This window comes from Lytechinus variegatus, chromosome 5 (genome assembly GCF_018143015.1).
Source record: "Lytechinus variegatus isolate NC3 chromosome 5, Lvar_3.0, whole genome shotgun sequence".
Taxonomy (NCBI): domain Eukaryota; kingdom Metazoa; phylum Echinodermata; class Echinoidea; order Temnopleuroida; family Toxopneustidae; genus Lytechinus; species Lytechinus variegatus.
Window position 1 is genome coordinate 10,603,355 of NC_054744.1, and position 135,377 is coordinate 10,738,731.

At 39.5% G+C, this 135,377-nt stretch overlaps 34 protein-coding genes, 1 long non-coding RNA gene and 4 pseudogenes across 35 annotated transcripts; 36 read left to right on the plus strand and 3 right to left on the minus strand.

Annotated features, from left to right (window-relative positions):
• Positions 1-5,277: 5,277 nt before the first annotated feature.
• LOC121415272 lies at positions 5,278-24,315 on the minus strand. Its single transcript, XR_005969980.1, has 3 exons — positions 24,177-24,315; positions 14,243-14,300; positions 5,278-5,455 (listed from the first exon to the last, which is right to left on the minus strand). It is a non-coding gene; the product is annotated as an uncharacterized LOC121415272 (long non-coding RNA).
• A 1-nt stretch (position 24,316) lies between these two features.
• Positions 24,317-35,535, minus strand: LOC121414870 (annotated as a pseudogene).
• Positions 35,536-64,488: 28,953 nt separating this feature from the next.
• Positions 64,489-65,788, plus strand: LOC121415298 (histone H2B.2, embryonic). Its single transcript, XM_041608478.1, has one exon. The coding sequence runs from the start codon at positions 64,575-64,577 to the stop codon at positions 64,944-64,946; it is 372 nt and encodes a 123-aa protein (XP_041464412.1). The 5' UTR covers positions 64,489-64,574; the 3' UTR covers positions 64,947-65,788.
• On the plus strand, positions 65,629-66,193 carry LOC121415283 (histone H3, embryonic). Its single transcript, XM_041608466.1, has one exon. It carries the CDS (start codon positions 65,725-65,727, stop codon positions 66,133-66,135), a length of 411 nt encoding a protein of 136 aa, XP_041464400.1. The 5' UTR covers positions 65,629-65,724; the 3' UTR covers positions 66,136-66,193.
• A 121-nt stretch (positions 66,194-66,314) lies between these two features.
• LOC121414873 (keratin-associated protein 5-1-like) lies at positions 66,315-111,280 on the minus strand. The gene is made up of 8 exons (XM_041607924.1): positions 111,203-111,280; positions 110,550-110,842; positions 103,231-103,320; positions 95,899-95,988; positions 88,554-88,643; positions 81,239-81,328; positions 73,891-73,980; positions 66,315-66,442 (listed from the first exon to the last, which is right to left on the minus strand). The coding sequence occupies exons 1-8, from the start codon at positions 111,278-111,280 to the stop codon at positions 66,349-66,351; spliced, it is 915 nt and encodes a 304-aa protein (XP_041463858.1). The 3' UTR covers positions 66,315-66,348.
• On the plus strand, positions 67,065-67,864 carry LOC121415290 (histone H2A, embryonic). Its single transcript, XM_041608471.1, has one exon. It carries the CDS (start codon positions 67,162-67,164, stop codon positions 67,534-67,536), a length of 375 nt encoding a protein of 124 aa, XP_041464405.1. The 5' UTR covers positions 67,065-67,161; the 3' UTR covers positions 67,537-67,864.
• On the plus strand, positions 68,687-69,400 carry LOC121415279 (histone H1.1, embryonic-like). Its single transcript, XM_041608463.1, has one exon. It carries the CDS (start codon positions 68,738-68,740, stop codon positions 69,344-69,346), a length of 609 nt encoding a protein of 202 aa, XP_041464397.1. The 5' UTR covers positions 68,687-68,737; the 3' UTR covers positions 69,347-69,400.
• On the plus strand, positions 69,594-70,472 carry LOC121415306 (histone H4). The gene has a single exon (XM_041608485.1). It carries the CDS (start codon positions 70,111-70,113, stop codon positions 70,420-70,422), a length of 312 nt encoding a protein of 103 aa, XP_041464419.1. The 5' UTR covers positions 69,594-70,110; the 3' UTR covers positions 70,423-70,472.
• LOC121415299 (histone H2B.2, embryonic) lies at positions 72,019-73,356 on the plus strand. The gene has a single exon (XM_041608479.1). The coding sequence runs from the start codon at positions 72,104-72,106 to the stop codon at positions 72,473-72,475; it is 372 nt and encodes a 123-aa protein (XP_041464413.1). The 5' UTR covers positions 72,019-72,103; the 3' UTR covers positions 72,476-73,356.
• Positions 73,245-73,725, plus strand: LOC121415287 (histone H3, embryonic). Its single transcript, XM_041608468.1, has one exon. It carries the CDS (start codon positions 73,257-73,259, stop codon positions 73,665-73,667), a length of 411 nt encoding a protein of 136 aa, XP_041464402.1. The 5' UTR covers positions 73,245-73,256; the 3' UTR covers positions 73,668-73,725.
• On the plus strand, positions 74,613-75,406 carry LOC121415293 (histone H2A, embryonic). The gene has a single exon (XM_041608474.1). The coding sequence runs from the start codon at positions 74,704-74,706 to the stop codon at positions 75,076-75,078; it is 375 nt and encodes a 124-aa protein (XP_041464408.1). The 5' UTR covers positions 74,613-74,703; the 3' UTR covers positions 75,079-75,406.
• On the plus strand, positions 76,136-76,852 carry LOC121415277 (histone H1.1, embryonic-like). The gene has a single exon (XM_041608462.1). The coding sequence runs from the start codon at positions 76,190-76,192 to the stop codon at positions 76,796-76,798; it is 609 nt and encodes a 202-aa protein (XP_041464396.1). The 5' UTR covers positions 76,136-76,189; the 3' UTR covers positions 76,799-76,852.
• LOC121415310 (histone H4) lies at positions 77,362-77,948 on the plus strand. Its single transcript, XM_041608490.1, has one exon. It carries the CDS (start codon positions 77,589-77,591, stop codon positions 77,898-77,900), a length of 312 nt encoding a protein of 103 aa, XP_041464424.1. The 5' UTR covers positions 77,362-77,588; the 3' UTR covers positions 77,901-77,948.
• Positions 79,373-80,690, plus strand: LOC121415302 (histone H2B.2, embryonic-like). The gene has a single exon (XM_041608482.1). It carries the CDS (start codon positions 79,436-79,438, stop codon positions 79,805-79,807), a length of 372 nt encoding a protein of 123 aa, XP_041464416.1. The 5' UTR covers positions 79,373-79,435; the 3' UTR covers positions 79,808-80,690.
• Positions 80,579-81,059, plus strand: LOC121415285 (histone H3, embryonic). Its single transcript, XM_041608467.1, has one exon. It carries the CDS (start codon positions 80,591-80,593, stop codon positions 80,999-81,001), a length of 411 nt encoding a protein of 136 aa, XP_041464401.1. The 5' UTR covers positions 80,579-80,590; the 3' UTR covers positions 81,002-81,059.
• On the plus strand, positions 81,944-82,743 carry LOC121415291 (histone H2A, embryonic). Its single transcript, XM_041608472.1, has one exon. The coding sequence runs from the start codon at positions 82,041-82,043 to the stop codon at positions 82,413-82,415; it is 375 nt and encodes a 124-aa protein (XP_041464406.1). The 5' UTR covers positions 81,944-82,040; the 3' UTR covers positions 82,416-82,743.
• LOC121415274 (histone H1.1, embryonic-like) lies at positions 83,473-84,189 on the plus strand. The gene has a single exon (XM_041608459.1). The coding sequence runs from the start codon at positions 83,527-83,529 to the stop codon at positions 84,133-84,135; it is 609 nt and encodes a 202-aa protein (XP_041464393.1). The 5' UTR covers positions 83,473-83,526; the 3' UTR covers positions 84,136-84,189.
• Positions 84,702-85,258, plus strand: LOC121415308 (histone H4). Its single transcript, XM_041608488.1, has one exon. It carries the CDS (start codon positions 84,929-84,931, stop codon positions 85,238-85,240), a length of 312 nt encoding a protein of 103 aa, XP_041464422.1. The 5' UTR covers positions 84,702-84,928; the 3' UTR covers positions 85,241-85,258.
• Positions 86,700-87,200, plus strand: LOC121415305 (histone H2B.2, embryonic-like). The gene has a single exon (XM_041608484.1). The coding sequence runs from the start codon at positions 86,763-86,765 to the stop codon at positions 87,132-87,134; it is 372 nt and encodes a 123-aa protein (XP_041464418.1). The 5' UTR covers positions 86,700-86,762; the 3' UTR covers positions 87,135-87,200.
• On the plus strand, positions 87,469-88,374 carry LOC121415288 (histone H3, embryonic). The gene has a single exon (XM_041608469.1). It carries the CDS (start codon positions 87,906-87,908, stop codon positions 88,314-88,316), a length of 411 nt encoding a protein of 136 aa, XP_041464403.1. The 5' UTR covers positions 87,469-87,905; the 3' UTR covers positions 88,317-88,374.
• Positions 89,259-90,058, plus strand: LOC121415292 (histone H2A, embryonic). The gene has a single exon (XM_041608473.1). It carries the CDS (start codon positions 89,356-89,358, stop codon positions 89,728-89,730), a length of 375 nt encoding a protein of 124 aa, XP_041464407.1. The 5' UTR covers positions 89,259-89,355; the 3' UTR covers positions 89,731-90,058.
• LOC121415275 (histone H1.1, embryonic-like) lies at positions 90,790-91,506 on the plus strand. The gene has a single exon (XM_041608460.1). The coding sequence runs from the start codon at positions 90,844-90,846 to the stop codon at positions 91,450-91,452; it is 609 nt and encodes a 202-aa protein (XP_041464394.1). The 5' UTR covers positions 90,790-90,843; the 3' UTR covers positions 91,453-91,506.
• LOC121415311 (histone H4) lies at positions 92,012-92,574 on the plus strand. Its single transcript, XM_041608491.1, has one exon. The coding sequence runs from the start codon at positions 92,248-92,250 to the stop codon at positions 92,557-92,559; it is 312 nt and encodes a 103-aa protein (XP_041464425.1). The 5' UTR covers positions 92,012-92,247; the 3' UTR covers positions 92,560-92,574.
• LOC121415300 (histone H2B.2, embryonic) lies at positions 94,009-95,319 on the plus strand. Its single transcript, XM_041608480.1, has one exon. The coding sequence runs from the start codon at positions 94,095-94,097 to the stop codon at positions 94,464-94,466; it is 372 nt and encodes a 123-aa protein (XP_041464414.1). The 5' UTR covers positions 94,009-94,094; the 3' UTR covers positions 94,467-95,319.
• On the plus strand, positions 95,211-95,724 carry LOC121415282 (histone H3, embryonic). The gene has a single exon (XM_041608465.1). It carries the CDS (start codon positions 95,256-95,258, stop codon positions 95,664-95,666), a length of 411 nt encoding a protein of 136 aa, XP_041464399.1. The 5' UTR covers positions 95,211-95,255; the 3' UTR covers positions 95,667-95,724.
• Positions 96,606-97,124, plus strand: LOC121415289 (histone H2A, embryonic). Its single transcript, XM_041608470.1, has one exon. The coding sequence runs from the start codon at positions 96,701-96,703 to the stop codon at positions 97,073-97,075; it is 375 nt and encodes a 124-aa protein (XP_041464404.1). The 5' UTR covers positions 96,606-96,700; the 3' UTR covers positions 97,076-97,124.
• Positions 98,143-98,859, plus strand: LOC121415276 (histone H1.1, embryonic-like). The gene has a single exon (XM_041608461.1). The coding sequence runs from the start codon at positions 98,197-98,199 to the stop codon at positions 98,803-98,805; it is 609 nt and encodes a 202-aa protein (XP_041464395.1). The 5' UTR covers positions 98,143-98,196; the 3' UTR covers positions 98,806-98,859.
• LOC121415309 (histone H4) lies at positions 99,369-99,955 on the plus strand. The gene has a single exon (XM_041608489.1). The coding sequence runs from the start codon at positions 99,596-99,598 to the stop codon at positions 99,905-99,907; it is 312 nt and encodes a 103-aa protein (XP_041464423.1). The 5' UTR covers positions 99,369-99,595; the 3' UTR covers positions 99,908-99,955.
• On the plus strand, positions 101,339-101,879 carry LOC121415303 (histone H2B.2, embryonic-like). Its single transcript, XM_041608483.1, has one exon. The coding sequence runs from the start codon at positions 101,442-101,444 to the stop codon at positions 101,811-101,813; it is 372 nt and encodes a 123-aa protein (XP_041464417.1). The 5' UTR covers positions 101,339-101,441; the 3' UTR covers positions 101,814-101,879.
• LOC121415281 (histone H3, embryonic) lies at positions 102,145-103,051 on the plus strand. Its single transcript, XM_041608464.1, has one exon. The coding sequence runs from the start codon at positions 102,583-102,585 to the stop codon at positions 102,991-102,993; it is 411 nt and encodes a 136-aa protein (XP_041464398.1). The 5' UTR covers positions 102,145-102,582; the 3' UTR covers positions 102,994-103,051.
• On the plus strand, positions 103,941-104,734 carry LOC121415294 (histone H2A, embryonic). The gene has a single exon (XM_041608475.1). It carries the CDS (start codon positions 104,032-104,034, stop codon positions 104,404-104,406), a length of 375 nt encoding a protein of 124 aa, XP_041464409.1. The 5' UTR covers positions 103,941-104,031; the 3' UTR covers positions 104,407-104,734.
• On the plus strand, positions 105,474-106,190 carry LOC121415273 (histone H1.1, embryonic-like). Its single transcript, XM_041608458.1, has one exon. It carries the CDS (start codon positions 105,528-105,530, stop codon positions 106,134-106,136), a length of 609 nt encoding a protein of 202 aa, XP_041464392.1. The 5' UTR covers positions 105,474-105,527; the 3' UTR covers positions 106,137-106,190.
• Positions 106,705-107,291, plus strand: LOC121415307 (histone H4). Its single transcript, XM_041608486.1, has one exon. The coding sequence runs from the start codon at positions 106,932-106,934 to the stop codon at positions 107,241-107,243; it is 312 nt and encodes a 103-aa protein (XP_041464420.1). The 5' UTR covers positions 106,705-106,931; the 3' UTR covers positions 107,244-107,291.
• LOC121415301 (histone H2B.2, embryonic) lies at positions 108,704-109,305 on the plus strand. The gene has a single exon (XM_041608481.1). It carries the CDS (start codon positions 108,790-108,792, stop codon positions 109,159-109,161), a length of 372 nt encoding a protein of 123 aa, XP_041464415.1. The 5' UTR covers positions 108,704-108,789; the 3' UTR covers positions 109,162-109,305.
• Positions 109,337-110,390, plus strand: LOC121415284 (annotated as a pseudogene).
• On the plus strand, positions 110,841-112,089 carry LOC121415295 (histone H2A, embryonic-like). The gene has a single exon (XM_041608476.1). The coding sequence runs from the start codon at positions 111,387-111,389 to the stop codon at positions 111,759-111,761; it is 375 nt and encodes a 124-aa protein (XP_041464410.1). The 5' UTR covers positions 110,841-111,386; the 3' UTR covers positions 111,762-112,089.
• A 729-nt stretch (positions 112,090-112,818) lies between these two features.
• LOC121415280 lies at positions 112,819-113,537 on the plus strand (annotated as a pseudogene).
• A 495-nt stretch (positions 113,538-114,032) lies between these two features.
• LOC121415312 lies at positions 114,033-114,638 on the plus strand (annotated as a pseudogene).
• A 1,464-nt stretch (positions 114,639-116,102) lies between these two features.
• LOC121415296 (histone H2B.2, embryonic) lies at positions 116,103-116,702 on the plus strand. Its single transcript, XM_041608477.1, has one exon. The coding sequence runs from the start codon at positions 116,189-116,191 to the stop codon at positions 116,558-116,560; it is 372 nt and encodes a 123-aa protein (XP_041464411.1). The 5' UTR covers positions 116,103-116,188; the 3' UTR covers positions 116,561-116,702.
• Positions 116,703-135,377: the final 18,675 nt, after the last annotated feature.

The window sequence follows — 135,377 nt, forward strand, 5'->3', positions numbered from 1 at the left end:
GGCAGACAAACCTATATTGAAAATCCAACTTGATCATCACATATCTTAACATCCGTGCAGTCCACATTATCTCTTCACATTCTGTGAATACACGAAGGACACACACTTAGCACAACATGAGGTTCATGTAGGTACATGGTGAAATGACCGCGATAAAGTTTGAAATATTAATTCATATAAGTCTGAACCAGAAATAAAACACATACAGAAAAGGAAAATAAATATGTTGCAAAATAATTCACATTGCTCTATCAGATAATAAAAAAATAAGGTCAAAGTCTTCATTTCATATGATTTTTTTTAATAAAAATTGTTTATCCTTTTAGCACATTAAATCAGTCATGAAAAATATCATGTTGCAACAATGTGAAACAAGGATACAGTTCGAGCAGCAGCTACAAGAGATAGTACCGGGAGGCATATAAAGAGAGACTATAATCAATGGATTGACACATACCCAACAAAAGGATACAGGGATCTGAAGATATGACAGTAAGGTAAAAAGTAGGGATTACAGTCGTTACAAGAGAGAGAGAAAATCCTGATATGGGGAAAACTGCTACCCAATATTTTCACAAAGGTTATTGCTCTCGGTATAAAATTACTGGGAAACCGATTGCATTGTCTTGCATACTCTAGGCTACACAAAATATCATTGAAATCATTATTAAAGCACTTACATGTACATTGTGGTAAGTTGTATACCATGCACACCAGTGTCCTTTTCTGCACACTGAAAAATAGATCTCTCAGTAGTGACGTCGCTATTTGTGTGATTCTGGCAGGAAGATTCCACCTCAAACCAGACAGGAAGCCATGTTTGTAAGATTCAGGGCCTACCACCATCAATCGAGGTCAACTGCTATGGTCCTGCAACTTAAATGAATCTTCCGGGCTGCTGGTCTTACATTCTGTTTTTTTTTTCAACAAAAAATAAAAAGTATCATGAATAAAAATCATGTATATACTAGTAGTACAGACATGCAAACATTATAGGGCAGGTCCAAGCTATCATACATTTCATGTGACATAAGAGACAAATCAAAGAAGTGTTTCACAAAAAAATTGAGTGTGACCAAAAGACACATCACTAACACCATGTATATATTACTGGGACTTTGAAATGAAATAGATGGATTCATGATCTTTGTCACACCCATATGCAAGAGGTAAGTTTACAGTTGAATCTTTGAAAGGTTATTCATTTCTACATGAAAACAGGATATTTTTTTGAGACCTGCCAACCTTCTACAACGGTAGGATGCGAAAGATATTGTATGTTTGAATTTGCCAGTGCCATAATGAGGCTGTGATGAATGCAAGGAATACAAAGGAAATTGTGCACTTTTCATGCGGGATTGAAATGAATCCCATGACCAAGGTAATAATATGCTGTAAAGCACTTTGAGCCATTCTGGGAAAAGTGCTCTATAAAAATTGGCTATTATTATCATAAACAAAAAATGTATTCTTAGAAGGGGGAAAAATAATTTTTTCTGACAAAAAAGAGTATTTTTAAATGTGTGTCTCAACGTAATAATCTCAAGCCTATTGTAGTGAGGTCGGTGGAAGAACATGTAAAATGACTTGAAAATTCATCATTTTAAACATGTACTTGCAGGCAAGAATTAACTTAATCTTTTCGTGCAACAAGTTGCTGGCACATCTGGGACAGTTGAACCGGCGTTAGTGTCGCGCACTGTGTATAATACATACTACATGATCGGAAATAATAAAAAAAAGATCATTGGCATATTCTTCGAAGCAAAAAAACAGGAACGTATGCTCTAAAAAGGGAACGGTTGGCATGTCTGTATTTTGTGGTACCAAATGACCTCGGCGACTTTTTATCAGTCACCTTTTTCATTTCGCACATCTTTGGACCAATTAAAATTTTAAATAATCTGATATTTTTTCCAAAGATGTTATTTCCAAAACATGTGTTATCCTGTACTAAAGTGTACTTGGGTGTTTATTGTTCTTGTTTTAATTGTTTCAATGATATAATTGAATCCTTTGAAAAAATCAAATTTCATTATCTATGCAGATGATACCAAAAATGTTTTTCTTAAATTGGAAATACAAAAGGAGTGAGTTAGCCAATAACAAACTTTGCTATTCCTGCATTTAAAATAGCCTTATTCTCTAATTTAGAAGTTGAAATAAAAATAATTCATATCATGAAGTCTTCTGTGATAATTTACCAAACTGGACAAAAGTTAACATCGTAATATTCAAGGAAAATAACTTAATATTATAATAAAAATAATGTAATATTTAACCTAGGGTAGCCACTGATAAAGGTATTGTGCACATATTTTTTTTTTTGGGGGGGATGTGTTAAAGAAGAATGCAAGTCATGATCCATGGGGAAGCAAGTCTTGCTTCGCTCAGCCTCAATTAGGTTCGATACAATAATAATCTATGCTGAGTGGCGTTACATATTGCCCTGCATTTCAAATTTCGCGCTATAAGTCAATCAAACTGCCACCCCAAAACCAACAATGAGATGCCCAAAATGAATTTTGAGATTTATATTTAGTTTGAAAAAGCACATCCTCAGCTTTCAAATTAGATAAAAATTGTAACTAGTCAAAATTGATAAACAATACAAACACAAAAACTTCACTGAACGCAGAAAAACTAAGGGTGCATTTACATGTATGCGCCACTTTTTTACCCTAGAATCATGATCTGAATCATGATTCAAATCAAGATTCTGCAGAATCACAATTGCATTTAGTCAAAAGTGAAAATAAACATCAAACACAGAAAAAGGGGCGTTTGGAAAGACGTTTCTTAAGATCTCAGCCGCGGATTGTGCGATCACAATGAAAATTCGCATGATGGTAGAGAATGACGTAATCAATGCAGTTGCATTGGTGAATTTCACTGAATTCATATATTTACATTTTATATGAATTAACTATGCTAAGTTATTCATGAAATCATACTTTTTGCTCTGATTGACTAAATAAAGCTCCCAGAATGCTATTTTTTTTGTGAAAATATTCTTTATAGCATTCCTAACAATTGTGAATGAAAAATATTCTGGTACCAAGACCGATTTCTTATGTATTTCATTGTTTTATAAAATTTCTTATGTATTTCTTTGTTTTTTTTACTTTTTGTTTTTTTCTTGTTTTTTCGTTGGAAATCGTTCCAGACTTTATTCTGATCATAAACAAAGCAAAATGTATTAAGTTTAATAGGTAAAAGTAGAAATAATGATACATTTATGAATTTTGGCTAAATACACAATTTACATTGGATTTGTACATGAAATCGCGTTTATGAGCAATTTTTGGTCTTACATGCACATGTTGCATAATGTCGTAACCGGGCGTCACAAATTTGGTCTCAAAATTTGCGCGAGACTTGAAAGTAAAAAGTCAGTGAGCGGCAAGGAAAAAATTTTGCACAGAAGATATATCGCAAAAATTGTCAAGGGGGGGGGGCCATTATGGCACCCCCCCCTCAACCGGGAGAATTAGGGTTTAACCCATTCCCAGTTTCGCACATTTTTCTATGTTGTTGCAGTGAATTACATGTATTTTCAGTATAAAAATAATCATGTGAACCTGCTTCGTACCACCTTTACCAGTCATTTGATGGATGTTGTTTTGATATGCAACAAAATATAACAGAGTTTGACTGACTACTGTGCTTTTGACTTTTGGGCTGATCATAATTCCCTGATTTTTCCTTCATTTGAGGCATTTTTCCCTGATTTGAGGTATTTTCAAAATCAAATTCCCTGATTTTTCCCTGACTGGAAAAAAGTAAAATAATTTTCCCTGATTTCCCCGATGGGTTGGAAACCCTGCATATGCGTGATTCAAGAGGTTTGGATTAACAATCAAGAGTCTGGGCCGAAGGATTGAGAGAACTTTGGCAACGCGAATTCGCGCTTTCTGAGTTTTTATGTGATTAATCCAACAGACTCGCATTACAGTATCATTATTGTGTGTACAGTAAACAAGCCTTTCACAAATTGCTTTCGATTCAAGTTCCCTGTGGTTTGGGACTTGCATTCCCCTTTAAATTCTACGACAAGTAGATCCAGGGTAAAAAACCAGAGATAAAACTCATTAGGGAAAAACTCTGGAAAACCTTTGGGTCCACTTTTGCAGAATACTCAAGACAAAGTATTACAATTACTCACTTCATGCAAACCAAGTTAACTCCACAAAAACCTACTAGTCCTAATTACCACACCATACTGTTTATAAACCTCACAATGTGTAATAATAATAATAATGATAATGTGTGCAAATCATTCCCAACCTTGCACAAAGTATTTTTTACTTCTAGTAACCATGAGCTTCTTAGTATTCATCTATTTTAAAAACAACTGTTAAAGATAATTCAGATACTTTTGGATGACTTTTGGGTAATAATAATAACAACGCGCCTCGGAATAGAATATTTCTAGAAAGATGGCGCTACATAAATGCCTATTATAATTATTATGACAGCAAGTAGTGAGGGACAGTGATTTTCTGTTGACTGGTAAATCAAAACATAAAATCTGTTTTGTTTCTATACTTTCTTTGTGAGAATTCATTGCAAAATGGTTCACATTTGTTCTGTGTAAACTCTCTTTTAAAACAAATCAGAATTTCATTTTTAATAGACCAAGTTTGAAACAAAATAAAAGGTTTTCAGAAACGGAAGAAGACTTTTCTAAACAGAAAATTACTGTGAAGAAATAATAGCTTGGACCTGCCCCTTTGAGCCACACACAAGTCATAAAAAACACATAAAAGATGGGCTCATGAAAATGTAGGATATCACCCCCTGAAATTCCAAAATTTGAATGCTTTAGAGCAACAATATTTTCTAAAGTTGCCCCAAGATGTGTCACATACAATTTCTTGATTGTTTTGAAAATATATTTCTACATAGAGCAGAATATATATTGAAAAAAGCAAAATTGCTTTAAGTACATGTAGACTTTGAAAATGAAAGAATAGCCCTAAAACTCAGCAATCGCCCCCCAATGCGGGAAAAGTGCCACCTAACTTGGTTCAAGAGTAGCGAATGTATATAGTCTTTTTAAACTGACAATTGGTTCATTCAATTTGATTTTCAAGGTGCAAATATCCCATATAAAGTAGATAAGTGGAACACCAAAATAAATGTTTAGAATGTCTGGTGTCAAAGTGCCAGTCCCTGGTAAGTCATCTATCTCTCTTAGATAAGAAAAAGAAGAATTTATGTAAAGGTTCCATTGTTCTATGTTTCAAAGGATATAACAATCGGTCTTTCTATGCATCACATCTATGTAGATACCAACAAATGATCACACCAGACATTCCATGTAGATGACGATTCAAGATTGGTACCATCCATGTCCTTGTCTCAGGTAGACTACCAGTATCTCTCATTTATGCTTGGAAGATGGTTAGCATCTGAAAGGGGGTGCCTCCATGTTGTACACTGAGTGACATGACTGTGTGTGCGAAGTGAAATATCAAAATATTATTCTAAGTTTTCTAACAATATTTCATTTTAAAAAAAACATCCAATGCAAGGTGACAAACGTATATACATGAAGAAAACATCAAAGTTCACAAAGGGACAAATGTCGTTACAGGTAGACTACACTTGAGGCAAAATTTGATTTGGGGATTTTCACCGACACATGTTCTACATATAATAAAAAAACATCTAGCAAATTTATTTGATCACATTGGTATCTAATATCCAGATGTGCATATTGCAGTTTATACATGCAGCGTGTCGTTAACATGCATGAATCGTTTACAAGAATTACATGTACACTACATACAGTACAGCAATGAAAAATGAGAAGATGAATTATGTAGGCACAAAAAAATTCCTAACTTGGCCATCATAAAATATAATAAAGTATAAATCATATGAAAGAGGGAAGTAAAGCCATGATTGTTTTGCACTTAGTCACAAATTGTCATCGGTCACGCATGAATAATTATGATGTACAGTGTAGAAATAACCATTGTCCACACTGTACATATTTCCAACAATCAAAAACCAATTTTTCCAAAATGTTTCCATCTTAGAAGAGCCTCTCCTAATTTAAGAAGTACACAATGTCATATAAACTGAAATCATATATCTCCTAAGATTACATTTTCCTAATCAGTTAATGGCTCAGTAGAATATTTGTGACATGGTTCATTGACATAAACCTAAATCTGTGTAAAATCATGAAATCTTTATTAGCTGGAAATGATTACACTGAAAATCACCAATGTAGATAAGCCCACGTGGTACAGTGTACCATCATTACTTGAAGAAAGAATGGGTGGATGTTTAATAAAGCTTTTCATAAATCAAGAGTGACTTTAAGAACGACGAGTGATCCTTTCTTGTGGTAAATGGTATATTCTATTACATAACATCTCATACAAGTCTTCAGAGGGATAGCATATTCCAGGTGCTAAGGCAGTGCTTCACACAAAAGAATTTCAAAGTAATTTACAATTCAAATGAGCTAATTCCCCACAAGGCTATAAAAGAGCGAGGATAGGGAAGGCATTCATCTTTTCAGCGTGTGTCGGCAGTGCCCTATGCCAGAATAATGTCTCAATCAGAGGAGACCTCTACCCAACAGGATATCCACATGGAGATCCAAATAGCCACCCAGGCAGAGGAGATTCGGCGATTGACAGAGACGGTGTCTCACCTTACTTCCAGCTCTATTAATGCTGGCCAACCTCCCCTAGTGCTGTAACCAGGGCTTCGGAAGCCCATATGGATATCGTCAGCTTATTCGCTGATAATCAAAGTGAAAGTTTGTTCCCGTCGATGGGGGCTGAGCCTATTAATATGGCCATGACGAATGAAAGCAATAATTACGATCCTCTAGCCTCATTAATTTCCTCCCTACTTGAAGGGGAGAGGGCATTACTAGACGATATGGAGTTTAGTAACATATATGATAAGCAGAATAACTTGTCTCCACCCATCTCAGAGGGTATGGCTACGCGCCTCAACAAGGCAGTGACCTTTCCACCTCAGAAAGAGGCTCTTTTGAAAATCCAAGAGAAGTATAATCCTCCATCCAAGGCGACTAGTGCAACTGCGCCCAAAGTGGAACGAGAGGTGTGGCAATCTCCCCCCCCCCACAAAGCGAGAGCTTTGGATTCGCAAACTCAACAACTTCATACTAATGTGGTCAAAGGTTTATTGCCTTATGTACACATAATCTCACACCTCAAAGAGTCAGCTAAAGGCAAAAAAGCTTGAGACCTTGATTTACTCACGAGTCTTGCTGTTGACTGGTCATGCAATTTACTTACTAAGTATGAAACGAAGAGAATCCTTAAGACCCTTCCTTAATTCAAAATACCAAGGGCTATCTTCAAAGTCTATTCCAATAACAGATGGTTTATTTGGAAATGACTTTAAAAAATCATCTACATTGAAGTCTGTGGCTGAGGCCTTAAGTTGCTTTTCCTAAACGCTCTGGTACCTCCAGTCGCGGAGGCTCCTTTACCCGTCGAGGAAATCGCGGAGATGGAGTTCAGCCCCTACAAAAGGGACTTCAAAGCATCACACCGAGAAACCTTCATGAAACCCCGTCCCATGGGGACGATGTCGAGACCTCCCCACATCAGTCGACCTACAGCTTTCAGAAGAAACCTCATGGAAAGTCTACCGATTACCCATCATCAAGATATAATGCAAAAGAAACAGTCACTATTCCTACTCATGCAGGGAGAAGTTTTTTTGTTGATAAATGGTCTCATATAATTTCTGATCGATGGATATTAGATGCAATATCAGGATATAAGATTGATTTTTTGCATAAGCCTTTTCTATAATCATTGCCTTCTAATTTTCCTTTTCATCAGACGAAAAGGTGACAATTGACAGTGAAATCTGCACCTTAATAGAAAAGAATGCGGTTGAGAAAAATGCAAGTTCTTTTTTACCATATTTACGTTTCGCAAGAAATCCGGAGATCTGAGACCAATTATCAATCTCAAGTACTTGAACTTCTTTTTTGAGTAATGAACATTTCAAAATGGAGCTTGTTTCTTTTGTTAAAAAATATGATTCATAGAGATGAATCTCTGATGTCTATTAATCTTAAAGACGCTTATTTTTCAGTTCCTATTCATCGTGATTCCCAGGGTTATCGCTCCTTTTTGTGGGATGGAAAATATTATGCTTTCAAATGCCTTCCTTTTGGTCTTAGTTCTGCAACCAGGATGTTCACAAAGATTTTGAAACCCGTAACTGCAGCTGTTCGCAGCAAGGGTATTAGGATTTTGATTTATTTAGATGATATCTTAATTACTTCAGGTTCCTGCTTAGAAAGCAGAGATCATACAAACTACGTATGTGGTTTACTAACTGATTTAGGATTTATCATCAATTTTGAAAAATCATGTTTGAATCCCCAGAATCCAGCTTTATATCTCGGTTTTGACATTAATACTGAGAAAATGAAGATTTCTTTACCTCAACATAAAGTTCATCGCATACACTCCAAAGGGAGTTTGTTATTGAATTCTGACGATGCAAAAATAAGAGATTTTGCCAGTTTCATTGGCTCAATTGTTTCCTCGTTTTTGCCTTTCCGCTTGGCAAATTACATTTTCGATCTCTCGAAAAAGCAAAAAAAAGGTTCTCCAGAACTCATTTGGCGACTTTCATTATTTTATTACATTAGGTTCAGAAGGAAGGAAATATTTTGAAGGGTTGGTCAAGAACCAGCTTCTTTTTCAACCGTTATTCATGACCTGCCTATTTCCATAACAATATCCACTGATGCAAGCAGGTCAGGTTCGGGTGCGGTGCGTCATTCAGATAATTCTTTCATTCAAGGTTTTTGGTCTTCTGGGTTACAAGATTTGCATATTAATACTCTTGAATTGCTAGCAATAGAACAAGCATCTACATACCTAATGAAGCAATTATCAGGATATATCCATATTCATATTTTCTCTGACAATAGCACTTCAGTCGCTTATGTTAATAAGATGGGAGGTAATGTATCCTTTTTAAATGACATAGCGTTACGCATTTGGTGTATATCTAAAAAGGGATTTAGATATCCGCCTCTCATGTGGCAGGGAAAGATAATTCAATTGCTGATGTCCTTTCGAGGAGGGACATGAACAAGGAATAAAGCCTACTCCCTTGTATTTTAATAGCATTATCGATACCACATTTGCCCCTGACATTGGTCTGTTTGCATCATCTGAAAATAAACAAATTACAAAATATGCAACTTGGAAGTACGACCCATTCGCATATTATTGATGCTTTTTCCATTTCATGGGAATTCTTTTCTCCTTACATTTTCCCACCCTTTTGCTTTCTCTCTAGAATCCTCCTCAAACTTCAAGCAGACCAAACGAGACTGGCCCTCGTCGTAGCCCAGATGTGGAGAGCGCAACCATGGTTACCTTTTCTTCTCCACATGCTGGTTGCCCCACCCCTTCTTCTCCCAATAAACTGTCTACGTCCCCCCAACAAATACCCAGCAAGTCTGCACCTAGCCGCTTGGATACTCTCGGCAGATGCTGGAATGCAGCAGGCATTTCAAAATCAGCTGCCAACCTACTCGCCCGGTCTTGGAGACAAGGAACGTCTAAACAATATCAATCTGCATGGAATCAAGGGCGTGATTGGTGTGTAACAGGGTTGGCGGATTTAAATCACGTTGATTTAAATCGTGATTTAAATCGCGATTTAAATCACCATGATTTTTTTTTTTAAATCATTGATTTAAATCACTTCCATTGAAAAATGTACAAATCATGGACAAAGTATTTGTTCAATGCAGTTTTAATTCTTCAAGTCAACTGAAAAACTTTGAATTAACTTTATATCAACAAAAGATCAACAAAGTCTTCATATCTACTTAAAACAAATTAAAATCAAATTAATAAAATCAGGTAATTCCTTAAAAAATACAGATGTATGTTGTCAATAGGTACTCATTTTTTGTAAATTATGTCGAGTTTTTCTTCTGAAATTTTACATTCTTTGTCAGTTATTAGTAACTACTTCTGTCATGTAAATAAAAAATGATACCTGCATGTAATCAACATATTTAACATGCCTCTTATTTCGTATTGTTACATTTATCATACATTTGATGTTTTACATAACATAATTATAAAAATCACATTAACATAATGTAGTACAGTCATAATTTGACTGTTGAGAAAAGCTTTCTCTTATAAACCTTTTAAGTCACTGCAGCCCATTTTATGTTCAGTGCGACAAATAATGGAAGTTTTGTATCTGCATGTAATAATGGAAAGAGCTCTATAACAACAATTTGCAAAACTCAGAATAAACATTTAACTCTGCATTTAAATGTTAAGATGCAGGTATTTCAGTTACAATCATTGGCAGTTGTAAGCTGTGTCTCATTTAAAATAAAATACTTCTTTTTGTAATACATATGTTGTAATTTAAGCAGTTTTGCAGTTTTTATCCTTTAAGTTAAAAGTAGATTTTTTTCATACTTCATGGATCAAACAGATTTTTTTGTAGAGAATATGGGAATAAAAATTGTAGATTAATGTAAAAAATCACAGTAGTATAGTCACCCTTTGACTAAGCTATCTCTTATATTGTTCTCCAAAACTGAGAGTTTTGCATCTATATCTGTAGCAAGAGAAGAGCTTTTTATCAAACTAAAAAGATCCTAAACATATACAGTTGTAGTCTCTCTTTGACTATTGTAAAGCTGTGACTAATCGAAAAAAAAACATTGATTTGAATTATTTCTCTTACAATATACATGAATACTAGTAATTGGCAAAGGGTTTGTTGGCAGTTTTAAGGGATTTTTTAAATATTTGAATGAAAAATCCCAGAGGGGAATTTTCTCTACTCACTGGGAATTCCCTATGGAATATTCCTTCATAGGCCTATGTATGATAGAATTAAGTTCAGATACATGATTCCTCAAATTTATTTTTAATTGTCCATTTTTACTGGATTTTAATTACAAAATATGTGGTTAAGAACAATATTAGGGGTGAAATGTATAACATCAATATTGATGCCATTGTAAGAGTAAGGGGGGGGGGGGATTATTACCCTTTTTTTCGAAGGAACTTTTAAAAAATCAAAAAAATCTGATTTAAATAAAAAAAATCTGATTTAAATCAAATAAATCCGATTTTTTTTATTTTTTTTTTAAAAATCAAAAAAATCGCCAACCCTGGTGTGTAACCAACAAATTGAACCCTGTTCACCATCTATAGTTGATGTAGTTAACTTCCTTGCCCATGAACACCCCTTGAGATGCATTCAGTGGGTCAACACCCTTTAGTCGTACATTTAATGAAGGGATATTCAATGAAAACCACCTAAGCCTAGGTTCAGAAATATGTGGGATGTGTCAATTGTATTGAACTACATTAAGTCTTTACCCGATAATGAACAGTTAACCCTAAGACAGTTAAGTAAAAAACTTCTGACTTTGATGGCCCTTGTTTCCGCCCAGCGGCTTCAGACGTTATCATGTTTAGATATTTCTTCTTCTTCTATATCAAATAATCATGCAGTATTCTACTTGACAGAGTTACAAAAGACAACATCTACCAAAAATAGTTTAACCAGACTGTTGAATTCAATTCATATCCACATAAGAAAGTTTGTGTTATATCGTCTCTGCTAGAGAATGTGAAACGCACTACCCCTTTAAGGATTGGAAATAATGAGCGCAGACTTTTCATCTCCACGAAAATCCCCCATAAACATGAAACTTCTTCGTAATTAGCTTGTTGGATGAAAAATATTTTAAATTTGTCTGGGATTGACACATCTACATGTATATTCAAAGCCCATAGATATCATAGTGCAGCTGTTCCATCAGCATTCGCTCATGGCGCAACGCTTAAAGACATTATTTCGACTGCTAACTGGTTAAATGCTCGCATGTTCAGACTTTTTTATCATAAACCTGTTGAAAATTCCTTCCAATCAGCTGCCCTCGATTCTTGTTAATTCACTTAATGATGACAGTAATTTGTTTGACTCAAATGTACAGTGTAAATTCGAGAGTTGATAACAGTTGATTCTGTGTAATGTCCTGACAGAAAATAATTTTAAATAGGACTGAAATCTAATTTATTTCTCATCATTATGTAATAAACAAACGTAACTATTTCGATTTTTGAAAAAGAAAGAAAAATATTGATATTCATTATATATATATCATAAAGTCTCTTTTCCCAAATGGAGAGTATAGTTTTTTCAATGATTGTTTTGTATGCCATGTCAAAAAAAAAAAAAAAAAATTGTTAATGGTTATAGGAAAATTTTTGCCCAAACAGGAGTGTTTGTTGGTTCTTCTATGTTTTTCAGTTTATTGTTTACCAATGATATCTATGTGTCATACCTTGATGGCCACTTTTACAGGTAAAAGCCTTATTGCTGGTTTGTATTTTCATTAAAGGACAAGTCCACCCGAACAAAAACTTGATTTGAATAAAAAGAGAAAAATTCAAGAAGCATAACACTGAAAATTTCATCAAAATCGGATGTAAAATAAGAGAGTTATGGCATTTTAAAGTTTCCCTTCATTTCACAAAACAGTTATACGCACATTTCGGTCGGTATGCAAATGAGGAACTGATGACATCACTCACTCACTATTTCTTTTGTATTTTATTATATAAAATATCTTAAATATTTTTATTTTCTTGTCATTGTCATGTGAAATGAAGTTTCATTCCTCCCTGAACATGTGGAATTCCATCATTTTAACATTTTGTGCTTCAGGCAAGGAAGTCCTAATCATCAAATTCATAAAAATTGAAATATTGCATAATTCAAACAATAAAAAACAAAAGAAATCGAGAGTGACATCATCGACTCTCTCATTTGGATGTAATAAGCGAAACTTTGAAATGTCATAACTTTCTTATTTTACATCCGATTTTGAAGAAATTTTCATCATTGTGCTTGTCTGATTTTTCTCTATTGATTAAAATCAATGTTTTTCTGAGGTGGATTTGACCTTTAAACGGATATTTCAACCTGATTTTTTACTATGTCCTTTTTATCTGTTTCTTCATTGTTTCTCAACATCAACTTCTGTGTCATACTTTGAACATGCTATCCCTCTGACGACTTGTATGAGATGTTATGTAATAGAATTCCTAAATTATGCAAATGAAATGAAGTATAATTAGAATTCTATTAATAATAACGAAATACAAGTCGAAGAGGGTCCCACCCAAGCAGATTATGTGCTATACCCGTCCCATATATCCAATCACAGAAGCTGACAATCTCTTGTTCTTGTTTGTATGTTGATCTGAATGATTATTTTATATGATCTGAATAATTGTTTGAATATATTTGATCTGAATGAATGATGGTTTGAATGTAACTGCAGATCTGAATGATTATTGTGGATATAACTGATGTAAATGTTTATTATTTCTTTAATTAAACTGATCCAAATAATTGTTTGAATGAAACTGATCTGAATGAAAAGTAACGGATCCGGATGACTGTTTGTTCCTTCAAACTCATGAATGCTCATGTTGGTTGGTTGAATCAAGCATTTTACCATTTAATCAATGTTCTTTGTTCACCTTGCTCTAATTAATTTACTTCGAAAAGATGAATGCCTTCCCTATCCTCACTCTTTTAAAGCCTTGTTGGGAATTAGCTCATTTGAATTTTAAATCACTTTGAAATTATTTTGTGTGAAGCACTGCCTTAGCAACTGGAATATGCTATCCCTCTTTGACTTGTATTTTGTTATTATTAACAGAATTCTAATTATACTTCATTTCATTTGCATAATTTAGGAGTTCATTGGCGATGGTTTAGCGCATAAAGTACAGCAGGCGTATTTAAAAAGTTGCTCTTAAATTACAAACAGATTTATAAAGTGCCCCCCAGACACTAGTCAGCTGTGCATATCCTTCACTCGAGTTAAGGGTCAGGATGTGCAGCCTACTCATGCCTTGTGTATGAAACATTAAGTTTTGTGTGCTAGTCTTTGCGTGGAGACACACTTGCTGATGAAAGTTTTAATCAGGGTCTGTGCCTACAGACTACCAAGATACCTGGCTGGAATACCTTGCTCACCCTGCCCATTTCTCAGTAATAGCACATTTCCTGACAGAACCTTTTGGTAAACATTTTTTAAATACATAGAAACACTTGGGTGGTCAGATATTAATGTGATTCAGATCGTTTTTGCAAACGAACAGGTATTATGGAAGGCGATCAGAATTGCAAACTTTGCCTCTATACTCACTTTAGGTACTATTGTCTTCTATCAGCTGTGTTAGCATTCTCCCAGCCGTATGGTAAAGCTGTGAACCAAAGAAAAGAAACAAAACAATTATTCCAGTCAATGTCAGATGAAAGTCATGTCAAGTTTGATCTCATAGAGGCAAGAGATTTCAAAAGTAAACTTGATTATATTGAAAATTGATACAATGCTGAGCTCCTACCAATACAAATGACTGACCAAACTTTTATTATTACACAAATCACTCCCATCTAAGTCTCGTGGATGACATAGGATTAAAGGTTGTGAATGAGTTTGGTGTAGAATAATATGAGGATAACTTTAGGTTCAGGATCATGTTTGAACAAGAGTGTCGCTAAGGCGAGCACATAATATGCCCACCTGTAACACAGAAAATTGAGTTATTGATCAAGCAAGAAAAAGTGGAAGGTGGCAACTTCACCTTTGACTGTCTGACCTCAAAATCAATAGAATTCCTGGGATCTATGCTACTATCATACACACCAAATTATATAAGCCTCTGCAAGTTAAAGTAAAGTTATCACATTAACAAGGACTTCAGAAGGGTAAGATGAAAACATGTCATTGTGATCTTGACCTTTTGACCTCAAAATCAATAGGCTTCCTTGGATCCATGCTAGTATCATACACACCAAATTGTATAAGTCTAGATTAAGTTTAACTGAAGTTATTGTGTTTACAATGATGTCAGAAGGGTAAGATGAAAACATGTCTGTGTGACCTTGCGGACCTTTTGACCTCAAACTCAATAAGCTTCCTGGGAACCACGCTATCATACACACCAAAATTCATTGAAAATTTTCTGGAAATAAATAGCATTAGAATAACATGCATAAAATTTTGCCAAAGAGGGACGTTCTTTTCCTGATGAAGTCCAAAGCATATCTGAACATGGTAATTATAAACTGGCAAAACGTTCCTTCTCCAAAGAGCAGCATCTATGAATTGAATTTATTGGAAAAAACTAAATGAAGGTATTGAAATTGAGGTTTATATGTAGATATTTTCAACTAATCATCTGTTTTTTAACTGACAAATTTCATTTTAAAACTTTTTGGTGTCATAATTGAAGATAAATTAACGTGGTTATATCATATTGATGCCATCTGCAATAAGATATGAAAATACTTACCATGATTTTCTTATTTACGAGATAACTGGATATACCCATTTGATTTGCTAGTTCATTACGATGAACCTGCGTGCCGAATATAGAGTACACAACTTTTCCTGCGCGCGCGCTGCATCTCCCTACCAACGCACTATCCCAAGATCGTCGCGGAATTTGGCGTCCATTTCCTCTCATGAGCCTGCGGGCAAGACATGTTGTCACACAAGGCGAGGGGTAGGAGGGAGGGTTCAAATGGGTATATCCAGTTATCTCGTAAATAAGAAAATCATGGTAAGTATTTTCATAATTTACATCAATAACTGGGATATACCCATTTGATTTGCTAGACCAACACGGATTCAACGTGAAGGGAGGCATGTCTAGACTAAGAAGTGCGTAAAAATAGGGAGATGAAGACACAAAGGCCGTTGCCTTACGGACAGGGGAGGCGATAAAGCCTCATGTGAAGAAGTCCTTAAGAGCAAGGAGTGAAGGAAAGAGGGGCGTCAATAGGCGGACCTCGAGAAGTCGTGAACGACGATTCCAAGAAAGAGCCCAAGAAGAATGATACTAAGTATCATGGGCCCTCGGCCTAGTGTCAGGAGAACAACATCACCAGCTGACTAGAGCGTAAAATTCGGAATTTGTTGAAAATTTCAACAAAAATCGTGATCGGAAAACTGAAGTTTTAAGGCTCAGTAAGTGATCAATCGAACAATCTGAGAAGGCGAGAGATCTCAGAAGCCTCCGCGTGGGAGAAAGCGCCCAGAATTCGATATCTGTCTCAAATGCGTGAGGGCAGAACATCTGCAGAATTCTGATAGAGAGCTGTGGCAGAAAGTTACTAGCGGTCCGACGGGGACTAGGAACGACGGAGAGTAGGGATTTAAGAAGAAAACCACTCGTAAGGCAGTCAAGGGTCGAGAAAGCGACTGAGTGCCATCCTTTTAATAAGAAATGCCGCGGACCTGCTGCCTATGTAGAATAAAGCAGTCTGGTTAAATAGCTCAACCGGGCGTGTCAGAGAAGCAGCGCGGTACACATCACGACAAAAGTGTGATAGACCGAGTGATCGAGAGAGAACTCAGGATCCCCTTTCTCCCGTACTGATTGAAGCACCCATCTGAGGGTGCAGTGCCCGCGGTGGAAGAGGTGGCTTGGCTCAAGCCACCATTGCCGAGAGAGCCCGTGAGGCTAGGCTGCGATGGATGACCGCCGGGCGGGGGAATCCCTAGCAGCAGCAAGTGTACGCCAGAGGGAGCTGGCGAAAGTCTCTGTCATGATCCTACGTGAAGGCGACAATCAAGAGATGTTCTAACGAACAGACATCGCCAGATATGATACCTCAACAGTTACGTTCCCAACGGAATCGAATGAGGTAGCAACGGCCCTGTCCTATCAAGTTAGGGACGGAAACTGGCTAAGAGTGTCGATGTCCTCGCTTGAAGAAACAAGCGAAGGAGGAGGGAGACTTGAGGAAAATAATCAAAAAAATTTCCATCAGTCTGCGGTGAGAACCAGTTGTTTATGAAAACAGCCACAAGGCCTGGTCTCTCAGGTGATCGTAAGAGCAAGCACCGCCGGCGCCGGTTGCGGCAGCGTGGAACAGTCCGATATCGGAGAATAAGGAGTTCCAAAAAGCTGCGGGGGCGGCAAAAATGACGCCCTAAGCAGTGGGGGATGAGCATCTAAGTTTCTAAAAGAAGAACTCCAGTGAAGTAAATCACTTACATGAAGAGACTCATCCACAGTCGGCCCGAGAAAAAGCGGGTCGTAGTGATTGTGGTTAGGTAGGCATAAGCATACATGCATCCACGGTTACATCATCCTCGGTCGTGCGGTGACCATGGCCACATGCATTGCATGGAGGGAGGATGAAAGCAGCATGCGAGGCGACTCGAGTGTGCCGAGTGAAAAAGCTTCTAAATAAGAAGACGGTTCGACAAATGGGCACGGTAAGACATCCACCGTAGACCACTCCACACAAGGAGGAAACGGCGGAGACGCCCGCAAGCTTGACCCACATAGAGGGCAGTCTATAAGATAGACTGTTAGAGCTCGACCGATGGTCTGGAGGCGTACAGTTTGGTGTAAACTCGCCGACCCGGTACGGTGGGTGTGCCCAGAAAGTAGGCATAGAATGCCGACAGAGAAGTATGGGGCTTTAAACAAGCTTGAACGCACGTACATAGCCAATAATCTCATGAGATGTACGGCGGTTTCTTTCCTCCGAGATGATGCTTACCCGACCGGGAAGGACTCGGGGAACAGCTGTGAATGTCAACAGGAGGGATATCTAGCATATGAAAAGCTGATTCCCTCCAGGTATTCGGTGCGGGTGCTTTCGGCGGTGTCCGGCTGGACGACCGGTGATGGCAGCTCGGGTAGGGCTCGAACGAGCCGCCCGAATACGAGACAATAGGTTAACATAACCATAATGCACCGGGTGGTGAAGGCGTAGCGATTACTAAGCACAGGAGAACTTTTAATCGCCGTGACATTCAGATCCGATATACATACTCATAAGTTCGGAGAGCTATGAGGTAGTGAGACATACCGCTGAGCGGTGATGGTGCTCATATCGGAGTCGCCCTCTCTTCAGCGGCGATCGCTGGAGGACGGGTGTCTGTACTAGCCCTGACACTGGCCTTGCAAGGGTAGGAGCTAAGTAAGACAGGGCACCCTTACTTTCGAATAGAAAGTGAGGTTCAGGCCAGAAACCGACGGTCCCGTCGCCTGGGCGGACGGTCCGCGGACGTGATAGGTTGCCCCCTCAAAGCAGCCAAAAATTCTCACGAGAGAAGTGCGGCATGCGGTATGTAAGAGAATCTTACCTCCAATCTACGGGCCCGCTTAGGGGGTAGAATGGAGAGAGTTACCGCTGAAGGAGTCGTCGCCGTACGTGGGCTTGACGTAGAGGGCGAATTCGGGAGTACCTGCATAAAAAGGGGGAATACCCATGCAGGTAACTCGCCGATGGCTCCCCGGAGTGCGGGTTGGCGAGAGAAGTCTCAATCCCCTCAATACCCGACGCCGGCAATAAGACCGCGGCGGTCTTATAATGACGGAGAACACAAGGATAAGAACCCGTAATGCTCGGGGACGCATAGATGCAGCCTGAACGGATGCAACGTCCAGCCGTCGGTCACCGAGAGCTTGCCGACATATTAATGCTTGAAAGCCGTATGTCGGAAGCACCTGCATAGAAACGGGGGTCACCGAGTAGGTGAACAGCGTTTCAATAAATGCCCAGTGTGAGAGGACAGGTGATTGCTTGAGCCGCACAGTGCTTAGCAAGGCGGCTGAAGCTGATATGAAGCGTGGGTGAATTACCCGCACTGCTCATGGGAGTATGTGCGACGTCTGACCCACAAATATCGGGAGTCTGGTGACATAATGGAGGGCGATGCCCGTATGTCGATAACACCTGTGTATTAGCGGGGATTTCCCTTGCAGGTGCGTGAGCCGGCGAATCATGAAATCGCCGGTGACTCTCCGAGGTGCAAGATGGCGAATGTCTGCTTAACCTGCCCGGTGCTCGACACGGCGGTTTTAGCTGACAGGGAGCATGAGGATAAAGATCCGTGATGCTCGAGGGCGTTCTGTTGTAACATGAAGTTACGACGCCTGGCCGTCGGCACAAGAATCAGAAGGAAAGGTCTGCCCGCAAAGCGGGATTAGCGACCTAGACTTTCTTGTTCTTCCTCTTCTGTGCGGCCCCCGCCGGGGGGCAGAAGAGGGAACAATCATCGGGAGTCTGGCGACATAGTGGCGGGCGACGCCCGTATGTCGATAGCACCTGTGTATTAGCGGGGATTTCCCTTGCAGGTGCGTGGGCCGGCGAATCATATTGCCGGTGACTCTCCAAGGTGCGAGACGGCGACTGTCTGCTTGACCTGCCTGGTGCTCGACACGGCGGTTTTAGCTGACAGAGAGCATTAGGATGAAGATCCGTGGTGCTCGAGGGCGTTCTGTTGTAACATGAAGTTACGACGCCTGGCCGTCGGCACAAGAAACAGAAGGGAAGGTCTGCCCGCACAGCGGGGTTAGCGACCTAGAATTTCTTCTTCTTCTTCCTCTTCTATGCGGCCCCCGCCGGGGGGCAGAAGAGGGTATAATGATCGGGAGTCTGGTGACATAATGGCGGGCGACGCCCGTATGTCGATAGCACCTGTGTATTAGCGGGAATTTCCCTTGCAGGTGCGTGAGCCGGCGAAACATGATATTGCCGGTGACTCTCCGAGGTGTGTTGGATGGCCGGTGTCTGCTTGATCCGCTCGGTTGGTAGTACCGTCGGCTGAAGCAGGCAAGCCTGGGGGTAAAAACCCGCAGTGCTGGAGGGCACTCTAGATTAGCTTGAGAAGCTGAGAGGCCTGGCCATCAAAAGAATCAGAGGACAGACCGCCCGACGCAGCGGGGCTTACGTCTGTGGTTCTCCTCTTCTTCTTTTCTTCTTCTTCGGTTGCTCCGGCGCCGGAGCGGAAGAAGGGACAAGAGGCTGGGCTGCGCCTGTCTTCCTCTCCTTAGCTCTCCCACAGGGAGAGCCAGCCGAGGACCAGACGCTGGACCAGAGACTGGACTGCGCCTGTCTTCCTCTCCTTAGCTCTCCCACGGGGAGAGCTAGCCGAGCGAGAGGAGGCGTCGGCCGAATCTGACGGCGTCAGATTGAATTGAGAGTCCGACACGGTCGGACTCAGGTGCCTCTTCCGACTAGGGGCTGGTAGCCCTTTGCCGACGCTCCCTAGAGGGGTCTTACACGGCATCGAGCCTAGTCTTTGCCGGGTGGAGAGACCCGTGCTCTCCCCCCGGACTTTAGGTGACCCGATGGCCGGTGGGTCTGACAGCCCTAGAGGAGTCGCCGTTTTCTGTACTAGTGCGACGCTCCCCAATAAGGTTCAGGTTCCGGGACGGAAGCCTTGGCCATCACCGTGCGGGCACGTGGTCGCAAATCCACGGTTCCACCCTTATTAAGCGGGGCACGTGAACGCGCGTCCACGGTTCCACCCCTTTGAGAGCCCACGGGGCTCTGACTCTGTTCTCGCTATCTATACTACCTGTGGTGGGGGATAAGACCCCGGTGTCGGGCCCCGAAACAGCAGTCGCCTGAGGCTCTTCAGAAAGAGAGTCCGAAAGGCTCATTATTGCCGTAGGGTGATCTAGTAGTAAGATAAAAAAACAGAGAAGCAAAGGGGGTAGGGGGGTAACAAACCCCAACCCAGAAGACAAGGACCTCAAAAAGCGGACTTTTGAGAGTCAAAAACGGATCTCACAAGGATGATACAAGGTAAAATCCCAGAACAAAGGAAACAGTAATAATTAAGAATTATTAAGAGACACTGTCCCTGAAGTCCGTTAGAAAAATTAATTATTTGATTATCACAACAAGAATCTGCTTCCGCCAAAATTCTGAAAAGAAGGAAGGGGGGAAGCATCTAAAAAGAAGAAAACACTAAGTTGTTTTTTTTTTTTTTGTTGTGTCCACCTGTTCAAAAGAAAAAACAATTTTTTTTTTGAGGTGAGGATCAGCTAAGGAAAAAAGGAGAGCAAGATTCCCTTTCTTTTTTTTTTTCTTTTTTTTTTATAAACAAGAAGTTTAAGAAAAAAATTTTTATAAGTCCAGAGACCGGTAGCTGACTTGAAAAGGAAGGGGGGAAAAACAAAGATAGCTTTCCCGAGAAGGAAGGCCGAGTCAAAGGCGACGAACGCTGACAGGAGACGGCTTCCTAAAAAAAATTCTAAGTATTCTTGTGAAGGAAAGAAAATATTTTTTTTTTTTTTAATTAATTGAATAATTAATCAATTAATAAACACAAGAACAAAGGATTGATTGAAACAAAAGAACAATCAACTAACTCGAAACAAGAAACAAAGAACTTGAATCGAGGCAAAGGAGCAAGTCAAGAATTAAAAGAATCAATCAATTAATTAATTAATCAATTAACCAATTAATTCAATTAATAAATACAAAAACAAAGGATTGATTGAAACAAAAGAACAATCAACTAACTCGAAACAAGAGACAAAGAACTTGAAACGAGGCTGGAATACGACGCTCCTAACGTCCTACAGAACCTATCTGTGGAGAAATAAATCAATTAAATTCACGACGAGTCGTATAAACGAAGAAGTCAGTGAATAAAAAGAATTAAAAGAATTAAAAAGGAGCGAAGACAACGCCCGAGCAGGAAGGCGCGGAGCTATGGGGCGGAGAGGTGAAGACAACCCGCCTGTGAGAAACGTATCTTTAAAAAACAAACTCACGAAGAGGGACAAGAAACGTTAAAATAATATCACGGAAGCTCCGCGCGACGTGATAATCCTATAACAATCTTAGATGAGAGAAAATAAGATTGAAATAAGGGAAGAATTGCACAATAAAGTATCCAAACGGAAAACAGAAATGCAATTTTGAGAGTGTACTTAGCTTGCGACTGCACTCGACCGCAGGCGAAAGTAAAAGAGGAAATGGACGCCAAATTCCGCGACGATCTTGGGATAGTGCGTTGGTAGGGAGATGCAGCGCGCGCGCAGGAAAAGTTGTGTACTCTATATTCGGCACGCAGGTTCATCGTAATGAACTAGCAAATCAAATGGGTATATCCCAGTTATTGATGTAAATTATCTAAGAACATACATGTAGGCATAATGTACAAATTGCATAATTTTCCACCAAATGCTTTTAAGATTCTGCATTATGCTATTAATTCACCATTTGTATGGCATTCTTGCTTGGGGAAGTGTTGTGAATATTTATTTAGAGAGATTACATAAACTTCAAAAACATGCAGTCAGAATTACAAACAACTCCCTTTTGACACCCAATCTTATCCTATTTTTCATTCACTTAAAATCTTTAACATTCATTCACTTTCCTAAAAAAGAACTTGCCTTTCTCATAAATCTGGCCCACTACTTTGGAATTCTTTGCCAGTTAATTTGAAAACAACTTGTTCATTTGATATTTTCAAGGACAAGTCCACCCTAACAAAAACTTGATTTGAATAAAAAGAGAAAAATTCAACAAGCATAACACTGAAAATTTCATCAAAATCGGATGTAAAATAAGAAAGTTATGGCATTTTAAAGTTTCGCTTATTTTCAACAAAATATATGAACGAGCCCGTTACATCCAAATGAGAGAGTTGATGACGTCACTCACTATTTCTTTTGTAATTTATTATATGAAATATGAAATATTTTTGTTTTCTCGTCATTGTCATGTATTCCTCCCTGAACACATGGAATTCCATTATTTCAATATTTTGTGCTTCGGCAAGGAGGTCCTAATCGTCAAATTCGTAAAAATTGAAATATTGTATAATTCAAACAATAAAAAACAAAAGAAATAGCGAGTGAGTAACATCATCGACTCTCTCATTTGGATGTAACTGGCTCGTTCATATAACTATTTTGTTGAAAATAAGCGAAACTTTTATTTTACATCCGATTTTGATGAAATTTTCAGCATTGTGCTTGTCTGATTTTCTCTTTTGATTCAAATCAATATTTTTCTGGGGTGGACTTGACCTTTAAGTACATCTATCATCAAAGTTTTGTTGAAAAGGTTGCGGAGTTGGGTGTCATAAGACAGTCTTGCACAAAAACTTTAAAGTTGACCTGAAAATGACCTTTAACCTTACCATATGACCTTTGACTGCAGCATAACATGCAGGTCCCTCAATTCCATCTACTATCCAAGTTTGGCTGAAAAGTGACTTGGGCTATTCCACGGTTACTCACGTTACATTTGGAGACACCTCGACTCATACTTGGAGCTGTAACTCCATTATTATTGATAGGAACTAAACATCTCCGTATCACAACAAGTACACAGTCTGACTATCCTTTGTATAAAAACAAAACTTGGGAAATTCTATTATGCTCCTGGCAAATCTTTGGAATGTGTCGGTTACTCACGTTACAGATTTGTCCCAACCTGTGGAATTGCCCACTTATGGTTGCGGAGTTAGTTGTCATAAGAGAGTCTTGCATGTAAACTTTAATGTTGACCTGAAAATGACCTTTGACCTTTTCATGTGACCTCCAACTGCAGCAAAACATGCTGGTCCCCCAAGTCCATCTACCACCCAAGTTTGGTTGAAAAGCGACTTACGGTTGTAGAGTTACATGTATGTGTCATTAGATTTGTGATGGTGGGCGAGACAAAAAATATAAGAATTCAGTGAAATTCACAAATGCAACTGCGTAGATTACGTCATTCTCTACCATCATGCAAATTTTTGTTGTGATCGCGTGATCCGCAGCTGAGATCTTAAGGGGGGGCATAATGCTCTCTCCCGGGAATGACAAGAATCAAAATACCCCAGGAGATAAGATCTTTAAGTATCAGTATCACTTAAACCTATTAAATACCAAAACAGTGAGAGCGTGGTATTTAGATTAATCTGCAATAAACATGTGTACAAAAACAATTTGTTTGGACAGCAATTATTAATAATGATAATACTTTATATGTAAAATCTATAATACCATATTCAAACGATGTATATACCCCAACTAGGTACAGCTACCCTGATCAGATCATTCAAGGAATTCCTTCCTACCGGGTACTCATTTTCTTCACCTGGGTGGAGAGTGGCAACTCTAATAAATACAAGCACCTTTCAAAAAGGACACAAGTGCTGCAGTGGGATTTGAACCCCAGACCTTGTGGTTTGAGGTCTAGAGACTTATCCTCTGAGCCACATTCAACATCCTATCCCTTGGCAAAATAATGGAATAAGTAGTCACTGGGAACTCAGTGGTAAGTTATCATGCACACTTGCCTTCTATTAATTCCATTACCTTATATATCACTGCTGACTGAAAGTGATGCCTCTTGTAAGAACAAAGCGCCCTCAATCACCATCACCCTTCCCTTCATCATCTGATCCTTCATCATCTGATCCGTCATCATCTGATCCTTCATCATCCGATCCTTCATCATCTGATCCTTCATCATCTGATCCTTCATCATCTGATCCTTCATCATCTGATCCGTCATCATCTGATCCTTCTTCTGATCCCTCATCATTACTATCAATTTCACCGCCTCGGTAACTGAAAAAAATCAGAACAAAAGCTGGAAATCAATCAGTTAATATCGTGTTCGTTTGTCTTAAAGGCTAAATATAAGAAGTATAGACTTAGATACATTACACTTCTCCCTCATAACACAAAAAATGCAAACCCAATGGCCATAATGCTCAAAAACTATGTGAACTACAGTATACAGATTTTATGTGTTACCACACTAAATGCAGCAGGTACGTGTATTCTGAGAAAGGACCAATAATTATTGGGCAATTTGCAAATTGTACTTAATCCATGCTTGTTGCTTTGGCTTTGCAGCATGGTTTATTAAAGTCAATTGATCAAGATATGTTGCATGCTAATTCATATGAGCGGCAGTACAAACCCATAGTGCAACAAACTTTAATTTAGCACCCTTGGCCAAAAAGGGCTAGTTATATTGGATGATCATTCTAACTGTACAAGCTGAAAAAAAAATCATGATTGGGCATAAATCCACATACTGTACTAGCCCATGGAAAAAAAAACGTTCAACCTCTAATTTAGACAAATGATTCATCAGCCATACCTTCTATGTTGAACTTCAGGGATGAAATCACCTACTTAGATATGGAGCCATTCTGTCAATCTCTCAGCTGCTTGCTTGGCAACTAAAGCCTACATCAGGACAGGGAGAAAAGACAAAAAGTGCACAATACTTGTCAAAAGAGTCTGGATAAAGACACAAATTTAGTTTGGCAGCTCGATCCCAAGCATATCATCACTTATGCCTTCATATAAACAACTGAATATGGACCAGGCACTACTGGCACCGATGTCAGCAAAATGAAACAAACAAAGCTAAATTTAACTCAACTATACAGTACATTGCCGAACAGTGCAACAAGGTAGTAACTGACAAAAATAAAAAAAAAAACTTCCCGTATTAGTGCAAAGCAAATAATCACCCTTGGTGAAGGTAATGGGCAAACTATCACGAGGCAAGCTGGATGTAGATATCGCTTCATAAGAATAGCAAGTACATCCAGCTTGCCGAGAAAGTGATAGTTTGTCTCGTCATCTGAAATCAAGAGGTGATTACATGCTTTATATTCCGCATCAAGAAGCACTACATTTATAAACAAATCAATCAGTAGGTCTCTGTAAGAATATTTTTTTAAATCAAGGTTTCCTTTGAAAAAATGATCCATCAATGAAGATTATGCCTGTTTTAATGCTAGCTCCAACAAGATTTATTGTGACCTCAAGAATGAACTTTATCATCACAACAAAACAATCGAGGGGCAATGCACTTTTTGCACGTAGGTACACTTGCGCACGCCCATCTAGATCTTGCGTGATTGTCACTGCAAGTGATGGAGAATGATGGACCAAAAAATTTAATTAATTTAATTTAATTAAAATTTAACTAATAATGCATTATGAACCTATGGGCTGAAAAAGATTGGCAAAAAAAAGAAGGTTCATCACTGCGAGTGATGATTGATGGGGAATCTACCCTTTATAATGTAACTGACTTCTGACCAATCCTACAGCAAGATTCTTAGTATGCGGAATATAAAGCAAATAGTGGGTTTGAGTCCACTGGGAAGAGTTATGTCTTAAAATGCACCTCTAGCACGTCATGGGATACAGATATTACAGTTGAAGACATACAATCCTGTGAATAAATTTAATTTAAATTTAATAAATAAACGATTTGAGTGGGTCTATATTACCGGAAGTAGCGGTCTATTAATCGCACCTTTTTCTTGGCGGGATAGAAACAAATGTCTGAGGTGTGGTTTATCAACGGTGATAGGCCTTAGCCAGACTCAGCCTGAAAAACAAACCAAGCCCATTTTCTCCTGAACGAAGGTTATCAATGTTCAGGGAAATCAGTTTTGGTTTATTTATATACATGTAGTTAACATGATATTTGATGTCTGTTATGATGACAATGCTAGAGAAAGATTCAAGAAAATAATAATTAGCAGCCCATCGTAACCCCTTCCGAACATGTGCCGTAGACTTCGGCAAGTTCATAACACATCAAGTGGCCGGGCATAGCCGCCTAGGGCAATGTCGTTTAGGGGGTATGAGGAGCGGGTAATGGGAAGCAATTATAACTGTACGATCTTAATCAAGAATTGTCCATAAAAGTTTGATTAGCAAACGCACCTACCTTTATGAAACTAATCTTAACTTTATTCTTAAGTCATTGATTCAAAGCAGCAAAGTTCCCTGGCAAAGTTCAAACAGACACCAAGCATAATTCGGTAATATTTTGTTACAGCCAAGCGAGAGTGAGAGCTTGCATTGTGGTTATAGTGCAACTTAAGCTAGCTGGCGCTTTTTATTGCATCCCCCCCACCCCGAAATGCCGTTATGAAATTACTGCCCGCGCGCCATTATATTTTTTCATTCTTATTTGCTTTTCATAAGATACCACCATACATGAGAGATGGTACGAAGCCGTAAAAAAACAACTGAAAAAATGGCCTATTTCTTTGTTTCTTGAACCTTCCTGTAATCTTGTATCCGAAATTCACGCTAAGACATCAAATGCTAGACAAATTCTGAAACTGATGTCGTGATGCGGGAAATGTGAATGTTTCTTCCTCTCCTATGCCGGGAAATACACAATAGGAAATTATTTGATGATATCGTGATGATATCGTAATGTGATGTATGGCATCGTACTCTGCAATGTAAAAGAACGGCAGTGCTGTGTGTGTTGCGTGTGTAATACTGTGAGGTGAGTGTGTAAGTGGCCAATAATGTCAGAACTTTTCTTTCTTGCTATCATTTGTAGATGAATTGATCAAGAACACAAGACCTCTTTTCATACTTGAAACCTTTAACTTGAAACCTTTAACTTAATTTCCCTTTCAAGGTACCTCAAATATGCATTTAAATGTGAAAGATTGAAAGAGAGTGTTGATGATTTTTTGTTGTTGTGATTAGTCCAAACTTGAGGGTGCAGTTAATCCACGGGTGAGGTTTAAAATCCGTTTCTTACGGTACCTGACTACACTGCTTAGAATATTGCATTATGGGTTAGGATTCTGGGTAGATGTGGATAGTTATGGATTTAAGGTAGTGCTATTCAGACTGCTGCTTCATATTTACTTTAAAATACAGACTTCATTATAAGTACTGACCTCTGCATGTTTCTTTTGTTCCTCAAGTAATTTGGCAGACTCGCTGAATTCTACAACCTGGGTTCCTTGGCTTTTCAGTGGTGGGATCTTCGCTGATGACAGGTCAGCATCCCTCTCATCCATCGACGACCTTTCATGTGATCCCTGACCTCTCAACGGAGAAGGCTCTATAGAAGGTCCTAGCAAGCCATCAGGTATCGTAGTTGACTTCAAGTCCTTTTCTCGCTTCACAACGCTTGAATCAGAGACTTTACTTTTCTTAACCGTCCCTGTTACACTGGTTTTAGAGTACCGTCCTCTCTGTCACATGAGTTATGGTTGGTTCCTCTTGACCGATGTCCATTTTTCAAAGAGTCTTGCAGCTTTATCCACCTCTTCACACTCCTTTATCAGTAATCTCAGTTTCTCAGCAAGGTTTTCCACCTTTTAACCCTTGTCTCGTAATCGCATCAGTAAATTTCTGGTAATATAAAATGAATAGAGTTAAATAACTTTTCAATCTAGTTTTGAATATTCCCATTCAGATATATACAGTACATGATTGGATACATTAGATTAAAGATTTATGTGCAAAGGTAATAGCTCTACCATGAATATCGCATTATTTTTCATGACTTCATACTCATTCATTAGGTGCAATTAATAATTCAACAGATACACCCCATTCGGCCAAAGTTCATTGACCTTTGACCTTGGTCATGTGACCTGAAATGCGCACATGATGTTCAGTGATACTTGATTACTCTAATGTCCAAGTTTAACAAACTAGACCAATAAACTTTCTCATCACATGTGAACAAGATCTCTTGAATCTCTAGGACTGGACTTTACGTGATGAACTTATTGATCTTCCATTGTTAAAGTCTTGAGAGTATATCGGGTATTTTTGTTTTACCCAACTGAAGTTTTAATTTTTCTCTTTTTACTGTGTAATTGTTGTTGGTTGTTAATTGTATTTGTGTTGCCCATGTCATACACCTGCTCTATCTGCAAAAATGATGTGAATGACATAGCTGATACTGCTAACTGTACTATATGTGAGTCCATTGCACACATCACTTGTCTAAATAAAGTAGGACTCGGTATTAAGACATATTCGCCATGTCCATCTTGCCTTGCCTCTATCTTACCTTTCTATGATATAAAAAATAAACAAGAATTTGTTAATGCAGTCTCATGTTCCTCATGCTTACCTGTACAAACTCGACATTTTGAGAACCTAGAGATTTTCTCTTCTCCTCTACTTGACGAGTCAAATTTTGACGTAGCTTTTAGGGATGACAATAGCTGTAAATACTACTCGATTGACTCTTTTAATAATGCATGTAGTACATCTAACTTGAACACTTCATCTTTTTCTATATTCTATATGAATGCCCAGAGCTTAGCCAAGAAATTCCCCTATTGCATGAACTTATTACAGAGTTTATCACATAATTTTCAAATATATGGTTTCACTGAAACCTGGTTCAAGAGCTCTGTTTCCACTTTGTATAATATTCCTCATTATTCTTTTTTACAAAAATATAGACCACGAAGAAGAGGTGGAGGGGTTTGTTTATATGTATCTGATCAACTTGTCTATAATACACGTGACGATCTGAATTTCAGTTCTGAAAAAATTGATACTTTATTTATAGAAATATTATCAGGTACACGTGAAGAGACTTCGTGTATTATAGGGATCATATATCGCGCTCCTGACTGTAATCCAGATGTTTTTATTAATTCTTTACAACAATGTCTATGCCATATAACCCAGGAAAATAAACCAGCCTATATCATGGGTGATTTTAATTTCAACTTACTCAGACCTCATCATGCATCCACTCAAACTTTTTCTGATACACTTGCGTCTTTCTCATTCAGACCGCTTATTACGAAACCAACGCGTGTATCAGCTACTTCAATTTCATGTATTGACAATATTTTTGTCAATCTCTGTAACAAAAAATCAAACAATGGCGTTTTATACTCTGATATATCTGACCATTTTCCTTTATTTCATATTTCAGAATCTAAACTACAAAATCAACCCAAAACAAAATTTCAAAAACGAAATTTATCAATCGACAATCTTAACCACTTTTCGTCAATTTTGAGCATGCATGACTGGTCTGGTATCTTTGGAATTGAGGACCCAAATGAAGCATACAATATTTTTCTTTCTAACTTTCAGGAGCTATATGATAAACATTTGCCCCTTCAGAATGTTGTAAATCGTAAATGTCCACGACAACCGTGGATTACAAGGGGCATTATTAAATCAATTAATAAGAAGAATGATTTATACCGCAAATTTTTGAAAAAGCCAACCACCCTGAAACGATTGAAGTATGTATCATACCGAAATAGACTAAACTCACTTATTAGACTCAGTAAGCGCCAATATTATCATAATGCATTAAATACTGCATGTGGTAACACAACAAAGACTTGGAAAATAATAAACCATGCACTCAACAAAAATGCAGGTTCACATGTTAGTTATGTTCAATGTAATGGTGATGTAACCCAGGATAAACAAAAAATTTCCGACTTATTCAACGTACACTTTCAGAATATTGGTCCAGAACTCAATAAAAATATTCCAATTCCAAAAAAATGTTTTAACGATTATTTGAACACAAATTTTCCCAACTCAATATTCCTCTCCCCTACTAGCCCCAGTGAAATAATTCAACATGTGAAAAGCATGAAGAATAGTAATTCCAGTGGTTTTGATGGTATATTGTCAAAAGTCATAAAGCATGTAATTTTTTCCATAGCCGATCCGTTATGTTATATTTTCAATCACTGCTTAAAGAAAGGTATTTTTCCAGATAAATTAAAAGTCTCCAAAATTATTCCCATTTTCAAAAAGGGTGATAAACATGAAGTAAATAACTACAGACCTGTTTCTATCCTGCCATTCTTTTCCAAAATACTTGAAAAAATTATTTATAAAAGATTATCACTCTATATTGAAAAAAATCAGTTATTACATCCAAGCCAATTCGGTTTTCGTAAAAATCATTCCATTGAACATGCACTTTTATATTTCATAAATAGGGTGTCGGATGCCTTGAACAAAAAAGAACTTTGTACAAGCATTTTTATTGATCTCTCCAAGGCATTCGACACCCTAGACTTTGATATCATGTTGAAAAAATTGTATTACTATGGTATTCGAGGTACCGCCCTGGATCTTATAGAAAGTTATCTTAAAGGGCGGAGACAATTCACTTGTGTCGATACTTATTCCTCCCCTCTGTTATCTGTTAAGTGCGGAATTCCGCAAGGGTCAATTCTTGGCCCATTGTTTTTTCTTTTATACGTGAACGATATTAATAATTCCTTAACACATTGTGACACTGTTTTATATGCAGATGACACAAACTTAATATTTAGTAACAAAGATTCTGCAAAACTCACAGAGGATATTAACAATAATCTTGCCAATTTATTAGAATGGCTTCAAGCTAACAAACTCTCTATTAATGTTCAAAAAACAAAATTCATGAATTTTGGCTTTCATCAACAATTGATAAAAAATAATGATATAACTCTTAATTCGAATACTATTGAGAGAGTCAATTGTATTAAATTTCTTGGTGTGATTATTGACCAAAACTTAAATTGGAAAAGTCACATAGACAGTCTTAATCAAATCTTGTCAAGAAATTGTGGTATAATCTATAAATTGTCGCATGTATTACCTTTAAAAACACTTCATGTACAGTATAATACTTTGTTTTTGCCATACTTAAATTATGGTAACATATTATGGGGCAGAGCATCTCCCACAGCTTTGAACCGTACACTGATCCTCCAAAAGAAGGTCATTCGCATCCTCACGCATGCAGATTTCCGTGCTCACACACCCCCTCTATATATGCAGTTGAATATCCTACGACTTCCAGACATTGTTAAATACCAAACGGCTTTATTCATGTATAAATACCACAAGCAAATTCTCCCCCATATTTTTGACAACATGTTCTCCACTGCAGACTCCCTTCATTCTTACTACACAAGACATAACAAACATCTCCGCACCCCATTCATGAAATCAAACGTACTTTCTTCAAATTCGATCACAGTGAATGGTTCAAAGCTGTGGAATAATACGCCATCCTACTTAAAGAACTCACCTTCATTAAATACTTTCAAAAAATATTACAAGTCTTTTCTACAAGCTCACATCGAATAATAGCATATGTACATTACATCAAGGTATTTTTGTTTTTGTGCTGGGTTTGTCTGGTCTAAAGGAATGTCTACTCTTTATTATATACTTGCATATCTCTATCCAATCTCTCCTGCTCATCTTCCCTACTTTGGAGCTCATTTTTTTTCACTTCTCCTCTTTTCTTTCTTTTCTTATTTCTTTCCACATCTACCCACATCTACCAGTGGCGGATCCAGAGGGGGGCGCCCCGGGCGCGCGCCCCCCCTATTTTCGCCGGATTTTTTTTTTTTTTTGATGGTTATATTTACTGGATTGGTACAATGTAGTCAATTTCAAGGGCTAGATCTAGTCAAAACTATATTTTAACTTACGCTCATGGCCTTTAACGGTGTTCGCACAAATGCACCTCTGTCATACTGTATTGCAATATGTAAATTCCGGAATTCCAGGGCGCGCAAGTCGATTGGTTGGAAAGTTGCACCACTTGTAATCGGGATATGCAGTGCAGTGACCAGTGTGAAGATGTTGGATTGGATATCATTTTTTCCCGAAATTTTGTGTTTTTTGTAACATGCGTTTGTCCGTCTTTATGGCAAATACATGTAAATTGTGAGTAACAGATCGTGAGAGAAAGTGTCAACGATGCGAATGATAATGTCTATCCCGAGATTATTCTTCACTCAAAGATGAAGCCCTATATCGGGCGCCACGTGCGCAGCATTATCATTCTGCCTTGGTCATGTACGTTTTCACTGAAATGTATAGGTCAGACATATTTGTATTTAATGTAAACTAACTTTTACACTTTCTGGTAGATTCAGAGGCATATTATCCAGGGCGCCCCAACTAAGTTTCGCCGAAGCAATCATTCCAACGAATTATCAAGGAGCAAAATTGTATATTCTCAATCACCAGTCGACCCCACTCCGCGTTTGCTGTGTATAGGCAGCTATATGTCAGCGTAAGGAGCGAAGATTTTATGTGACGGGGGGCGCGCGCTGACGGGGGGGGGGAGAAAAAAATACTTTCGTGCTGGGGAAAACGTCCCGAGGACACATTGTGTATTGTTAAAAAGTAGAAATTTTGACATTAACCCCCCCCCCCCTTAACCCCATTTTTAATGTTTGATAATCTATAGGTTTGCTGATTACAATATATCTTTTAAAAAAAATTGCCAGCAAAATCGAAAAAAAAAATAGTTTTAAAAATCTAGGGGGGGACGACCCCTGGGAAAAGGTTGATTACCAGAAGATGATGTCGTTTTTTCTGTAGTTTGTAACAATTTACTGTGCATTTTTGGGAAAAAAGAACCAAATTTTATGCATGTTGCCATACGACTAAACAATTCTCGTTTGAAACACACAATGTAAATACACAAGTGACAATAAACAGAATGGATTATTCGGAACTTATCGATTACAAGTCTCAGTTTCGTATCATTTAAATTTGACGTTTCAATCACACGATGCAAGCAAGTGAAGAGCCTTTGCCAAATGTATGTTTTGAATGACCGCTTATACGGTGGTGACTGGAAACCAGCTCCTAAATGAGTCAGTATGTGTCTTTTATTCATGAAGTTACAGTGATTTAAGTGTGCATTTTTCTTCTAAAGGTGCTCTCAAAATACGACTTTTGGACATGATTTTTTGAAAAAGTCCTTGCCGTGGGAGGGGGGTATCCCCCCTCCCACACCCTCCCCCCGCTCGGTCGCTTCGCTCCCTCGCCGCTAGCGCCCCCCCTATTTCAAAATCCTGGATCCGCCCCTGTCTACCCCCTTCTCTTATCTCTTCTCTTGTTTTGTACCCCCTTTCTTCTTCTTCTTTTTTTCTAAGCTTCCTGCTCCAACTATGTGTTCTCTTCTTTTATTAATAGCTAATTTTTCCTATTCAGGCTACCTTGCCTGCAGGCCTCTAGGCCTTTTTAGGTGTGCCTCACAAGCCTTTATTTTCTGAACACGTCCTTATATTTTAATAATTAGTCAACATGTATTGTATTTTACCACAATGCCTTATGGAACATTTATATATCCTGCGATGAGCTACTTTTCATTGTTATATTTTTATCTTTGAACTGTTTATACTGTATGTATGTTGTTTTTAAAAAGAGCCTTTTTAATTGGCTTGTGAAATAAAGATGAATTGAATTGAAAAAAAAAAAAAATTGAATTGAAAAAAGTTATGATGGTAATTCAAAAGATACCCCCAATTCGGTCAAGTTCATTGACCCTAAATGACCTTTGACCTTAATCATGAGACCTGAAACTTGCACAAAATGTTCAGTGATGCTTGATTACTATTATGTCCAAGTTTCATGAATCAGATCCATAAACTTTCAAAGTTATGATGGGAATTCAACAGATACCCCCAATTCGGCCAAAGTTCATTGACCCTAAATGACCTTTGACCTTAATCATGAGACCTGAAACTTGCACAAAATGTTCAGTGATGCTTGATTACTATTATGTCCAAGTTTCATGAATCAGATCCATAAACTTTCAAAGTTATGATGGGAATTCAACAGATACCCCCAATTCGGCCAAAGTTCATTGACCCTAAATGACCTTTGACCTTTGTCATGTGACATAAAACCCATGCAGGATGTTCAGTGATACTTGATTAACCTTATGTCCAAGTTTCATGAACTAGGTCCATATATTTTCTAAGTTATGATGACATTTCAAAAACTTAACCTCAGGTTAAGATTTTGATGTTGATTCCCCCAACATGGTCTAAGTTCATTGACCCTAAATGACATTTGGCCTTGGTCATGTGACAAGAAACTCTAATAGGATGTTCAGTAATACTTGATCAACCTTATGGCCCAGTTTCATGATCTAGGTCCATATACTTTCTAAGTTATGATGTCATTTCAAAAACTTAACCTCAGGTTTAGATTTGATGTTGACGCCGCCGCAGTCGGAAAAGCGGCGCCTACATGTATAGTCTAACTCTGCTATGCAGGTGAGACAATATGTAAAAAATGAAATAATGTATAATTAAAAAAAAAATAAAGAAATAGTGAGTGATGGACATCATCGATTGACTCACTTGCATGACACTGAGTTGTGCATATCACTGTTTTGTGAAAAATAAGCAATGCTTTAAAATGACCTAACTTACTTTTTTACATCCGATTTTGATGAAATTTTCAGCGTTATGCTAGTTTGATTTTTCTCTATTTATTCAAACCAACAATTTTCTGGGGTGGAATTGAGCTTTAACTACCATAGCAACAATGATCAATAGCCTATCACAAACAAAGACGGCATGGAAGACACCAGTGAATGGTTACATTATCATAACAGTAAATTTTTATGTAACAGGGCTCAGACCAGTCAATTAACTTTCAAAATCTAAAAAAGGGAATATTTAGTTTTGCCTCATTCAGGCCTTTCATATCGATTCGATTCAATTTATTTACATTCTTAATAAAAAAAAAACATCAAGATTTGGGAAAGTTGCTAACAAGCTTAAATAACATATATACAAGTAAAACATCATCACAACATTGACAACATAGAAAGAAAATATTGATAATATTTCAAATGAAAGAAATCTGTTTGACACAGCCTGAGAAATTTGAATTACATTGTAGAGTTATAAAGCATATTTTGTATAATCTGGTCTAATTAGTTGAATTGGGTGAAAATTCAAATTATGGAAACTTGACTATTTAATGCAAGTTTACATGTACATATGGCATACCTATTTGCTAGTAGCTTCTCCTGCCAGGCTAATAAAACAATCAGTTCTGCAGTTGTCTTCTTCAAATCACTCAGATCTCCTCATTTCTCCTGCGCTGTCCCCTGACAAATCATGATGTCCCTGATAAAAGAAAGTCTGAATCCAGAGTAAATCTGTGGAAATGAATCAAATTTGAATAAAGAGAAAAACAAATGGAAAATTATGACAGATTAATAATAATCAATTACAGATATATGGGTAATTCCTTACAATATGTACGTCTGACCCCCTGTGTAGGACCTTCATGAAATTTTTTATCTCTGATTCTTGTTCTTATGACAGTCTGTAATGCTCTCAAAGGACCATGACTTGGTCAATCTATGAAGTGAAGTAAAACTTACAAAAAGATTAGATCATCTTCAACATGGAATTGCCCACATGGCTTCACAAAAGCCCTTTGGCAGTAGTCACGGAATACAGCTGTTTTGTCTTTCACAACAGCTTTCCTACATCCTAAATGTACATGGCTTAGTCCAGATGATAGGAAGTTTACTGATGAAAAGACACAAGATTGCTGCATGAAAGACATTGCTCTGACTTCTGGTAAGGTGCATGTACCTACTAGGAATGAAAACAAAATCCTTAGGAGCCCATATCAAAATTAAATACTTCTAAACAGAAGCTGCCGAAGCTTAAATAGTAACAGCATAAGCTGAATTTCACGATGGCGGTCTCCTGCGTTCATTTATTACATTATATATATATATGTTTACATTTATAAAAGATTAATTTATACTCACATCCTTATTTATATTTATTATGTAATATGACCACATTGTTTATATTGTGAATTATTTTGTATATTGTAATTGTAAATATTTTTTCATTGTTTTTGAACGCAGAAATAAATGCAAACAAACAATAAGAAATAAACCTTGAGAAAGCTTTCTCTGCAAGGAGGGGAATTTTCAATCAATTCAAGACAAGCTCATACTTCTGAATAGCACTTGGGGAATAGATTCCAATACAAGATCGATAGAGGCTGAATGGAAATTACTCCGTGACACAATCATGGAAGCAATCAGGCCTCGCATCCCTTCCAAGAAAGTTGAAGATCTAGTATGTCCCTTGGTTGACAGTCAAAATCAGAAGAGACATCACGAGCAATCGTAAATCTAGGCCGGTATCCTGAATTCTGGTTTAAATTAAACAATGGTTTAAAGTTGTGGTTTAACCCTAAAAAGACTACATTTTTCGCGATAAATCCGCCGTGCGAAATTTTTTGACCGCGACGCTCACTGACCTTTTACTTTCAAGTCTCGCGTAACTTTTGAGACCAAAATTGTGACCCCGGCTACGCGATTCCAAAATTACGCAACATTTTGTAAGTGCATGCAGACCCAAGATGACTAAAAAACATGAATTTGTGTACAAATATCATGCAAATAGTGTTCTTAGCCAAAATTCATAAATGTATCATTATTTTTCCTTTTACTGCTAAAAATCAATTAATTTTATCTTGTTTATGGTCAAAATAAAGTCCCCCAAAATTTCCATTGAAAAAACAATAAAAAACAAAGAAATACATAAGAAATTTAGAAAACAATATAATACATAAGAAAATAAATGTGATTTTGAATTTTTTTTCTAAATCAATTTGATCAGATGCCTAAGAGTGTGTGAAACAAAAAGAAGCGTTTCAGGGGCATTATTTTGTTAATTAGAGCAAACTTATGATTTTATGCATAAATTAGCATAATTAATGAGACATGAGATTTTTTGCAGAATTTGTAGATAATGCCATGGGTAACGTGTGTGCCAATTTTCATCGCGATCGACGGCCGAGATTATAAAGGGGGGCTGAATCAGCCCCCCCCCCATCTTCTCAGGCGTCGAAATAGCCCAGTCTATTTAGGGTTAACTATGGAAAGCTGGAATTGATTAATTGCAATTCCTAAATTGCAAAATATTTGTTTTAATCAACAAATATCATATAAATTACTTTATATTTATCAACCGAAACAAATATTTTACGAATCGTGATATTAACTGGCAAACGCAAGTATTTTTAAAATCTTAGTTGCAGCTCTGCACACGTGTTACCGCGTGTGTATCTAGGTATCAATAACAAAAGAAATAAAAATGGCGACGTAAACAAACGAGGTAAGTGAACGCTCTTGCTCTTAACTTCTTTCAATTTTAATACTTTTTATTTAATGAAAAGTACAAAAAAGTAAAAAAATTGGAGTAAACATAAAACTTGCCCATGTACATAACTTTGGGCGAAAAACAAAAAATACTTGCACATCAATGATGTGGAGCTCATCCGGCATCTCTCAACACAATTTAACACAATTTTAATTTCAGCCCAGTTGACACTAGGAGTGAATTATATTGGTGACATAAAATGAGGATATAGAATTGAAATTAATGAAGAAATGACATAGAAGCATTTTTTGTGATCTATGAATGGCCATGCGTTTTAAGTTGGGCCCGCAAATAGGTGGTATCGTTACATTTGCACGACAAGCACAGAAATAATTAATGGTATAAAACTTGAAATACATGTGCTACATGGGTATATTTGGTATCATATTAAAGGGAATCTTTATACCAATTACTTAAAAGAAAAAGAAATACTTGAGATTACTTCGTTTACCAGTAATTAGCAATTATGTAACATCAATTGGCCATTTTTGCATGGTGGTAGACGAGGGGAGCATGACGAGGGGAGCATAAATTTTCATTTCATTAAGAAACTAAATGTGTAACATCACAGTACCTAAATATGTAATAGTTTTGGGGCTCACTAGCTTATTCTTCAATCATAAGTGGGTCAAATTTGAACTTTTAAGTTTAAAGGGTACCTAATTAAGCTAATTAGTATAATTAATTGATGTAAAACATGAAATTAACATGATTGAAATTGTGACTGTCTGATGTATAGGAAATGAGGAGAAATAAAATACAGTTGTGGGTTACACCTTGAATAAAATTTAGAAGCTGCATAAATTTCAAAAAGAAAAGCACAAACTAATTAAAGGCTTCAGAGACAAATCAATCTATTGTTTTAATAATTATGACCTCATGGTTTCAATATTGACAGCGTAGACTGATAGTGATAACTTTGTGTCAGAATCTTCAGATTACTATGCCTTTTATGGTAACATAATAGATATAAATACACCTTTTATGCAATTTTAATTAATGAAAACTTGTTTGTTGCAATAAAGTCCTCATCTGATTCTATTTACTTTTTTCTTAATGTTACATCACACTGCTTCAATAAATCAGTAAATGACACATATTTGGTTGGCACAAAAGTGTTCAGAGAATATTTTTCCAAATTATGAAAAAAACTACTTGAGAATGAAACTGGTACAAAGATTAAACTAAACAGAGGCAAATGTACCCATAGAAATATGTTCTGTGCATTGACATTCAATTGACCCAGTACCAAGAGACCATGTCCTGCAGAATGTTGAGCAAGAGGGTATATTTAAAATATAACACTCTAAAATAGCATAAAGTATTTTTGCCAAGTGTCTGGATTTATTTATAACTTGTCAGTTGTTTTTGTTGACACTAATTTTAAATAAGCTTAAGCAGTAATGAGAACTTTTCATTGTGCATTCACATTTTTCCTATATTTACATATATGTTAAACCTGACTCTCAGTTGTCAACCTGTGGTCCAACGGTCTTTGAGCCAAGAGGTGACAAATCCCACAATTTGAGTCAAATGAAATCATTTTTTATTCATAATAACCACAGTAAATATATTATAATATACTGGTTAGTGTTTGCAAGTGTATTTATGCAACTTAAGGCAAGACTAATTAACCAATTAATATTTTAGGGGTAAATCAAGCATTGATACATATTTACCCGCAAAAATTGTGATGTGAAATTTGGTCTTAAAAGATGATTGCGCCCAGTTATTTTGGTAGAGTTATCCCCAACAAGTTATATATCACTGGAAAGGTCTCACTCTAAAGAGTTGAAATATGCATGTTATTTCCCTATAGGGTGTAAAGTTTATCTGATTCTCAGATTTATTGGGAAGTATGTTTTTTTCGCAGTTTTCCACATATTTTGACCTTTAACTTTTTATGACATTACCCTATGCCTTTTCTGATTGCATTTTTGAATTCCTCAGACAATTTCCTTTCAGAATATATATACTTTTATGGGTAAAGGATGTCAAACATAAGAAAAAAATACAATTGTATAAGATGGTGCGATTTTCGAGGAAAATTTGAGTTGTAACGGAAATGGGCCCAACTCAAAACACATGGCCGAATACATTTCATATGAATTAACTATGATTATTATCTAGTCAAAGTTTCTTAACTCTGTGTAGAACCTTGGTGAATGTAATGTAGCTTTCAGATGGAACAAAAATAACCAAACTCAATCAACAAATAGGTAAGCAATTTTTGTGAGTTTTGAAAATATATGAATAAATAGCAGATTCAATGAGTTTCAAAATTCTATGTTTAAATCTTGTATCACCACATCAAGGTATTATACAGTGCGTCCCAGAAAAAACGAAACTGAGAAATAGCGATGATTTATCATAACTTAATATCTCCCCAAAGGTAGCCAGGGCTGGAAAATTTGACAAGCAAAAAAAAAAACAAGCAAAAAAAAGATTTATCACCCAAAAAGAAGGTCATCTTGGCCAAAAGAAATTTGACAAGCAAACAAGCCCCCCCCCCAAAAAAAAAAGGGGCACCCCAAAAGTAAGATCGACTCTTCCAAAATACATGTTTTATTTCGATTTTTAATGAAAAGACAAACAAATTTGGGTGAGGGGGACATGTCCCCCTATCTGCGCCCATGGCCATGTGGGTGGGGGGTGTTGCGCCTCCCTTTCTGAATCATTATGGAAGAGTGTAAATACTCACTGTGATTTTGATCTCATACCTATAAAAAAAAATACTCCGTTCGATCCGTCCTTAATACTGCGGTGGAAAGTATGCAAACAACAATCGAAAAGCAATTTTTCGTATCGAACATTCTCAATTCAAGTCGTCAGCGCGTAATAGGAAATTGTACCAAAAATCAACAGGTTGCATCTCATGTATATACTTATTGGTAAAGTACGCCATCTTTTGACAAGATGATGATGAAAGTGGATTGAACGAGCAAGAAAATAATGCTGATCGCCTAGAATGCAGCTAGCTTGCAACACCGTAAACAAAGGTACGGTAGGCACTTAAGAACCAAGTTTGAAAGGACACTCGTAAAATTATGTCACTTTCGCGATGAATATTCATTAGATCGTGGTCGTGCGTGTTCAATACAAACTCTCTGCATGCATGCACTCGGTGTGTATTGAACACGCACGACCACGATCTAATGAATATTCATCGGCGAGAGTGACATAATTTTACGAGTATCCTTTCAAACTTGGTTCTTAAGTGCCTACCGGCTTGGTGAATAATATCGCGCGCCCTCTTTAGGCAAAAGTTGATATCAACGCTGATCAAGAGGCATCTACGTGAAGATCACGAAAAATGCTCTTATTTTATCAAAAAAAACAGCAAAGAGAATTCAACAAACGATCCATATGGTTCGGTAAGTGTTACAGAAAAAGTATAATTCATAGCTATGATGTAAAGTCATAGTTATTTTAGTAAAAATTCTCAATTCAAGTCGTCAGCGCGTAATAGGAAATTGTACCAAAAATCAACAGGTTGCATCTCATGTATATACTTATTGGTAAAGTACGCCATCTTTTGACAAGATGATGATGAAAGTGGATTGAACGAGCAAGAAAATAATGCTGATCGCCTAGAATGCAGCTAGCTTGAAACACCGTAAACAAAGGTAGTCTTGAGGACGCAATGATGATGATTTTTTTAGATATGTCTTACATTTCTTCATCATTGACGTCTTGACACTCTCTCCATAATGCCTTCAGCGAACGACCAAAACAAAGATGGATTTCCCCCCAAAATCCATCTTTTTAAACCGAAATGACTAGAATTTTGTTAATTTTATTAATTCTTACACCTTCCTACGCCTAATGCGTAGGAAGGTTTTAAATATTACTTTAAAAAAATGTAAAAAAATGAAGATTTCTTACCTAACTGATGCCGCGTAGACCTCTCGTTCCACATGTAAACAACGGAAATACAATAGCGTCGACCCTTGAACCGCTTATGTATGACGTACTTCCGGAAAGCAATGCCGTCTTAACAAACAATTTAGAGATAAAAAATCTTATTTAACAAATGTTAAAATTATTTCGTGATCATAAATAATTTATATATATTGATATGAATTATTTATGATCACGAAATAAATTTTAATATTTGTTAAATAAGATTTTTTATCTCTAAATTGTTCGTTAAGACGGCATTGCTTTCCGGAAGTACGTCATACATAAGCGGTTCAAGGGTCGACGCTATTGTATTTCCGTTGTTTACATGTGGAACGAGAAGTCTACGCGGCATCAGTTAGGTAAGAAATCTTCATTTTTTTACATTTTTTTAAAGTAATATTTAAAACCTTCCTACGCATTAGGCGTAGGAAGGTGTAAGAATTAATAAAATTAACAAAATTCTAGTCATTTCGGTTTAAAAAGATGGATTTTGGGGGGAAATCCATCTTTGTTTTGGTCGTTCGCTGAAGGCATTATGGAGAGAGTGTCAAGACGTCAATGATGAAGAAATGTAAGACATATCTAAAAAAATCATCATCATTGCGTCCTCAAGACTAAAACAAAGGTACGGTAGGCACTTAAGAACCAAGTTTGAAAGGACACTCGTAAAATTATGTCACTTTCGCGATGAATATTCATTAGATCGTGGTCGTGCGTGTTCAATACAAACTCTCTGCATGCATGCACTCGGTGTGAATTGAACACGCACGACCACAATCTAATGAATATTCATCGGCGAGAGTGACATAATTTTACGAGTATCCTTTCAAACTTGGTTCCTAAGTGCCTACCGGCTTGGTGAATAATATCGCGCGCCCTCTTTAGGCAAAAGTTGATATCAACGCTGATCAAGAGGCATCTACGTGAAGATCACGAAAAATGCTCTTATTTTATTAAAAAAAACAGCAAAGAGAATTCAACAAACGATCCATATGGTTCGGTAAGTGTTATAGAAAAAGTATAATTCATAGCTTTGATGTAAAGTCATAGTTATTTTAGTAAAAATGGTGTGAAAGATTCGCGTGCACCAGGTGCATATGAATCCTTCACACACGAGACGATTTGAAACCATGAGTGCATGCGAGGTTAGTTTCTTAATTTCTATTCTAAATTCTAGATTTACTAGATAACAATCTTTAGATCTAAGCTAGGGCGGCCCAAACGCGCGTGAATGGAGTCCCAGTTTATTAACACGGGTAAGTATTGCGGTGTCGCCTAGAGTGACAGATACGAGAATGTCGTAAACTCAAACCGGCCTCTCATTCAATGAACAAGGTGATAGCTAAACATTTCACTTTCACGAAAAGGCACGCATGGTACTGAACGAAAGATATCACTCGATTGTCTTCAATATTTTCGACAAAACCTTAAGCAAAATCAAGATTTTCAGGTTATTTAGATTTCACAATACTCTTTCCCCATCATCATAATATTTACCTTGATATCATTCTTGTAATAAATCAGATTTCTCGGATTTAATGTAACGTTTTCAGCGCGGCCAATACACTGACAGGTGCTTGTTGTAAGTACCGGTATGGTGTTCCTCAAAACTGTCAATATTAAAAATGGAAAAGACTTAACCAGCTGCTATGAGTCATGGCCTGAAGTTAAGGCTGTATATTGCTTTCCTTACCCACGGGTCGAAATCCCAGGGGGGACGTGTCCACCCTACCAAAAATAGTAGGGGGCACAATATCAAATGTACCCCTACTATTTTTGGTCTTTTATGATGGAGAAAAGTAATTCATAATTCGTGCATTTAATTGGACTAAATGACCATACATTTTGCGTGAAAACATTTTTCCCCTATTCTATCAATACAATTTTCTAACCTAGGAATTCGATACGAGTCAGTTTTAGTTACTGCATTTACCTTTTTGGTAATCAAAGCAAAATCTATGAGAGCCGTCTGACTTTGGAACCATTACAATAGGACAACTCCATCTACTCTGACTCGGTTCGATTATGTCATTATCTAGCATAAAATTTACTCCTTATTCACCATTTCCAACTTGCTTGGATTGAACATATAATGATTCTGTTTGATAGGTCTTGGTTTACATCACCTACGTCTACATCATGTACAGTTAAAGGTGTACGACATGGCTTGTCTTTACATACATTCCTCATTTTCTCTAATTAACAGGCCAGATATATCATTTCTCTGATCTTCAGGCAGGTGTTTTAATGCGTCATCCATATTTCCTAACAACTCTGAGTTAGACAGCTTTACACCAGATACATCTGTATAAGACAATTCATCTGTCTTTCCATAGCATTCATCTTCATATATATCTACGTGCTTTTATTCTTCTTTGACCTGTGTTCTAGATGGTCGACTACCCTCTCGTTCGAAGTATTCTTTCAACATGTTTACAAGACAAACTCTTTGAGACTTTCTTCGATCAGGGGGTACTGATCACATAGTTGATATAATTCATTTTCTTTTTGACTATGTAGGGACCACTAAACGTAGCTATCAAGAGCTCACTTGCAAAGGCAACAACACTAACACTTTGTCTCCAGGCTTGAAACTTTGCTCTGTTGCATTTATGTCAGATTGAGTCTTCATTTTTCCATTGCGACACTTTCAAGTGTTCCTATAGCCACATCACAAGCTTTTGAGAGCATTTCTCTAAACTTTGACGTATAGCTATAGTCTAGAAACATCATCCTGAATTATAAACCTATCTTTGATAAGCTTCGATTAGGGGGCGCCTATAACCTCATGGCCGTAGACCAACTCAAATGGACTGAAACCCGTGGACTCATTAGCGGAATCCCTAGTTGCAAACAGCATGAATGAGATCCCTTTATCCCAGTCATCGGGATAATCTTCACATATAAGCCCTAATCATGGTCTTCAGGATCTGATGATAGCGTTCTAACGCTCCTAATTGGGACTGTGGTGATATAAGCAGATGACTTGATCTGCTTTATTCCCCGACTCCTTCATAACTTGCTGAAATATTCCTGACATGAAACTTGACCCTTGGACAGACTGAATTTCCTTCATGTCCTTAGACAGACCATACCGAGTGAAAAGCTGCACTAACGCCTGCAGTGTACCACTGTCTTTGCAGTGATACTCCTCAAGGGTATCGCCTCTGGAAAACGTGTAGACAAGTCCATAATCGTCAGGAGAAATCTGAGACCCGACCTCGCTCTGAGTAAGGGTCCAACACACAACCAACAAGAACCCTAGTAAAAGGTTCATCAAAAATGCAGTCCAATGGGTATCAATGGAGCAGGCTTGATAGAAGGCTGTGCCTTACCAACAATCTGACATGTATGACATGTCTTACAGAAATGCACCATATCCTTGTGCATCTTAAGCCAATAAAAATGCCTCATAATTCTATTTTCTGTCTTCCGAATACCGACATGACCTGCAATAGGTAACTCATGAGCCATTTTCAGAATATCTGTGCGGTGACAGGGAGAAACTACTACCTGGTGAATTATACACCAATCTTAATCAGCTGGTCTCCGGGGAGGTCTCTACTTCCTCATCAAAATGTCATCTTTAACATAAAAGCACTCGGGAACCTTATCAGCTTCAGCCTCAGAACATGCTTTCTGTGACAAGCTTTTCAATTCTGGGTCTGCCTGTTGTGCCTGTACAAGGGATGGTTTACTAAACAAACTATCATTGTTAGTAACAGAGCCTTCAACGCTATCCCCATTCAAACCTTTGAAAAAGGTTTCAGCTAACCAGATATCAGTGCTCTCCTCTACATCAGCAGAATCCGCACCACCCTTTTCAGCTCTACGAGTCTGAGACCTATAGTCACAACAAAATCCGTGAAAATCTTCCTGCAACAATTTAGTTTCAGCTACCTCATCCGGCTTCTCCGAAACCACTGTACTGGAGATGCAACAACCCTATTTCCAGTCAAGTCATTACCTAACAGGAAATCCACACCTTCCATGGGTAATTCTCGAACGACACCAACAGTCACAGGACCACTAACTAGGTCACACCTTAAGTCCACCTTATGCACAGGAACCGACATGAAATTTGGGCCAATACCTTGAATTAAGACTTTGGCATTCTCTGAGCACTCCCGAGGAAGAATCAAATCCCCTGGCACCATCAGGAACTGTGCAGCCCTTGTATTCCTAAGGATCACTACAGTAGTGATCCTTAGGGATACAAGGGCTGCACAGTTCCTGATGGTGCCAGGGGATTTGAGACTGCATATGGTGCTGGTGGTAGGTCAGTAACTGACCTACCACCAGCACCATATGCAGTCATACAAAAATCTTCTAAAGCTTTCATCAACCTGCTTGACTTTATCCAACGAGGGAACACTTGTTTGCTTGACAAAACCAATGTTTTTTTTTTTTGTGTGTTTTTTTTTTACTTTGGTTGGCATTCCAACAATTTTCCAACATGAATCTTTCAAATGTCCCGATTTATGACAATGAGTACACATTTTGGAACTACGACTCTCAGACCTTTTGGTAGACTCTGTGCCCCCACTAGTCTGATTCTTGTTAGTGCCTTTGTCCTTGCGATCATATTTTCATCTTGTGGGATTCAAATGGCCCTTTACCTTTCCTTTTCAAATAGTTATTGAAAGGAGGCCTATCTCCACTACCATTATGTGTGACCTCAAATTCATCAGCTACTATAGCTGCTTTACTGACTTTAGTAACTCTATGGTCATCTAAGTGAGATTTAATGGCAAAAGGAATTACTCTTTTTAAATTCTTCGAGGAGGACAACTTCCCTAAGGTGAACAAATTCTTTGTCAACTTTCAGTGATCCATACCACTTATCGAACAACATTTCTTGTTCCCTAGCAAATTCAACATACGTCTGGGCCGATGTCTTTGCATGTTCCTAAACTTATGTCTGTACGCTTCTAGTATACCAACTCACATGCATTGAAAATAGTTTCACTGTGGTAGCCTGAGAGTCACATGATTGCATTTTAGAGAGTGAAGAATAGACTTTTGCAGCCTTTCCAACAAAAACACTTTGGAGGAGAAGAGTCCAGTATTCCTCAGGCCAGTCTCTTGGCCACTTTTTCCAAATGACAGAAAATATGAATCAATTCCCTCTTCATCAAATTTTGGCACAAGACGAGTGTTTTTCGCCACATCAAAGCCTTGGCGAGATTTATCGTTAATATAATTAGTATTTGCATGAACTAACTCCATTCCTTTCAGCTTTAACTGGTACTCCAATCTCATTTCAAGGTTTTCGCTGATTCTTTCCTTTTCAAGGTTTTCTTTGATTTTCATTTCCTCCTTTTCAAGGTTTTCTTTCATTTTCATTTCCATTTCAAATTTTGCGAGTTGAATCTAAGCATCAACTGAAACAATGACAGAAGTTTCAGACTCCTCTGTAAGCCTCATGTGACTAGCTAATGTCCGTGAAGACGATGTTGATGGTGATTAACAGCCAATTTCAGCGAACCATGGGTTGAAAAACGTTCATTAAATCAGCTTGATGATCTCGAAGAGAACTGAGAATTCCTCTTTCAAATTAACTGCAAACAGTTCATTGATGGTGTGCTAATAACTCCACAGATGATAAATATTCCAGATGGAAATTACTTCTGCTCTGACATGAAGTCTTGTGTGAAACTCTGAGTTCTGATCTATATGATGTAATCTGATAGAAACTGCCAGCTTATATACAAATTATTCACTTTTCTAGAGGTTTCTAGTATTCACTATGCTGGAAGCTTCTGGTATTGTCTTTGAGAAGAACATTCTCATTCTTTCAGAAGCAATCAAATTCTAGAAGACTCCTGAGTGACCTCAGTGAAATTAAACGAAATAACCAATCCTATTGTTCATTTCCATTACCACTAGGAATCTCTTTGTGTTGCACTCTAGATTATTCAGCCTATTAAATAGACATGCATAATGAAGCCTCACCATAGAGCCTTACTGATTCTGAAATATTTTTAATCATTCTATGGTATGAATATCCTTAAAAGAGAAAATAACTAAATTAATAAATGTAATTGCTCTTACAATTCTTCTTATATACAAAACAAAAAAAAGTAAGCCCCCCTTAAACAAACATCAATAATTTCCGAACTAATGCGAGTTTTGAATATATTTTTACAAGAGCCGCTCGTGTAACTTTATAAGCTATCCTCTGAGTAAATGTTATGGGCGTATTTTACGTCATGCTTCAGTGAGCACCGTCAGAAGGAAAAAATATCACTTTTCAAAAGTCACATGCCCCCAGAGCCCCCAGCCCCCCCCCCCCGTGGCCCCTGCAATACACTGTGCTCACTCAACCATGAACATACAATATCAAAATTGTGTGTGGGGTGGCTAAATGATGGATAGTAACACAGCATAACACCATAAAAGTCACCTAAAAACAACTTTTGCCCAACTTTGTATTTGCAAAATCTGAAAAGCGACTCTTGTGTCTTTCAAAAATTGTATTTTAATTCAATCTTTAATCACTCATCCATGACATCACCGATCTATCTCATTTTTCACCAGGAGTTACTTAATGAGTGTAGAATACCACCTACGAAATATCATATCTCAAAATAATTCTGTTCAAAAGTTAAAGCAATATGATTTAGGGGGGACTTACTTTTTTGTTGTGTATATATAACAAGAGCCACCAAATTTTCAAGAAAGAATACCTGTCTGTATGAAAAAAAGAATATGAATATTCTAAAAATCCTATCATAGTATTGTCCTTATTGTGGCAATCCTATGGTATAAGCCGAATATAGTGCAAAAAACACGATGAATTGATAAAAATGCGAGGATTGTGTTTTCATTTAAATGATAAAGTACCCACGAAATTTTGAAATGTAACATTATAAGAAGAATAAGGAAGAAGGGAACGTTTAAATGGTGGGCGGGATGTGAATGACATAAAGGCATGAAAATGTATATGTGACTAACTATCTATTAAAATAACAATGTGAAAAATTGTATATATAATAAAATCTAAGAGACACTGAGAATTAAAGGTCAAAATCAAGAAAACGAAATATATGCAAGTGCAAAGAATATGAACGTTAGATGGAGTAGGTATTACTGGAGGATTTAAAATGCATACATTCGAAATATTGCCTTATATTCGAGTACTATGTACAATGTCTTCCGAAAATTATGCTATTTTTATTTCCGAAAGATCCGATTTATTTTGTGCGTTTTCAGTTATATTGGCGTCGGCAAAGGGGGGCGCTCTGACGTGCTTGACGAATAGACCACTTCCTCATGGACAATTTTGGTCAAATGACCTTTCATTTCCTTTATTATGATAGGCAGATTTCAAAGCAAGGTATTACGTAAGCTTGCCTTACATAGCAGGATGAAGAATTTGAATAGATCAGGTGACTAGAATAGCACACCAACGAACACTTTATGATGGTATTTGTTGCATTCCTACTTTGAATGCATATCATAGCATGTTGCACAATGTACTTGGCAAACTGTGAAATACCAGTCGTTTGTGGACGCATTGTTTTTTTTTTGTGGATGTAAATGAAAACCACTATTCAATAGAATATATGAATAATCAAAACATCAAAGTTGGTGCTTATCTCATTAGATTTTAAACCACCATGTCACTTCAGTACAAATGACCTTCCTCTGATCATGCGCAGAAAGGAACTACGAATTGGCATTAGCCTACTGCACACGAGCAGGAAAAAGGTCATTTGAGATAAACCATAAAGGTGGCTTTCAAATTCACTGACATAGGCATTTGTGATTTGATGATTATTCATGTATTCCTTAATTTCAAAATATTCATTTCATCACATCCAAGCTGAAAAGTAATAAATAGAGCCTGCATAATCACTGGTATTTCACAGTAGCCTAAACAGTAGTCAAATGTACCAAAGGCAGACAATAAAACGGATTTTCAAACTTTATCCCTGGTGTACTATTCTAATCACCTGGTCTATATAATGCCTTTTATTCTTAGGATTTGAATATTCTACCGGTAAAGCTTACGCAACATCTTCATTTGAAAATGATAGTGCGTATCCTTATGCAAAATCACAAAGGTCATTAGAGAAAAGTTGAACATGAGCTAATTAACCGTGAACTGGCTTATTTCGTCACCCACGTCCGCAATCTGACCACAATAAGCCAGTTCGTAGTTCCTTTCTGCGCATGATCAAAAGATTCTACGCATGATCAGAAGAAGGTAATTTGTACTAAAAGTGGCATGGTGCTTTAAAATCTAATGAGATAAGCACCAAGTTTGATGTCTTGATTATTCATATATTCTTTTGAATTGTCGTTTTCATTTACATCCACAAAAAACAACAATGCTTCCACGAACGACTGGTATTTCACAGTTTGTCAAGTACATTGTGCAACATGCTAAGACATGCATTCAAAGTAGGAATGCAACAAATACCTTCATAAAGTGTTCATTGGTGTGCTATTCTAGTCACCTGGTCTATTCAATTTCTTCATCCTGCTATGTAAGGCAAGCTTACGTAATATCTTGCTTTGAAATCTGCCTATCATGATGAAAGAAATGAAAGGTCATTTGACCAAAATTGCCCATGAAGTAACTACGAACTGGTCTATAGCCGCTGCTCTTGCTCATGTTGCTCATTCTCATTGCTGGTTGCTATTTACTGTATTTTTTTGTATTACGTGTCACGTCTTATATTGTTGTACTTCCATCGTATGTTGTATTTTGTTGTATATCGTCGCCGCTAATGCTGAACGGCACTGACTATAACTTCTAGCTTCGGAACTTCTTTTTTTTCTTCCGGTTTTGGATAGCTACACATACGTTTACGTCATTAGAGAACGGAGAGTGAAGCCTCCTGTTTACAGGTAAGGGGTCATTTGGGGCCCTTAATCTCATCTTCATTCCCCTCGCCCCTCAAATAATAATGGCCACTAACATGTCTGACGAGGATTCTCTAGTAGATTATTTGGATAATCCTTCCACAAGGTTTCCGATAAAAAAGTAAAACAGTTGCTAGCTCAATATCCGAAACTAATATCTCCTCCAAATCATCCGACCACTTAGAATTAATTGCGACACCTATGGACCCTAACAAATACCTAACAAAATTGAACCATATCCATCTAACCAAAGATATACATGCAAAAATAGGGAAACCGCCAAAAATTACTAAGAAAGGTAGAAGTCTGCTCTTCTCTTGCGAGAACCAGACGGAAGCCAATACACTTAAATGTGGACATTAAGATAGTGGAATTGTCATTTAATCATTTATATAAAGGTATTCATCATGATGTAACAGGCAAGGAATTACTCGACGAACTAAAGTCACAGGGCGCTAAACACGTTCGTCGTATTCAAAAGCGAGTGCAGCTAGGGCACGCTGACCCCGACACCAGCGTTTGTAATTACTTTCAACAGTAATCAGCTTCCCCTGCGCGATGAGGTTGGATAAGAAAGTATCAATTTACGTACCACCCGTAATGAGGTGTGCCAATTGCCAGATCTTTGATCACCTTACAAACAATTACAGAAATAAAGCAGCATGTCCACGTTGCGGGGGCGGACACGATTGGGCGGATTGCCCATTCAGCTGACAACCCCATTTGTCTCCGTCGTAAGCAAAATCATTGCGCCGCATACCAGGGTTGCCAATACTTAAAGACAAAAACAGATACAAGACATCAAATATAGGCAAGGCATATCATATGCGGATGCCATCCAAAAAATATAACGACATATCCGCCGCCAAACCAATTAACCCACCCCCACCTCCATCCTCCACAGCCCCGCCACCCAAAGTAAATACAGATAGAGATACCCTAGTTATCAAATGCTATTCCTCCACTTATCCCCCTCTTAATAGTGACCCTCCGATGCCCCAACGATCACGTCGGCAGCAAATTAAATCTAATCCTGCATTTAATACATCCAAACAAAAGCCCGTTCAGTCATCCGTCGAGACTCAAATAAGCATTCTTAGTTTTCATAATTAACAACTTGGACGCTAATGCGTCAAAGATTAATCGTTTAAAGCTGTATGGTGGACGCAGCCCAACAGTGCTTTGGTTTCAAAGCACGGGCTGAGTCTATCCACAGAATGCTGAACAAAGACCCCTAATCTCGATTTTGTAGTTTGGCAGTGGAACGCCAATGGCATCCTCTGCCACGGACAAGAACTCATTAATCACATAATACGTTCCAATAAAAAACCTCATGTCATTTGTATTCAAGAGACCTGGTTAAAAAATAGCAATTCACATCTGTTCTCTATCCCGAACTACACCCACATTTTCAATAACCGGGAAAACAAATCCGGAGGGGGATGTGCCCTCTTTATTCATAATTCCGTTAAATGTTCCAATTATTATTTTTCAATTCCCAAAGAATACCAGAAAATTGATATTTTACTTAATGAATTTAGTTATACGGTCGTCAATTTTTATAACCCTTGTAGGGATATCCCTATATCTACTTTGGACTCGCTTCTAACTAATTGTAATAAGAACTTATTAATTTGCGGCGACTTTAATGCTCATAATTCTTTATGGGGAAGTTCCCGTACCGATGCGAACGGTAGACTTATCGAATCGTTTATTACCTCCAACAATTTAGTTTTACTGAACGACGGTTCTCCTACCCGTTTAAACACCGCAAACGGTACACTTACCTCAATTGACTTATCTTTTTCCTCATCCTGTTTGGCTTCAAATTGTCATTGGTCCGTTGCCAAAGAAAACTTCGGCAGCGACCACTATTTAATCATGACAAACATACCACTTATATCGATTTCACCTATTTCAAACCCTCCCTCACCCAGCTATTCTTATGCCAAAGCTAATTGGGGGCTATATCAATCATATTTATCATCCGTTACTTTTGACGACATTTTCCATTTTAATACACAACAAATGTATAATAATTTTATTGCCAAGATCTTTATGGCCGCGGACCATTCTATCCCCAAATCTAATTTTAAAGGGAAACCTCCACCTTGTCCCTGGTGGAATAAAGAATGTTCGGCGGCCATTAAGGCAAGAAATAAAGCAAACAGGAAATTTAGAAAGACTTTATTAATGGAGGACCTACTATTTTATAAGAAAAAAAAAGGCCCAAGCACAACTTATTGTTAGAAAAGCTAAAAAAGAGCATTGGGTAAATTATTGTTCCTCCCTAAATCGACATTCCCCCCTCCCTCAAATTTGGAAAAAAATTAAATCCATGAAAAAACCTCAGTCGGATGCATTCAATTCCCCATTGCTTTTTGAAGGCAAAACCATCTCGGATGACCTTGAAAAATCTAATATTTTTGCAGACTTTTATGAAGAAAACAATATATATAGTGATGCATCAAGTAATTTAACTCAAGAATCACCTGTCTCTAATATTAATACCAGCATGCTTAACGAACGTTTAACCTTTAGGGAATTAATCGATGCTCTGAACGCTACCCCTTCTACCGGTCAGGGTCCGGATAAACTTAACCCTATACTTATTTAAAAAATTACCTAAGAACTGTTTAATATTTTTGCTATATATTTTTAATTCCATTTGGTCCTCCTCCCATCTTCCGGAACAATGGAAACATATTATCATTACCCCTATTTCCAAATCTAATAAAGATCCCAATAATATTAACAGTTTTAGACCAATATCTAAGACATCATGCCTCTGCAAATTAATGGAAAGAATAATCAATAATAGACTCTCATGGTTTTGCCAGAACTTTAACATTTTATCCCCTGTACAATCTGGCTTTACCAAAAAAAGAAATGTAATGGACAATTTATCTAGGTTAGATACAGACATTCATAAAGCATTTGCCATAAAACACACTACATTAGCGTTTGACAGAATTAATAGAAAAATTTTATTACATAAACTTTCTAACAAATTTGGTTTCAATGGTAATTTGCTTGCCTGGATTACCTCATTCCTTAAAGAACGAACTTTTCAAGTAAAAATAAATAATAGTTTATCCTCTTTTAAGAAGAGTTTAATAGGGCTGCCCCAGGGTAGCGTGATTAGCCCTACTCTCTTCAAATTTTATATCAATGACATCGTTACTTTTTGTAAAAATTGTTCTATTGCATTGTTTGCGGACGATGTTGCTATATGGTACTCTAGCCCGCAACCTTGGTTCGCATTTAAGAAGGTTCAGGAGGATCTTGATCTTCTCGCAAATTGGTCTCAGCAGGCTCATATAAATATTTCTATTCAAAAAACCAAATCCATTCTTTTTACTCATAGACCGAATTTCAAAGACCCTCCTCTCCTTTTTAATGATATAAGAATCGAAAATGTAACCCAACACACCTTTTTAGGGGTCATTTTCGATCGCAAATTAATTTGGCGCCCTTATATCGACCACATTGTTGCAAAATGCAGAAAAAGATTAAATTTATTTCGATGTTTAACTGGCACTAGCTGGGGTGCCGATACTAAAACTTTATTTATTATATATAGGGCCATTGTCTTGCCAATTATTGATTATGGTTGTGAAATTTATGCTTCTGCATCCCCCTCCATTATAAATAAACTTAATGTTATTCAGTACCTCTTCCTGAGGACTATTACTGGTACCCTACCTTTTTCATCTTTAGATTGTTTACAAATTATATGTGGTGATATGCCTTTACATTTGAGGCGTGAATTCCTTTGTCATAAATATAAGTTAAGAATCGTGGACTCACCGGACTCGCATCCCACGAAGGTTATTTTTTCGGACTGCTGGCAATTTCAATCTAGTCATTTGAAATATCCGCCCCTTCCGATAATAACCAAAGACTACCTTCCTAATATTGAGCCTGACATCACCCCCTCCCAACCCTTTTGGCACATCCCCCTCCCCGTTATTGATCTTGATTTGCATGACAAATTTAAAAAATCAGATGATATAAATCTTATCCAACAAACTACCTTCGAGTTATTAAATACTAAATACTAAATTTTCACCAAGTGTAAAATATTATTATATACGGGTGTCGATATTGTTCTTATTTGGATCCCCGCCCACTGCGGTATCCAAGGTAACGAGGAAGCGGATTTATTGGCAAAACAAGCTGTAGCCTTAGATTCGGTAAATGTACTTATCAAGCCTAATAAAAAAGAACTATTCAGAAAGCTATATTATGTATTTCATGCAAAATGGGAGGAGAGAGCCAAACTTTCCACTAAAACACAACATATTTTCAGCTTTCAATCATCTATACGCACCCCTACTTTAAACCTCGGCTCTAGAAGCGAAGAAGTTAATAGAATACGCACAGGAATAGTCAAACTATCCAATTTTATATGATATTAATAAGCATCCTGATGGCCTCTGTGATCATTGTAAATCCACAGAGGATTTGTTTCACTTTTTATTAGAATGCCCAAAATTTGCTCAAGAGAGAGAGCACTCATTATACCATACAAATATACATCAATCTAATTAGAAAGATATAATTTGATGTATAAATATATAATATTATACACCATTGTCATTCTTAATAATGATAATGAACTCGATAATAAATCTCATATTCGACAAACACTCACCTCCTTTTCAAGTCTACCTCTAGTAAATAATATCTTTTAGTTTTTTAGGACATCCTTTCTTAACCACCATAATTGAAGGTGCCTCATAATAGTAGGTTAGGGGGCTAAGGCACCATTGGTCTGCACCCGAGTGACCTAGGAGAAGTGTTCCCCTCCTCCGAAAGGCCCTGACAACGTACTGGAGGGGCGTGGTAAGACGGTGCCGTAGGCGGGGCTAGTGGCAAGTGACGATCCACCTAACCGAACTTATGCCCAAAACTCACAAATTCTTTTTTATAGGGATCTTCCGGTTTCTTATAGATATTATTTGCATAATTAGAGGTAAAATTTAAGCTTGGAAAAATTACACATATAAGAAACAAGTCAATAAGTCGAATCATACCCCTTTTGTTGTCAACTGGGAACGATTGGGGGATGGAAATACAATATTGCTAATACTACATTTCATAGATTATTTGGGGGAATTTTCTTTCTCTCAATCATTCCTCCGTGTTTGTAACTACTACTTTGTACTTTAATTCATTCCAACAAATCAATTCAAACCATATTTCATACAAATAAAATAACTACATTCTACTTATCCAAACCTATAGGTTTTCATTATATATATATATCATATTCTGTTTTTATAAATGATAGCAATACAAAATTCTGTTCGTGTTCTCTCTTTCTACCGGCTATGCCAGCTGGGTTTTTCCGGCCTTGGCGCCATCGCACAGTGGGCCAGAATGAGTTGAAAGTGCGCCAAAATTATATTCCGTGTTAGATTTTTACTGTAATATGTTGATTGTGGGTAATTTTGGGCATAGAATCGACTGAACATAATTTAAAGCCGATATGACGTCACCTTGATACCAAATTTTGATTGGCTACTTGAAATATCTGTGAAAACACAACTTGATTGTGTAGTATATAAACTTTGTGTTATGTGCTACTTTAAAACTGGCCAGAGTGAATGTTAGTTTATGCCTAAAAAGTGTTTTAAGAGATGCCGAAAATAATTTTTACTGCATCAAAATGATTATTAATTACATTTATAAACAAAAAAAATCAAAATCTGAAAAATATTAACCGTGCTTTATCAAGCTGTGTTGACTGTGTAAAACGCAAAGTATATAACACCACGAATGTATCACTATGACGAGGGTTTTGGGATAAAATTATTCTACAAGTCAGATTTTTTCCCTGGAAGAGTTGTGGGTATAGCCCTTATTTGCTTTAGCAACATTTATTTTGTTTAAATTAAGCCCGGAATTCATGTCATTTTCATGGAATGGAAGGGGAATCGTCCTCGCCGTGCAAAAGCGAACGGCAATGTACCCCCATGCGGTGCGCTAAAGATGACTGCGCGGTATAAAAATGACCGTTTTTGAACAGGTTTTTGGGGTGTTGTGTCAAGTTAAATCGGCTCTAATATAAAAACGGGCAAATACGGGGAGCTAAATTTGGTATCAAATTAATGCTTAGACATCGGGAAAAATGATGTTTATAGAATTTAGACGGAAATCCACGGAAATCTAAACTATTCTATTGTAAATGCAAAAAACATGGATTTTTCAGCCTATTTCGAGGAAAAATCATCCTATAAACCTCTTAAAATGTGTCTTTTATCTACTTTGAACCCTTTCACACGACAAAAAATATATATTAGGATTATGTGGGAGCCATTTCGGATTCCTACATGAAAAACCTCCTGTGAAATGGCGTGCGTCCAAAGGAAATAAACGACTATAATATAGATATAAATCATTACTTCTTATGCAAAGTCTCAATTTCTTTCAATCGATCGGATGGCTGTAAATGTACTTGGGATGGGGTGAGGTAGGAAGAGAAATGGGGGGTGGGTGTGGAGAGAGAGAGAGAGTGAGAAAGAAGCATACAAAAATAATACTAATTGGAAAAAAAAAGACGGCCTCCGCCCCTAGTTATCCAGGTCGCTCTTTAGTCTGATTTTGCTACCTGAAAAAAAAAACCCGGCTAAACTCCTTATTTCAATTTCAGTAAAAACAGATAATAAACTGTGTTTCCCCCATTTCACTAAAAGCATGAACTTTTCACGGAGGGTTTGTACTGTGAAATAGGCATGCGCGGATCCAGGATTTCGAAGGGAGGGGGGCCCAAATTCGACCTGATTTTGGCGCCCCTGTGTACTTTTCGGAAAAATGGCGGCCCCCATAGGCGGCGAAAGCGGGGGGGGACGTGTCCCCTCCTAAATTTTAGACGGGGGACGGTCCCCACTAAATTTGTTTATGATAAACTTTTTATTTTTTTTGCTGGGCAATTTGTTTTCCTGGTTCCCCCCTAAATTCACGTGGACTCCCCCTGAAACGTGTGTTGTCCCCCCCCCCCCTAGGTTGATGGCCTTTTTTTTTTTTTTTTTTTTGCTTTTTGGTTTAGCAACTCCTTAAATGTAGGTTGTTAACCTTTTTGGGGGGCGCTTGTCCAATTTTGTACCTGTGTCCATCCCAAAAATTCAAGTGCACACCCCCTACATTTTTTTGCTTCCGCCGCCAATGGCGGCCCCTCCCTCCCCCCAGGCAATCATAAGTGCCTTAAATGCATGTTGAATTATCTTTTTTCATAAACACATGAATCAGGGGCGGATTCAGCCTTCGCCAATAAAGGGGCCACATTTTCCCCGATCGGCCGCTCGAAGATGTTTTTTTTTCGTTTGTTTCTTTGAAGGGGGTAGTCCTATAAGTCACCTCTTAGCTTTATTCTCTAAATCAACATAAATGTATAATATCATAATCCATATTTTATAATGACCGCGCGAAGCGCGAGCAATTTTTTTTATGAAATTGTATGTATTTTTTCCTAAAATTTGAACATTCTGAAAAAAGATGTGCCTGCAATACTGCGAACGCGAAGCGCGAGTATAATTTTTTGATAAACGTTTTGAACTGATTGGAAAGGTAGGCCTACCAGTCCTGTTAAAGACTGCATACAGTTAGCCATGAAGACGTTAAAGATTTCAACAATCAAATAATGCGAGCGCGAAGCGCGAGCTGAAAATTTTTGACATTTCTACATAAAGAATGGAAAACTTTAATCAGTTTTTGTAATCATGAACAGGATAGCTATACAGTATAACTAAACAATTGATGCGAGCGCAAAGTGCGAGCGGAAAAATTCTAGATTTAGACCTAGAACGGGACACTCTATTCATGTTTCCTAAATCATGAAAAAGATGAGTAATGCGAGCGCAAAGCGCGAGCAGAAAATGTTTGTTTACGTTTTGAACTGATCGAAAAGTGCCTTTTAAGGACTGCTTGCATTTAGACACGAAGACATTACATATTTCATTAATCAAATAATGCGAGCGCGAAGCGCGAGCTGAAAATTTTTGACATTTCTACATAAAGAATGGAAAAATTAATAATCAGTTTTTGTAATCATGAACAGGATAGCTATACAGTATAACTAAACAATTGATGCGAGCGCGAAGTGCGAGCGGAAAAATTCTAGATTTAGACCTAGAACGGGACACTCTATTCATGTTTCCTAAATCATGAAAAAGATGAGTAATGCGAGCGCAAAGCGCGAGCAGAAAATGTTTGTTTACGTTTTGAACTGATCGAAAAGTGCCTTTTAAGGACTGCTTGCATTTAGACACGAAGACATTACATATTTCATTAATCAAATAATGCGAGCGCGAAGCGCGAGCTGAAAATTTTTGACATTTCTACATAAAGAATGGAAAAATTAATAATCAGTTTTTGTAATCATGAACAGGATAGCTATACAGTATAACTAAACAATTGATGCGAGCGCGAAGTGCGAGCGGAAAAATTGTAGTTTTAGACCTAGAACGGGACACTCTATTCATGTTTCCTAAATCATGAAAAAGATGAGTAATGCGAGCGCAAAGCGCGAGCAGAAAATGTTTGTATACGTTTTGAACTGATCGAAAAGTGCCTTTTAAGGACTGCTTGCATTTAGACACGAAGACATTACATATTTCATTAATCAAATAATGCGAGCGCGAAGCGCGAGCTGAAAATTTTTGACATTTCTACATAAAGAATGGAAAAATTAATAATCAGTTTTTGTAATCATGAACAGGATAGCTATACAGTATAACTAAACAATTGATGCGAGCGCGAAGTGCGAGCGGAAAAATTCTAGATTTAGACCTAGAACGGGACACTCTATTCATGTTTCCTAAATCATGAAAAAGATGAGTAATGCGAGCGCAAAGCGCGAGCAGAAAATGTTTGTTTACGTTTTGAACTGATCGAAAAGTGCCTTTTAAGGACTGCTTGCATTTAGACACGAAGACATTACATATTTCATTAATCAAATAATGCGAGCGCGAAGCGCGAGCTGAAAATTTTTGACATTTCTACATAAAGAATGGAAAAATTAATAATCAGTTTTTGTAATCATGAACAGGATAGCTATACAGTATAACTAAACAATTGATGCGAGCGCGAAGTGCGAGCGGAAAAATTGTAGTTTTAGACCTAGAACGGGACACTCTATTCATGTTTCCTAAATCATGAAAAAGATGAGTAATGCGAGTGCAAAGCGCGAGCAGAAAATGTTTGTATACGTTTTGAACTGATCGAAAAGTGCCTTTTAAGGACTTGCTTGCATTTAGACATGAAGACATTACATATTTCATCAATCAAATAATGCGAGTGCGAAGCGCGAGCTGAAAATTTTTGACATTTCTACATAAAGAATGGAAAACTTTAATCAGTTTCTGTAATCATGAACAGGATAGCTATACAGTATAACTAAACAATTGATGCGAGCGCGAAGTGCGAGCGGAAAAATTCTAGATTTAGACCTAGAACGGGACACTCTATTCATGTTTCCTAAATCATGAAAAAGATGAGTAATGCGAGCGCAAAGCGCGAGCGAAAATTTTATATAGTGACATAAAATATTTTTTCCAAGTCTTCCTCTCATCTTATTTTATTCATTCGTCTTCCTCCTTTTCTTTTTTCTTTTTCTTCCTTTTTCTTTCTCCCCCCCTTTTTTTGCTCTACCAATAGGGGGTCCGGGCCCCTCGGGTCCCCACCTGGATCCGCCTATGCATGAAGAAGATGCAATTGAATAATGGTTTTATAATGATTTGTTCATGAATAAATGTGAAATCACTTTAACAAATAATCGATGCGAGCGGGAAACTCGAGCGATTTCTATTTTAACCATTTGATGCTTTCAATTCGTTTAACTTCTCATCAGAGTAGGCCCTGCTAGAATTATGTGAGCGGGATCCAGGCGCGGATCCAGGATTTCTTAGGGGGCCCTAATTTCAAGTCAAGTAATAATCGTTCCGAAATATTGACTCCCATTGCCGAATGGGTAATGTCTAGTTCCACAGAAACCTCTCTTGCATTGTAGGCATTCTTCGTTCTTGTGGGTACTCTCATTATTTTTTTCTTTTCTACTTTTTGCTTCAGGGGTTGAAAAATCTTATGGGGATGACGCCCTTGTATCGCCGCGTATGAAAACTGGTAGTGCAATAACTAAATTGTATATTCTGCATGAAAGAAAATTAATATTTTATTTTGGGTAAGATATTCTTGAAAAAGATATAAATTAACATGTTTTTTATCATAAAGGTGAGGTAGATTCAGTAGTCAGCACTCAGCATTTACTAATTGGGAGTGCACTGCCTACTTTGATCTGTAAGTGTTTGGATATATTATATAATCTTTTGTTATTCGCTTGAATTCCATTCAAAACAGTGAGTTGTCTTGTCAATCCTAATCAGCAAACATTGGCTCTTCCGCTCTTGCAACAATCATTATAAAGTATCAAAAGGTTATGCATCTTATAATCTTGCTCAAATTTTATATACTCCAAATAGATTTTCAAAAGAAACAAAATGCGTGTAAACGGTGTATATAAAAAGAATATAAGATACTAAAGATAAATTACTGTAAAAACATACTTTATTGTCAGTGTCTTTATAAATATGAAAACAATGCTCTTAAGTTCGCATCATTTTGGACGATAAGTTCTTATCTCTCTCTTTCATACAATACTAGTGAAACATGAATTCCAAGGTCCCATGTATCTTGTATACATCAACTATTTCAAGATGTAACAATAAATGTAAATGATAGCAATGCAGTTTAGGCCTGAGTAAATCCACGTAATATTTTCAGTGGAATTCGTTTAAAAAAATAAAACGTGATTTCCCACTGTAGGTTAGAAAAGAAAAGGTGTCGTATCATCAACTGTATATAGCTGTCTTTTACGCATTACTACATGAAACAAAAAATATAGGAACGATATAAACCATAGAGTTATTTCAGTTATTTGAGTATTTGACGATTCGTCAAAAAATAAAAAACGCATCCGAAACTTTCACCATTATAATGAAAGTATCATTTATTCTTTTACATATTGCACACTAAAAAATAAAGGTTCAAAATTGAACCCCGAAAGGTTCTTGCAAAATCAGCACCCAATGGGTTCAAAAATTGAACCCCTGATTTGGGGTTTAAAAATTGAACCCTGCGGTTGGGGTTCATTTTTGCACCCTGCGGGTTCAAAACTGCACCCCTAAATTTCAAATTGAACCCCTATGGGTGCAATTTTGAACCCGCAGGGTGCAAAAATGAACCCCAACCGCAGGGTTCAATTTTTTAACCCCAAATCAGGGGTTCAATTTTTTAACCCATAGGGTGCTGATTTTGCATCAACCCTTCGGGGTTCAATTCTGAACATTTATTTCTTAGTGCTTGCAAGTAAACTTCAAAATTTCTGTAAATAATATCTATCAATATGTCCATCAGTGTTGTAGTCAAGGCTCAAACCTCCAAGGCCAAGGCTTTAATACCCAAGACCAAGGCATCGATCCCCAAGGCCATGCCTAAAAACCTCAGGGCCAAGGCATTTCAAACTTTCAATATATGGAACAATGAGCCAACAACAAGGCGGTTCGAATATCAGTTCGGCGCCCCAACATGTATGTCGATCATCAATTTGCCCCCCCCCCTTCGAACATCATTTTGGCATCCCTTCGAACTCAATTTGCCTTCCCTAGTTCGAATATCATCCCCCCTAGCTCGAGTATCAATTTTGCGCCCCCCTAGTTCGATCATTAATTTGGCCCCCCCTTCGAATATCATTTCGCCCCCCTAGCTCGAGTATTAGTTTTGCGCCCCCCTAGTTTGAACATTAATTCGGCGCCCCCCTAGTTTGAGTATCATAGGCGCCCCCCCCCCCCTAGCTCGAACATCGATTCGGCCCCCCTCCCCAGATCGAGTATCAATTTGGCGCCCCCACTTCGAACATCATTTCGGCGCCCTCCTAGTTCGAATATCAGTTCGGCGCCCCTACATGTAGGTCGATCATTAATTTGGCCCCCCCCCTTCGAATATCTTTTCGCCCCCCTAGCTCGAGTATTAATTTTGCGCCCCCCTAGTTAGAACATCAATTCGGCGCCCCCTAGTTTGAGTATCAATTTGGCGCCCCCTACCTCGAACATCGATTCGGCCCCCTCCCTAGTTCAAGTATCAATTTGGCGCCCCCACTTCGAACATCATTTCGGCGCCCTCCTAGTTCGAATATCAGTTCGGCGCCCCTACATGTAGGTCGATCATTAATTTGGCCCCCCTTCGAATATCATTTCGCCCCCCTAGCTCGAGTATTAATTTTGCGCCCCCTAGTTTGAGTATCAATTTGGCGCCCCCTACCTCGAACATTAATTCGCCCCCCCCCCATTCAAACATCAATTCTGCCCCCAGTTCGAACAGCATTTTGACATTCCTTCGAACATCATTTCAGCGCCCTTTTGGTTCGAACATCATTTTCTTCCCTCCTCTTCCTCTTTTTTTTCTTCTCGTCCTTTCCCTCTTCGTCTCCCCTTTTCTTCTCTTCTTTCCCCTTTCTCTCTTTCTTTTTTCTTCTCTCCTTTCTTCCCTCTTCCTCTTTCTCCTTTTCCTCTCTCTTTTCACCCTCTTCCTCTTTTTTTCTCCCCCTCCCCTCCCCTCCTTTTCTTCTCTTCCTTCCCCCTCTTCCTCTTTTTTCTCTTTCTTTCCCCTCTTCTTTTCTCCTTTTTTCTTCTTTTCTTTCCCCTCTTCTTTTTCTTCTTTTCTTTCCCCTCTCTTTTTTTCTTTCCTCCCTCTTCCCCTCTCTCCTTTTCTTTCCCCTCTTCCTCTTTTTCCCCCTCTCCCCCTCCCTTTTCTTCTCTTCCTTTCCCCTTTTCTTCCCCCTTCTCTCTCTTTTTTCCTCTTCTTTCTTCCCTCTTCCTCTCTTTCCTTTTTTTCTTTTTCCTCTCTCTTCCCCCTCTTCCTCTATTTTTTCTTCTCCCTCCCCCTCCCTTTTTCTTCTCTTCCTTCCCCCTCTTTTTTCTCTTTCTTTCCCCTCTTTTTCTCTTTTTTTCTTTCCCTTCTTCTTTTCTTTCCCCTCTTTTTTTTCTTCTCTTCTTTCCTCCCTCTCTCTCCCCCTTTCTTTTCTTCTCTTCCTCCTTTCTTTCCTCTTTTTCCTCTCTCTCCTTTTCTTCTCTTCCTTTCCCCTCTTCCCCTCTCTTTTTTTTCTCCTTTTCCTTTCCCTCTCTTTTTCCTTCTCTTTCTTTCCCCTTTTCCTCTCTCTTTTCCTTCCCTTCCTTCCCCCTCTTCCCTTTTTCTTCTTTTCTTTCCCCCTTTCCTCTCTCTTTTTCCCCTCTTCTTCCTTCCCCCTCTTCCTCTCTCTCCCCCCTCTTCTTTTCCCCCTCTCCTCTCTCTCTTTTTCTTTCCCCCTTTTCCTCTCTTTTTTTTCCTTTCTTTTTCTTCTTTTTTCCCCTCTTCCCCTCTTTTTCTCTTTCTTTCCCTCTCTCTTTTTTTTTCGCCGAAGGGGGGGGGCCAAGGCCCCCCCCATGGATCCGCGCCTGGAAATAGGAATGAATTGATATTTATCGAGATGCATTTAAATAAACATGAATTTCTATTTTGACTGGTTCACATGAAGGAATTTTCCTATGTCCTGATGAAAAGAAAATATCACAATATTCAATTTTCATTACCCTCACTTAAAAGAGAGGTTTCATTTCTTGAAAATTCACCAGGAAAGGGGGATTATTTTCATTCGACCTGATAACAATATTATTGTACAAGCTGTAACGACATATCGCCATTTTTCGTCAGTACTACACTACATCACATCACGTCGTCACTTTTTAAAAGCATAAACTTCGCTCAGCATGTATCTATTGTGATATCGTGCTAACAACAATCTTTGATGTTGTCCTGAAGAATATCGCCTTAAAATAATAGAATCAATTTTCAAAAGAGTTTTCACTGATCCGAAAAATTATAAGGTCATACAAAAAATAAGAAGAAGATAGTATCACCACACTCATTGCATAAGAACACTTTGTCGCCATCTCTCGACCAGGAGCAGTACAGGCGCCCATTGGCCGGCCGGCCAATGAAAGACCGGGGCTCATTTGCATACGGACCGCGCCGCACCGGACCCGGACGCGGTGTATAAATAGGGCGATTGGGACGGGGCACTCGCATTAGCAATCGAATATCTAATCGGTGCACACGCTTCGGTACATTCTTCACATACCAGCTTACATTCATCATGGCTCCAACAGGTCAAGTTGCCAAGAAAGGTTCCAAGAAAGCAGTCAAGGCCCCCCGGCCCAGCGGTGGCAAGAAGAGGCACAGGAAAAGGAAGGAGAGCTACGGAATCTACATCTACAAAGTCCTTAAGCAGGTTCACCCTGATACCGGAATTTCTAGCCGGGCCATGACGATCATGAACAGCTTCGTCAACGACATCTTCGAGCGAATTGCCGGCGAATCTTCTCGGCTGGCCCAGTACAACAAGAAATCTACCATCAGCAGTCGTGAGATACAGACCGCCGTGCGCCTTCTTCTTCCAGGGGAGCTTGCTAAGCACGCCGTGAGTGAGGGCACCAAAGCGGTGACGAAGTATACCACATCTAAATAGAGGGAGTTATACTCTTCATGAACAGACAACGGCCCTTTTCAGGGCCACACAAATATTCAAGAAAGAATGCATTATGTAGTATGATAAGTAGTATGAAGGAATAAATGAACGGTCGAATAAATTAAACGAATGAAGATAAATAATAATAGTTTAAAAATATTACAGATGAAAATGAATCTGTTGTGAAAATCAAGTAACAAGTATGTGTGTACTGGGAAAGGTGCCGATGATAAGGAATGATCATGAATGATTATGCGTTTGAGAATGCATGCATGCATGCTATAAATTAATACTGAAAATGAATACTGAATGGGGGGGGTACAAAGTCGCAAATACGGGATGCAAAAGCAAATCCAAATTAGCATATAATTTGCGTATGTTATTGACAAGACGGGAGGGGGGGTCTTGATTTTTCATTGACTCATGATGTCCCCGTTCCCTAGTTTCTAACATGTTGTTACCTTCTCCAAAAAAGAGGATAACATCCAGAATCGGTCGCCCCGTGAATATAGTTTACTATTACCGTAGTGTAATTCGTCACCCCTTTGGTGCCTTCACTCACGCACTGCCGTTGTGCACAGCGCCACCACCATACCACGCTTCGCGCGTTATGACAATAGAGCAACACAACTGACCAATCACGAGAGCTCTGCGGACGGTGCCGTTGGGTTTGGGATCTCTCGGAGCTCTTATAAATAGCGGTCATTTTTAAGAGGCAGTCACTCATCTCGTCTTCTACGTTCGATTCGCAGGCTTACCATCAGACAAGTAACCTACCATGGCACGCACCAAGCAGACGGCTCGCAAATCTACCGGAGGAAAGGCTCCCAGAAAGCAGTTGGCAACCAAGGCGGCCAGGAAGAGTGCCCCAGCCACAGGGGGAGTTAAAAAGCCACATAGATACAGGCCTGGAACTGTCGCCCTGAGAGAGATTCGCCGCTACCAGAAGAGCACCGAGCTTTTGATCCGCAAACTCCCATTCCAGCGTCTAGTGAGGGAGATTGCCCAGGACTTCAAAACAGAGCTCCGCTTCCAGAGTTCCGCCGTGATGGCCCTTCAAGAAGCTAGCGAAGCCTATCTGGTCGGGCTATTTGAAGACACCAACCTGTGCGCCATCCATGCTAAGAGGGTTACCATCATGCCGAAAGATATCCAGCTGGCCCGTCGAATCCGTGGAGAACGCGCCTAGAGCGCCAATGCACTACAGCCTGTAGGGCATATAGCCAAACGGCTCTTTTCAGAGCCACCATAACATCACGAAAGAATCACTGATATCATATGCAATATATATACATGAATAGTGGGAAGAAATAAAGGATCCCTGGGATAATTCAAATATTATAATATGATATATATAATGCACATCATGCATATAACTTTTATCAAAATAGTGGTTGTGTAATTACCTGTTGTCGCATGGAGAGTGAGTACATGTGTCACATGCCACCGTCACTGCTTGTCCTTTTCTTGTACCATGACATCCTCCTCCCTCTTTCCTATTGAAATAAAAAAAGGAAAGAAATGAATTACTGATAAAATCGACATAACAGTATATACACGCAGTCTTTATTATTTTAATATATATAAAACACACGTGAAATCGCAAGCCAGAAGGCTTCGCTTTCGGTTGTTTGATGATTTTGAAAGTAGGATTTAGTTGGTTTACTTGTTCCAATAAATATATTCCAGGGGGTACATACTTGTTTCAATTAGATCTCATTGTAATTTTATTTGCTATTCTGTTATTGAAATATAAAATCCAAATAGATTCATGCATTCGTTATTGTATCGTATTTGGTTCAGGTAGGTATGTTATGCAGCCATATTGCAACACAGTACACCACGAGCTTCCAAAATTGAGTTGTGTGTTCGATTATTAGAGGGATCATAATAAATTTTGGTGTGCACGTCATTATAATTTTTTTCAAGAAAATGAAATAAATGGTGCACAGGAAAAGATGGTAAACAAATGAGAAGGAATTGGCCGCAAGATGGCAGCAGTCACAAATATTGATTTTTGTTTTCAGAGGCCGGACTGGCGACGGCGGTCAGCGAACCGTTGATTGGACAATAGTCGCAATACCCCGGCGGTAAATGCGAACGCCACATCGTGTATAAAAAGGCAGAAAAAAGCGGTGAGGAGTCATTACACGAATGCACACTGCTCCGGTCTGATCTTCAACTCGTTATCAGCTCATCTCATCAGTAAAACATCATGTCTGGAAGAGGAAAGAGTGGAAAGGCCCGAACCAAGGCAAAGACTCGCTCATCCCGTGCTGGTCTTCAGTTCCCAGTGGGACGTGTTCACCGATTTCTTCGAAAGGGCAGCTATGCACAGAGGGTAGGCGCTGGAGCACCCGTCTACATGGCTGCAGTATTGGAGTACCTGACTGCCGAGATCTTGGAACTCGCCGGTAATGCTGCTCGTGACAACAAGAAGTCTAGGATCATCCCTCGTCACCTTCAGCTCGCCGTACGCAACGACGAGGAACTGAACAAACTCTTGGGTGGTGTGACAATCGCACAAGGTGGTGTACTGCCAAACATCCAAGCCGTGTTGCTTCCAAAGAAGACCGCTAAATCAAGCTAGTTTGCCTCGGCCGGCGAACCCCCATTTTCAACGGCCCTTATCAGGGCCACCAAGTATTCACGAAAGAATCGTTGTTGTTTTCTTTTCATTGGTATCCATCCCTCTTTCTCCCTCACTAACTCTATACATACAGATAAGGTAAATGACGTGACGGATAAGAAAAATGAATAATGACAAGTAGATTAGAAGTAAAATGATGTCAAATAAATAAATGAATAAAAAAAATAAGCAGAGTTCAGGGAGGCTCATCAAGTTAATTTGAATAAAATTCACCAAAACTTAGTAACATGAAATTTCAAATAACGGGGTTGCACTGGAAGGGAAAATATTCATAGACGTAGGAGAAGAAGTAGTAAGAGTAGAAGTAGTAGTAGTAGTAGTAGTAAGAGTAGTATTAGTAGTAAGAGTAGTATTAGTAGTAAGAGTAGTAGTAGTAGTAGTAGTAGTAGTAAGAGTAGTAGTATAGTAGTAGTAGTAGTAGTAGTAGTAGTAGTAGTAGTAGTAGTAGTAGTAGTAGTAAGAGTAGTATTAGTAGTAGAAGTAGTAGTAGAAGTAGTAGTAGTAGTAGTAGTAGTAGTAGTAGTAGTAGTAGTAGTAGTAGTAGTAGTAGTATATCAAACTCAGGAAGTCCTAAACTATCGTGATAACGAGTGCTTCAGTCATTCAGATGACAGTTAATGTCACACGCTCTTGATGTCGACCAACGCCCCCATGTGGCGAGTTGTTCCTAGCCTCGGTGTTCCGTCATCAAAATCAGTAGCTGTATTTACTACGCTAGGATGGCAACACCGAACAAAGACTTTCTCTCTTTTTTAGTTTATGTTTTATCAATAATAGCATGCATACGAATATATAACACGTGCATGTTTATGGGCGAAAAAAAAAATAGTAATAATATAAAAATATCGTTACAAATTGTCTTCGAAAGGAAAATAACGGGAGGAGCAATAAGAAGTAGAAGAAGAATAATAAGAAGGAGAATAATAATAAACATGATAATAATAAGAAGAAGAAAAGGGGGAAGAGGAAGAAGAATTTACTCTAGTTAGCAGAAGCACTCGTAAAATGGGCAACACTGTAGTGGGGCGGGCAGGCAGGGGAGGTTTCCTCCCACGTACGCAACCATGACGTATAATGATCATTTCGCGGTGAGGCGGGCACTTGTTTTGTTCACACCGCAACTGTAAAGACGTATACCAAAATGGCTGAGAAGGACACCAAGAAGGCTCCTAAGAAGAAACCAGCGACCCATCCGCCTGCTGCTGAGATGGTTATGACAGCAATTACCGAACTGAAGGAGAAGAATGGATCTTCGCTGCAGGCAATCAAGAAGTACATCGAGCAGAACTTCGATGTCCAGATGGACCGACAGCTCATATTCATCAAGAAGGCTCTGAGGGCTGGTGTGGAGAAGGGCAAACTTACGCAGACGAAGGGGAAAGGTGCTTCGGGGTCATTCAAGTTGAATGTGCAAGCAGCCAAGGCACAGGCAGCGGAGAAAGCCAAGAAGGAAAAGGAGAGGGCCAAGAAGGAGAAAGAGAAGGAGAAGGCCAAGGCGAAAGCTGCAGCCCAGAAGGAGAAAAAGCAGAAGGCAGCCGCCGCTAAGAAGGCAAAAGCAGCACCCAAGAAAGTGAAGAAGTCAGTAAAGAAGACTACTGAGAAGAAAGAGAAGAAAAAGACGCCGAAGAAGAAAGTCCCTGCCAAGAAATCGACACCCAAGAAGGCGACCAAGAAGGCGGTAGCCAAGAAGCCAAAGGCTTCGAACCCCAAGAAACCCGCGGCAAAGAAGGTGACAAAGAAATCCAAGTGATTTCTGGATAGCCACTTTCCAGTGCCAACCAAACGGCTCTTTTCAGAGCCACCACATTTCCAAGAAAGAATACTTGTCTCAATGAAAACGATATTGATAATAATAACAAAAAGAATGATAATAATAAAAACCAAAAGAATAATAAAATAAAAAAAATAATAATAAAATAGTATGAACCATATTGTGACCACCCGCACTGGTATAAGTCGGATTCTAATACCAAAAAAAAATATCGGTAATTGGACAATATTATGACATTATAAGAAGGAGGAACAAGGGGCGGAATTTGAATAACATAAGATATATAAAAATGCATATGAAACTAATTATATACTGTATGAAGTTAACATATCGTGGGGGAAAAATAACACGAAGAGAAAGGAAGAAAACGTAAGAAATAAATAATGCCAAGAAAGTTAACTAGAGAGGGAGATCGGTATCATTGGTGAAATTCGAGACGTTGCCTTATATTCGAGTACTATTTACAAGATCTTCCAAAAAGTATGCATTTTGCTTTTCTTTTCCTGAGGGTCATTATTCCGTGCGTTTTCAGGGCGGGGACTCTTTCAGAAATCATATCGGCGTCGGCACAAGGGGGCGCTCTGACGCGAGTGCCAATCGCCGCCGGGTCGGCGCGGTGACGAGTTTCGTCACCCACGTCCGCAATCTGACCACAATAGCCGCTGCTCTAGCGGATGACCTCATTCGCTCAGCGTAACATCCAGTCTTCAGTATCGTACAACAACTAGCTCTCATTCATCAAGATGTCTGGTCGCGGAAAAGGAGGAAAGGGTCTTGGAAAGGGTGGTGCCAAACGTCATCGCAAGGTTCTACGAGACAACATCCAAGGTATCACGAAGCCTGCTATCCGCCGTCTAGCAAGAAGAGGTGGAGTCAAAAGAATCTCTGGTCTCATCTACGAAGAGACACGCGGTGTACTGAAAGTCTTCTTGGAGAATGTCATCCGTGATGCCGTCACCTACTGTGAGCACGCCAAACGAAAGACCGTCACAGCCATGGACGTGGTCTATGCACTGAAGAGGCAGGGCCGTACCCTGTACGGTTTTGGCGGCTAGTCTGATACTACGGTTATGGCTAGAAATAACGGCTCTTTTCAGAGCCACCACATGATCAAGAAAGAATGTTGTTGTCAGTACTCTAATAATTTAGTGCTAAATATAAATCAATTTAGGAAATAATTTCATACTTCATTATCATCATAGCATCAAATTACCATTGCCTTATACAGAGTGAGGATGGCATGTGAGTAGCCAAAGAGGTGTGGGTCAGGTTTTAGAGTTGAGGTACGTTATTCACAGTTTTACAAAATTTGATCGCAAAGAAATCCATTCTATTACATAGCTGCAATAATTAAGGTGCCAAAATGCCGGTTATATTTTTCGTGACCAATAAAGAAGAAAAAATATTAATCATCATGTATCGCTGTGATCTAACATTGGTAGACTACATTATGATCATCAGCAAAGAATAACACGGCAGCATTTCCAATATGTATGTATCACGTGCGTCCAAAGGAAATAAACGACTATGATATAGATATAAATCATTACTTCTTATGCAAAGTCTTAATTTCTTTCAATCAATCGGATGGCTGTAAATATACTTGGGATGGGGTGAGGTAGGAAGAGAAATGGGGGGGGGGGAGAGAGAGAGAGTGAGAAGCATAAAAAATAATACTAATTGGAAAAAAGGATAAAAGACGGCCTCCGCTCCTAGTTATCCAGGTCGCTCTTTTGCTACCTAAAAAAAAAACCCGGCTAAACTCCTTATTTCAATTTCAGTAAAAACAGATAATAAACTGCGTTTCCCCCATTTCACTAAAAGCATGAACTTTTCACGGAGGGTTTGTACTGTGAAATAGGAATGAATTGATGTTTATCGAGATGCATTTAAATAAACATGAATTTCTATTTTGACTGGTTCACATGAAGGAATTTTCCTATGTCCTGATGAAAAGAAAATATCACAATATTCAATTTTCATTACCCTCACTTAAAAGAGAGGTTTTAATTTCTGAAAATTCACCAGGAAAAGGGGGATTATTTTCATTCGACCTGATAACAATATTATTGTACAAGCTGTAACGACATATCGCCATTTTTCGTCAGTACTACACTACATCACATCACGTCGTCACTTTTTAAACTTCGCTCAGCATGTATCTATTGTGATATCGTGCTTAACAACAATCTTTGATGTTGTCCTGAAGAATATCTCCTTAAAAATAATATAATTAATTTTCAAAAGAGTTTTCACTGATCCAAAAAAACTATAAGGTCATATTAAATTTAATAAGAAGATAGTATCACCACACTCATTGCATAAGACCACTTTGTCGCCATCTCTCGACCAGGGGCAGTACAGGCGCCCATTGGCCGGCCGGCCAATGAAAGACCGGGGCTCATTTGCATACGGACCGCGCCGCACCGGACCCGGACGCGGTGTATAAATAGGGCGATTGGGACGGGGCACTCGCATTAGACTGGGCGTTGTGGCGTGCGCCTGTAATCCAAGCTGTGGGAAGTTACAAATTGATGCAGAGGTTCGAAGTTCGAGCCCTGGTCACGTCTTTCGGATGTGACGTTAAAGGTCGGTCCCAGACGTAAATAATCATATCTGATTGATACACGTCTGACAAAACTCAAATACACACACACACGCACTCGCATTAGCAATCGAATATCTAATCGGTGCACACGCTTCGGTACATTCTTCACATACCAGCTTACATTCATCATGGCTCCAACAGGTCAAGTTGCCAAGAAAGGTTCCAAGAAAGCAGTCAAGGCCCCCCGGCCCAGCGGTGGCAAGAAGAGGCACAGGAAAAGGAAGGAGAGCTACGGAATCTACATCTACAAAGTCCTTAAGCAGGTTCACCCTGATACCGGAATTTCTAGCCGGGCCATGACGATCATGAACAGCTTCGTCAACGACATCTTCGAGCGAATTGCCGGCGAATCTTCTCGGCTGGCCCAGTACAACAAGAAATCTACCATCAGCAGTCGTGAGATACAGACCGCCGTGCGCCTTCTTCTTCCAGGGGAGCTTGCTAAGCACGCCGTGAGTGAGGGCACCAAAGCGGTGACGAAGTATACCACATCTAAATAGAGGGAGTTCTACTCTTCATGAACAAACAACGGCCCTTTTCAGGGCCACACAAATATTCAAGAAAGAATGCATTATGTAGTATGATAAGTAGTATGAAGGAATAAATGAACGGTCGAATAAATTAAACGAATGAAGATAAATAATAATAGTTTAAAAATATTACAGATGAAAATGAATCTGTTGTGAAAATCAAGTAACAAGTATGTGTGTACTGGGAAAGGTGCCGATGATAAGGAATGATCATGAATGATTATGCGTTTGAGAATGCATGCATGCATGCTATAAATTCATACTGAAAATGAATACTGAATGGGGGGGGGTGGTGCAAAGTCGCAAATACGGGATGCAAAAGCAAATCCAAATTAGCATATAATTTGCGTATGTTATTGACAAGACGGGAGGGGGGTCTTGATTTTTCATTGACTCATGATGTCCCCGTTCCCTAGTTTCTAACATGTTGTTACCTTCTCCAAAAAAGAGGATAACATCCAGAATCGGTCGCCCCGTGAATATAGTTTACTATTACCGTAGTGTAATTCGTCACCCCTTTGGTGCCTTCACTCACGCACTGCCGTTGTGCACAGCGCCACCACCATACCACGCTTCGCGCGTTATGACAATAGAGCAACACAACTGACCAATCACGAGAGCTCTGCGGACGGTGCCGTTGGGTTTGGGATCTCTCGGAGCTCTTATAAATAGCGGTCATTTTTAAGAGGCAGTCACTCATCTCGTCTTCTACGTTCGATTCGCAGACTTACCATCAGACAAGTAACCTACCATGGCACGTACCAAGCAGACGGCTCGCAAATCTACCGGAGGAAAGGCTCCCAGAAAGCAGTTGGCAACCAAGGCGGCCAGGAAGAGTGCCCCAGCCACAGGGGGAGTTAAAAAGCCACATAGATACAGGCCTGGAACTGTCGCCCTGAGAGAGATTCGCCGCTACCAGAAGAGCACCGAGCTTCTGATCCGCAAACTCCCATTCCAGCGTCTAGTGAGGGAGATTGCCCAGGACTTCAAAACAGAGCTCCGCTTCCAGAGTTCCGCCGTGATGGCCCTTCAAGAAGCTAGCGAAGCCTATCTGGTCGGGCTATTTGAAGACACCAACCTGTGCGCCATCCATGCTAAGAGGGTTACCATCATGCCGAAAGATATCCAGCTGGCCCGTCGAATCCGTGGAGAACGCGCCTAGAGCGCCAATGCACTACAGCCTGTAGGGCATATAGCCAAACGGCTCTTTTCAGAGCCACCATAACATCACGAAAGAATCACTGATATCATATGCAATATATATACATGTACATGAATAGTGGGAAGAAATAAAGGAACCCTGGGATAATTCAAATATTATAATATAATATATATAATGCACATCATGCATATAACTTTGATCAAAATAGTGGTTGTGTAATTACCTGTTGTCGCATGGAGAGTGAGTACATGTGTCACATGCCACCGTCACTGCTTGTCCTTTTCTTGTACCATGACATCCTCCTCCCTCTTTCCTATTGAAATAAAAAAAGGAAAGAAATGAATTACTGATAAAATCGACATAACAGTATATACACGCATTATTTTAATATATATAAAACACACGTGAAATCGCAAGCCATAAGGCTTCGCTTTCGGTTGTTTGATGATTTTGAAGGTAGGATTTAGTTGGTTTACTTGTTCCAATAAATATATTCCAGGGGGTACATACTTGTTTCAATTAGATCTCATTGTAATTTTATTTGCTATTCTGTTATTGAAATATAAAATCAAAATAGATTCATGCATTCGTTATTGTATCGTATTTGGTTCAGGTAGGTATGTTATGCAGCCATATTGCAACACAGTACACCACGAGCTTCCAAAATTGAGTTGTGTGTTCGATTATTAGAGGGATCATAATAAATTTTGGTGTGCACGTCATTATAATTTTTTTCAAGAAAATGAAATAAATGGTGCACAGGAAAAGATAGGGTTGGGGATGGTAAACAAATGAGAAGGAATTGGCCGCAAGATGGCAGCAGTCACAAATATTGATTTTTGTTTTCAGAGGCCGGACTGGCGACGGCGGTCAGCGAACCGTTGATTGGACAATAGTCGCAATACCCGGCGGTAAATGCGAACGCCACATCGTGTATAAAAAGGCAGAAAAAAGCGGTGAGGAGTCATTACACGAATGCACACTGCTCCGGTCTGATCTTCAACTCGTTATCAGCTCATCTCATCAGTAAAACATCATGTCTGGAAGAGGAAAGAGTGGAAAGGCCCGAACCAAGGCAAAGACTCGCTCATCCCGTGCTGGTCTTCAGTTCCCAGTGGGACGTGTTCACCGATTTCTTCGAAAGGGCAGCTATGCACAGAGGGTAGGCGCTGGAGCACCCGTCTACATGGCTGCAGTATTGGAGTACCTGACTGCCGAGATCTTGGAACTCGCCGGTAATGCTGCTCGTGACAACAAGAAGTCTAGGATCATCCCTCGTCACCTTCAGCTCGCCGTACGCAACGACGAGGAACTGAACAAACTCTTGGGTGGTGTGACAATCGCACAAGGTGGTGTACTGCCAAACATCCAAGCCGTGTTGCTTCCAAAGAAGACCGCTAAATCAAGCTAGTTTGCCTCGGCCGGCGAACCCCCATTTTCAACGGCCCTTATCAGGGCCACCAAGTATTCACGAAAGAATCGTTGTTGTTTTCTTTTCATTGGTATCCATCCCTCTTTCTCCCTCACTAACTCTATACATACAGATAAGGTAAATGACGTTACGGATAAGAAAAATGAATAATGACAAGTAAATTAGAAGTAAAATGATGTCAAATAAATAAATGAATAAAAAAATTAAGCAGGGTTCAGGGAGGCTCATCAAGTTAATTTGAATAAAATTCACCAAAACTTAGTAACATGAAATTTCAAATAACGGGGTTGCACTGGAAGGGAAAATATTCATAGACGTAGGAGAAGTAGTAAGAGTAGAAGTAGTAGTAGTAAGAGTAGTATTAGTAGTAAGAGTAGTATTAGTAGTAAGAGTAGTATTAGTAGTAGTAGTAGTAGCAGTAGTAGTAGTAGTAGTAGTAGTAAGAATAGTAGTAGTAGTAGTAGTAGTAGTAGTAGTAGTAGTAGTAGTAGTAGTAGTAGTATATCAAACTCAGGAAGTCCTAAACTATCGTGATAACGAGTGCTTCAATCATTCAGATGACAGTTAATGTCACACGCTCTTGATGTCGACCAACGCCCCCATGTGGCGAGTTGTTCCTAGCCTCGGTGTTCCGTCATTAAAATCAGTAGCTGTATTTACTACGCTAGGATGGCAATACCGAACAAAGACTTTCTCTCTTTTTTAGTTTATGTTTTATCAATAATAGCATGCATACGAATATATAATACGTGCATGTTTATGGGCGAAAAAAAAATAATAATAATATAAAAATATCGTTACAAATTGTCTTCGAAAGGAAAATAACGGGAGGAGCAATAAGAAGTAGAAGAAGAATAATAAGAAGGAGAATAATAATAAACATGATAATAATAAGAAGAAGAAAAGGGGGAAGAGGAAGAAGAATTTACTCTAGTTAGCAGAAGCACTCGTAAAATGGGCAACACTGTAGTGGAGCGGGCAGGCAGGGGAGGTTTCCTACCACGTACGCAACCATGACGTATAATGATCATTTCGCGGTGAGGCGGGCACTTGTTTTGTTCACATCGCAACTGTAAAGACGTATACCAAAATGGCTGAGAAGGACACCAAGAAGGCTCCTAAGAAGAAACCAGCGACCCATCCGCCTGCTGCTGAGATGGTTATGACAGCAATTACCGAACTGAAGGAGAAGAATGGATCTTCGCTGCAGGCAATCAAGAAGTACATCGAGCAGAACTTCGATGTCCAGATGGACCGACAGCTCATATTCATCAAGAAGGCTCTGAGGGCTGGTGTGGAGAAGGGCAAACTTACGCAGACGAAGGGGAAAGGTGCTTCGGGGTCATTCAAGTTGAATGTGCAAGCAGCCAAGGCACAGGCAGCGGAGAAAGCCAAGAAGGAAAAGGAGAGGGCCAAGAAGGAGAAAGAGAAGGAGAAGGCCAAGGCGAAAGCTGCAGCCCAGAAGGAGAAAAAGCAGAAGGCAGCCGCCGCTAAGAAGGCAAAAGCAGCACCCAAGAAAGTGAAGAAGTCAGTAAAGAAGACTACTGAGAAGAAAGAGAAGAAAAAGACGCCGAAGAAGAAAGTCCCTGCCAAGAAATCGACACCCAAGAAGGCGACCAAGAAGGCGGTAGCCAAGAAGCCAAAGGCTTCGAACCCCAAGAAACCCGCGGCAAAGAAGGTGACAAAGAAATCCAAGTGATTTCTGGATAGCCACTTTCCAGTGCCAACCAAACGGCTCTTTTCAGAGCCACCACATTTCCAAGAAAGAATACTTGTCTCAATGAGAACGATATTGATAATAATAACAAAAAGAATGATAATAATAAAAACCAAAAGAATAATAAAATAAAAAAAATAATAATAAAATAGTATGAACCATATTGTGACCACCCGCACTGGTATAAGTCGGATTCTAATACCAAAAAAAAATATGAAGATAGTGCATCTATTAAATGGTCCGGTAATTGGACAATATTATGACATTATAAGAAGGAGGAACAAGGGGCGGAATTTGAATGACATATAAGACATATAAAAATGCATATGAAAGTAATTGTATACTGTATGAAGTTAACATATCGTGGGGAAAAAATAACACGACGAGGAAGGAAGAAAACGTAAGAAATACATAATGCCAAGAAAGTTAACTAGAGAGGGAGATCGGTGTCATTGGTGAAATTCGAGACGTTGCCTTATATTCGAGTACTACTATTTAACAATATCTTCCAAAAAGTATGCATTTTTTTTTCCTGAGGGTCATTATTCCGTGCGTTTTCAGGGCGGGGACTCTTTCAAAAATCATATCGGCGTCGGCACAAGGGGGCGCTCTGACGTGAGTGCCAATCGCCGCCGGGTCGGCGCGGTGACGAGTTTCGTCACCCACGTCCGCAATCTGACCACAATAGCCGCTGCTCTAGCGGATGACCTCATTCGCTCAGCGTAACATCCAGTCTTCAGTATCGTACAACAACTAGCTCTCATTCATCAAGATGTCTGGTCGCGGAAAAGGAGGAAAGGGTCTTGGAAAGGGTGGTGCCAAGCGTCATCGCAAGGTTCTACGAGACAACATCCAAGGTATCACGAAGCCTGCTATCCGCCGTCTAGCAAGAAGAGGTGGAGTCAAAAGAATCTCTGGTCTCATCTACGAAGAGACACGCGGTGTACTGAAAGTCTTCTTGGAGAATGTCATCCGTGATGCCGTCACCTACTGTGAGCACGCCAAACGCAAGACCGTCACAGCCATGGACGTGGTCTATGCACTGAAGAGGCAGGGCCGTACCCTGTACGGTTTTGGCGGCTAGTCTGATACTACGGTTATGGCTAGAAATAACGGCTCTTTTCAGAGCCACCACATGATCAAGAAAGAATGTTGTTGATTAGTACTATAATAATTTAGTAATAAATATAAATCAATTTAGGAAATAATTTCACACTTTCATTATCATCATAGCATCAAATTACCATTGCCTTATACAGAGTGAGGATGACATGTGAGTAGCCAAAGAGGTGTGGGTCAGGTTTTAGAGTTGAGGTACGTTTTCGTTTTGTTTTTATATCGGCAAGCAATAATTACAGTTTTGCAAAATATGATCGCAAAGAAATCCATTCTATTACATAGCTGCAATAAGGTGCCGAAATGCCAGTTATATTTTTCGTGACCAATAAAGAAGAAAAAAATATTAATCATCGTGTATCGCTGTGATCTAACATTGGTAGACTACATTATGATCATCGACAACGAATAACACGGCAGCGTTTCCAATATGTATGTATCACGTGCGTCCAAAGGAAATAAACGACTATAATATAGATATAAATCATTACTTCTTATGCAAAGTCTCAATTTCTTTCAATCGATCGGATGGCTGTAAATGTACTTGGGATGGGGTGAGGTAGGAAGAGAAATGGGGGGGGTGGGTGTGGAGAGAGAGAGAGAGAGAGTGAGAAAGAAGCATACAAAAATAATACTAATTGGAAAAAAAGACGGCCTCCGCCCCTAGTTATCCAGGTCGCTCTTTAGTCTGATTTTGCTACCTGAAAAAAAAAAACCCGGCTAAACTCCTTCTTTCAATTCCAGTAAGAACAGATAATAAACTTTGTTTCCCCCATTTCACTAAAAGCATGAACTTTTCACGGAGGGTTTGTACTGTGAAATAGGAATGAACTGATATTTATCGAGATGCATTTAAATAAACATGAATTTCTATTTTGACTGGTTCACATGAACGCATTTTCCTATGTCCTGATGAAAAGAAAATATCACAATATTCAATTTTCATTACCCTCACTTAAAAGAGAGGATTCATTTCTTGAAAATTCACCAGGAAAGGGGGATTATTTTCATTCGACCTGATAACAATATTATTGTACAAGCTGTAACGACATATCGCCATTTTTCGTCAGTACTACACTACATCACATCACTTCGTCACTTTTTAAACTTCGCTCAGCATGTATCTATTGTGATATCGTGCTAACAACAATCTTTGATGTTGTCCAGAAGAATATCGCCTTAAAATAATAGAATTAATTTTCAAAAGAGTTTTCAGTGATCCGAAAAAATATAAGGTCATACAAAAAATAAGAAGAAGATAGTATCACCACACTCATTGCATAAGAACACTTTGTCGCCATCTCTCGACCAGGAGCAGTACAGGCGCCCATTGGCCGGCCGGCCAATGAAAGACCGGGCTCATTTGCATACGGACCGCGCCGCACCGGACCCGGACGCGGTGTATAAATAGGGCGATTGGGACGGGGCACTCTCATTAGCAATCGAATATCTAATCGGTGCACACGCTTCGGTACATTCTTCACATACCAGCTTACATTCATCATGGCTCCAACAGGTCAAGTTGCCAAGAAAGGTTCCAAGAAAGCAGTCAAGGCCCCCCGGCCCAGCGGTGGCAAGAAGAGGCACAGGAAAAGGAAGGAGAGCTACGGAATCTACATCTACAAAGTCCTTAAGCAGGTTCACCCTGATACCGGAATTTCTAGCCGGGCCATGACGACCATGAACAGCTTCGTCAACGACATCTTCGAGCGAATTGCCGGCGAATCTTCTCGGCTGGCCCAGTACAACAAGAAATCTACCATCAGCAGTCGTGAGATACAGACCGCCGTGCGCCTTCTTCTTCCAGGGGAGCTTGCTAAGCACGCCGTGAGTGAGGGCACCAAAGCGGTGACGAAGTATACCACATCTAAATAGAGGGAGTTATACTCTTCATGAACAGACAACGGCCCTTTTCAGGGCCACACAAATATTCAAGAAAGAATGCATTATGTAGTATGATAAGTAGTATGAAGGAATAAATGAACGGTCGAATAAATTAAACGAATGAAGATAAATAATAATAGTTTAAAAATATTACAGATGAAAATGAATCTGTTGTGAAAATCAAGTAACAAGTATGTGTGTACTGGGAAAGGTGCCGATGATAAGGAATGATCATGAATGATTATGCGTTTGAGAATGCATGCATGCATGCTATAAATTTCATACTGAAAATGAATACTGAATGGGGGGGGGGTGGTGCAAAGTCGCAAATACGGGATGCAAAAGCAAATCCAAATTAGCATATAATTTGCGTATGTTATTGACAAGACGGGAGGGGGGTCTTGATTTTTCATTGACTCATGATGTCCCCGTTCCCTAGTTTCTAACATGTTGTTACCTTCTCCAAAAAAGAGGATAACATCCAGAATCGGTCGCCCCGTGAATATAGTTTACTATTACCGTAGTGTAATTCGTCACCCCTTTGGTGCCTTCACTCACGCACTGCCGTTGTGCACAGCGCCACCACCATACCACGCTTCGCGCGTTATGACAATAGAGCAACACAACTGACCAATCACGAGAGCTCTGCGGACGGTGCCGTTGGGTTTGGGATCTCTCGGAGCTCTTATAAATAGCGGTCATTTTTAAGAGGCAGTCACTCATCTCGTCTTCTACGTTCGATTCGCAGACTTACCATCAGACAAGTAACCTACCATGGCACGTACCAAGCAGACGGCTCGCAAATCTACCGGAGGAAAGGCTCCCAGAAAGCAGTTGGCAACCAAGGCGGCCAGGAAGAGTGCCCCAGCCACAGGGGGAGTTAAAAAGCCACATAGATACAGGCCTGGAACTGTCGCCCTGAGAGAGATTCGCCGCTACCAGAAGAGCACCGAGCTTCTGATCCGCAAACTCCCATTCCAGCGTCTAGTGAGGGAGATTGCCCAGGACTTCAAAACAGAGCTCCGCTTCCAGAGTTCCGCCGTGATGGCCCTTCAAGAAGCTAGCGAAGCCTATCTGGTCGGGCTATTTGAAGACACCAACCTGTGCGCCATCCATGCTAAGAGGGTTACCATCATGCCGAAAGATATCCAGCTGGCCCGTCGAATCCGTGGAGAACGCGCCTAGAGCGCCAATGCACTACAGCCTGTAGGGCATATAGCCAAACGGCTCTTTTCAGAGCCACCATAACATCACGAAAGAATCACTGATATCATATGCAATATATATACATGTACATGAATAGTGGGAAGAAATAAAGGATCCCTGGGATAATTCAAATATTATAATATAATATATATAATGCACATCATGCATATAACTTTGATCAAAATAGTGGTTGTGAGGGGGGGGGGGTGTAATTACCTGTTGTCGCATGGAGAGTGAGTACATGTGTCACATGCCACCGTCACTGCTTGTCCTTTTCTTGTACCATGACATCCTCCTCCCTCTTTCCTATTGAAATAAAAAAAGGAAAGAAATGAATTACTGATAAAATCGACATAACAGTATATACACGCATTATTTTAATATATATAAAACACACGTGAAATCGCAAGCCATAAGGCTTCGCTTTCGGTTGTTTGATGATTTTGAAAGTAGGATTTAGTTGGTTTACTTGTTCCAATAAATATATTCCAGGGGGTACATACTTGTTTCAATTAGATCTCATTGTAATTTTATTTGCTATTCTGTTATTGAAATATAAAATCAAAATAGATTCATGCATTCGTTATTGTATCGTATTTGGTTCAGGTAGGTATGTTATGCAGCCATATTGCAACACAGTACACCACGAGCTTCCAAAATTGAGTTGTGTGTTCGATTATTAGAGGGATCATAATAAATTTTGGTGTGAACGTCATTATAATTTTTTTCAAGAAAATGAAATAAATGGTGCACAGGAAAAGATGGTAAACAAATGAGAAGGAATTGGCCGCAAGATGGCAGCAGTCACAAATATTGATTTTTGTTTTCAGAGGCCGGACTGGCGACGGCGGTCAGCGAACCGTTGATTGGACAATAGTCGCAATACCCCGGCGGTAAATGCGAACGCCACATCGTGTATAAAAAGGCAGAAAAAAGCGGTGAGGAGTCATTACACGAATGCACACTGCTCCGGTCTGATCTTCAACTCGTTATCAGCTCATCTCATCAGTAAAACATCATGTCTGGAAGAGGAAAGAGTGGAAAGGCCCGAACCAAGGCAAAGACTCGCTCATCCCGTGCTGGTCTTCAGTTCCCAGTGGGACGTGTTCACCGATTTCTTCGAAAGGGCAGCTATGCACAGAGGGTAGGCGCTGGAGCACCCGTCTACATGGCTGCAGTATTGGAGTACCTGACTGCCGAGATCTTGGAACTCGCCGGTAATGCTGCTCGTGACAACAAGAAGTCTAGGATCATCCCTCGTCACCTTCAGCTCGCCGTACGCAACGACGAGGAACTGAACAAACTCTTGGGTGGTGTGACAATCGCACAAGGTGGTGTACTGCCAAACATCCAAGCCGTGTTGCTTCCAAAGAAGACCGCTAAATCAAGCTAGTTTGCCTCGGCCGGCGAACCCCCATTTTCAACGGCCCTTATCAGGGCCACCAAGTATTCACGAAAGAATCGTTGTTGTTTTCTTTTCATTGGTATCCATCCCTCTTTCTCCCTCACTAACTCTATACATACAGATAAGGTAAATGACGTTACGGATAAGAAAAATGAATAATGACAAGTAAATTAGAAGTAAAATGATGTCAAATAAATAAATGAATAAAAAAATTAAGCAGGGTTCAGGGAGGCTCATCAAGTTAATTTGAATAAAATTCACCAAAACTTAGTAACATGAAATTTCAAATAACGGGGTTGCACTGGAAGGGAAAATATTCATAGACGTAGGAGAAGTAGTAAGAGTAGAAGTAGTAGTAGTAAGAGTAGTATTAGTAGTAAGAGTAGTATTAGTAGTAAGAGTAGTATTAGTAGTAGTAGTAGTAGTAGTAGTAGTAGTAGTAGTAGTAGTAAGAATAGTAGTAGTAGTAGTAGTAGTAGTAGTAGTAGTAGTAGTAGTAGTAGTAGTAGTATATCAAACTCAGGAAGTCCTAAACTATCGTGATAACGAGTGCTTCAATCATTCAGATGACAGTTAATGTCACACGCTCTTGATGTCGACCAACGCCCCCATGTGGCGAGTTGTTCCTAGCCTCGGTGTTCCGTCATTAAAATCAGTAGCTGTATTTACTACGCTAGGATGGCAATACCGAACAAAGACTTTCTCTCTTTTTTAGTTTATGTTTTATCAATAATAGCATGCATACGAATATATAATACGTGCATGTTTATGGGCGAAAAAAAAATAATAATAATATAAAAATATCGTTACAAATTGTCTTCGAAAGGAAAATAACGGGAGGAGCAATAAGAAGTAGAAGAAGAATAATAAGAAGGAGAATAATAATAAACATGATAATAATAAGAAGAAGAAAAGGGGGAAGAGGAAGAAGAATTTACTCTAGTTAGCAGAAGCACTCGTAAAATGGGCAACACTGTAGTGGAGCGGGCAGGCAGGGGAGGTTTCCTACCACGTACGCAACCATGACGTATAATGATCATTTCGCGGTGAGGCGGGCACTTGTTTTGTTCACATCGCAACTGTAAAGACGTATACCAAAATGGCTGAGAAGGACACCAAGAAGGCTCCTAAGAAGAAACCAGCGACCCATCCGCCTGCTGCTGAGATGGTTATGACAGCAATTACCGAACTGAAGGAGAAGAATGGATCTTCGCTGCAGGCAATCAAGAAGTACATCGAGCAGAACTTCGATGTCCAGATGGACCGACAGCTCATATTCATCAAGAAGGCTCTGAGGGCTGGTGTGGAGAAGGGCAAACTTACGCAGACGAAGGGGAAAGGTGCTTCGGGGTCATTCAAGTTGAATGTGCAAGCAGCCAAGGCACAGGCAGCGGAGAAAGCCAAGAAGGAAAAGGAGAGGGCCAAGAAGGAGAAAGAGAAGGAGAAGGCCAAGGCGAAAGCTGCAGCCCAGAAGGAGAAAAAGCAGAAGGCAGCCGCCGCTAAGAAGGCAAAAGCAGCACCCAAGAAAGTGAAGAAGTCAGTAAAGAAGACTACTGAGAAGAAAGAGAAGAAAAAGACGCCGAAGAAGAAAGTCCCTGCCAAGAAATCGACACCCAAGAAGGCGACCAAGAAGGCGGTAGCCAAGAAGCCAAAGGCTTCGAACCCCAAGAAACCCGCGGCAAAGAAGGTGACAAAGAAATCCAAGTGATTTCTGGATAGCCACTTTCCAGTGCCAACCAAACGGCTCTTTTCAGAGCCACCACATTTCCAAGAAAGAATACTTGTCTCAATGAAAACGATATTGATAATAATAATAATAACAAAAAGAATGATAATAATAAAAACCAAAAGAATAATAAAATAAAAAAAATAATAATAAAATAGTATGAACCATATTGTGACCACCCGCACTGGTATAAGTCGGATTCTAATACCAAAAAAAATATGAAGATAGTGCATCTATTAAATGGTCCGGTAATTGGACAATATTATGACATTATAAGAAGGAGGAACAAGGGGCGGAATTTGAATGACATATAAGATATATAAAAATGCATATGAAAGTAATTATATACTGTATGAAGTTAACATATCGTGGGGAAAAAATAACACGACGAGGAAGGAAGAAAACGTAAGAAATAAATAATGCCAAGAAAGTTAACTAGAGAGGGAGATCGGTGTCATTGGTGAAATTCGAGACGTTGCCTTATATTCGAGTACTACTATTTACAATATCTTCCAAAAAGTATGCATTTTTTTTCCTGAGGGTCATTATTCCGTGCGTTTTCAGGGCGGGGACTCTTTCAAAAATCATATCGGCGTCGGCACAAGGGGGCGCTCTGACGTGAGTGCCAATCGCCGCCGGGTCGGCGCGGTGACGAGTTTCGTCACCCACGTCCGCAATCTGACCACAATAGCCGCTGCTCTAGCGGATGACCTCATTCGCTCAGCGTAACATCCAGTCTTCAGTATCGTACAACAACTAGCTCTCATTCATCAAGATGTCTGGTCGCGGAAAAGGAGGAAAGGGTCTTGGAAAGGGTGGTGCCAAGCGTCATCGCAAGGTTCTACGAGACAACATCCAAGGTATCACGAAGCCTGCTATCCGCCGTCTAGCAAGAAGAGGTGGAGTCAAAAGAATCTCTGGTCTCATCTACGAAGAGACACGCGGTGTACTGAAAGTCTTCTTGGAGAATGTCATCCGTGATGCCGTCACCTACTGTGAGCACGCCAAACGCAAGACCGTCACAGCCATGGACGTGGTCTATGCACTGAAGAGGCAGGGCCGTACCCTGTACGGTTTTGGCGGCTAGTCTGCTACTACGGTTATGGCTAGAAATAACGGCTCTTTTCAGAGCCACCACATGATCAAGAAAGAATGTTGTTGATTAGATAATCAGTACTATAATAAAAATCAATTTAGGAAATAATTTCATACTTTCATTATCATCATAGCATCAAATTACCATTGCCTTATACAGAGTGAGGATGACATGTGAGTAGCCAAAGAGGTGTGGGTCAGGTTTTAGAGTTGAGGTACGTTTTCGTTTTGTTTTTATAACGGCAAGCAATAATTACAGTTTTGCAAAATATGATCGCAAAGAAATCCATTCTATTACATAGCTGCAATAAGGTGCCGAAATGCCAGTTATATTTTTCGTGACCAATAAAGAAGAAAAAATATTAATCATCATGTATCGCTGTGATCTAACATTGGTAGACTACATTATGATCATCGACAACGAATAACACGGCAGCGTTTCCAATATGTATGTATCACGTGCGTCCAAAGGAAATAAACGACTATAATATAGATATAAATCATTACTTCTTATGCAAAGTCTCAATTTCTTTCAATCGATCGGATGGAATGTACTTGGGATGGGGTGAGGTAGGAAGAGAAATGGGGGGGGTGGGTGTGGAGAGAGAGAGAGAGAGAGTGAGAAAGAAGCATACAAAAATAATACTAATTGGAAAAAAAGACGGCCTCCGCCCCTAGTTATCCAGGTCGCTCTTTAGTCTGATTTTGCTACCTGAAAAAAAAAAACCCGGCTAAACTCCTTATTTCAATTCCAGTAAGAACAGATAATAAACTTTGTTTCCCCCATTTCACTAAAAGCATGAACTTTTCACGGAGGGTTTGTACTGTGAAATAGGAATGAACTGATATTTATCGAGATGCATTTAAATAAACATGAATTTCTATTTTGACTGGTTCACATGAACGCATTTTCCTATGTCCTGATGAAAAGAAAATATCACAATATTCAATTTTCATTACCCTCACTTAAAAGAGAGGATTCATTTCTTGAAAATTCACCAGGAAAGGGGGATTATTTTCATTCGACCTGATAACAATATTATTGTACAAGCTGTAACGACATATCGCCATTTTTCGTCAGTACTACACTACATCACATCACTTCGTCACTTTTTAAACTTCGCTCAGCATGTATCTATTGTGATATCGTGCTAACAACAATCTTTGATGTTGTCCAGAAGAATATCGCCTTAAAATAATAGAATTAATTTTCAAAAGAGTTTTCAGTGATCCGAAAAAATATAAGGTCATACAAAAAATAAGAAGAAGATAGTATCACCACACTCATTGCATAAGAACACTTTGTCGCCATCTCTCGACCAGGAGCAGTACAGGCGCCCATTGGCCGGCCGGCCAATGAAAGACCGGGCTCATTTGCATACGGACCGCGCCGCACCGGACCCGGACGCGGTGTATAAATAGGGCGATTGGGACGGGGCACTCTCATTAGCAATCGAATATCTAATCGGTGCACACGCTTCGGTACATTCTTCACATACCAGCTTACATTCATCATGGCTCCAACAGGTCAAGTTGCCAAGAAAGGTTCCAAGAAAGCAGTCAAGGCCCCCCGGCCCAGCGGTGGCAAGAAGAGGCACAGGAAAAGGAAGGAGAGCTACGGAATCTACATCTACAAAGTCCTTAAGCAGGTTCACCCTGATACCGGAATTTCTAGCCGGGCCATGACGACCATGAACAGCTTCGTCAACGACATCTTCGAGCGAATTGCCGGCGAATCTTCTCGGCTGGCCCAGTACAACAAGAAATCTACCATCAGCAGTCGTGAGATACAGACCGCCGTGCGCCTTCTTCTTCCAGGGGAGCTTGCTAAGCACGCCGTGAGTGAGGGCACCAAAGCGGTGACGAAGTATACCACATCTAAATAGAGGGAGTTATACTCTTCATGAACAGACAACGGCCCTTTTCAGGGCCACACAAATATTCAAGAAAGAATGCATTATGTAGTATGAAGGAATAAATGAACGGTCGAATAAATTAAACGAATGAAGATAAATAATAATAGTTTAAAAATATTACAGATGAAAATGAATCTGTTGTGAAAATCAAGTAACAAGTATGTGTGTACTGGGAAAGGTGCCGATGATAAGGAATGATCATGAATGATTATGCGTTTGAGAATGCATGCATGCATGCTATAAATTTCATACTGAAAATGAATACTGAATGGGGGGGGGGTGGTGCAAAGTCGCAAATACGGGATGCAAAAGCAAATCCAAATTAGCATATAATTTGCGTATGTTATTGACAAGACGGGAGGGGGGTCTTGATTTTTCATTGACTCATGATGTCCCCGTTCCCTAGTTTCTAACATGTTGTTACCTTCTCCAAAAAAGAGGATAACATCCAGAATCGGTCGCCCCGTGAATATAGTTTACTATTACCGTAGTGTAATTCGTCACCCCTTTGGTGCCTTCACTCACGCACTGCCGTTGTGCACAGCGCCACCACCATACCACGCTTCGCGCGTTATGACAATAGAGCAACACAACTGACCAATCACGAGAGCTCTGCGGACGGTGCCGTTGGGTTTGGGATCTCTCGGAGCTCTTATAAATAGCGGTCATTTTTAAGAGGCAGTCACTCATCTCGTCTTCTACGTTCGATTCGCAGGCTTACCATCAGACAAGTAACCTACCATGGCACGTACCAAGCAGACGGCTCGCAAATCTACCGGAGGAAAGGCTCCCAGAAAGCAGTTGGCAACCAAGGCGGCCAGGAAGAGTGCCCCAGCCACAGGGGGAGTTAAAAAGCCACATAGATACAGGCCTGGAACTGTCGCCCTGAGAGAGATTCGCCGCTACCAGAAGAGCACCGAGCTTCTGATCCGCAAACTCCCATTCCAGCGTCTAGTGAGGGAGATTGCCCAGGACTTCAAAACAGAGCTCCGCTTCCAGAGTTCCGCCGTGATGGCCCTTCAAGAAGCTAGCGAAGCCTATCTGGTCGGGCTATTTGAAGACACCAACCTGTGCGCCATCCATGCTAAGAGGGTTACCATCATGCCGAAAGATATCCAGCTGGCCCGTCGAATCCGTGGAGAACGCGCCTAGAGCGCCAATGCACTACAGCCTGTAGGGCATATAGCCAAACGGCTCTTTTCAGAGCCACCATAACATCACGAAAGAATCACTGATATCATATGCAATATATATACATGTACATGAATAGTGGGAAGAAATAAAGGAACCCTGGGATAATACAAATATTATAATATAATATATATAATGCACATCATGCATATAACTTTGATCAAAATAGTGGTTGTGAGGGGGGGGGGGTGTAATTACCTGTTGTCGCATGGAGAGTGAGTACATGTGTCACATGCCACCGTCACTGCTTGTCCTTTTCTTGTACCATGACATCCTCCTCCCTCTTTCCTATTGAAATAAAAAAAGGAAAGAAATGAATTACTGATAAAATCGACATAACAGTATATACACGCATTATTTTAATATATATAAAACACACGTGAAATCGCAAGCCATAAGGCTTCGCTTTCGGTTGTTTGATGATTTTGAAGGTAGGATTTAGTTGGTTTACTTGTTCCAATAAATATATTCCAGGGGGTACATACTTGTTTCAATTAGATCTCATTGTAATTTTATTTGCTATTCTGTTATTGAAATATAAAATCAAAATAGATTCATGCATTCGTTATTGTATCGTATTTGGTTCAGGTAGGTATGTTATGCAGCCATATTGCAACACAGTACACCACGAGCTTCCAAAATTGAGTTGTGTGTTCGATTATTAGAGGGATCATAATAAATTTTGGTGTGAACGTCATTATAATTTTTTTCAAGAAAATGAAATAAATGGTGCACAGGAAAAGATGGTAAACAAATGAGAAGGAATTGGCCGCAAGATGGCAGCAGTCACAAATATTGATTTTTGTTTTCAGAGGCCGGACTGGCGACGGCGGTCAGCGAACCGTTGATTGGACAATAGTCGCAATACCCCGGCGGTAAATGCGAACGCCACATCGTGTATAAAAAGGCAGAAAAAAGCGGTGAGGAGTCATTACACGAATGCACACTGCTCCGGTCTGATCTTCAACTCGTTATCAGCTCATCTCATCAGTAAAACATCATGTCTGGAAGAGGAAAGAGTGGAAAGGCCCGAACCAAGGCAAAGACTCGCTCATCCCGTGCTGGTCTTCAGTTCCCAGTGGGACGTGTTCACCGATTTCTTCGAAAGGGCAGCTATGCACAGAGGGTAGGCGCTGGAGCACCCGTCTACATGGCTGCAGTATTGGAGTACCTGACTGCCGAGATCTTGGAACTCGCCGGTAATGCTGCTCGTGACAACAAGAAGTCTAGGATCATCCCTCGTCACCTTCAGCTCGCCGTACGCAACGACGAGGAACTGAACAAACTCTTGGGTGGTGTGACAATCGCACAAGGTGGTGTACTGCCAAACATCCAAGCCGTGTTGCTTCCAAAGAAGACCGCTAAATCAAGCTAGTTTGCCTCGGCCGGCGAACCCCCATTTTCAACGGCCCTTATCAGGGCCACCAAGTATTCACGAAAGAATCGTTGTTGTTTTCTTTTCATTGGTATCCATCCCTCTTTCTCCCTCACTAACTCTATACATACAGATAAGGTAAATGACGTTACGGATAAGAAAAATGAATAATGACAAGTAAATTAGAAGTAAAATGATGTCAAATAAATAAATGAATAAAAAAATTAAGCAGGGTTCAGGGAGGCTCATCAAGTTAATTTGAATAAAATTCACCAAAACTTAGTAACATGAAATTTCAAATAACGGGGTTGCACTGGAAGGGAAAATATTCATAGACGTAGGAGAAGTAGTAAGAGTAGAAGTAGTAGTAGTAAGAGTAGTATTAGTAGTAAGAGTAGTATTAGTAGTAAGAGTAGTAGTAGTAGTAGTAGTAGTAGTAGTAGTAGTAGTAGTAGTAGTAGTAGTAGTAGTAAGTAGTAGTAGTAGTAGTAGTAGTAGTAGTAGTAGTAGTAGTAGTAGTAGTATATCAAACTCAGGAAGTCCTAAACTATCGTGATAACGAGTGCTTCAATCATTCAGATGACAGTTAATGTCACACGCTCTTGATGTCGACCAACGCCCCCATGTGGCGAGTTGTTCCTAGCCTCGGTGTTCCGTCATTAAAATCAGTAGCTGTATTTACTACGCTAGGATGGCAATACCGAACAAAGACTTTCTCTCTTTTTTAGTTTATGTTTTATCAATAATAGCATGCATACGAATATATAATATGTGCATGTTTAAGGGCGAAAAAAAAAATAATAATAATATAAAAATATCGTTACAAATTGTCTTCGAAAGGAAAATAACGGGAGGAGCAATAAGAAGTAGAAGAAGAATAATAAGAAGGAGAATAATAATAAACATGATAATAATAAGAAGAAGAAAAGGGGGAAGAGGAAGAAGAATTTACTCTAGTTAGCAGAAGCACTCGTAAAATGGGCAACACTGTAGTGGAGCGGGCAGGCAGGGGAGGTTTCCTACCACGTACGCAACCATGACGTATAATGATCATTTCGCGGTGAGGCGGGCACTTGTTTTGTTCACATCGCAACTGTAAAGACGTATACCAAAATGGCTGAGAAGGACACCAAGAAGGCTCCTAAGAAGAAACCAGCGACCCATCCGCCTGCTGCTGAGATGGTTATGACAGCAATTACCGAACTGAAGGAGAAGAATGGATCTTCGCTGCAGGCAATCAAGAAGTACATCGAGCAGAACTTCGATGTCCAGATGGACCGACAGCTCATATTCATCAAGAAGGCTCTGAGGGCTGGTGTGGAGAAGGGCAAACTTACGCAGACGAAGGGGAAAGGTGCTTCGGGGTCATTCAAGTTGAATGTGCAAGCAGCCAAGGCACAGGCAGCGGAGAAAGCCAAGAAGGAAAAGGAGAGGGCCAAGAAGGAGAAAGAGAAGGAGAAGGCCAAGGCGAAAGCTGCAGCCCAGAAGGAGAAAAAGCAGAAGGCAGCCGCCGCTAAGAAGGCAAAAGCAGCACCCAAGAAAGTGAAGAAGTCAGTAAAGAAGACTACTGAGAAGAAAGAGAAGAAAAAGACGCCGAAGAAGAAAGTCCCTGCCAAGAAATCGACACCCAAGAAGGCGACCAAGAAGGCGGTAGCCAAGAAGCCAAAGGCTTCGAACCCCAAGAAACCCGCGGCAAAGAAGGTGACAAAGAAATCCAAGTGATTTCTGGATAGCCACTTTCCAGTGCCAACCAAACGGCTCTTTTCAGAGCCACCACATTTCCAAGAAAGAATACTTGTCTCAATGAAAACGATATTGATAATAATAATAATAACAAAAAGAATGATAATAATAAAAACCAAAAGAATAATAAAATAAAAAAAATAATAATAAAATAGTATGAACCATATTGTGACCACCCGCACTGGTATAAGTCGGATTCTAATACCAAAAAAAAATATGAAGATAGTGCATCTATTAAATGGTCCGGTAATTGGACAATATTATGACATTATAAGAAGGAGGAACAAGGGGCGGAATTTGAATGACATATAAGACATATAAAAATGCATATGAAAGTAATTATATACTGTATGAAGTTAACATATCGTGGGGAAAAAATAACACGACGAGGAAGGAAGAAAACGTAAGAAATACATAATGCCAAGAAAGTTAACTAGAGAGGGAGATCGGTGTCATTGGTGAAATTCGAGACGTTGCCTTATATTCGAGTACTGCTATTTACAATATCTTCCAAAAAGTATGCATTTTTTTTTCCTGAGGGTCATTATTCCGTGCGTTTTCAGGGCGGGGACTCTTTCAAAAATCATATCGGCGTCGGCACAAGGGGGCGCTCTGACGTGAGTGCCAATCGCCGCCGGGTCGGCGCGGTGACGAGTTTCGTCACCCACGTCCGCAATCTGACCACAATAGCCGCTGCTCTAGCGGATGACCTCATTCGCTCAGCGTAACATCCAGTCTTCAGTATCGTACAACAACTAGCTCTCATTCATCAAGATGTCTGGTCGCGGAAAAGGAGGAAAGGGTCTTGGAAAGGGTGGTGCCAAGCGTCATCGCAAGGTTCTACGAGACAACATCCAAGGTATCACGAAGCCTGCTATCCGCCGTCTAGCAAGAAGAGGTGGAGTCAAAAGAATCTCTGGTCTCATCTACGAAGAGACACGCGGTGTACTGAAAGTCTTCTTGGAGAATGTCATCCGTGATGCCGTCACCTACTGTGAGCACGCCAAACGCAAGACCGTCACAGCCATGGACGTGGTCTATGCACTGAAGAGGCAGGGCCGTACCCTGTACGGTTTTGGCGGCTAGTCTGCTACTACGGTTATGGCTAGAAATAACGGCTCTTTTCAGAGCCACCACATGATCAAGAAAGAATGTTGTTGATTAGTACTATAATCAGTACTATAATAAAAATCAATTTAGGAAATAATTTCATACTTTCATTATCATCATAGCATCAAATTACCATTGCCTTATACAGAGTGAGGATGACATGTGAGTAGCCAAAGAGGTGTGGGTCAGGTTTTAGAGTTGAGGTACGTTTTCGTTTTGTTTTTATAACGGCAAGCAATAATTACAGTTTTGCAAAATATGATCGCAAAGAAATCCATTCTATTACATAGCTGCAATAAGGTGCCGAAATGCCAGTTATATTTTTCGTGACCAATAAAGAAGAAAAAATATTAATCATCATGTATCGCTGTGATCTAACATTGGTAGACTACACTATGATCATCGACAACGAATAACACGGCAGCGTTTCCAATATGTATGTATCACGTGCGTCCAAAGGAAATAAACGACTATAATATAGATATAAATCATTACTTCTTATGCAAAGTCTCAATTTCTTTCAATCGATCGGATGGAATGTACTTGGGATGGGGTGAGGTAGGAAGAGAAATGGGGGGGGTGGGTGTGGAGAGAGAGAGAGAGAGAGTGAGAAAGAAGCATACAAAAATAATACTAATTGGAAAAAAAGACGGCCTCCGCCCCTAGTTATCCAGGTCGCTCTTTAGTCTGATTTTGCTACCTGAAAAAAAAAAACCCGGCTAAACTCCTTCTTTCAATTTCAGTAAAAACAGATAATAAACTGTGTTTCCCCCATTTCACTAAAAGCATGAACTTTTCACGGAGGGTTTGTACTGTGAAATAGGAATGAACTGATATTTATCGAGATGCATTTAAATAAACATGAATTTCTATTTTGACTGGTTCACATGAACGCATTTTCCTATGTCCTGATGAAAAGAAAATATCACAATATTCAATTTTCATTACCCTCACTTAAAAGAGAGGATTCATTTCTTGAAAATTCACCAGGAAAGGGGGATTATTTTCATTCGACCTGATAACAATATTATTGTACAAGCTGTAACGACATATCGCCATTTTTCGTCAGTACTACACTACATCACATCACTTCGTCACTTTTTAAAAGCATAAACTTCGCTCAGCATGTATCTATTGTGATATCGTGCTAACAACAATCTTTGATGTTGTCCTGAAGAATATCGCCTTAAAATAATAGAATTAATTTTCAAAAGAGTTTTCACTGATCCGAAAAAATATAAGGTCATACAAAAAGTAAGAAGAAGATAGTATCACCACACTCATTGCATAAGACCACTTTGTCGCCATCTCTCGACCAGGGGCAGTACAGGCGCCCATTGGCCGGCCGGCCAATGAAAGACCGGGGCTCATTTGCATACGGACCGCGCCGCACCGGACCCGGACGCGGTGTATAAATAGGGCGATTGGGACGGGGCACTCGCATTAGCAATCGAATATCTAATCGGTGCACACGCTTCGGTACATTCTTCACATACCAGCTTACATTCATCATGGCTCCAACAGGTCAAGTTGCCAAGAAAGGTTCCAAGAAAGCAGTCAAGGCCCCCCGGCCCAGCGGTGGCAAGAAGAGGCACAGGAAAAGGAAGGAGAGCTACGGAATCTACATCTACAAAGTCCTTAAGCAGGTTCACCCTGATACCGGAATTTCTAGCCGGGCCATGACGATCATGAACAGCTTCGTCAACGACATCTTCGAGCGAATTGCCGGCGAATCTTCTCGGCTGGCCCAGTACAACAAGAAATCTACCATCAGCAGTCGTGAGATACAGACCGCCGTGCGCCTTCTTCTTCCAGGGGAGCTTGCTAAGCACGCCGTGAGTGAGGGCACCAAAGCGGTGACGAAGTATACCACATCTAAATAGAGGGAGTTATACTCTTCATGAACAGACAACGGCCCTTTTCAGGGCCACACAAATATTCAAGAAAGAATGCATTATGTAGTATGATAAGTAGTATGAAGGAATAAATGAACGGTCGAATAAATTAAACGAATGAAGATAAATAATAATAGTTTAAAAATATTACAGATGAAAATGAATCTGTTGTGAAAATCAAGTAACAAGTATGTGTGTACTGGGAAAGGTGCCGATGATAAGGAATGATCATGAATGATTATGCGTTTGAGAATGCATGCATGCATGCTATAAATTTCATACTGAAAATGAATACTGAATGGGGGGGGGGGGGTGGGTACAAAGTCGCAAATACGGGATGCAAAAGCAAATCCAAATTAGCATATAATTTGCGTATGTTATTGACAAGACGGGAGGGGGGTCTTGATTTTTCATTGACTCATGATGTCCCCGTTCCCTAGTTTCTAACATGTTGTTACCTTCTCCAAAAAAAAGAGGATAACATCCAGAATCGGTCGCCCCGTGAATATAGTTTACTATTACCGTAGTGTAATTCGTCACCCCTTTGGTGCCTTCACTCACGCACTGCCGTTGTGCACAGCGCCACCACCATACCACGCTTCGCGCGTTATGACAATAGAGCAACACAACTGACCAATCACGAGAGCTCTGCGGACGGTGCCGTTGGGTTTGGGATCTCTCGGAGCTCTTATAAATAGCGGTCATTTTTAAGAGGCAGTCACTCATCTCGTCTTCTACGTTCGATTCGCAGGCTTACCATCAGACAAGTAACCTACCATGGCACGCACCAAGCAGACGGCTCGCAAATCTACCGGAGGAAAGGCTCCCAGAAAGCAGTTGGCAACCAAGGCGGCCAGGAAGAGTGCCCCAGCCACAGGGGGAGTTAAAAAGCCACATAGATACAGGCCTGGAACTGTCGCCCTGAGAGAGATTCGCCGCTACCAGAAGAGCACCGAGCTTCTGATCCGCAAACTCCCATTCCAGCGTCTTGTGAGGGAGATTGCCCAGGACTTCAAAACAGAGCTCCGCTTCCAGAGTTCCGCCGTGATGGCCCTTCAAGAAGCTAGCGAAGCCTATCTGGTCGGGCTATTTGAAGACACCAACCTGTGCGCCATCCATGCTAAGAGGGTTACCATCATGCCGAAAGATATCCAGCTGGCCCGTCGAATCCGTGGAGAACGCGCCTAGAGCGCCAATGCACTACAGCCTGTAGGGCATATAGCCAAACGGCTCTTTTCAGAGCCACCATAACATCACGAAAGAATCACTGATATCATATGCAATATATATACATGAATAGTGGGAAGAAATAAAGGAACCCTGGGATAATTCAAATATTATAATATAATATATATAATGCACATCATGCATATAACTTTGATCAAAATAGTGGTTGTGAGGGGGGGGGGGGTGTAATTACCTGTTGTCGCATGGAGAGTGAGTACATGTGTCACATGCCACCGTCACTGCTTGTCCTTTTCTTGTACCATGACATCCTCCTCCCTCTTTCCTATTGAAATAAAAAAAGGAAAGAAATGAATTACTGATAAAATCGACATAACAGTATATACACGCATTATTTTAATATATATAAAACACACGTGAAATCGCAAGCCATAAGGCTTCGCTTTCGGTTGTTTGATGATTTTGAAAGTAGGATTTAGTTGGTTTACTTGTTCCAATAAATATATTCCAGGGGGTACATACTTGTTTCAATTAGATCTCATTGTAATTTTATTTGCTATTCTGTTATTGAAATATAAAATCAAAATAGATTCATGCATTCGTTATTGTATCGTATTTGGTTCAGGTAGGTATGTTATGCAGCCATATTGCAACACAGTACACCACGAGCTTCCAAAATTGAGTTGTGTGTTCGATTATTAGAGGGATCATAATAAATTTTGGTGTGAACGTCATTATAATTTTTTTCAAGAAAATGAAATAAATGGTGCACAGGAAAAGATGGTAAACAAATGAGAAGGAATTGGCCGCAAGATGGCAGCAGTCACAAATATTGATTTTTGTTTTCAGAGGCCGGACTGGCGACGGCGGTCAGCGAACCGTTGATTGGACAATAGTCGCAATACCCCGGCGGTAAATGCGAACGCCACATCGTGTATAAAAAGGCAGAAAAAAGCGGTGAGGAGTCATTACACGAATGCACACTGCTCCGGTCTGATCTTCAACTCGTTATCAGCTCATCTCATCAGTAAAACATCATGTCTGGAAGAGGAAAGAGTGGAAAGGCCCGAACCAAGGCAAAGACTCGCTCATCCCGTGCTGGTCTTCAGTTCCCAGTGGGACGTGTTCACCGATTTCTTCGAAAGGGCAGCTATGCACAGAGGGTAGGCGCTGGAGCACCCGTCTACATGGCTGCAGTATTGGAGTACCTGACTGCCGAGATCTTGGAACTCGCCGGTAATGCTGCTCGTGACAACAAGAAGTCTAGGATCATCCCTCGTCACCTTCAGCTCGCCGTACGCAACGACGAGGAACTGAACAAACTCTTGGGTGGTGTGACAATCGCACAAGGTGGTGTACTGCCAAACATCCAAGCCGTGTTGCTTCCAAAGAAGACCGCTAAATCAAGCTAGTTTGCCTCGGCCGGCGAACCCCCATTTTCAACGGCCCTTATCAGGGCCACCAAGTATTCACGAAAGAATCGTTGTTGTTTTCTTTTCATTGGTATCCATCCCTCTTTCTCCCTCACTAACTCTATACATACAGATAAGGTAAATGACGTTACGGATAAGAAAAATGAATAATGACAAGTAAATTAGAAGTAAAATGATGTCAAATAAATAAATGAATAAAAAAATTAAGCAGGGTTCAGGGAGGCTCATCAAGTTAATTTGAATAAAATTCACCAAAACTTAGTAACATGAAATTTCAAATAACGGGGGTGCACTGGAAGGGAAAATATTCATAGACGTAGAAGAAGTAGTAAGAGTAGAAGTAGTAGTAGTAGTAGTAGTATTAGTAGTAGTAGAGTAGTAGTAGTAGTAGTAGTAGTAGTAGTAGTAGTAGTAGTAGTAGTAGTAGTAGTAGTAGTAGTAGTAGTAAGTAGTAGTAGTAGTAGTAGTAGTAGTAGTAGTAGTAGTAGTAGTAGTAGTAGTAGTAGTAGTATATCAAACTCAGGAAGTCCTAAACTATCGTGATAACGAGTGCTTCAATCATTCAGATGACAGTTAATGTCACACGCTCTTGATGTCGACCAACGCCCCCATGTGGCGAGTTGTTCCTAGCCTCGGTGTTCCGTCATCAAAATCAGTAGCTGTATTTACTACGCTAGGATGGCAACACCGAACAAAGACTTTCTCTCTTTTTTAGTTTATGTTTTATCAATAATAGCATGCATACGAATATATAATACGTGCATGTTTATGGGCGAAAAAAAAAATAATAATAATATAAAAATATCGTTACAAATTGTCTTCGAAAGGAAAATAACGGGAGGAGCAATAAGAAGTAGAAGAAGAATAATAAGAAGGAGAATAATAATAAACATGATAATAATAAGAAGAAGAAAAGGGGGAAGAGGAAGAAGAATTTACTCTAGTTAGCAGAAGCACTCGTAAAATGGGCAACACTGTAGTGGAGCGGGCAGGCAGGGGAGGTTTCCTACCACGTACGCAACCATGACGTATAATGATCATTTCGCGGTGAGGCGGGCACTTGTTTTGTTCACATCGCAACTGTAAAGACGTATACCAAAATGGCTGAGAAGGACACCAAGAAGGCTCCTAAGAAGAAACCAGCGACCCATCCGCCTGCTGCTGAGATGGTTATGACAGCAATTACCGAACTGAAGGAGAAGAATGGATCTTCGCTGCAGGCAATCAAGAAGTACATCGAGCAGAACTTCGATGTCCAGATGGACCGACAGCTCATATTCATCAAGAAGGCTCTGAGGGCTGGTGTGGAGAAGGGCAAACTTACGCAGACGAAGGGGAAAGGTGCTTCGGGGTCATTCAAGTTGAATGTGCAAGCAGCCAAGGCACAGGCAGCGGAGAAAGCCAAGAAGGAAAAGGAGAGGGCCAAGAAGGAGAAAGAGAAGGAGAAGGCCAAGGCGAAAGCTGCAGCCCAGAAGGAGAAAAAGCAGAAGGCAGCCGCCGCTAAGAAGGCAAAAGCAGCACCCAAGAAAGTGAAGAAGTCAGTAAAGAAGACTACTGAGAAGAAAGAGAAGAAAAAGACGCCGAAGAAGAAAGTCCCTGCCAAGAAATCGACACCCAAGAAGGCGACCAAGAAGGCGGTAGCCAAGAAGCCAAAGGCTTCGAACCCCAAGAAACCCGCGGCAAAGAAGGTGACAAAGAAATCCAAGTGATTTCTGGATAGCCACTTTCCAGTGCCAACCAAACGGCTCTTTTCAGAGCCACCACATTTCCAAGAAAGAATACTTGTCTCAATGAGAACGATATTGATAATAATAACAAAAAGAATGATAATAATAAAAACCAAAAGAATAATAAAATAAAAAAAATAATAATAAAATAGTATGAACCATATTGTGACCACCCGCACTGGTATAAGTCGGATTCTAATACCAAAAAAAAATATGAAGATAGTGCATCTATTAAATGGTCCGGTAATTGGACAATATTATGACATTATAAGAAGGAGGAACAAGGGGCGGAATTTGAATGACATATAAGACATATAAAAATGCATATGAAAGTAATTGTATACTGTATGAAGTTAACATATCGTGGGGAAAAAATAACACGACGAGGAAGGAAGAAAACGTAAGAAATACATAATGCCAAGAAAGTTAACTAGAGAGGGAGATCGGTGTCATTGGTGAAATTCGAGACGTTGCCTTATATTCGAGTACTACTATTTAACAATATCTTCCAAAAAGTATGCATTTTTTTTTCCTGAGGGTCATTATTCCGTGCGTTTTCAGGGCGGGGACTCTTTCAAAAATCATATCGGCGTCGGCACAAGGGGGCGCTCTGACGTGAGTGCCAATCGCCGCCGGGTCGGCGCGGTGACGAGTTTCGTCACCCACGTCCGCAATCTGACCACAATAGCCGCTGCTCTAGCGGATGACCTCATTCGCTCAGCGTAACATCCAGTCTTCAGTATCGTACAACAACTAGCTCTCATTCATCAAGATGTCTGGTCGCGGAAAAGGAGGAAAGGGTCTTGGAAAGGGTGGTGCCAAGCGTCATCGCAAGGTTCTACGAGACAACATCCAAGGTATCACGAAGCCTGCTATCCGCCGTCTAGCAAGAAGAGGTGGAGTCAAAAGAATCTCTGGTCTCATCTACGAAGAGACACGCGGTGTACTGAAAGTCTTCTTGGAGAATGTCATCCGTGATGCCGTCACCTACTGTGAGCACGCCAAACGCAAGACCGTCACAGCCATGGACGTGGTCTATGCACTGAAGAGGCAGGGCCGTACCCTGTACGGTTTTGGCGGCTAGTCTGATACTACGGTTATGGCTAGAAATAACGGCTCTTTTCAGAGCCACCACATGATCAAGAAAGAATGTTGTTGTCAGTACTCTAATAATTTAGTGCTAAATATAAATCAATTTAGGAAATAATTTCATACTTCATTATCATCATAGCATCAAATTACCATTGCCTTATACAGAGTGAGGATGACATGTGAGTAGCCAAAGAGGTGTGGGTCAGGTTTTAGAGTTGAGGTACGTTTTCGTTTTGTTTTTATATCGGCAAGCAATAATTACAGTTTTGCAAAATATGATCGCAAAGAAATCCATTCTATTACATAGCTGCAATAAGGTGCCGAAATGCCAGTTATATTTTTCGTGACCAATAAAGAAGAAAAAATATTAATCATCGTGTATCGCTGTGATCTAACATTGGTAGACTACATTATGATCATCGACAACGAATAACACGGCAGCGTTTCCAATATGTATGTATCACGTGCGTCCAAAGGAAATAAACGACTATAATATAGATATAAATCATTACTTCTTATGCAAAGTCTCAATTTCTTTCAATCGATCGGATGGAATGTACTTGGGATGGGGTGAGGTAGGAAGAGAAATGGGGGGGGTGGGTGTGGAGAGAGAGAGAGAGAGAGTGAGAAAGAAGCATACAAAAATAATACTAATTGGAAAAAAAGACGGCCTCCGCCCCTAGTTATCCAGGTCGCTCTTTAGTCTGATTTTGCTACCTGAAAAAAAAAAACCCGGCTAAACTCCTTATTTCAATTCCAGTAAGAACAGATAATAAACTTTGTTTCCCCCATTTCACTAAAAGCATGAACTTTTCACGGAGGGTTTGTACTGTGAAATAGGAATGAACTGATATTTATCGAGATGCATTTAAATAAACATGAATTTCTATTTTGACTGGTTCACATGAACGCATTTTCCTATGTCCTGATGAAAAGAAAATATCACAATATTCAATTTTCATTACCCTCACTTAAAAGAGAGGATTCATTTCTTGAAAATTCACCAGGAAAGGGGGATTATTTTCATTCGACCTGATAACAATATTATTGTACAAGCTGTAACGACATATCGCCATTTTTCGTCAGTACTACACTACATCACATCACGTCGTCACTTTTTAAAAGCATAAACTTCGCTCAGCATGTATCTATTGTGATATCGTGCTAACAACAATCTTTGATGTTGTCCAGAAGAATATCGCCTTAAAATAATAGAATTAATTTTCAAAAGAGTTTTCAGTGATCCGAAAAAATATAAGGTCATACAAAAAATAAGAAGAAGATAGTATCACCACACTCATTGCATAAGAACACTTTGTCGCCATCTCTCGACCAGGAGCAGTACAGGCGCCCATTGGCCGGCGGCCAATGAAAGACCGGGCTCATTTGCATACGGACCGCGCCGCACCGGACCCGGACGCGGTGTATAAATAGGGCGATTGAGACGGGGCACTCGCATTAGCAATCGAATATCTAATCGGTGCACACGCTTCGGTACATTCTTCACATACCAGCTTACATTCATCATGGCTCCAACAGGTCAAGTTGCCAAGAAAGGTTCCAAGAAAGCAGTCAAGGCCCCCCGGCCCAGCGGTGGCAAGAAGAGGCACAGGAAAAGGAAGGAGAGCTACGGAATCTACATCTACAAAGTCCTTAAGCAGGTTCACCCTGATACCGGAATTTCTAGCCGGGCCATGACGACCATGAACAGCTTCGTCAACGACATCTTCGAGCGAATTGCCGGCGAATCTTCTCGGCTGGCCCAGTACAACAAGAAATCTACCATCAGCAGTCGTGAGATACAGACCGCCGTGCGCCTTCTTCTTCCAGGGGAGCTTGCTAAGCACGCCGTGAGTGAGGGCACCAAAGCGGTGACGAAGTATACCACATCTAAATAGAGGGAGTTATACTCTTCATGAACAGACAACGGCCCTTTTCAGGGCCACACAAATATTCAAGAAAGAATGCATTATGTAGTATGAAGGAATAAATGAACGGTCGAATAAATTAAACGAATGAAGATAAATAATAATAGTTTAAAAATATTACAGATGAAAATGAATCTGTTGTGAAAATCAAGTAACAAGTATGTGTGTACTGGGAAAGGTGCCGATGATAAGGAATGATCATGAATGATTATGCGTTTGAGAATGCATGCATGCATGCTATAAATTAATACTGAAAATGAATACTGAATGGGGGGGGGTGGTGCAAAGTCGCAAATACGGGATGCAAAAGCAAATCCAAATTAGCATATAATTTGCGTATGTTATTGACAAGACGGGAGGGGGGTCTTGATTTTTCATTGACTCATGATGTCCCCGTTCCCTAGTTTCTAACATGTTGTTACCTTCTCCAAAAAAGAGGATAACATCCAGAATCGGTCGCCCCGTGAATATAGTTTACTATTACCGTAGTGTAATTCGTCACCCCTTTGGTGCCTTCACTCACGCACTGCCGTTGTGCACAGCGCCACCACCATACCACGCTTCGCGCGTTATGACAATAGAGCAACACAACTGACCAATCACGAGAGCTCTGCGGACGGTGCCGTTGGGTTTGGGATCTCTCGGAGCTCTTATAAATAGCGGTCATTTTTAAGAGGCAGTCACTCATCTCGTCTTCTACGTTCGATTCGCAGGCTTACCATCAGACAAGTAACCTACCATGGCACGTACCAAGCAGACGGCTCGCAAATCTACCGGAGGAAAGGCTCCCAGAAAGCAGTTGGCAACCAAGGCGGCCAGGAAGAGTGCCCCAGCCACAGGGGGAGTTAAAAAGCCACATAGATACAGGCCTGGAACTGTCGCCCTGAGAGAGATTCGCCGCTACCAGAAGAGCACCGAGCTTCTGATCCGCAAACTCCCATTCCAGCGTCTAGTGAGGGAGATTGCCCAGGACTTCAAAACAGAGCTCCGCTTCCAGAGTTCCGCCGTGATGGCCCTTCAAGAAGCTAGCGAAGCCTATCTGGTCGGGCTATTTGAAGACACCAACCTGTGCGCCATCCATGCTAAGAGGGTTACCATCATGCCGAAAGATATCCAGCTGGCCCGTCGAATCCGTGGAGAACGCGCCTAGAGCGCCAATGCACTACAGCCTGTAGGGCATATAGCCAAACGGCTCTTTTCAGAGCCACCATAACATCACGAAAGAATCACTGATATCATATGCAATATATATACATGTACATGAATAGTGGGAAGAAATAAAGGAACCCTGGGATAATTCAAATATTATAATATAATATATATAATGCACATCATGCATATAACTTTGATCAAAATAGTGGTTGTGAGGGGGGGGGGGTGTAATTACCTGTTGTCGCATGGAGAGTGAGTACATGTGTCACATGCCACCGTCACTGCTTGTCCTTTTCTTGTACCATGACATCCTCCTCCCTCTTTCCTATTGAAATAAAAAAAGGAAAGAAATGAATTACTGATAAAATCGACATAACAGTATATACACGCATTATTTTAATATATATAAAACACACGTGAAATCGCAAGCCATAAGGCTTCGCTTTCGGTTGTTTGATGATTTTGAAGGTAGGATTTAGTTGGTTTACTTGTTCCAATAAATATATTCCAGGGGGTACATACTTGTTTCAATTAGATCTCATTGTAATTTTATTTGCTATTCTGTTATTGAAATATAAAATCAAAATAGATTCATGCATTCGTTATTGTATCGTATTTGGTTCAGGTAGGTATGTTATGCAGCCATATTGCAACACAGTACACCACGAGCTTCCAAAATTGAGTTGTGTGTTCGATTATTAGAGGGATCATAATAAATTTTGGTGTGAACGTCATTATAATTTTTTTCAAGAAAATGAAATAAATGGTGCACAGGAAAAGATGGTAAACAAATGAGAAGGAATTGGCCGCAAGATGGCAGCAGTCACAAATATTGATTTTTGTTTTCAGAGGCCGGACTGGCGACGGCGGTCAGCGAACCGTTGATTGGACAATAGTCGCAATACCCGGCGGTAAATGCGAACGCCACATCGTGTATAAAAAGGCAGAAAAAAGCGGTGAGGAGTCATTACACGAATGCACACTGCTCCGGTCTGATCTTCAACTCGTTATCAGCTCATCTCATCAGTAAAACATCATGTCTGGAAGAGGAAAGAGTGGAAAGGCCCGAACCAAGGCAAAGACTCGCTCATCCCGTGCTGGTCTTCAGTTCCCAGTGGGACGTGTTCACCGATTTCTTCGAAAGGGCAGCTATGCACAGAGGGTAGGCGCTGGAGCACCCGTCTACATGGCTGCAGTATTGGAGTACCTGACTGCCGAGATCTTGGAACTCGCCGGTAATGCTGCTCGTGACAACAAGAAGTCTAGGATCATCCCTCGTCACCTTCAGCTCGCCGTACGCAACGACGAGGAACTGAACAAACTCTTGGGTGGTGTGACAATCGCACAAGGTGGTGTACTGCCAAACATCCAAGCCGTGTTGCTTCCAAAGAAGACCGCTAAATCAAGCTAGTTTGCCTCGGCCGGCGAACCCCCATTTTCAACGGCCCTTATCAGGGCCACCAAGTATTCACGAAAGAATCGTTGTTGTTTTCTTTTCATTGGTATCCATCCCTCTTTCTCCCTCACTAACTCTATACATACAGATAAGGTAAATGACGTTACGGATAAGAAAAATGAATAATGACAAGTAAATTAGAAGTAAAATGATGTCAAATAAATAAATGAATAAAAAAATTAAGCAGGGTTCAGGGAGGCTCATCAAGTTAATTTGAATAAAATTCACCAAAACTTAGTAACATGAAATTTCAAATAACGGGGTTGCACTGGAAGGGAAAATATTCATAGACGTAGGAGAAGTAGTAAGAGTAGAAGTAGTAGTAGTAAGAGTAGTATTAGTAGTAAGAGTAGTAGTAGTAGTAAGAGTAGTAGTAGTAGTAGTAGTAGTAGTAGTAGTAGTAGTAGTAGTAGTAGTAAGAATAGTAGTAGTAGTAGTAGTAGTAGTAGTAGTAGTAGTAGTAGTAGTAGTAGTAGTAGTAGTAGTATATCAAACTCAGGAAGTCCTAAACTATCGTGATAACGAGTGCTTCAATCATTCAGATGACAGTTAATGTCACACGCTCTTGATGTCGACCAACGCCCCCATGTGGCGAGTTGTTCCTAGCCTCGGTGTTCCGTCATTAAAATCAGTAGCTGTATTTACTACGCTAGGATGGCAATACCGAACAAAGACTTTCTCTCTTTTTTAGTTTATGTTTTATCAATAATAGCATGCATACGAATATATAATACGTGCATGTTTATGGGCGAAAAAAAAAATAATAATAATATAAAAATATCGTTACAAATTGTCTTCGAAAGGAAAATAACGGGAGGAGCAATAAGAAGTAGAAGAAGAATAATAAGAAGGAGAATAATAATAAACATGATAATAATAAGAAGAAGAAAAGGGGGAAGAGGAAGAAGAATTTACTCTAGTTAGCAGAAGCACTCGTAAAATGGGCAACACTGTAGTGGAGCGGGCAGGCAGGGGAGGTTTCCTACCACGTACGCAACCATGACGTATAATGATCATTTCGCGGTGAGGCGGGCACTTGTTTTGTTCACATCGCAACTGTAAAGACGTATACCAAAATGGCTGAGAAGGACACCAAGAAGGCTCCTAAGAAGAAACCAGCGACCCATCCGCCTGCTGCTGAGATGGTTATGACAGCAATTACCGAACTGAAGGAGAAGAATGGATCTTCGCTGCAGGCAATCAAGAAGTACATCGAGCAGAACTTCGATGTCCAGATGGACCGACAGCTCATATTCATCAAGAAGGCTCTGAGGGCTGGTGTGGAGAAGGGCAAACTTACGCAGACGAAGGGGAAAGGTGCTTCGGGGTCATTCAAGTTGAATGTGCAAGCAGCCAAGGCACAGGCAGCGGAGAAAGCCAAGAAGGAAAAGGAGAGGGCCAAGAAGGAGAAAGAGAAGGAGAAGGCCAAGGCGAAAGCTGCAGCCCAGAAGGAGAAAAAGCAGAAGGCAGCCGCCGCTAAGAAGGCAAAAGCAGCACCCAAGAAAGTGAAGAAGTCAGTAAAGAAGACTACTGAGAAGAAAGAGAAGAAAAAGACGCCGAAGAAGAAAGTCCCTGCCAAGAAATCGACACCCAAGAAGGCGACCAAGAAGGCGGTAGCCAAGAAGCCAAAGGCTTCGAACCCCAAGAAACCCGCGGCAAAGAAGGTGACAAAGAAATCCAAGTGATTTCTGGATAGCCACTTTCCAGTGCCAACCAAACGGCTCTTTTCAGAGCCACCACATTTCCAAGAAAGAATACTTGTCTCAATGAAAACGATATTGATAATAATAATAATAACAAAAAGAATGATAATAATAAAAACCAAAAGAATAATAAAATAAAAAAAATAATAATAAAATAGTATGAACCATATTGTGACCACCCGCACTGGTATAAGTCGGATTCTAATACCAAAAAAAATATGAAGATAGTGCATCTATTAAATGGTCCGGTAATTGGACAATATTATGACATTATAAGAAGGAGGAACAAGGGGCGGAATTTGAATGACATATAAGATATATAAAAATGCATATGAAAGTAATTATATACTGTATGAAGTTAACATATCGTGGGGAAAAAATAACACGACGAGGAAGGAAGAAAACGTAAGAAATAAATAATGCCAAGAAAGTTAACTAGAGAGGGAGATCGGTGTCATTGGTGAAATTCGAGACGTTGCCTTATATTCGAGTACTACTATTTAACAATATCTTCCAAAAAGTATGCATTTTTTTTTCCTGAGGGTCATTATTCCGTGCGTTTTCAGGGCGGGGACTCTTTCAAAAATCATATCGGCGTCGGCACAAGGGGGCGCTCTGACGTGAGTGCCAATCGCCGCCGGGTCGGCGCGGTGACGAGTTTCGTCACCCACGTCCGCAATCTGACCACAATAGCCGCTGCTCTAGCGGATGACCTCATTCGCTCAGCGTAACATCCAGTCTTCAGTATCGTACAACAACTAGCTCTCATTCATCAAGATGTCTGGTCGCGGAAAAGGAGGAAAGGGTCTTGGAAAGGGTGGTGCCAAGCGTCATCGCAAGGTTCTACGAGACAACATCCAAGGTATCACGAAGCCTGCTATCCGCCGTCTAGCAAGAAGAGGTGGAGTCAAAAGAATCTCTGGTCTCATCTACGAAGAGACACGCGGTGTACTGAAAGTCTTCTTGGAGAATGTCATCCGTGATGCCGTCACCTACTGTGAGCACGCCAAACGCAAGACCGTCACAGCCATGGACGTGGTCTATGCACTGAAGAGGCAGGGCCGTACCCTGTACGGTTTTGGCGGCTAGTCTGATACTACGGTTATGGCTAGAAATAACGGCTCTTTTCAGAGCCACCACATGATCAAGAAAGAATGTTGTTGATTAGTACTATAATCATTACTATAATATAAATCAATTTAGGAAATAATTTCACACTTTCATTATCATCATAGCATCAAATTACCATTGCCTTATACAGAGTGAGGATGACATGTGAGTAGCCAAAGAGGTGTGGGTCAGGTTTTAGAGTTGAGGTACGTTTTCGTTTTGTTTTTATATCGGCAAGCAATAATTACAGTTTTGCAAAATATGATCGCAAAGAAATCCATTCTATTACATAGCTGCAATAAGGTGCCGAAATGCCAGTTATATTTTTCGTGACCAATAAAGAAGAAAAAATATTAATCATCATGTATCGCTGTGATCTAACATTGGTAGACTACATTATGATCATCGACAACGAATAACACGGCAGCGTTTCCAATATGTATGTATCACGTGCGTCCAAAGGAAATAAACGACTATAATATAGATATAAATCATTACTTCTTATGCAAAGTCTCAATTTCTTTCAATCGATCGGATGGCTGTAAATGTACTTGGGATGGGGTGAGGTAGGAAGAGAAATGGGGGGTGGGTGTGGAGAGAGAGAGAGAGAGAGTGAGAAAGAAGCATACAAAAATAATACTAATTGGAAAAAAAAGACGGCCTCCGCCCCTAGTTATCCAGGTCGCTCTTTAGTCTGATTTTGCTACCTGAAAAAAAAAAACCCGGCTAAACTCCTTATTTCAATTTCAGTAAAAACAGATAATAAACTGTGTTTCCCCCATTTCACTAAAAGCATGAACTTTTCACGGAGGGTTTGTACTGTGAAATAGGAATGAATTGATATTTATCGAGATGCATTTAAATAAACATGAATTTCTATTTTGACTGGTTCACATGAAGGAATTTTCCTATGTCCTGATGAAAAGAAAATATCACAATATTCAATTTTCATTACCCTCACTTAAAAGAGAGGATTCATTTCTTGAAAATTCACCAGGAAAGGGGGATTATTTTCATTCGACCTGATAACAATATTATTGTACAAGCTGTAACGACATATCGCCATTTTTCGTCAGTACTACACTACATCACATCACTTCGTCACTTTTTAAAAGCCTAAACTTCGCTCAGCATGTATCTATTGTGATATCGTGCTTAACAACAATCTTTGATGTTGTCCTGAAGAATATCTCCTGCCTTAAAATACATGTAATAGAATTAATTTTCAAAAGAGTTTTCACTGATCCGAAAAATTATAAGGTCATACAAAAAATAATAAGAAGATAGTATCACCACACTCATTGCATAAGAACACTTTGTCGCCATCTCTCGACCAGGGGCAGTACAGGCGCCCATTGGCCGGCCAATGAAAGACCGGGGCTCATTTGCATACGGACCGCGCCGCACCGGACCCGGACGCGGTGTATAAATAGGGCGATTGGGACGGGGCACTCGCATTAGCAATCGAATATCTAATCGGTGCACACGCTTCGGTACATTCTTCACATACCAGCTTACATTCATCATGGCTCCAACAGGTCAAGTTGCCAAGAAAGGTTCCAAGAAAGCAGTCAAGGCCCCCCGGCCCAGCGGTGGCAAGAAGAGGCACAGGAAAAGGAAGGAGAGCTACGGAATCTACATCTACAAAGTCCTTAAGCAGGTTCACCCTGATACCGGAATTTCTAGCCGGGCCATGACGATCATGAACAGCTTCGTCAACGACATCTTCGAGCGAATTGCCGGCGAATCTTCTCGGCTGGCCCAGTACAACAAGAAATCTACCATCAGCAGTCGTGAGATACAGACCGCCGTGCGCCTTCTTCTTCCAGGGGAGCTTGCTAAGCACGCCGTGAGTGAGGGCACCAAAGCGGTGACGAAGTATACCACATCTAAATAGAGGGAGTTATACTCTTCATGAACAGACAACGGCCCTTTTCAGGGCCACACAAATATTCAAGAAAGAATGCATTATGTAGTATGATAAGTAGTATGAAGGAATAAATGAACGGTCGAATAAATTAAACGAATGAAAATAAATAATAATAGTTAAAAAATATTAAAGATGAAAATCAAGTAACAAGTATGTGTGTACTGGGAAAGGTGCCGATGATAAGGAATGATCATGAATGATTATGCGTTTGAGAATGCATGCATGCATGCTATAAATTAATACTGAAAATGAATACTGAATGGGGGGGGGTACAAAGTCGCAAATACGGGATGCAAAAGCAAATCCAAATTAGCATATAATTTGCGTATGTTATTGACAAGACGGGAGGGGGGTCTTGATTTTTCATTGACTCATGATGTCCCCGTTCCCTAGTTTCTAACATGTTGTTACCTTCTCCAAAAAAGAGGATAACATCCAGAATCGGTCGCCCCGTGAATATAGTTTACTATTACCGTAGTGTAATTCGTCACCCCTTTGGTGCCTTCACTCACGCACTGCCGTTGTGCACAGCGCCACCACCATACCACGCTTCGCGCGTTATGACAATAGAGCAACACAACTGACCAATCACGAGAGCTCTGCGGACGGTGCCGTTGGGTTTGGGATCTCTCGGAGCTCTTATAAATAGCGGTCATTTTTAAGAGGCAGTCACTCATCTCGTCTTCTACGTTCGATTCGCAGACTTACCATCAGACAAGTAACCTACCATGGCACGCACCAAGCAGACGGCTCGCAAATCTACCGGAGGAAAGGCTCCCAGAAAGCAGTTGGCAACCAAGGCGGCCAGGAAGAGTGCCCCAGCCACAGGGGAGTTAAAAAGCCACATAGATACAGGCCTGGAACTGTCGCCCTGAGAGAGATTCGCCGCTACCAGAAGAGCACCGAGCTTTTGATCCGCAAACTCCCATTCCAGCGTCTAGTGAGGGAGATTGCCCAGGACTTCAAAACAGAGCTCCGCTTCCAGAGTTCCGCCGTGATGGCCCTTCAAGAAGCTAGCGAAGCCTATCTGGTCGGGCTATTTGAAGACACCAACCTGTGCGCCATCCATGCTAAGAGGGTTACCATCATGCCGAAAGATATCCAGCTGGCCCGTCGAATCCGTGGAGAACGCGCCTAGAGCGCCAATGCACTACAGCCTGTAGGGCATATAGCCAAACGGCTCTTTTCAGAGCCACCATAACATCACGAAAGAATCACTGATATCATATGCAATATATATACATGAATAGTGGGAAGAAATAAAGGATCCCTGGGATAATTCAAATATTATAATATAATATATATAATGCACATCATGCATATAACTTTGATCAAAATAGTGGTTGTGTAATTACCTGTTGTCGCATGGAGAGTGAGTACATGTGTCACATGCCACCGTCACTGCTTGTCCTTTTCTTGTACCATGACATCCTCCTCCCTCTTTCCTATTGAAATAAAAAAAGGAAAGAAATGAATTACTGATAAAATCGACATAACAGTATATACACGCAGTCTTTATTATTTTAATATATATAAAACACACGTGAAATCGCAAGCCATAAGGCTTCGCTTTCGGTTGTTTGATGATTTTGAAGGTAGGATTTAGTTGGTTTACTTGTTCCAATAAATATATTCCAGGGGGTACATACTTGTTTCAATTAGATCTCATTGTAATTTTATTTGAATAAGAATTCACTTGCTATTCTGTTATTGAAATATAAAATCAAAATAGATTCATGCATTCGTTATTGTATCGTATTTGGTTCAGGTAGGTATGTTATGCAGCCATATTGCAACACAGTACACCACGAGCTTCCAAAATTGAGTTGTGTGTTCGATTATTAGAGGGATCATAATAAATTTTGGTGTGCACGTCATTATAATTTTTTTCAAGAAAATGAAATAAATGGTGCACAGGAAAAGATAGGGTTGGGGATGGTAAACAAATGAGAAGGAATTGGCCGCAAGATGGCAGCAGTCACAAATATTGATTTTTGTTTTCAGAGGCCGGACTGGCGACGGCGGTCAGCGAACCGTTGATTGGACAATAGTCGCAATACCCCGGCGGTAAATGCGAACGCCACATCGTGTATAAAAAGGCAGAAAAAAGCGGTGAGGAGTCATTACACGAATGCACACTGCTCCGGTCTGATCTTCAACTCGTTATCAGCTCATCTCATCAGTAAAACATCATGTCTGGAAGAGGAAAGAGAGGAAAGGCCCGAACCAAGGCAAAGACTCGCTCATCCCGTGCTGGTCTTCAGTTCCCAGTGGGACGTGTTCACCGATTTCTTCGAAAGGGCAGCTATGCACAGAGGGTAGGCGCTGGAGCACCCGTCTACATGGCTGCAGTATTGGAGTACCTGACTGCCGAGATCTTGGAAGTCGCCGGTAATGCTGCTCGTGACAACAAGAAGTCTAGGATCATCCCTCGTCACCTTCAGCTCGCCGTACGCAACGACGAGGAACTGAACAAACTCTTGGGTGGTGTGACAATCGCACAAGGTGGTGTACTGCCAAACATCCAAGCCGTGTTGCTTCCAAAGAAGACCGCTAAATCAAGCTAGTTTGCCTCGGCCGGCGAACCCCCATTTTCAACGGCCCTTATCAGGGCCACCAAGTATTCACGAAAGAATCGTTGTTGTTTTCTTTTCATTGGTATCCATCCCTCTTTCTCCCTCACTAACTCTATACATACAGATAAGGTAAATGACGTTACGGATAAGAAAAATGAATAATGACAAGTAAATTAGAAGTAAAATGATGTCAAATAAATAAATGAATAAAAAAAATAAGCAGGGTTCAGGGAGGCTCATCAAGTTAATTTGAATAAAATTCACCAAAACTTAGTAACATGAAATTTCAAATAACGGGGTTGCACTGGAAGGGAAAATATTCATAGACGTAGGAGAAGAAGTAGTAAGAGTAGAAGTAGTAGTAGTAGTAGTAGGAGTAGTAGTAGTAGTAGTAGTAGTAGTAGTAGTAAGAGTAGTAGTAGTAGTAGTAGTAGTAGTAGTAGTAGTAGTAGTAGTAGTAAGAGTAGTATTAGTAGAAAGAGTAGTAGTAGTAGTAGTAGTAGTAGTAGTAGTAGTATATCAAACTCAGGAAGTCCTAAACTATCGTGATAACGAGTGCTTCAATCATTCAGATGACAGTTAATGTCACACGCTCTTGATGTCGACCAACGCCCCCATGTGGCGAGTTGTTCCTAGCCTCGGTGTTCCGTCATTAAAATCAGTAGCTGTATTTACTACGCTAGGATGGCAACACCGAACAAAGACTTTCTCTCTTTTTTAGTTTATGTTTTATCAATAATAGCATGCATACGAATATATAACACGTGCATGTTTATGGGCGAAAAAAAAATAGTAATAATATAAAAATATCGTTACAAATTGTCTTCGAAAGGAAAATAACGGGAGGAGCAATAAGAAGAAGAAGAAGAATAATAAGAAGGAGAATAATAATAAACATGATAATAATAAGAAGAAGAAAAGGGGGAAGAGGAAGAAGAATTTACTCTGGTTAGCAGAAGCACTCGTAAAATGGGCAACACTGTAGTGGAGCGGGCAGGCAGGGGAGGTTTCCTACCACGTACGCAACCATGACGTATAATGATCATTTCGCGGTGAGGCGGGCACTTGTTTTGTTCACATCGCAACTGTAAAGACGTATACCAAAATGGCTGAGAAGGACACCAAGAAGGCTCCTAAGAAGAAACCAGCGACCCATCCGCCTGCTGCTGAGATGGTTATGACAGCAATTACCGAACTGAAGGAGAAGAATGGATCTTCGCTGCAGGCAATCAAGAAGTACATCGAGCAGAACTTCGATGTCCAGATGGACCGACAGCTCATATTCATCAAGAAGGCTCTGAGGGCTGGTGTGGAGAAGGGCAAACTTACGCAGACGAAGGGGAAAGGTGCTTCGGGTCATTCAAGTTGAATGTGCAAGCAGCCAAGGCACAGGCAGCGGAGAAAGCCAAGAAGGAAAAGGAGAGGGCCAAGAAGGAGAAAGAGAAGGAGAAGGCCAAGGCGAAAGCTGCAGCCCAGAAGGAGAAAAAGCAGAAGGCAGCCGCCGCTAAGAAGGCAAAAGCAGCACCCAAGAAAGTGAAGAAGTCAGTAAAGAAGACTACTGAGAAGAAAGAGAAGAAAAAGACGCCGAAGAAGAAAGTCCCTGCCAAGAAATCGACACCCAAGAAGGCGACCAAGAAGGCGGTAGCCAAGAAGCCAAAGGCTTCGAACCCCAAGAAACCCGCGGCAAAGAAGGTGACAAAGAAATCCAAGTGATTTCTGGATAGCCACTTTCCAGTGCCAACCAAACGGCTCTTTTCAGAGCCACCACATTTCCAAGAAAGAATACTTGTCTCAATGAAAACGATATTGATAATAACAAATAGAATAATAATAAGAAAAAGAATAATAAAAAAGAAAATTAAGGAAAATAATAATAAAAAAAAAATAGTATGAACCATATTGTGACCACCCGCACTGGTATAAGTCGGATTCTAATACCAAAAAAAAATATGAAGATAGTGCATCTATTAAATGGTCCGGTAATTGGACAATATTATGACATTATAAGAAGGAGGAACAAGGGGCGGAATTTGAATGACATATAAGACATATAAAAATGCATATGAAAGTAATTGTATACTGTATGAAGTTAACATATCGTGGGGAAAAAATAACACGACGAGGAAGGAAGAAAACGTAAGAAATACATAATGCCAAGAAAGTTAACTAGAGAGGGAGATCGGTGTCATTGGTGAAATTCGAGACGTTGCCTTATATTCGAGTACTACTATTTAACAATATCTTCCAAAAAGTATGCATTTTTTTTTCCTGAGGGTCATTATTCCGTGCGTTTTCAGGGCGGGGACTCTTTCAAAAATCATATCGGCGTCGGCACAAGGGGGCGCTCTGACGTGAGTGCCAATCGCCGCCGGGTCGGCGCGGTGACGAGTTTCGTCACCCACGTCCGCAATCTGACCACAATAGCCGCTGCTCTAGCGGATGACCTCATTCGCTCAGCGTAACATCCAGTCTTCAGTATCGTACAACAACTAGCTCTCATTCATCAAGATGTCTGGTCGCGGAAAAGGATGAAAGGGTCTTGGAAAGGGTGGTGCCAAGCGTCATCGCAAGGTTCTACGAGACAACATCCAAGGTATCACGAAGCCTGCTATCCGCCGTCTAGCAAGAAGAGGTGGAGTCAAAAGAATCTCTGGTCTCATCTACGAAGAGACACGCGGTGTACTGAAAGTCTTCTTGGAGAATGTCATCCGTGATGCCGTCACCTACTGTGAGCACGCCAAACGCAAGACCGTCACAGCCATGGACGTGGTCTATGCACTGAAGAGGCAGGGCCGTACCCTGTACGGTTTTGGCGGCTAGTCTGATACTACGGTTATGGCTAGAAATAACGGCTCTTTTCAGAGCCACCACATGATCAAGAAAGAATGTTGTTGATTAGTACTATAATAATTTAGTAATAAATATAAATCAATTTAGGAAATAATTTCACACTTTCATTATCATCATAGCATCAAATTACCATTGCCTTATACAGAGTGAGGATGACATGTGAGTAGCCAAAGAGGTGTGGGTCAGGTTTTAGAGTTGAGGTACGTTTTCGTTTTGTTTTTATATCGGCAAGCAATAATTACAGTTTTGCAAAATATGATCGCAAAGAAATCCATTCTATTACATAGCTGCAATAAGGTGCCGAAATGCCAGTTATATTTTTCGTGACCAATAAAGAAGAAAAAATATTAATCATCATGTATCGCTGTGATCTAACATTGGTAGATTACATTATGATCATCAGCAAAGAATAACACGGCAGCGTTTCCAATATGTATGTATCACGTGCGTCCAAAGGAAATAAACGACTATAATATAGATATAAATCATTACTTCTTATGCAAAGTCTTAATTTCTTTCAATCGATCGGATGGCTGTAAATGTACTTGGGATGGGGTGAGGTAGGAAGAGAAATGGGGGGTGGGTGTGGAGAGAGAGTGAGAAAGAAGCATACAAAAATAATACTAATTGGAAAAAAAGACGTAGGTTCATACTATTTTATCATTATTTTTTTATTTTATTAGTCTTTTAATTGGAAAAAAAAGACGGCCTCCGCCCCTAGTTATCCAGGTCGCTCTTTAGTCTGATTTTGCTACCTGAAAAAAAAAAACCCGGCTAAACTCCTTCTTTCAATTTCAGTAAAAACAGATAATAAACTGTGTTTCCCCCATTTCACTAAAAGCATGAACTTTTCACGGAGGGTTTGTACTGTGAAATAGGAATGAACTGATATTTATCGAGATGCATTTAAATAAACATGAATTTCTATTTTGACTGGTTCACATGAAGGAATTTTCCTATGTCCTGATGAAAAGAAAATATCACAATATTCAATTTTCATTACCCTCACTTAAAAGAGAGGTTTCATTTCTTGAAAATTCACCAGGAAAGGGGGATTATTTTCATTCGACCTGATAACAATATTATTGTACAAGCTGTAACGACATATCGCCATTTTTCGTCAGTACTACACTACATCACATCACTTCGTCACTTTTTAAAAGCATAAACTTCGCTCAGCATGTATCTATTGTGATATCGTGCTAACAACAATCTTTGATGTTGTCCTGAAGAATATCGCCTTAAAATACATGTAATAGAATTAATTTTCAAAAGAGTTTTCACTGATCCGAAAAATAATAAGGTCATACAAAAAATAATAAGAAGATAGTATCACCACACTCATTGCATAAGAACACTTTGTCGCCATCTCTCGACCAGGGGCAGTACAGGCGCCCATTGGCCGGCCAATGAAAGACCGGGGCTCATTTGCATACGGACCGCGCCGCACCGGACCCGGACGCGGTGTATAAATAGGGCGATTGGGACGGGGCACTCGCATTAGCAATCGAATATCTAATCGGTGCACACGCTTCGGTACATTCTTCACATACCAGCTTACATTCATCATGGCTCCAACAGGTCAAGTTGCCAAGAAAGGTTCCAAGAAAGCAGTCAAGGCCCCCCGGCCCAGCGGTGGCAAGAAGAGGCACAGGAAAAGGAAGGAGAGCTACGGAATCTACATCTACAAAGTCCTTAAGCAGGTTCACCCTGATACCGGAATTTCTAGCCGGGCCATGACGATCATGAACAGCTTCGTCAACGACATCTTCGAGCGAATTGCCGGCGAATCTTCTCGGCTGGCCCAGTACAACAAGAAATCTACCATCAGCAGTCGTGAGATACAGACCGCCGTGCGCCTTCTTCTTCCAGGGGAGCTTGCTAAGCACGCCGTGAGTGAGGGCACCAAAGCGGTGACGAAGTATACCACATCTAAATAGAGGGAGTTATACTCTTCATGAACAGACAACGGCCCTTTTCAGGGCCACACAAATATTCAAGAAAGAATGCATTATGTAGTATGATAAGTAGTATGAAGGAATAAATGAACGGTCGAATAAATTAAACGAATGAAAATAAATAATAATAGTTAAAAAAATATTACAGATGAAAATGTAACAAGTATGTGTGTACTGGGAAAGGTGCCGATGATAAGGAATGATCATGAATGATTATGCGTTTGAGAATGCATGCATGCATGCTATAAATTAATACTGAAAATGAATACTGAATGGGGGGGGTACAAAGTCGCAAATACGGGATGCAAAAGCAAATCCAAATTAGCATATAATTTGCGTATGTTATTGACAAGACGGGAGGGGGGTCTTGATTTTTCATTGACTCATGATGTCCCCGTTCCTAACTTGTTTCTAACATGTTGTTACCTTCTCCAAAAAAGAGGATAACATCCAGAATCGGTCGCCCCGTGAATATAGTTTACTATTACCGTAGTGTAATTCGTCACCCCTTTGGTGCCTTCACTCACGCACTGCCGTTGTGCACAGCGCCACCACCATACCACGCTTCGCGCGTTATGACAATAGAGCAACACAACTGACCAATCACGAGAGCTCTGCGGACGGTGCCGTTGGGTTTGGGATCTCTCGGAGCTCTTATAAATAGCGGTCATTTTTAAGAGGCAGTCACTCATCTCGTCTTCTACGTTCGATTCGCAGGCTTACCATCAGACAAGTAACCTACCATGGCACGCACCAAGCAGACGTGGGTTTCTCTTTTAAACCCAGATACGGCCCGCCAAGTGACTTTTTGGTATTCCTTTCCAAATTGTTTTGCTCACTCATGCGTGAATGAGAAATAAGCTAAGTAATTTCAAATAAAAGAGGAGATTCTAAGCTTTAAAATAGTAGGTCATTTGTCTATTGTATTTGTGAGTAAGTTATGATAAATCATCGATAAATATCGGTTTCGTTTTTGTCTCACCTGCATAGCAGAGTGAGACTATAGGCGCCGCTTTTCCGACGGCGGCGGCGCGCGGAGGCGTCAACATCAAATCTTAACCTGAGGTTAAGTTTTTGAAATGACATCATAACTTAGAAAGTATATGGACCTAGTTCATGAAACTTGGCCATAAGGTTAATCAAGTATTACTAAACATCCTATTAGAGTTTCATGTCACATGACCAAGGTCAAAGGTCATTTAGGGTCAATGAACTTAGGTCATGTTGGGGGAATCAACATCAAAATCTTAACCTGAGGTTAAGTTTTTGAAATGTCATCATAACTTAGAAAATATATGGACCTAGTTCATTAAACTTGGAGATAAGGTTAATCAAGTATCACCAAACATCCTGCATGAGTTTCACGTCACATGACCAAGGTCAAAGGTCATTTAGGGTCAATGAACTCTGGCCGATTTGGGGGTAACTGTTGAATTACAATAAAAACTTTAAAAGTTTTTGGAACTGATTCATGAAACTTGGACATAATAGTAATCAAGTATCACTGAACATCCTTTGCAAGTTTCAGGTCAAATGATTAAGGTCAAAGGTCATTTAGGGTCAATGAACTTTGGCCGAATTGGGGGTATTTGTTGAATTACCATCATAACTTTGAAAGTATGTTGGTCTAGTTCATAAATCTTGGACATAAGAGTAATCAAGTATCACTGAACATCCTGTGCGCATATTAGGTCACATGATCAAGGTCAAAGGTCATGTGAGATCAATGAACTTTGGCCGCATTTTTTGGGGTATTTGTTGATTTACTATTCTATCTCTGTAAGTGTATTAGTCTAATTCATAAAACATAAGAGTAACCAAGTATCACTGAACATCTTGTGGAGTTATAGTAGTTTTCAAAGTCAGCACTGCTGCTCTGTTGAATCGCGTGATGCAGGTGAGACGGCCAGAGGCATTCCACTTGTTTTTTGTGGGACGCACTGTATATCTCACTGATCAAATAACCGCAAAGAGATAGCTGAAATTTTGGATATTTAGACCTAAAAAGAGACATTATAAGCACAATTCTGTAAATCATTACACGTATATAGGCCTACCTGACTGCCTAAACAAACAAAGCGCGCGAAGCACGAGCTGAAATTTTGTATTGCTTGATCCTAAACGGGGACAATTTTAAGAACTTTTTTTTAGGAATTCATAAAAAGGTAGCATACATATCTCACCATAGCGCGTCCTGATTTTTTTAAAGAATCACACCTAAACGCATGAAACTCCTCTTGCAGTCATTGTAATCATGAACATTAATCACCAATCATATATTGTAAGCGCGAGATGATTTTTTTTCAGACCTGAAAAGAGGCATTCTAAGACTTTGTTGGAATTTACTATTTCCAAATGACGCGAGCGCGAAGCGCAAGCTGAATTTTTTTAAATTCAGATCAGAACATTTGATTAGTGAGATGCGTACGACTATAAAAAGTGCTTCATGTGTTTAGATGTATTTCCAACAAAATCAGCAAGCACTTGGCACTCGCATTAGATGATTATGGTGATATATGTACACTCTTAATGGATTCCTTAAAAAAAACAGTCCTTCAAATGTCTCTGTTTGGGGTCAATATTTAAAAAAAAAATCAGCTCGCCTTTTGCATTCGCATTGTTTAGGGAAACAGGTACGTATCATGATTTTAAAAAAAAATGCTTATAATGTCCCTTTTTAGGTCTGAATATCAAAAATTATCGGCTCGCGCTTCGCGCTCTCATTATTTGATCAGTGAGATACATATCCATTTAATGGCACAGTCCTGAAAATGGCTCTAATAGGTCAGTATACCTGGCAATTGAGCGCGCTTCACGCGCCCACTAAGTGTCTCATTTTTTTTTGGGGGGGGGGTGCCCCTCCAGTGTCGTAACCTACGGTACGCCATTGCCCTAAACCATAATTTCACGAAATATTGGTATTATTAATAGGCTAAAATTTTGCATTCCCTCCACATCATTAATCATGCTCTACTCATCCTTAATCTTGCCTTATTTGAACTATGGGATTCTTATTTGGGGTGATACCCATCAATATTTATTAGATAAATTGTTGCTTTTGCAAAAGAAAGCACTTCGTATTATTCATAGTACATGTTTCCGTTCTCATACGGACCCACTTTTTCTAGAAAGTAAACTGTTGAAAGTCAAAGACCTGTATTTACTACAGTTAGGGCACTTCATGTATAGTTATAATAATAATGCACTTCCCCATATTTTTGATGCCATGTTCCCTAAAAATCAATTTTATCATAACTACCCCACGAGACACTCTGACGAACTTCACATCCCACTTTACAGAACTTTACTGGCCAAAAATACATTCCTATTCAACGGTCCTAAATTCTGGAACTCACTCGCTAATAATGTTAAAGACAGTGTCTCCTTGAATTCATTCAAACGTAAACTCAAACGTATCCTGCTTAATTCCTATAATTCTTCTCAACGGAACTAACACTTCATTATCTTGATTATAATCCTTACACTTTTCACTTTTATTTTATCTTTTTTCATCTATATTGTCCAGTCATATCCTTTGTTATTTCACCAGATCAAGCTGGTTCATGGTCAGCCCTTTCCCATTCTTAGTTTTTACTCCTTTTTAAAAACTAGTTGTCTTGTACTGTCCTGTCTCTTGTTTTGTCTTGTCTTCTACGTCTTGTCATCCCCTCTCTCTGTTTTTTCCTGTCTTGCGCAACATATCCTTTACAAGGAAGACCTCTTTGTGTGAAAAGCTTTGCATTTGTTCAGTTTTTATGTTTCCGTCAATATGATTTCTTTTTCTCTTTTTCTTTCCTGTAATACATGCATGTACGCATATAGTAAGTCGACTATAATTTCTTCTTTTCCAAGGGGGATCCACAATTTTACAAGCTTTGCTTTTTAGTGGATCCCCCTCATTTCCATATCCATTTATGCTCTATATTATACTGTGTTTTTTTTTACGAAGTAAGAATGCCCTTCTGTAAAATTGTATTTGATTTATATTGTTTTATATTACTTTGTATTATGTTTTGAATGGAAATGAAATAAAAGAATTGAATTGAAATTGAATTGAATACCACTTCTACTTATTGGAGAAGCACCTCCCTTGTTCCGATATTCTTCGCTTTTATTCATAAGAAATCATCAAGCAATATAAGTGTCATGATTGATTGATCGATGTACCGATTACGATTCTACGCATGATCAGAAGAAGGTCATTTGTACTAAAGTGACATGGTGCTTTAAAATCTAATGAGATAAGCACCAACTTTGATGTATTGATTATTCATATATTCTTTTGAATTGTCGTTTTCATTTACATCCACAAAAAACAACAATGCTTCCACGAACGACTGGTATTTCACAGTTTGACAAGTACATTGTGCAACATGCTAAGATATGCATTCAAAGTAGAAATGCAACAAATACCTTCATTAAGTGTTCATTGGTGTGCTATTCTAGTCACCTGGTCTATTCAATTTCTTCACCCTGCTATGTAAGGCAAGCTTACGTAATATCTAGCTTTGAAATCTGCCTATCATGAAAGAAATGAAAGGTCATTTGACAAAAATTGCCCATGAAGTAACTACGAACTGGTCTATTCAAGGCTCTCAATCGTGTTAGTACTGATGATAAATGGATTGACTATTTCCCGCCTATTTTCAATGTTTGCAAACCGGTCCGGAAAAGAATGACTAACCCGAATAACAAGACATCCCTTGAAAATGTGGCATTCTGATGACATAGGCTACCTTCAAATATTAAATTTTTACACCACTCGATTAGGCCTATCCATTTTTAACTTTAATATAGTTCCTAACTTTCCACACTTTTTGTCGTGATATAAAGAATCAAGAATGAACAGTGTTCAATTAGAACCGAGTTCTAAGGAAGATATTTCAGGCACGTGGTTGATGTCAGTCTCTTGTAGATTAGCAGACAAAAGATTCCTGTCTGGCTACACACTTGAAGTTGCAGGTCATTCCTTATAAAAATCGCCAATGGTATTTGAATGGTGCCGAATGGTAGTTGAATGGTGATCTGAATGGTAAATGGTACGCGAATGGTATTTAAGTGGTGTTTCAATGGTAAGTTCTTAATGGTAATTGGTAGTTTATTCAATGGTAAATGGTATACCATATACCCAATGGTGTCTCAGTGGTATGTGTCTAATGGTATGATTAGTATGATGAATGGTATACCATACACCTAACGGTGTCTCAGTGGTATTCAATGGTGTCTCAGTGGTATGTGCTTGTAATGGTATGATTGGTATGATGAATAGTATACCATACACCCAATGGTGTCTCAGTGGTATACAATGGTGTCTCAGTGGTATTCAATGGTGTATCAGTAGTATGTGCCTGTAATGGTATGATTGGTATGATGAATGGTATACCATACACCCAATGGTGTCTCAGTGGTATTCAATAGTGTCTCAGTAGTATGTGCCTCTAATGGTTTGACTGGTATACCATACACCCAATGGTGTCTCAGTGGTGTACAATGGTGTCTCAGTGGTATTCAATGGTGTCTCAGTAGTATGTGCCTCTATAATGGTATGATGAATGGTATACCATACACCCAATGGTGTCTCAGTGGTATACAATGGTGTCTCAGTGGTATACAATGGTGTCTCAGTGGTGGTCAATGGTGTCTCAGTAGTATGTGCCTCTAATGGTTTGACTGGTATACCATACACCCAATGGTGTCTCAGTGGTGTACAATGGTGTCTCAGTGGTATTCAATGGTGTCTCAGTAGTATGTGCCTCTATAATGGTATGATGAATGGTATACCATACACCCAATGGTGTCTCAGTGGTATTCAATAGTGTCTCAGTACTATGTGCCTCTAATGGTTTGACTGGTATACCATACACCCAATGGTGTCTCAGTGGTGTACAATGGTGTCTCAGTGGTATTCAATGGTGTCTCAGTAGTATGTGCCTCTATAATGGTATGATGAATGGTATACCATACACCCAATGGTGTCTCAGTGGTATACAATTGTGTCTCAGTGGTATACAATGGTGTCTCAGTGGTGGTCAATGGTGTCTCAGTAGTATGTGCCTCTATAATGGTATGATGAATGGTATACCATACACCCAATGGTGTCTCAGTGGTATACAATGGTGTCTCAGTGGTATTCAATGGTGTCTCAGTAGTATGTGCCTCTATAATGGTATGATGAATGGTATACCATACACCCAATGGTGTCTCAGTGGTATACAATGTTGTCTCAGTGATATTCAATAGTGTCTCAGGAGTATGTGCCGCTATAGTGGTATGACTGGTATGGTGAATGGTATACCATATACTCAATGGTGTCTCAGTGATATCCAATAGTCTCAGTGGCATATGCCTAATGATATGATTGGTATCAATGGTATACCATATGCCCAATATTGCGTCTTAGTAGTATGTGCCTAGTGGTATAATCATTGGATAGTTGTTGGATAATTGTAATGCCATAGTGGCTTAGTGGTGTGTGCCTAATGAATGTCATTTGTGTTAATGGAGAATGGTATGCCCAATTGCATTACCCAATAACATAATTTCGAAGATTTAAAGAAAATATATCAAAGATTTAAAAGTATTTAGAGTTAATAAAATTTTTGAGTCGTGACTTTTATGCGAGCAGCTTCCCCTAATCAAGTGTAATCGCTCATGATGGTAAACATGGTCTCTTGCATTCTTTTAAATTGTCTTTGTAAAAGGTCTATATGTGTTTAAATATAATTGATCCAGTGGTTATAATACAATACTATAAATTTGTATATTTTACGATTGTACATATTACCTTCTAAATTTAAATCTGATGCAATGGGTGCAAAATCAAAATCAATCGGTCAATGAAATCTTATTTGATAAAAAGGGTTTTAATTGTACCTTAATACCAACGGACAAATTATTTCACAGCCGCTCCCGAAAGTTCCCTGTAATCATTTACCATTAAAATCTTGAAATTCAAACATGCACGTTTTATAGGGAGCATGAAGAAGATGCGTATCGTGCTAAATAGAAAATTGTACATTGATCACCATCCTCTCTTTTTCCCTTTGTTTCCTTTCGCTTTTTGTTTCTTGGTAGTCAAAATTAATGAACGGCATGAATGTAGCTCCTCTATCGTACGGTATACTGTTCGTTTTTATTTTAAACTACGTTCTTCATATTTTTATTTTCAAAGTTTTATTCTATTTAATTTATAATCATTTTGCTTATTTATGGCCGCTTTTTATGAAGAGAACTATATCTGGAGTGTTCCAAACTTAGATATTTGCAATTAATCCCAAGATACAAATTTATAGGTTATATACATTAATTTTATCTAGAACATATCAATTTGGATTTTTTTGATGGAACAAACAATAAATCAGTTGCAAATTTGCAATGAAAAGTATGACTTTCAATTGATTTTGGAGTGTGAAATTGATTTTCATTCGATTGAAAGTTTCTTGCAATGCCCGCGGCCCATATTTTGCTCAAATGAATTCACTGTTGGTTGTCTTGGTCCCCCAACCTATATCAAATTCCCATCCGCAAACCCTGATATGGTCAGTCTGCAACGTCCAAAGCCCCCTCCGAACCCATTTGTACCTTATAGCTGCTTCCAATCATGAATTATTCCTCTCTTTTTTTTTACAAATGATATTTTCAAAATTCTAATTCTATTTTTAGGCCCTAATTATTCTTTCTCACGGACGGCGTTCATAAAGAGGAGAGCTATTCTATAGGACGGTCATTACTTGATTGAAATGATTTATCCATATTGTCTTGCTCCCCCACCCCTATCAAAATTCCCTGCCGCCATACAGGGTATAGTACAATGTAACAGAAAAGAAATATACTGAATGAAATCTCTATTTCAATCAAAACAAAAGCAAATTGAAAGGGAAGAGGAATGAGTAAAAAATATACATATAAAGGGAAAAAACAAGAAAAGAAAAAGGCAGAGGAGAAAAGAAAAAAAGACAACGAAAATAAAAAAAGAAAAGAAGAGAAAAGAAAAGGAAAAAAATGAAGGGATCGAAAACTTTTTTCATAGATTCCAAGATCCAAGGGAAACAGTGGCAAAAATTGATCTCACGCCATCATGGTTTCCAACCACGAACCAATCGAGAGGAAAAAGAAGACACCCCTGATTTGGGTTTGATTCACCCCCCCCCCACCCATATCGGGATGTGTATTTATCTTGGCGAAGAAGTCCCCTCCCCCAGATTTGGTCATAATTTATCCCCCCCCCCCATATGTGTTGGCGAGCAGGGCCGCTTGGCTGCTTGCCAGGTAGCTCTATTATAAATACGTATTGTTCTCGCACGCACGTACGCGCGAACGTCTAACCGCCAAGTGCAATATTTGAAAAAGAAAACTCGATCTACCGGTAGGCCTACTACCGTTTTGCTGTTGATAAGTCCGTCGATAATTCATCAAAAACTAAAGGAACACGGGTCAGATTCGGACAGCGACTTCAAAGTCATTTGTAGAAGGCTAAACAGTAAGTTCTATAACAATTTTCTTTGATTTATTTCTCAAATTCTCTCAAAATGTTAGATGTCGTTGTACTGCCACGACATCCACGACCACTGCACTGCCACCGTCACTGCCCCGTTGGCGCTGGCCGCTGCTCTACGGGCCGAGACGTGGCTTTGACGATAGGGAGTTCTTATGGTTTTTATGCTTTGTATTGGCAGAGTTTAGCTCGGCGAGCAGTGAATAGTAATTCGCTCATATTGCCTGATGTTTATTGTCAATGTTTTACACAAACCATCTCTGAATAGGCCTACATTGAATTCATGAATGAATGATTTGTTAATGCTAATGTCAAGACTGTCAAAGCTTTAATTGTGAAATAGACCGTTACTGCACACGTTAATTCACTGAAATTGAAAACTTGCCGACAAATATTGCTTTGAAATTAGGCCTATAATTTGTTGTTGATAGATGTTGGTATTGAAATGAGATAAAATGGAGGTGAAACATGGGTCCTAAAGTTTAAAAAATGATAAAGGCTACGCAGGTCTATAACTTAGCTACACTGTACACCACAACGGCAAATTGTCCATAGACTGTGTACAACGGATAGATCGTCTCCGCACAGCGATTCGAAGACCGCTGATTGGTCAATCGCGCAGATCACGTCATGATCACGTGGTCCGAAAAATAATTCCTTCGGACTGCGTGCGGAAGTATCGATAGCGATAACGATATCCGGTCATGATGTGTACGCGGTAAATGGTCTTGGTTCGTAATTGGATCGCTCCGGTATCGATCAAAAATTATCGAAACTCTGCAATTTCATGCATATTCACGCGACGCTCCGAAACCAGGAAGCCAATTGACTTTGTGCACGTTGCGATAGACTCTACAAATTCCAACGAACACGATGACATATAGACGCTAATTTGTAAGATTTTGACGGAAAAGCAAAAAGTAATCGAAAATCTCTTACCTGTGCGGTATCGGTGAGAAAAGAGATCCTCCGAGAATACCTTTCATAATTCATATAAAATATGCGAAAGTGAACTTCTAGGTCGATTTTGGTACGAGGTGATAGAGAATTGCACACTTGTTTTGGTGGAATTCTGTGTGGGGAAATAAAAGGCTTGCACTGCGCATGCTTACTATATTTTCATTCATAAATTGGTTCTCGGCAGTGGCTGGATGACGTCATGTAATAAGCAAAAATGTACACGACCGCTACGTTCACGCTCCGCTATCCGTTGTACACAATTTGTCGCTGTGTAATTGCACATACTATTTCAATGGTAAAATGTGCACTTTGTGTGTGGAACTGTGACTGGACGGAGTGACAAACGATTCCTATTCAATTTTTCTACAGAGGCTGCAATAATTATGCAGAGAAAACTGGCGCTAATGCAGTTTTGCACCGGCCGATTACCAGCATACCTCATCACCAAAACTTGTTCCCAAATGTCATGACAGGTCTCTCAGTCACATTTCTATGTTAATATACCCACCGCTTTTCAAAATATTGGGAAGGGCTGTATTCAGTCTTGATCTCGACGTTGTTGATCTAATCCGTAGACATCACTTCGCGGATCGCTGGGATTCGCCTTAATATATATATGGACTGAAGTTAGCAACCAAATCATGCTAACATGTGGCGAACAAACTGCCAGCATGCCGCATGCGAATCTTTTGATCGCATAACTTCGGTCCATATGAACATGACGGCGAATCCAAGCGATCCGCAATATTTTGAAAAGTGGTGGGCATATTGAATATTGATCTCAAAATGTGTGTAGACAACTCTGGTGGGGAGTTTTGCTCGAAGTTGCATGTACAACAAACAATTGTCCATAGACTGTGTACAACGGATAGATCGTCTCCGCACAGCGATTCGAAGACCGCTGATCGGTCAATCGCGCAGATCACGTCATGACCACATGGTCCCAAAAATAATTCCTTTGGACTGCGTGCGGAAATAGCGATAACGATATCCGGTCATGTTGTGTACGTGGTAAATGGTCTTGGTTCGTGATCGGATCGCTCCGGTATCGATCAAAAATTATCGAAACTCTGCAATTTCATGCATATTCACGCGACGCTCTGAAACCCGGAAGCCAATTGACTTTTTGCACGTTGCGATAGACTCTACAAATTCCAAGGAACACAATGACATATAGACGCTAATTCGTAAAATTTTGATGGAAAAGCAAGAAGTATTCGAAATTCGCTTACCTGTGCGGTATCGGTGAGAAAATAGATCCTCCGAGAATACCTTTCATAATTCATATAAAATATGCGAAATTGAAATTCTAGGTCGATTTTGGTACGAGGTGATAGGGAATTGCACACTTGTTTTGGTGGAATTCTGTGTGGGGAAATAAAAGGCTTGCACTGCGCATGCTTACTATATTTTCATTCATAAATTGGTTCTCGGCAGTGGCTGGATGACGTCATGTAATAAGCAAAAATGTACACGACCACTACGTTCACGCTCCGCTATCCGTTGTACACAATTGTTCACTGTGAGTTGGCTGGTGTGAAACTGCATTAGTGCGGGAGGGTATTCTTAGATCCTTTCATGGGGCTAGGCATATCAATTTTTTAAAGTAAATTTTATCCTTTTTTAAAGTTAAGTTTGTCCTGTGATCACATTTTATCTGTTTTTATTTATTTACTGATCAAAACTTGCCTAAAAACGTCTGGAGTCCATCCACTGGCATATGATTGTCCATGAACAGATCCATGATTTCTCAAAGGGGGTAGTGGGGCACATTTTCCCAAGGAAACTTTAAATAACAAGCAAACCAAAAAAGAGATCCTCTTGTATGAGACAATATTTTTAATATAAATATTTGCTGTAACTTTCGAAGGGGGGGGGAACACTTGTGTAAGAAAGCCACATTTTTATCAAACACATCGACTATTGCTCTCAAGGTGGGGGCACAGGTCAAATGTGCCCTCTTGGATCTGCTTCTGCGGTTGTCAATACCAGAAAAATGGAATTTATGTCATCGATTACCCTCTTGAAAATTGCTGCTATAGACATTTGATTTCAGATGACCTAGCTTTTACTAGTATAAAGCATGCACAGTTATAATACAGCCTTGTCTGAACTACGCTGAATACTATCACATTTCCTTATTTTTATCCTGAATTCTGGGCTGGTAATCAGAGATCCATGAAAAATATCTTTAACATTAAAGTTCTAAGATCATTCTTTTTCTATTACTATATTAGTATTCTATTTTTGCTTGTATCTGCACATACATGCAGATTTTACAACACTCAAATTGATTTTATTTCATTTTCAAAGTTTGGACGACGGATACACTGGATGATAAGGTAGATGGTCCAGCCTTATCTGGGAATGACACGACGGGTGTTGAACACAGAAAACGTGCCATGTACAAGAAACAATTGGAGTTTATGAAAGGTAGGTGTGTAAGAATTTTCTTCAGTAGAAAAAATTGCAAAGCTTCATGAGATAAAACAGATTGTATTCCTGCAGTGGCATAGCTGGAAAAAAAACCTTGTCAGGAATGGTAAAATATCCTGAGAAAGGACGAATGTCATCCCTATTTAGAGGAGCACAAGTCTTTTCTGACACCCCCCCCCCCAGAAAAAATATCAGTATGTTGGCTGAGGGGGGAAGGGTGGACAATTTGTCCCCAGGTATTCATTTGTTGTGGTATTTTTCATCATTAGGGCAACCTCCCATTAGATAGGTTATTGTCTACCCATCTATGGTTAAACATAAATTTATTTATCATATTTTACCAAATGTTTTGTTGATATTTGTTAATTGGTATCATTCAATTGAATGGTAGAGTATACTGCAAATTTCTCGATATATAAAAAAATATATGAACTTCTAAAGAAAGCTTACACACACGACAAGCATTCATATTTTGAACCCTTAGCTAATATACTGTCCTTTGCATTGTTATCCAATATTTCTTATTACAGCTTCAAGGAATTAATCCTGCCGGGTACCCATTCACTTCATCTGGGTCTAGTGATGCACAGTGTGGATGAATTTCGGGCTGAAGGAAAACACACCATGGCTAGGACTCAAATTCACGACCCTCTGTTTGGAAGGTGAGAGTCAGAACCACTAACCAGCTGATGTCATATCCCCACTTGTATTTTATTACAAGAAGTCGCGCTAATTTACATTTTGTCCTCCGAGAACTATAAAAAATGGAGTGAAAATTTATTTCAAAGACATGTCCACCCTAACAAAAAAGTTGATTTGATTAAAAAGAGAAAAATCAAACATAAAAATCGGATGAAAAATAAGAAAGGCATGACATTTCAAAGTTTCGCTCAATTTCACTTAATAGTTACATGCACATCCAGGTCGGTATGCAAATGAGGGAACTGATGACATCACTCATTCACTTTTCTTTGGTTTTTTAATAAGAAATATTATAATTTTCTCCTCATTGTCCTATGAAATAAAGTTTTATTTTGATTTTTTTATTGTCAAATCTGTAAAAATTGAAATATTGTACAATTCAAACAATGAAAACCAAAACAAAAAGTGAGGGACATCATCGATTCTCTCATATGCATGTGGGTAAATTGTGTATATAACTATTTTGTGAAAAATAGGCGAAATTTCAAAATGTCATGACTTTCTTATTTTGCATCCGATTTAGATGAAATATTTTGCATGATGCTTGCCTGATTTTCTCTTTTGATTCAAAACAACCTTTTCTGTGGTGGACTTTACCTTTAATGTGAAGATATGCATTGCTGGAAATAATGATATGATACTTGGGACATATCATACACACATGTATGAAAATATGAAATAATTATTTCATTTTATAGAATAAGCCTAACAAATATTCCTGACGATCATGTGTACATTGGGTTAATTTTTTACCAAAATGTTGTTCAAATTCAATAACTTTGTTATTATCAGATTTTAATGAAATTTTCAGCATGATCCTTTTCTGATTCATTCTCTCCCTACCAAAATCTCCCCTTTTCTCATGCTTTCTTTCTATGGTCCCCTTCATTCTCCTTATAACTATGTTATATGTAAAATGTAACCGGTCGTCCAACCAATTTGATTGAAGGGCTAGAGGTACTCGAGACTGAAAGCTATGTGATATAATTCAAAGTGTACATCAGACAACAAAAAACACTGAAAATTTCATAAAAATTTGTTGAGGATTAACAAAGTTTTGACGAATTAAAGTTGTTATTTTTTGGTAAAACTGTTCTCTGCAAGTCCTCATGAATATACAAGATCACAATTTATATATTTTTTGTATTATATGAATTAAAATTTTGTCCAAGCTCGGTTGTAAAAAATTACGATTGACTACTGATTTACTGTGTAAGACAATAATCATATTATTTCTCACACATAGTTGAGTTATTCATCTGATTTAACACAACAAAAATAGAAAGAAATAAGTGGGTATCTTGTATATATTATTTTCTATATTTTTTGCAAAAAAGGTCTCTATTTTTCTTCTGTTTTTTAGTGTTCCAAATTGAATAATTTTCTTTCCCTATTTTCATTATATTTTTTTTTCTATGTGTGATATATTATTTATTTCATAATGTATCATTGTATTTATGATAAACTTTTGGCGTGTTTGTACATTAAATCATTAAAAACAGTTTATCTTTTCCGGACTCGAATAACCTTATCGTTCTTAAACCAACCTCTTTCTACAGACTGAATAATCTGATTAACTTGCATTTCGCGTCGCAAATACGGCGGAAATCGGAAAATTCAACCTATAACCTCACATTGCATTTTGGTATGTCAAAAATTGCATCTCGTTAGGAAAATTTTCAAAATTCATGGTAGATCTCACTCATTGTAACAGGTACACATGTTTCGCGATCAGCTGGCGAGATAAAAACCGGCCAGAATATATGTATACTGTGAGATCGCACTTCTTGGTTCACGCACTTAAGCCAGACACGTATGCTATTTTGCCCCATGTTTTTACAAAAAATTTAAACGGATTAACATGGCAATAACCACCTCTCAGAGAGATGGTTATGAGAAACCGTATTTTGTGCGATGCAATTTATCAATAAACCGCATCGCGTCTGTTTCTACAGTTATCCGGGATTCTGGATACTTAGGCGGGTAATACCTTTTAACAATTCTATGTAGAAACATGCCATTGATATATCTTTTTAGGTGAAAAGAAAAAAGAGACCACTTTGGGGTACTATTTTCCCCCCTTTTGGGGATATTTCATTTCTTCTAGGTGTGGTACACTTTATTCATTTGGCCATGTGAAGGCTATCACACATTTTGAGTTTAATCTTCGAAATTTGGTGTTCATTAATTTGTTGTCCAAACTCTGTCTTACATGTAAATTTGTTTATAGGAAGATTAACATAATATTTATGTGGAGTGCAATCATTGATCTCTTGTGGAGTCGCACAGTCACATGTATTCATAATATGGTGCTTTTATGCCATACCTGTCAATACTCTTTTGTACTTGAACTTATTAGTAAAAAAATGTTTATTAATGTCGTTGAAAGCAATTACACACAACATATTTAACATCAAGTTTATTGTATTACAAGTATCAGGTTTGTATGCAGAACAGTGGTTTTGCCAAGTACTCAATCCATGTAAAAAGCAATATGAGAGAACAGGTTTATTCTTGGAAATGTTAGTCTTCATTTGTTGTGTTTTTCAATCAAACTCTGTCTTGATGCATGTTTATTTTTAGATAACAAGATTGACAGAGTATAGATATCAACGAGTAGCTAAGTCATATATATTAATAACTTATGTGCTTTATTATAAAGTCTATACTTGTGAATACTCTGTGCCATTTATGCTGTACTTAAACTTCTTATAGTAAAAACATTTTATTGACGTTCTTGAAATAAGTAACTGTTTTCATTTTTTTTCTTGTGTATACTTATTCCATTATTAAGCCTACCATTAACCCCAGAGATATGCTGTTCACCATTGGTCTACCATTCACTGTACTTTATTGGCCTACTATACATTGCACATCGTTGTTCTACTGTCTACCATTCAGTGTAAACCATTGGTCTACCATTGAATTTACACTTGTGGTCTATAGTGTATGACCAATGATGTTATTTGAATGGTTGACTAATAGTAAAGTGTGTATGACAGTGTTGTATGGTAAATGGTAGGTCAATGGTGTACAGTGTATGGTAAGCCAATGGTGTATGGTAAGCCTATGGTGTACGGTGAATAGTAGTTCAATGCTGTATGGTAGGCCAATGGTGCACTGTAAATGGTAGGTCAATGGTATACGGTGTATGGTAGAATGGTGTAAAGTGAATGGTCAATCAATGGTGAACGGTGTGTGGTGTACGACGAATGGTAGTTGAATGGTGTATGGTGAGCAGTGAATGGTACACGAATGGTGTACGGCGAATGGTGTACGGTGAATGGTGTACAGTGAATGGTACGCGAATGGTGTACGACGAATGGTAGTTGAATGGTGTATGGTGAGCGGTGAATGGTACACGAATGGTGTACGGTGAATGGTGTAAAGTGAATGGTACGCGAATGGTATACGATGAATGGTACGCGGATGGTGAATGGTACACGAATGGTATATGGTGAATGGTACACGAATGGTGTATGTTGAATGGTAGGCGAATGGTGTAAGGTAATTGGTAGGCCAATGGTGTCCAGTGAATGGTGGCTGAATGGTAAATGGTAGGCCAGTGAATGGTGGCTGAATGGTGAATGGTGGTCAATGGTAAACCTGTCTATAGTGGCCATATGGTAGATCAATGGTGAATGGTGTTTGATCAATGGTATATGAATGGTAAATGGTGCTCATGAATATGGTAATAGTAACGTCCGAATTATTTAAATTAGTTTGAATGGTATACCATTGAGGCTTGAATGGTATACCATTGGTGTATGGTGGGTGCTGTGCGAATGGTATTCCAATGGTATATCAATGGTGTATGATAAATGGTAATCAATGGTATACCATTCAATTTTTTTTATAAGGGATTTGCAAAGGAAATGTTCTTTTGTGATGATAATAGCTTTTAAGCCATTCATAAGTCCGTGTCCATGGTAACACTTGCTTAAACTTTTAAAGGGAAAGTTCACTAAATAAGAAAACATTGATATACCTCATCCATAATCCATAGAGCAATAGCTCTATGGATAATCTTTCGACCAATTGGGTGTTGGATCAAAATGGACGTTGGATCAACCATTAGACTAAATGAGCATTTAATTGGCTGCACTTTTAAACCGAATGGTGTAGACCAACTGGTCAGTAGACTAAAATTTGGTTAATACAGAGTATTAAAGAGAATGAAATGTAACCTAAATGGTTTATAAGACAGAATAGACGAAATAATGGAAATACGAATCGGATTTTAGTTGGACCATTATATGGTAAATGCAACAATTCGTATTACACCAAGTGGGATATCCATGAATAACCATATAACAGGAAAATAGACAGAATTGTAATGTCACCACTTGGTAGCTTATACCAAAAGGTTATTAGACGAAATGGCTATAGACAAAATGAGATTAGACCATCCCACATGAGACAAACCGGGCAGTACACAGAGCTTTGTAGACCAATTGGCGAGGCGAATTTTATACCGGCCCTTCTATCTCCCTGCCCTAGGCCAAATTGCCGAAGGGTGAGAGAAGGGCTGGTATGAAAAGCACCGAGGGATCAATGATTTCCACTGCCATCCGAATACAGAACAGTCCATATTATTTTGTTTTACGTATTTCATCGGGAATTAACTTTGTGTGGTCAAACGTTTTAAAATAGGTCTATGCCTCACGTTATAGATCTAATTAACATTAGAGTCTACTCACCCAATAAAGATGACTTAATTGATTTGACTAGCTCTATGTTACAATATAGAAACTAAAGAAAATTAAATCTAAATCCTCCCTATTCATTTCTCCAGTACATTCGGTCATACTTCAGTTCAACCTTGGAGTTGCAGAACTGACCGCCATGTTGAACTTGTAATAGGCTATGTATGCGCTGCGCTTGACCGGTCATCGGCGATGACCGACCACTGATCTCTCCACTATAGGGGAGAGAACAGTGTGACCGTCCCGTGATCTGGGGAGCGTAACGCCAAGATTGGCGATCGATCGCTAAATAAACTGACCAATCAAGATCATTGTTACACGCGCATTTTGGCTCGATATATTTACCAGTAACCAATCAGAAGCGTTCTTTCATATTTGTTATTCACCGCAAAGGTTTGTTTTACGGGGCCGGGTATAGCCAATGGGCTGCGCGTCGTGACCTGGCAGCAGGCGACCAGTGTTGGCTGCTGTGTTGCTTTTTTTTAAACAAGTGCACACCTCGTTAGCAATAATGCATATAGCATTTCCATTTATTTGAAAGCAGGATAAAAGAGCATTCCAGATTAAATGCCTTGCTCATGGGCATAGGTGCCACGGCCGGGGATCGAACCCCGGACTTTCCATGTATAGCCAGGCACCTTAGACCACTCGGCCACGGCACCTCCATACAGATGTCCGATACAGATGTCCGATCAGTATCGTACTTTTGTCCGATAATTTGTCTCTATGTACGATGTACGATAAAACACTATTTGTTTAAAGATATTAATTACACTCTTCCTACATTTTTTCTCATGGGTTTCTTTTCTGTATAGACTCCTAACACTTACTTTCATTTCAGTAACAATAATCGCATTATTATTATTTTTCATACAAATAATTCGTATTTATTTTCGTTTAAAAAAGACGATAAAATTATGTAACGCTATGGTACAATATTGAAATATTTTAACATCTTTAGTGGCAACGGTGGGTCATGAGAACGACTGTGGAATTATCAGTCAAGGGGTGTTTTTTAGACAAGCCCTTCTTGGTCAATCACTCCATTTTTCAGACAATAATAACCATCTTTCCTGGAAATTTATTTTTAAATGTCTACATTTGTCTATATTTATCTAAATACCATCCCCATCACAGCTCTAAGTCGAGCCAACGTAGTTCACCGGAACAAGTCGTGGTACAGATAATGAAGGGGGGGGTCCTCATCTGATTTTAGCTCTCATTGTTTAATTTAAGCCAGACAGCGGCCATCTTGAACGCCCTCTTAGATTTGAGATGTGTGTGTGTGTGAGATATTGCGTTATCGTAGCTTTTGGTTATACTTTCTTCATTATAAAAAAGTGCTTAAAATTTCCAGTTTTCGGATCGATATTTCAAAATTATCCAGCTCGCGCTTCCCACTTTGATTAGATTGATAAGGATAGCCGTCCTTATCATGATTAGACACAGCAAAGAGAGTTTCCCGTTTTATGTCAAAATCTCAATAATTTCAGATCGCGCT

Bases quoted from the DNA above. Each gene is read 5' to 3' on its own strand.
- LOC121415298 (XM_041608478.1), top strand. From the start codon at position 64,575: ATGGCTCCAACAGGTCAAGTTGCCAAGAAAGGTTCCAAGAAAGCAGTC.
- LOC121415283 (XM_041608466.1), top strand. From the start codon at position 65,725: ATGGCACGCACCAAGCAGACGGCTCGCAAATCTACCGGAGGAAAGGCT.
- LOC121415290 (XM_041608471.1), top strand. From the start codon at position 67,162: ATGTCTGGAAGAGGAAAGAGTGGAAAGGCCCGAACCAAGGCAAAGACT.
- LOC121415279 (XM_041608463.1), top strand. From the start codon at position 68,738: ATGGCTGAGAAGGACACCAAGAAGGCTCCTAAGAAGAAACCAGCGACC.
- LOC121415306 (XM_041608485.1), top strand. From the start codon at position 70,111: ATGTCTGGTCGCGGAAAAGGAGGAAAGGGTCTTGGAAAGGGTGGTGCC.
- LOC121415299 (XM_041608479.1), top strand. From the start codon at position 72,104: ATGGCTCCAACAGGTCAAGTTGCCAAGAAAGGTTCCAAGAAAGCAGTC.
- LOC121415287 (XM_041608468.1), top strand. From the start codon at position 73,257: ATGGCACGTACCAAGCAGACGGCTCGCAAATCTACCGGAGGAAAGGCT.
- LOC121415293 (XM_041608474.1), top strand. From the start codon at position 74,704: ATGTCTGGAAGAGGAAAGAGTGGAAAGGCCCGAACCAAGGCAAAGACT.
- LOC121415277 (XM_041608462.1), top strand. From the start codon at position 76,190: ATGGCTGAGAAGGACACCAAGAAGGCTCCTAAGAAGAAACCAGCGACC.
- LOC121415310 (XM_041608490.1), top strand. From the start codon at position 77,589: ATGTCTGGTCGCGGAAAAGGAGGAAAGGGTCTTGGAAAGGGTGGTGCC.
- LOC121415302 (XM_041608482.1), top strand. From the start codon at position 79,436: ATGGCTCCAACAGGTCAAGTTGCCAAGAAAGGTTCCAAGAAAGCAGTC.
- LOC121415285 (XM_041608467.1), top strand. From the start codon at position 80,591: ATGGCACGTACCAAGCAGACGGCTCGCAAATCTACCGGAGGAAAGGCT.
- LOC121415291 (XM_041608472.1), top strand. From the start codon at position 82,041: ATGTCTGGAAGAGGAAAGAGTGGAAAGGCCCGAACCAAGGCAAAGACT.
- LOC121415274 (XM_041608459.1), top strand. From the start codon at position 83,527: ATGGCTGAGAAGGACACCAAGAAGGCTCCTAAGAAGAAACCAGCGACC.
- LOC121415308 (XM_041608488.1), top strand. From the start codon at position 84,929: ATGTCTGGTCGCGGAAAAGGAGGAAAGGGTCTTGGAAAGGGTGGTGCC.
- LOC121415305 (XM_041608484.1), top strand. From the start codon at position 86,763: ATGGCTCCAACAGGTCAAGTTGCCAAGAAAGGTTCCAAGAAAGCAGTC.
- LOC121415288 (XM_041608469.1), top strand. From the start codon at position 87,906: ATGGCACGTACCAAGCAGACGGCTCGCAAATCTACCGGAGGAAAGGCT.
- LOC121415292 (XM_041608473.1), top strand. From the start codon at position 89,356: ATGTCTGGAAGAGGAAAGAGTGGAAAGGCCCGAACCAAGGCAAAGACT.
- LOC121415275 (XM_041608460.1), top strand. From the start codon at position 90,844: ATGGCTGAGAAGGACACCAAGAAGGCTCCTAAGAAGAAACCAGCGACC.
- LOC121415311 (XM_041608491.1), top strand. From the start codon at position 92,248: ATGTCTGGTCGCGGAAAAGGAGGAAAGGGTCTTGGAAAGGGTGGTGCC.
- LOC121415300 (XM_041608480.1), top strand. From the start codon at position 94,095: ATGGCTCCAACAGGTCAAGTTGCCAAGAAAGGTTCCAAGAAAGCAGTC.
- LOC121415282 (XM_041608465.1), top strand. From the start codon at position 95,256: ATGGCACGCACCAAGCAGACGGCTCGCAAATCTACCGGAGGAAAGGCT.
- LOC121415289 (XM_041608470.1), top strand. From the start codon at position 96,701: ATGTCTGGAAGAGGAAAGAGTGGAAAGGCCCGAACCAAGGCAAAGACT.
- LOC121415276 (XM_041608461.1), top strand. From the start codon at position 98,197: ATGGCTGAGAAGGACACCAAGAAGGCTCCTAAGAAGAAACCAGCGACC.
- LOC121415309 (XM_041608489.1), top strand. From the start codon at position 99,596: ATGTCTGGTCGCGGAAAAGGAGGAAAGGGTCTTGGAAAGGGTGGTGCC.
- LOC121415303 (XM_041608483.1), top strand. From the start codon at position 101,442: ATGGCTCCAACAGGTCAAGTTGCCAAGAAAGGTTCCAAGAAAGCAGTC.
- LOC121415281 (XM_041608464.1), top strand. From the start codon at position 102,583: ATGGCACGTACCAAGCAGACGGCTCGCAAATCTACCGGAGGAAAGGCT.
- LOC121415294 (XM_041608475.1), top strand. From the start codon at position 104,032: ATGTCTGGAAGAGGAAAGAGTGGAAAGGCCCGAACCAAGGCAAAGACT.
- LOC121415273 (XM_041608458.1), top strand. From the start codon at position 105,528: ATGGCTGAGAAGGACACCAAGAAGGCTCCTAAGAAGAAACCAGCGACC.
- LOC121415307 (XM_041608486.1), top strand. From the start codon at position 106,932: ATGTCTGGTCGCGGAAAAGGAGGAAAGGGTCTTGGAAAGGGTGGTGCC.
- LOC121415301 (XM_041608481.1), top strand. From the start codon at position 108,790: ATGGCTCCAACAGGTCAAGTTGCCAAGAAAGGTTCCAAGAAAGCAGTC.
- LOC121414873 (XM_041607924.1), bottom strand. From the start codon at position 111,280: ATGTGGCGTTCGCATTTACCGCCGGGGTATTGCGACTATTGTCCAATC. The intron at 95,989-103,230 runs GTAATTACACCC...TTATTTCAATAG, and splicing joins CACTCTCCATGCGACAACAG to GAAAGAGGGAGGAGGATGTC. The intron at 81,329-88,553 runs GTAATTACACCC...TTATTTCAATAG, and splicing joins CACTCTCCATGCGACAACAG to GAAAGAGGGAGGAGGATGTC.
- LOC121415295 (XM_041608476.1), top strand. From the start codon at position 111,387: ATGTCTGGAAGAGGAAAGAGAGGAAAGGCCCGAACCAAGGCAAAGACT.
- LOC121415296 (XM_041608477.1), top strand. From the start codon at position 116,189: ATGGCTCCAACAGGTCAAGTTGCCAAGAAAGGTTCCAAGAAAGCAGTC.